The sequence below is a fragment of the Oryza glaberrima genome, chromosome 6 (assembly GCF_000147395.1).
Source record: "Oryza glaberrima chromosome 6, OglaRS2, whole genome shotgun sequence".
NCBI lineage: Eukaryota > Viridiplantae > Streptophyta > Magnoliopsida > Poales > Poaceae > Oryza > Oryza glaberrima.
Genome location: NC_068331.1, coordinates 9,538,790 through 9,682,968, shown reverse-complemented (window position 1 = coordinate 9,682,968; position 144,179 = coordinate 9,538,790). Strand labels below are relative to the sequence as shown.

Here is a 144,179-nt window from a genome sequence, read left to right as displayed (position 1 = left end):
GACTGCAGGTCACTTTTCAGCTCAACCGACCGTTAGTAAAACGACGATATCTCTTGACTCGGGTCTCGGAAATTGGCGTTCTTGGACTTTATGGAAAGCTTATTCAAAGGGCTATCCAACCCATGAACAATATATCCAAGAAACACAACTTTTCTCAGGGAGAAAGGGCTCACACTCCAAAGGATACTCCACCGGACATAACCACAAGATGTCACTCACTCCTATTGGACATGCCCACTTCTCTCTTGGTTTAGGACTTGAGAAAACTCATCACACTTGGCTAGACAAGCCCACCAAATGCACCTACATGCATATGAACTAATATGGCACAAGATCATCCACAAGCTCGCTTCATAGACCCCTCTTGATAGTACGGCGCCTATCTAGCAAATCCGGTCTACACCAAACACCAAGACCAGGAAAAGACTAAGAAAACATTCTTAGCTACATTATACTTTTGCCTTGCGCCATCCATCTTGGGGTCAAGCTTGAGTCGAGATCAACACTTGTGACCATTTGATTCAACCATGTTTATACCAAGGTATTTACCATCATTTGTCAAGACTTTCTTCTCATCACAAGCTTGATTTCATTCTTGTCGACACGGCGATGCCCTTGGCTTGGTGACCATCAACCCATGGTGTCATCCATTAGCCTCATCACAATTAGACCTATTCCTTTGCACATCTCAAAGAAGAACATTAGTACCAACAAATCGGTTGTCATCCTCCACTTGGTGTCCAACTGGTTGCATATGAAAGATATGGATATGTTTGTTGAGTATTCATTAACATCGCAAGTGTCATATACTCATATGCAAGCTCAAATGCAAAGATCCAATATAAATAATAGGTGAACAACGTGGATCTAAAACATGCACAATAAATGTATAGGATTTGCTCCCCTTAAATATATGCATACAAATAAATATACAAGAGAGGCAAGTGTATGCATAAGTTAAGAAGAACCAATGGGGTTTATCCTATACACATGGACAAGGCATGTAGCAATGATAAAGATAAACAAAAAAACACATACCTTCATGATCTCCATGTTCTCAATGTAAAGGAGACTAAATAAGATAAGACTCAAGTAAACATTAGTCTCACACTTATATAACAATAACATGGAAATCATATATATGAACCTACCAAAAAGTAGGAGATAAGAAGTGATACATATCGCTTTATCTCCATGAATTTCATCCTTGTCATGATTAAGGTCCATCATCAAAGAATGCATATCTACCACATCTCATTATCGGGAAATAACCTTGTTGAAAACTTATGTAAAAGAGAGGTTAATTCCATAAACATCGGTTTATCATCTATCACCAAAGCAACAATTACACAAATTGTTTAATCCAAGATCTTTCAATCTTTTCTCTCTTTTGTGATAGATAATAATCCGATATAAACAATACAAAGAGATGAGATGAAAGATAATTTCAAATCAAGGTAGAGATCTTATACTGAACAAAATATAGAATAAGCTCCCCCTCAAGATGTGCATACATATGGATATGAAGGAATGCATATGCACATAATCAATCAAGATCAATGAGGGAGCTCACACTATATTTTGGATCCACAAGAGAGACCAAGTTAGAATATGTGAAGTTTAATACATACCTCCCATCATTTTTACTTTCATATCCAAATAAGACTAGTCAAAGAAAGGCTCATAAAAACGTTAGTCTCATATAATTAGATTTGTCATTAATCACCGAAACCAAATTAAGGCACTTGAACTTACAGCATGTAGGTCAATTTTTAGCGCAATGTGGTGAGGCTAATAGTGATACTTTTAAATTGCGCTTGTTTTCTTTATCTTTGTCCGGTACTGCTTTTACATGGTTTACTTCTTTACCGGCAAATTCTATTAGTACTTAGGTTCAATTAGAACAAAAATTTCATGATTATTTTCACACTAATGAAATTGAGCTTAGGTTGTCTGATTTAACATCGGTTAGGCACAAATACAATGAATATGTTGCTGATTATATTGAAAGGTTTAGAGATGTTAAAAATCGATGTTTTAGTTTGAAAATAACTGACAAAGATTTGGCCGACATTGCATATGATGGATTACTTGATTCTATTAAAGAGAAAGTGAATGGCAAAATATTTCTTGATGTTGATCATGTGTTGCATGAAGCTCTGGCTCAGGAAAGCCGAGTGGATGACAAGAGCTTACATGCTAGTTTAGATGATAGAGCAATATCATGTATAACAGAACCAAGCGATGGTTCGGATTGTGTTAATAATTTGTGCAATGATGCCATAACAATTATAGCCGAATCAAATGTTGGTTCGGATTGTCTTGCTAGCGTAGATAATAATGCAATAACCATTATAGCCGAATCAAGCGATGATTCGGATTGTGTTACTAGTTTAGACAAAGATGGAATAGCTGAACCAAATAATGGTTCGGATTGTGTTGCTAGCTTAGAGAATAGCATCATTGAAAATATAGCAGAACTAAGTGACGGTTCAGGTTATATCATAAGCGAAAGTGAAATAGCATTATCACCTAAGACCGAGTCACAAATCGGTCATGTGGATGTTGGAAAAGATGATGACAATGTCTTACGGGATAGTAGAGAGATAGAATCCAAAGTAGCTATGCATACATATCAAAGGCCGTATCCTAAACATGTAGATTCGGTCCCATACCCGCAAGGATTTAAGGTGCCCAACTTCATAAAATTCACAGGTGAGGATACTAGAACAACAATGGAGCATATCGGCCAATTTATTGATCAATGTGGTAAGGCCAGTAGTAATGATTTGTCAAACTTTGCATCTACATGGTATAGTTTAGTTGCTCCTAATTCAATTTCTACATGGTCACAAATGAAGCATGAGTTTCATGGTTATTTCAAAGATGCAAGCTTGATGGAGCAAAGACCGATTGATACTTCATCGGTCACTTGTGAAACTATTTCGGTTACATCTATGCCTAAGACCGGAATTGTTGGTGATCCTCTCCCTGTTAGTTCTATTGATGTTGGCAAAAAGAAAGGGAAAAGTGTTATTATTGGGGATCCTCGGCCTAAGAATAGGATCAAAAATGCGAAGGCCGAAGATCATAAAGTTGCAAAGGGTGAGTCATCTAGTTCCTAAAAGACCAAAAAGCCAAAGCTCACTTTTGAGATGCTTATGGCTAAGTACAATAAAGGATTAGCCGGTCAACGATTTGATAATCAAACTAGTGATTCAAAAAGACCAAGATCATCTCGTAGGGACAGATTTGGTCAAACACCAAAGCAATCGGAGCCATCAACCATACCAACTCCATACAAACCTCCGGTTGTGATGCCATGGTATCCACATCCAATGTCACCGTTTGGTTATCCTTTTATGTATTACATGCCATGGATGCCTCAACCACCTATGCCGTGTCATCAGGGATGGAAGGAATCACCTAGGCAGTGCCAAATCATTCATCCAACTCAAGACAAGACCTTTCCCACAAAAGAATCGGTCCAGTGGATCAAAGGTGAAAAAGGTAAAGAAGGTGTGGGTGAGGAAAGAAGCCAAAGCTCCGGAGGTCGTTGCTATCAATGAGGAATCTCAAGATGTTCATGTACCTACTGGAGATGCGGCGAAAACTATACAAGCGAAGAAGACTGAAGCCAACGCCGTTGCTGTCGACATCGGCGGTCTGACCGAGACAGCTGGCCGGTCTGACCGCCAGACTATGGCTGGTCTGACCGACCCTATTGGCTGGTCTGACCGACAGCTTGTGGCCGGTCTGACCGGGCCCAGAGGCCGGTCTGACAGGGGGGCATTGGAGAAGAGTGGGAAAATTGAGAGCAACATAGGAGCTTCCACTTCGACCAAAAATATGAAGAATCATTGCTTAGCTCCTGGAAAACAACCACAGCCGAAGTGGATACCTTCTGGCTTATCTCGCTCTCAAAAGAGGAGGCTACAGCGTCTTCAGGCCATAAGTCAAAAAGAAAAGGAGGCCGAAGATGTGGAGAACAAGACATGCAATAATTTAGAGCCTCGAACAGCACCTAGGCAAGTGTGGAGACCCAAAGAGGTAAAAGTTAAGAGACCGGTGATTTCCCATAGTAGAGATAAATCCAATTTGATGAGAGGAGAATCATCGGTCATTAGAGATAAGTCTCCTTCACATGATGCTATGGGTGTTAGAGCGGTATCCATCTTGCCTTCGAAATCATGCAATCAAGAAGGCCGATTTTGCTCGGGGGGCAAGACATTAATATGCTCATGAGAGAACCAAGAGAAGATGAACGGCGATGGATACAATACCACATCTTTGAGCCGCCGTTTGTTGGATGTTAAGGCAAGGTATGAGTTTATTGTGTTCATCATCATATTATATGCCTATGCCATGTTAGAACATTGCTTACTATCTAGCACATGTGTGTTTTTGCTTATCGAATTGATATTATACATACATGTTGCAAATGCAAGTTCTAAGTAGTGGAATTGGTAGGTAGGCATATAATTTGTTAGAAGTATGATTTGGCTCATGAGTCTTTGATATTTATTTAAAGCCAAATTGTATGTGTTTTTATGGATCACCATATAAGATATAGATTTTATAATTATTGCACCATTAAAGTTTTGCTTATTAGTAATTCGGCTAATGTCAATGGTCAATGTGATGATTTATTCTAGAGTTGTTTTCTTTAGAAACATTGGCATTGTTAATATTTTGCATATATGCTCAAGCCGATTACTTACATTTCTAGTTTATTGGAATTCATGTGTTTGAGGCATATGACTTTGGTGATTCATTATTGATCATACTTCAATTGGCTAAGTGTTTTTATGCCATGATGATTATAGTTTCAAAAGCCATTTGAATTAGTATTCATCTAGACATGTTAGTTGGATGTTATAGTTTTTCATATGTCTAGAGAGAAGGAATTTTGGTCCAATAATTTGATACACCAAGCATCTGGCTACTATGTGAAGAGAAATTATATACTAAAGGCCGATCCTTGATTTCAAAAGTTTGGACGAAATTGGCAAAGTCATAGACCAGGGGCGGTCTGACCGGCATTGCACGGCCGGTCTGATCGGTGGTACCGGCAGTCTGACCGGCTCTGCATGGCCGGTCTGACCAGACAGACAGGGTGGTCTGACCGGCATTGCGTGACCGGTCTGACCGATCCCAGACAGGAGGCTGGGGGGCATATTACAATTGATTAAAAGGCCGAATTAATTGTGAATTCGGACATTTGTGCCCATGAGTTAGAAATAGCTTGGAGAATTCCTTTGATTAGATATTTGAAAGATCCTCCACTTAAGGTTGATCGGAAGATTCGGCGGCAAGCGCTCAAATATTATATCGCCGAAAAATAGATAGAGTATTACTTAGATAATGATCAATCTCAAGTTGCTAGGAGAGTAGTACATGAAGGGATTTGTGAAATTCATCAATCGGCCCGTAAGATAAATTGGTTGCTTAAGAGAGTGGAGTTTCATTGGCCGAAAATAATTGATGATTGTTTCAAATGTTATAGAGGGAGTGGAGCTTGTTAACGGATCGGCAATGTTCAATTAGCGCCTACCGCTGTGTTGAATCCTATCATTAAACTATGGCCGTTCCGAGGTTGGGCTTTGGATTTCATTGGTCAAATTTTTTCTTCATCATCAAAAGGGCATTGGTTCGTGCTAGTTGCAATGGATTACTTCACTAAGTGGACCAAAGCCGTGCTGCTCGAGAATATTACTTGTACGGAGGTAATTGACTTTATTTTGAAGCATATTGTTCATAGATTCGGTATTCCTCAAACGTTAAAGGAGCTTCTTTTATGTCCAAAGAAGTGAGAAGTTTTGCCAAATCTTATGATATTAAGTTGTTGAGTTCTTCTCTTTACTACGCTCAGGCTAATGGATAAGCCGAGTCGAGTAATAAAACATTGTTGAAATTGCCGTTTTGCCAGTTGAGGTGAATGTTGGCTCTCTTCGGTATTTCAAGCAAGACGACTTGTCGGTTGAAGATTACAAGTCCTTGATGAGAAGCAATTTTGAAGACGTCATCTACAAGCGTTTGAAGACTTTGAAGGAAATGAAGACACTTCAACACGGTGTTTTTAGAGAGCAATTAATGGGAAATACTTGAAGAAATACTTCCCGAGCATTTGGCAAGATGCTTAGGAAGTCTTATGGCCGGTAATTGGATTATCGCCCTGAGATAACATGTTCTATGCTTTTAGGTTCACGTATGTTCACCAAAAAAGCAGGGGGGCATGTGTTTACACCCAAATGTGGCACCTATGGACGAAATAGGGGAAAATTGCCAAAGTTTGGAAAGTATCGGGTTTCCTTCATAGGGCCGATCAGACCGCAGGTTTATGGGCGGTCTGACTGGCTAGTAGGGCCGGTCTGACCGCAGGTATGTGGGCGGTCAGACCGGCAGGGTCCGAGTCCGAGTCTGTTTTCGTCGGGTCTCGGGTTTCCTTGCTCGGGAAGGCATGTTTCATGTTTCCTTTGGTTTCTATCCCGAGTTGGGCATGGAGAAGGACCTGTAGAGGGCAAGACCAACCCCTATTTAAGGGACAAGGCCGATTCATTGTAAAACCCCCGAGTACAATCTACTTGAATCGTTCTTTTACTATGTTTTCTATTTTACCCTAGTTTTAGTCCATCTTTGTCGGTTTGCACCGTAAACCATCCGCCGCCGCTGCGAGAGTGCGACACCTCTTTGTAGGTTTGTCCTGAAAACCTTCCGTTTTGCCCACGAGACGGGTAGTTATCCTCATATCGATCTAAATCGGCATAGAGGCTCATTTTGATCTCTAAATCGGCTCCACTAGCCGGTTTAGTTTTTGTTTTTGCAAACCCATCTTGATTTGGCCCTTTGGCTAGATCGAGGTGGTTAGCGACTCCATATCACCGCAAGGCGTTTAGGTGTTGCGATCGTGCTTGTCGACTTGTCAAAAACGTTACCAACACGAATGTTTGAGCTTTATACCTGGTATCAAGACAATCTTCTATCAAGAAGTGATCTCAAGATACAAAAGCTCTTTTTTTTTAATTTACATTTAGTGAAACATGTTTGGCTATGAATTAACCAACCACCCACCACCTAATGTTACGAGAGTCTAAGATATTGAGCTAACTCCTAAGCTCGCAAAATCTTTTCTCATCTAAAGGCTTGGTGAAAATGTCGGCTAATTGGCTCTCGGTTCTCACATGGGTAAGGCATATGTCTCCTTTAGTCTCATGATCTCTCAAAAAGTGACGGCGAATATCTATGTGTTTGGCTCTTGAATGTTGAACGGGATTATTGGTTATTTTGATGGCACTCTCATTGTCACATAGGAATGGAATCTAGGTGAAGTTGTAGTCAAAATCTTTTAGGGTTGGTTTCATCCAAAGGAGTTGGGCACAACAAGAACCGGCGGCGACATTGTCACATCCTAAAAATTTCAAATATATAAATTGTTGTTTAATTGGAATTATTAGAATTGATTTTAAAAGCCTAGAAGAGAAGATCTAATTTTAAATAATAAATTCCAATATAAAATGGGGCCAGATAAAATTTTATTAAATACTTTGCTTAATTCTATAATTCCTAGATTTTTCTGGGATTTATTTGAGCTAAGGAAGTATTTTTAATAAATGGAATTGCATTTCATGAATAATTTAAATTGGAAAAAGTTTCAAAAAGTCTCTTTTGGCTTTGGGCCGAAAGTCGGCCCGAAACCTTCTCTCTCTCTCCCCGGCCCAAGTCGGCCCAGTCCGCAGCCGTCGCGCGCGCATCCGCCCGCTGACAGGTGGGGCCCACCTGTCAGACTCGTCGTCTTCCTCGCGCCGCCGCCGCCCGAAACCCTAGCGCCGCGCCGCCGTCGTCTCCTTCCAAATCCAGCCGCCCCTTTCCGTTTCCGGTGAAATCAATAGAGGGGAAATGATCTTCTCGATCTCCTCTACCTTTTCCCTTTTGGAACTTCATCTAAATCGCTTTGGAAATTCGTGGATTCGAGGTCGAATCGGATCGGTCTCTCTCCTCCGAACCCTAGACTTTCCTTCGCGTCGCCGGTCGCCGTGGGCCTTCGCCGCCGCCTCCTTGCCCCTTTAAAAGGATCCCCGGTGTCTCCGCTACCCGTCGCCACCCTCGCCTTCGCCTCTCGTCGCCGGTAGAGCTCTAGCGCCGTGAGCCCTCGCGCCGCCGTCGTCGCCGCCGCTCCAGCCGTGCGCCGCCGTCGCTCCGATCGTCGCCGTCGCTCGGGAAGGCCGCTGTCGTGGTCGCCGTCGCGTCGCCGTCCTCGTCCGCCACTCCGCCGTCGCTGTCGACCGCCGGAACATCGTCGCCGTCGTCAAGCCGGAGGTCGCCGCCGCTTCTTCTTCGCCGCTGTCGCCGACCGTTGTTCTTCCGCCGTCGCTTTGGTCACCGGTGAGTTCGCCGTGCCGTCCGCTACCCGTAGGTGCTCTCCGTTCGCGCCGCCGCGCCGTCGTTCGCCGGCGAGCTCGCGCGGTTCGGTCGCCGCCGGAGGTGACGTCATCGCCGACGTCATCGATGCCGTCCGCCGTGGTCCGGCCGTGGACCGGTCGATCTCGGCCGTTCGTTTTGAATGGATCGATCTCGGCCGTCCGTTCTCGTGAACCGTCGCCGTGCACCCGGTCTACCGCAAACCCTAGCCGCTGACGCAATAAATCCTCTTTTCCTTTTCAAAAATAATTCATTATTGCGTCATAATTCAATTAAAATCCATATAAGTGTTTTAATCCGATTTAATCTTTAAAAATTCATAACTAATTCATCTTAGCTCGGATTTAGTTGGTTCAAGTCTCTAAATTTTTCTAAAATTGAGATCTACATGTTAAAAATATCCACATGTACTGTTCATGCTTGTTTATGTGCTGTTTTGGTGTTTTGCTCTTTTCTGTTTAGATTCCGACGTTTCCGGAGAGTCCGTTTTCGCAGGAGAAGAATTTGAAGAGTTCCAAGGCCAGCAAGGCAAGTCACACAGATCCCAAACAACCCCTTTGAGCATGTTGATCCCATTTAAAGCTATTGTTTCTATTCAACTATTGCATTTATTTTTGAATGTCATTGGGTGGAATTAACCTATTGTTTGTTATAGCCCTTTTGTTCTTGATTACTTTATTCCTTGATACCTTGGTTCTTATAAATTGACTAGTTGAGCTTTATATTGGTTCAGCTAGATATTAGATGTGATTGCTTAGCCATGCTTAGAAACTTTAGCACACTATTGGGATAACTTATGACTCACTATTATTTAATGATGGCTTAATGATGACTCATGATGGTTCATCATGATTGGTGAATTAATTAATTTGCCAACTAAAACCTGATAATGGTGGGTTGTGAGCACATGGTTTTGATGGTCGTGCTCATGACAATTAAGGACCGGTTCACGAGTTTCGGTTGTGAAACATTAACCGTGCCAACCACAAGCCAGCGTGGGCAACGGCTTTACCTTTTGTATAGCATAGTTCATTGCGGGGCACCAGACTGAGAAGTGGCGGAGATAAGCCCACGGGGGTCGCTGGGGAGTCCATGCCTTGTTTATAAGGGGGTGATTATGATCCTGGAACGGTGCGCTGTGGTGGATTGTGTTGTGCGAGGGGTACTGTCACAGCTCCTTTCTGAGGTACCGTGGTGGTATCAAGGCGCATGGTGACATGTCGTGGGGCTGTGTCTTGTGGGTACAGTGGTACACCTCTGGTCAGAGTAAAACTATTCGAATAGCCGTGCCCGCGGTTATGGGCAGGTCTAACAATGTCTTTCGTGATTAGTCTCACACCTCTCATCATAATGAAAGATACTATGACTGGTAATAATTTGATTAGCTCCTGGTTTGGAATGGTATATTCCTGGTCTGGAGAAAGAACTGTGCAGCCGGGATTGGTTGTTCAGAATGGTTGGGCCTATGCAACAGGGTATGTTGTATAGCGTTGGATTAATATTGTTTAATTATTACTCAACTGTTTTACTAAATTCTGAAATGTTTATTAAATGCTGTTTATGCAAATGAAACCCTACTATGCCATCCTTTGTTATCCTGTGCACTTGCATATTTGCTGCGTGGCTTGCTGAGTATGTCATATACTCACCTTGCAATCATTCATCAGAGGAGGAGTTCTACAGTGATGCTGATGGTGTGGAGGATTAGGTGTAGCCCTGGTCAAGCTGCCTGTGGAGTGGAATTGTCTGCGCCATTTATCTTATTTTCCGCTGCTTAGATCTTTATTGATTGAGAGGAACTATCTACCTCTGTAATGACATTTTATTCGCTTATTAATTAGAGTAATAATTGTACTCTATTATCAATTTGTTATTGTGTGCCTCGGCTGATTCCTGGACAAGGGTTCGCGCACATGTAAGCGTTTGGAATTTTGGATAGAAATTCCGGGCGTGACAGACATATTCGGCTTCGGCGGTGGACAATGCAATGGAATTTTGCTTCTTGGAGGACCAAGAAACAAGGGACCGCCCAAGGAATTGACAAGTCCCGGTTGTGCTTTTTGTATCAACCTTACACCCGGCATAATCCGAATCAGAATAGCCCAAAAGCTCAAAGTCACAACCTGTAACACCCTGAAAATTCGACCGATGAAATCAAAACACTAAAAATATGGATTTTCAAAAACTTTTTAAATAAATTGCATCATGCCGATTTTGTTCGACTATTTTGTTGGATTCGGATTTCGGAGTTCATAAATCGCAAATAAAGAAAAATTGATTAGGAATAAAACCCAAAATTAAATAAGTAAAATAAATGACTAGAATATGATTTAAAATAAGGTCGAGGTGAGATTGGAAACAAATAAAATATTATCGCGACCATATTAGCAATAATCAAATTTTGGTACGATGAAATAAGAATTAACCCTAATTAAAAATTCAAATAAATTATATAAATGAAATATGGGTGATATTAAATTAGGGTAAATTTTTAATTAGGATAACACAAATATGGAGTAAACTCCAATTATGCTAAAATCGGAATTTATAGGGCTATATTTAAATAGAAAATGGGCTAAAATTGGGATAAAATAGAAAGGTCACTGTTCATTGCACTCCAGGTGCTCGACACGGTCCCCCTAGCCCCGCCCCCCTCCCCTGTCGCGCGCGCCGCTCGCCGCGCGCTGCCCGCCCGCGCGCCGCTAGCCTGCCGCGCCGCCGTCGCCATCATCGCCGTCGCGTCGCCGTCGGCCTCGCGCCGCGTGCCGCCGCCTCGAGCCCCGTACCGCCGCCTCGCGCCCCGCGCCGCGCGCCCGCCTGCCGCCGCGCTCCATCCCGTCGCCGCGCCGCGCGCTCGTCCCGTCGCCGCGCCATCGTCCTTTCGCCGTCGCCGTCCCGCGCCGCACCACCCGCCCATCGCCATCGCCGCCTTGCGCCCCGCGCCCACGCGTCGCTCGGCCGTCGCGTCGTCGCCTTGCGCCCCGCACCCTGCCGCGCCGCTCGCCCGTCGCATCGCCGCCTCGCGTCCCGCGCCGCCCGCCCGTCGCCATCGCCGCCTGCCGCGCCGCGCGCCGCCCGTCGCGTCGCCATAAGCCGCCGCCCTCCCCCTCTCCTCCTCCCCTCTCTACAAATACCCCCCCTCCCTCTCCATTCTCCCCCACTCCATTCCCTCCTCCTCTCCCTCTTCCCCTCCTCCACACGCCGCCGTCGCCACGCCACGCGCCGCCGCATTAGGCCGCCGCGCCGCCGCTTTGAGCCACCGCGCCGCCCGCGCCGCCGTCGTCCACGTCGCCGCCGCCGTCGTCATCGTCGCCGCCACTGCCGGTGAGCTGCCTTTTCCCCTTCGCGTCCACCGCCGTCGCCGCTCGGGTAGGGAGAGAGGGAGCCGAGAGAGAGAGGCAGGGAGGAGCCGGGAGGAGGAAGAAGAAAGGAAAAGAGAGAAGAAGAGAAAAAGAAAAGAAAACGAAAGGAAAGAAAAAGAAAAAAAAAGGGGAGAAAAAGAAAAGGAAATAAATAGGAAATTAGAGGGAGATTAGGGAAGTTTAGAAAATCTAAAATAATTAGAATTTAGTTATAGATTAGTTATAGTCGTAGGATTGTGAAATTTGATATAAAATATGGATTATTATTGGTAATTTCTATAAGAAATCAATTCGCGGTAGTAATTTAGATGTAATTAATAACTAAGCAAATAGATGAATTTTTATAGACTATTATGGATCATTTTTGGATAATCTCTATAAGTAATCGATTCACGGTAGAAATTCGGATTTAATCGCTAGGAATTTTTAGACGTATATTATATTTAATCGTTAGTCATAGACTAAATTAAAACGTATAATATTATAAGATAATTTTAGGGTTCCGTCCGACATTTAGCTCACGATAGAAATTTCTAACCTATTATATGGATATAATGCTCGGATAAATTAAGTTAAAAACTTACGATAACAAAATATTTATACCCGCAAAATAGTTTAGGATATTAAAAATCGAAATTGGGTTTGCCCTAGTTTGCGAGTAGTAAAGTTAATATAAAAGAATCAACTTTCGCATTCGATTTCCATTTGGATTTATTTGGATTTTTATTTGAATTCTAACCGAATTCAAATCGTTTCTTCGCACGTAATTTTAGAGCCCGAGGGAGTTGCGGATCCAAGCGAGGACCAAGACCCGCAAGACTTTGAGCAAGGTAAGTCATCACTATTCTTTGAACATGTTGATCCCAATTGCGAAATTGTTTTGTTTACAAATAAAATTGCATGCAATGATGAACATCCTACTTGTGATTATGCCATGCTTTGATTATTGTTTACCCCTTATGCCTTCGTAACCATGTTTACGTATGAGTCCCTAGTCAACTATGACAAATGCTTAGAAATGCTACTCTAGATTTATGCATACTCATATTTATCAAATGCTATATGCTTGGGCAATTACCTTTGGGAAGGTAATTGAGATACGACATGTGGAGACATGAGCGCCACATTGCCATGATATTGATGACATGGTTTGTGAAAGGAAAATGAAACTAAACAAATGTTTTCGACTGGGGCAGATGGAGGATTTGGGTGGTATCCGGAAAAAGGCTAGTGCCGTCCCTGGTCAATTAAGGACCGAGCCATGAAGTTAAGCATAAAACGACCCCCCGTACAACCGTACTTCTCGAACGGGTATAGACCTAGCGGAGTAGATAGCTGAGCGGAGGCAGTATCCATGCATAGTGGTTTCTTGATGTGCGAGGCAGGGGCTCTACGGTGGGGCAGCCATTGGTAGGACCACGGGGCGGGTGTCTACAGTGGTGTCGCCATCGGTAGGACTACCATGTGAGAATCTAAACATAATTATAACTTAATGCATGTGTGAGTCTTTCCTTCCCGGGTGCGCCAGAACTCCTCTCACTGCTAGAAACCGTGTACGCCTAGAGTGTATGAGGATGTAAAGTTCATGGAGCGGGTACTGCCAATGCGAGGTTATCGAAAAGCTTTGCCGTGACGCGTTTCATGTGTTGGGACGAGGCTCATGTGTTGGGCAGTCGCGGAGTGCGGGTAAAGTGTACATCCACTGCAGTGTGAGTAAACCAAATCTATTCGAATAGCCGTGCTCGCGGTTATTGAGCACCGGGACATGTATTACACTTGGTTAGACTCTAAATTCTTAACTTGTGTGGGATGGGATATTGCATGATGATTTCTATACTGATGGAGCCACTTCCTGAGAGGCGGGAAGGTGGACGTCCTCAGAAAACCATGACGACTCAATGGCGGGAAGCTATCCTTGGGATCACAATGGATGGTGGACAGAACCGTCATTGTTTAATATGAACACTGGTACTAAAATTTGATCAGTCTATGCTAGGTCTTAGGCTTGTGAAAAGAATTACAAAACTTGCTTTGCGCAAAAGAACCATAGCCATTCCTTGAAATACTCCTTTCATATGCATTGTTGCTGTGGTGGCTTGCTGAGTACGGTTGGTACTCACCCTTGCAAATATAAAATTAATCAGAAGCGGGAGAAGAAGCTTCGGAGAATCCCTATGCCTACTACCAGGAGGAAGACGAAGACGATGGCGCTCAGTAGGTCCTAGTACGGTCGTTGCCTGTGGCAATGGCATGCCGCTGCCTGAATTCCGCTGCCTCATCTATTTCTGCTTTTGGATGTATTCCGGACCGCTCGGTCCGATGATTTAACACAATGCCTGCGGGCTTATGATGTAATAATTAGCACTAGACTCTCGAGTATGAGCTTTCGGTATTTCAGCTATGAACTCGTGTGTACCAGACTACTTGATCCAGGGAAATGGTACTGTTTACACGAATGATTCCTGTTATAAAAAACGGGGGTCCACACAACCCTTAGGATACCACAAGCCAAGATTAGGAGTATGAACTAAATATCTTAGAATTCTCTTGACGGCAATCAAATGGCACTCTTTAGGCTCCGCTTGAAAACGGGCACACATACAAATACTAAGCATGATGTCGGGACGAGATGCACATAAGTAATGCAAAGATCCTATCATGGAGCGATATACCTTTTGGTCCACACATTTACCATTATCGTCGAGGTCTAGGTGGCCATTAGTAGGCATGGGTGTCTTGATAGGTTTGGCATCCTCCATCCCAAACTTCTTGAGTATGTCTTTCACATACTTGGTTTGAGAGATGAAGGTGCCCTCTTGTGCTTGCTTCACTTGTAGCCCGAGGAAGAAGGTCAACTCGCCCATCATAGACATCTCGAACCTTTTAGTCATGATACTACTAAATTCTTCACAAAAAGAGGCATTAGTAGAACCAAATATGATGTCATCGACATAAATTTGGCATATGAATAAATCACTCTTAAATTTTTTAGTGAAGAGAGTAGTATCTGCCTTTCCAAATTCAAAACCATTTTTCAAAAGAAAATCTCGGAGACATTCATACCAAGCTCTAGGGGCTTGTTTGAGCCCGTAGAGCACCTTGTGGAGCTTGTACACATGGTTTGGCAACTTTGGATCCTCGAACCCCGATGGTTGCTCCACATAGACCAACTCCGAGATAGGTCCATTGAGAAAGGCACTCCTGACATCCATTTGGAACAACCTAAAATCATGGTGAGCGGCATAGGCTAGAAGAATTCTAATTGACTCAAGGCGAGCGACAGGTGCGAAGGTTTCACCAAAATCGAGACCCTCGACTTGGGTGAACCCTTGCGCAACTAACCGGGCTTTGTTCCTTACAACCACCACATGTTCATCTTGCTTGTTGCGAAAGATCCACTTGGTGCCGATGACATTTTGCTTGGGTCTCTCCACCAAAGTCCATACTTGATTGTGAGTGAAGTTATTCAACTCCTCTTGCATAGCCATCACCCAATCCGGATCACCAAACGCATCTTCCACCCTGGTTGGTTCCAAAGAAGAGACAAATGAGTAGTGTTGACAAAAACTTGCGACACGAGAGTGAGTAGTTACCCCTTTTCTTATGTCACCAAGTATGTTGTCGACGGGATGATCTCTTTGGACAGTGTGATGTATCCTTGGATGGTGCACTAGGGGGACCTGAGCCTGATCAGTATGCTCTAAAGTGCCCGCAGCATCGATCCCATCCACTTGCGACGTTGGCACGTCTTCACTACCACTGGTCCGGAGGTTTCGGACTGGAGAACCCAGAACTTCCGGGCCTGGAGATGTCTGGAGGTTCCGGTCAATAGGACCCGGAACTTCCAGCTCAGTAGACACAGCACTTGTAGGGCTATTGGATGTCGATGATGGAGGTTGATCCCTATCTTCTTGGTCATCTTGTGTCTCGACTAGTCGTATGTCTCCAATAGCCTTAGTACCTATAGCTTGACTTGGATCCACATCTCCTATAACATGTACAACAACTTGCTCTCCTTGGGAGCCATTAGATTCATCAAATGTCACATCCCTAGTGACTTAAACAATACCGGAGGTTTTGTTGAAGACACGATAAGCATGTGCATTTGATTCATAGCCAAGTAAGAATCCCTCATCCACCTTAGGTAAGAACTTAGATGAACGAGGCCTCTTACTCAAAATAAAGCATTTGCTACCAAAGAAAAAAAATGAAACATTAGGCTTCTTACCACTCAAGAGCTCATATGAAGTTTTCTTTAGGATCTTGTGGAGGTACAAGCGGTTGATGGCATGACATGCGGTACTCACGGCCTCCGCCCAAAAGACATCCGAAGTCTTGTACTCATTAAGCATTGCCCTTACAGCTTCAATGAGGGTTCGGTTCTTCCTTTCAACAATGCCATTTTGGGGAGGATCATAGGGGGTGGAGAACTCGTGCTTGATTCCTTCTTCATCAAGAAATTCCTCCACTTGAGTGTTCTTGAATTCTCCTCCATTGTCGCTTCGCACCCTCTTGATAGTGAGATCATAGATGTTTTGGGCTTGCTTTGCGAAACGCTTGAAGACATCTTGAGCTTCGCTTTTGTCATGGAGAAAGTACACCCAAGTGAAGCGAGAAAAATCATCAACAATGACAAAACCATACTTGTTACCTCCAATGCTTATGTAGGCCACGGACCCAAATAAGTTTGGGTCCTTTAATGTTAGTTACCAAAGCCTTAGGCACCCACACACAAGTGCGATACTCATCATTGTAATTTCCATTAAAGTAAGCAACTACCTTGTGTCGCGACCGAGAAAATTTGCCTTTTCCCGAACGCTAGTGTATTAATCCCCGTCAAAGGAAAAGCCGGGATACACCAAACAAACATGATACAAAAGGCACATCTTTATTATATCGATAATATTTACATTATTACAAAGGCACTTCAGGCCTGACAAACAGAAATAAACAACAGTGGACTAGCGGGCCTACGGCTCCATCTTCACAGGCGCTCAACTGGGGTATAAGCCAGGACTCCACCTAAGACTTCTTCTCCAAAGCTTCTCTTACTGAAGGGGGGGGAAAGATTGAGCAAGAATGAGTACAACCACAGTACTCAGCAAGCCACACCGGTAGATGCATGATTAATGCAAGGGGGTACAAGGGGTAATAACATAGGGGTTAAGTTTTGCAGTAAACAGCATTTAAAAGACACTTTGTTGCTCAAAGCTACTTTGTAAACACGATCCTAGAGCTACACAATATTATTAAACAAGGCCGTGAACCCACACGAACCTGCCTTAACCCAAGGCCTACGATGATTCAGACCAAACTGGTAACCCGACCCTAGGTCCCAGCTCGTCCCAAGCCAACCCAGGCCAACCATTCCACATTTTAGTTGTAAAGCAAGTTTTAAGAATTAAAACTCTAACTTGGGTACATTGCTAGGCTTGCCCATAACCGAGGGCGTGGCTATTCGAATAGATTATACTCTGATCAGAGGTGTACATCTTTACCTACAAGACACATCTTCCTCACGTGTAACCACGTGCCACATACCACCACGGCATACGGACGGAAGACGTGACATAGTTCCCAACCCATCCTAGCCATAAACAAGAGTACCGACCCAGCCCCGCCTACGGCCGGAACCTCCGGGACAGGCAGGCAGGATTGAGCCCCTAGCAGCAGGACACCAGCCCTATGCCATGACATCTCGACTACCGGGCCGCGGCTCGTGTGGCCTTCATTTGTCCTAGAGATGTCCATCGACCCCCGACTTCGTCCGTCTCCATCCGTATACTTTTGTTTATAACCAGACTGAGCCACAAACTAAGCCTTACCCACTAGACATGTGGAAGTACGGTAGTGCTTTGCAACAGAGGCCCGAGCTTAATCCTTATAGTACCCGAGGTACGACTAACAAAACCCAACCACGCACCTCGAGCCAAGCCTAAAACCATTTTGGGGGTTTTGAATAGAGGGGGAGGTGTGTGTCCAATTCCAACATAAGCCAACCATTCCATAGTGTCCAAATGATATGAGAATTCCCAAAGTCTAAAGTTATAAAACCACCTAATGTTGCCTAATTAATCAGCGAAGCATCTACCTAAATTCATACTAGTGGAACCATGAATAGAGTACCCACTAGTTGGGGTTTTGTTTATCCTAGGGTGAACAAGGTAATAATAACAATAACAACAATGATAAGGTCATAACAAAGATAAATAGGCATGGCTAAATAAAACAGTGATAACGCGGGAATTTAAATAAAGCGATAATGCATTAATTTAAATCAAAATAATTTTATAAACTGGGATTCAATATGCTCAAGGATGATGTGACTTGCCTTGCTCAGAGATAACGGCCTTCCGAACCTTCGGCGACGACCGCGAACCACGCTTCAGGAACCTCAGGAACGACAGAAGCTACGCGAAGCACACAAGCAAAGCTACAAGCCTATAAAGAAACAATAACAATACATAAAAAGAAAGCACAGGGTTCTTAGGTTATAACAAACATTAAGAGACTTGAACGGGTCGATTCGGAGCTCGTATGACCAAGACATGGTCATCCGAAGTTTAATGCTGTTATATGGAGATTTGCGGATTATTATAATTAGGTTTTACAACTATAAAACATTTGTAAGTGCTAGCCTGGAAAAGACAGGAAGGCTGCGCCGTTGACATGCGGACCCCACATGTCAACCTAAGGGACCACGGTAGATCGAGTACACAGAGACAGTCCACGGGTCGACGGAAGCGGACCCCGTGTGTCAACCGAGGCAAGTGGCCGACAAACGGACTCCACTAGACACCACGAGGGCTGCACACATGGAAACCACGCGGCTACCGAGCGCGCACACAAACACGGTCACCACACGCACACATGAACGACTACTGACACCGGTACATGGGTACCGGGGTCGACAACCGCACAACAGGCACGAGCGACACCGAAAGGACGAGGACGGGGCAGCGAGGGAGAGGGATCCTTACCACCACGCGACGAGGCGTGGGAACGACAACGACGAACGGGCGCGGCAGAGACGGACGGCGAGGGAACGACTTCGGCGGCGACACTTGGACGAAGGCGAGACGCGGCCGGCACAAGGCTTGACGACGCGGAGGCGAGGACGAAGACGACGACGGGGCTGCAGCGGCACACTTGACGGACGCAGACGACGGACGAGAACGGCTTGACGGAGGGACGAACGCCACGACGATGAGGACGACGACCGAGACCGGCGAGGAGGCAACGAGGGCAGCCGGCGGCAGCTGCACGGAGATGACGACGGCGCGGAACACGCCGTTGCGATGACGACGAGGGTGGCGGCGCAGCGAGACGACGAGCCGGCGAGGACGAACGACCGACTGGAGGAGTCGTCGATGAGGACGAACGGAGACGATGATAACAAACACCGGCGGGGTTCGGATGGAGGGGAGGCGAGGCCGAGGGCAACCTTGACGCTGCGATGCCAGAGGAGGAGATGGCGACGTCGGCCGACGCATGGGCACGGCGGAAGGGGTTGCCGAAGGAACTCCGGCGAGGCGGAGGGCGAGACCGGTGCGGGCGACGGCGTTCCGGCGAAACTGAGGGCAAGCCGGGGTGGAGGGCGACGCGGCGACGTCGAGGGAGGAGATGGCGACGTCGGTCGGCGTACCGGCGATGAACAGCAGCCGGCCGGAGACGGAACAGTGGCAGCAACGCCACTGTTGCCGGCGGGGATGCACTTCCGGAGGTTTCCGCGGGAAGCAGAGGGCAGGCCGGCGAAGAGGAGGCGGCTGCGATGCTGGAGGAGGCGACGGCACGGCCGGACGGCGCTCGGGCGAGGAGGGAGAGGCAGCTGGAGGCGGCCGGCGCGGGGGAAAGAGAAGGGCGACGGCGGGGAGGGGTGATACGACCACGGGGAGGCTCGGGATGAGGCTAAAATGATAGAACGGAGGATGGGGATTCCATTTTATAGGGGAGGAGAGGGAGCCGACCACGGGAGGAGCGGGGAACGTCGGCGGAAAAGGCGCCCGGCGGCCATGGAAGGCAGCCATGAATGGCACAGCCGTTCCGGTCAAAATAGTGCACAATTAAAGGGGAGATTAGGGGGAAAAGGGAGAGGAAGGAAAGGGGATTAATTCCCCCTAATCAATTTTGGAATTAGCCAATTGAATCAAGCGGATTCGAGGGAGGAAATGGCTAGGGTTCACGGAAGAGAGAGGAGGAGGCCGTGCGGCTGGAGGAGGTCGACGACCGGGAGTGGGACCCACCGGTCAGGCGCGATCAGCGCGCGTGCGGCGCGCGTGCACGCGGCTGGCTCGGCTCGGCCTGGTTTGGGCCGGGCGGCTGGGCCGAGAGGGAAGGAGGGAGGGGACGGGCCTGAATTTTTTACATTTTGGTCCTTTTTGAAAACTTATTTTACAAATAGACCCCTGGGAAAACTTAAACCAAAAATGGTCCTTTTTGGGGCGCCAGAGCGGCTGGCGCCGTACCCCAACATGGCGGCGCCAGCCACACTGGCGCCGAGCCCGTGCCACCGTGGCACTAGGGCTGTCCGGAGGTGCTGACTGGGCAGAACGGGGGCGCCAGCCAAACTGGCGCGGCACCTCATACCACGGCGCCAGCATGGCTGGCGCGCCCCTCCTCTGCGGCCCCCCAACTTTCTCCCCCCCAAATTTTTTTTGCCAAGTCTGTTCTGCCTCCGGGCAAAGGCTGGCGCCCAGCCCCAGACCGCGGCGCCAGGGTGGCTGGCGCCGCCCTCCTCCTCGCCCGACACCCTTCTGCCTCCGGGCAAAGGCTGGCGCCCAGCCCCAGACCGCGGCGCCAGGGTGGCTGGCGCCGCCCTCCTCCTCGCCCGACACCCTTCTGCCTCCGGGCCCGGGCTGGCGCCGCCCTCTTGGACTACGGCGCCAGGGTGTCTGGCGCCGCCCTCGTCCCCCACCGAAACCCTTCTGCCTCCGGGCTACGGCTGGCGCCGCCCTCCCCGACCGCGGCGCCAGGATGATTGGCGCCTCTGCCTCCCTGCAAATTGAAGATATATATTGCACAAATGTACCAATTCACAGTTCGCAATTCAAATCACAATTCACAGTATCATACAGACTAAAACAAGTTCCAATTGCACAAATCACAATGCCAAAAGTCCATCACATATTCGACACATCAAACAATGCCAAAAGTCCATCACATATTCGACACATCAAACAATGCCAAAAGTCCATCACATATTCCACACATGAAACAATGTCAAAACTCCATCACATAGTCCTCACATAGTCCATCACATTTTATATCACATAGTGCACCACACATGTCATACTACCAACAAATAGATTAACTTCATACAAATCACTTCTTCCGTTGGCGCCGAATAGCTTGCGAGCCCGGAGTGTACCTACATTTGAAAATCCAGTGTTTAAAACATTTTAAAAACAAAATGAGGGAAATCAAATAACATTTGAGAATGGTAAGCTCATTTTACCTCTTTTTCGCTGCCCGAGTGGATCGCAAGTTGTATTGCGTGGGTTGCGTCCCCTGAGGCGCGTCGGGAAGCTGCGACATGTCTATCTCCTCAGCGTCTGGTGCGACGTAGTCCTCATCCTCCTCGTCGTCGTCGTCATCGTCGTTGCTAGGTGGAGCCGGCGCCTTCCCCTTTCCCCTCCCTTGCGGAATGCGTGACGATGACGAGCCACCAACTTCTTCACGCTCTTCTATCCTGATGGAGTGTCAAGCGGTACTTGGACGCGCGGATTGAGGTAGTGGTGGTGGTAGTCTCCGCGGTTGGTACACGTCGTCCAATCCAACCGACCTGCAACCTAATCTTGCTGCAAGTTTCCGGCACCTTTGACGAACTTTCTGCATTTTAAAAAAAAGAAGTTTGTTAGGCATAACTCAAGTAATGCAAAGTGCTAAATAAATTTTACCTCTAAAACATTGCGGAGTGTGTTCTCTGTGTCCTCACCACCCCTCGGAGCTTGGAGGGCATGCCCCATTTCATTCACACTCCTGAGGAGCTCTCTCGACTGAAAGCGTGAGAATGTATATGTTAGGGTCTAGGGTGTAAATGGAAATAACTTTAACAAATGCAAGAAAACTTACGACTCTGTCTCTAAGTGGGGCGTGCTCCATTTGATATCCAACTCTAGTCCGGACATCATAGGGATTCCGCCCCTCATCGGAATCGCGGTCATCCTCTATGTCGGCTTCCGTCCAAGTAGGGCGGAGGAACAGTCTATATGTCCTATGTAGCCAACGAAGGTACTCTGAGAAAAAATGATTTTGGTGTATATTCTCGATGTACCTGTCGTTCCTTCCGGCTGTCCTCCATTCATCAATGTATCTGTTATGCTCAAGCCCCCAGTCTTTCACTTTCTTTGTTCTCACCCTGTCATACCTAGACAAGTGGAAGGTGATGAAACAAGAGTGAGCATCGACAAAGGTTAAATGGTACAAAATTGAACATTGACAATGAAAGCAAAACAAAGATAAGAAATATTTACTTGTGTAATTCAACTCCAGTTGAGATGTCCTCAACCGGCCAGTCTTGCTTCTTCCCGAATTGTCGCATGACACGGTGCGGAAGGTGGATAAGATGTGAGCAAGGCATATGGTACAGCAATGGCCTTTGGCAAGAACATGAGTTCCCCTCACCTTCAACTTTGAAGGCTCTTGCGCCGAATCTAACACCGCCTCGCGTTATACCACCCCTCTCTGTGACCTCGTATGTCTTTTTCTGCTTATCGAAACACCTTGAAGTGTGTTTGTTCGCCTTACTTTTTTGCACCTTCATCTTACTATCAACCTTGGTGGACCAACGCTCCCCTAACTGGACTCGCTTCACTGCTTCATCATGTCTGTTCACAAAGTAATCATTGCACTTCATAAACGTAAATGATACTATGGCCGTCACTGGAAGCTTACGAACACCAACTAGCACGCTATTGAACTGTTCGGCCATGTTGGTTGTCATGTAACCCCACCGGCGGCCATTTCTATCGTATGCACGAGACCACTTATCTTTATCCAACAACTCATCTTCAAGCCATTTACGAGGACCTTCGGGAATACGCTGCCTTAGTGCCTCAACATCCCTCTCAAATATCCACTTCTCGTCAATCTGACATATCCTTAGGAGCTCTTTTGTTTGATGCTTGTCCGCACCGGCCTTGTGGAAATTAGCACTGAAGTGCCTCATGCACCATCGATGGTGAACCGGTGGCAATCCTGGAACAGGAGTCCTCATGGCATTCATTATACCAGCATGTCGATCTGAGATAATACAAACCTCCCTATGCGGCCCAACCACAACCCGTCGGACAAGATCGATAAACCAGCACCAGTCTCGTGAATTCTCTTTCTCCACCAAGGCAAAAGCTAAAGGTACAAGTTGGTCCTCCGCATCAGCTGATAATGCAGTCATCAAGGCACCACCGTATTTCCCAGTTAGGAAGGTTGCATCTATAGCTAGTACTGGCCTGCAATGCTTAAAAGCCTCTATGGAAGGACCAAAGCACCAGAATGCACGCATAAAAATTTTCTTGGTCACTCCATCAACGTTGACAACCCGATCAGGATGAGTATCGATGTGGTAGACCATACTGGGATTTGTCTGCTTAATGGCTTGCAGCAAAGTGGGCAAACGGACGTACGCTTCACCCCATTCACCGTAAATGAGCTTCATAGCCTCCTCTCGTGCCCTCCAAGCCTTGCCATACTTCACCCTATACTGGAAAACCTCAAATATATACAAAGCTAACGCAGAAGCAGAGAGTGTAGGTTGCAGTTTTATGGCATTGCATAACCTATTTGCTATGAACTTAGATGTCAGCTGCTGGTGGCTCCCTGAACCTTCGGCAGTAGCACAACTATGGTCCTTACCAACCCGTGATATCCTCCACGTGCCACTAGACCTCTTAGTTGCATGGACCTTCCATTTGCACCGTGGGTTTTCACATTTAACAGTGTACCTCCTGTTTGCGGCAGAATTGACAACACGGTATGGACGATGGTGCACGATGGCGTACTCCTGAAGCCATAGCTTCAATGCGACCATGGATGGGAACTCCAAACCCTTTCTGAGACCATCCACCTGGAATGGTTCTGGCAACTGATCTAGGTTGATGCCGCCATCTAGTATTGCACCATGGGCATGTGTTAGGTCCCTAAACTCAGGAATGTCCGGCTTCCTCCCAAACACCTTCTCAAACGCACGACATTCCTCTAATGCTAACTTGTCATTGTTAGTTAGTGGAGGGAATGGACGGTCATCATCAGAGTCTTCAGCAAATTCAACATCATATTGCTCAACACTTGCCTCCTCGTCAACCTCCTCTCTATTGACTTCTACTGAGACAGAATCGTGACCACCACTCAATTCGACATAAAAGTAATCATCTGGATTCACATATTGGCTTGCTACTTCCGTCGTGTATTCACGGTTGCCTCCGTACAACGACCAATGCACACTCTCCGACAAATGTTCACTTAGATCAAGCCCCTCTTGTACTAACTCCCTTTTCATCTCCCTCGCTGCATCCACATCATCACTACCGCAATGTCTCTTTGATGGGCCTACCTCCCCTAAATCATTTCCAAGCAAAGGTCTCTTCTTATTTTCTTCCCCCTCCAAGTCTTCTCGTACCAACTCAGTCTTACTTGCACCCCCTCCACGACGAGAAGAATATGTCACAAAATTCTTCTCAATGTAATGATAAGAAGGAGATTTGTTTAGATCCAAATTTTCTACGGTACGTACCAACTTTGATGCAAACACCTCTAGAGATCTAAACTGAGACTCTTTTACCAAATCAAAATAAACTTCCCATTCCAACTGACCTATTACATTTAATATATACTTATGCCCTTGACCAACATCGTATCTCCCATAAAAACAAATCTCCACATTATCCTCGGTCCATCCAAGAACTTCTTTCACTCGTGACCTTAGTTCATCTAGAGTTGGGTGGGTGGGAAATAAAATGGTCTTCAATGACATATCCTCAAACTCAACATGTGCACCAACATAAGGTTCCACCATTCTACCACCGTAGTAAACACGAACAATTCTATCCATCTACACCAAAAAATCAAATGTAAATTTGCAACATAAATTAAATCTTCATTCCTAAACGTAGTCCAAACCGACGTATTATAACCAATGCATAACTTAATTTATCCCAAAGCTACTACTCCAAAAAAAAATATTTAATCTACCGACAACTATCAACAAGTTTACTAGTGCATTACACATCTAAATATTACAAATACTCCGTCATACAACCCAACCTAGTTCTAATTAACTATAATCAATTTCTATAATGCAACTAAAATTTTCTCCCCTTCATATAATTAATGGTTAAAAGTTTAACCTATAGGCTCTAGCATCAAGTCCATCAAATTAAAATTACTTTCATGCCTCAACCATAATTTTTCATCCATCCATCCAACCAAACAATCCAAATATTAACATTACCACATATATGGTTAAAAAAATCATGACACCAATGAGTACATTGCAAACATGTAGCATTACAACAAGTAAATCCTAAGAACAAATGCTAAAAATCACAAATTTGGGCAAAAAAGGGATTCTAGGGTTACCCTTCGATCTACAAATTCAACCAATAAAAACGAAAAAAAAGAGGGGGGAATGGAGGAGTCTACCTTTCTCTTCGATTTCCACAAAAAATCCCGCGAAAAACAAGTTCAAATGGAGTGGATTTGAGGTGGGGAGGTGAGGGGGAGAGAGTAGGGAAGAACTGCTGCTGCTCAGCTCGGGCTGATGCTTGGGCGAAAATGGGAGTGGGGAGAAGAAAGGTGGTGGGGCCCACGGGGTTTAGGGGGGCGGCCCACAGAGAAGGGGCGCGCCAGCCATGCTGGCGCCGTGGTATGAGGGGTGGCGCCAGTGTGGCTGGCGCCCCACTTCTGCCCAGTCAGCTCCTCCACGCCAGCCCTAGGGCCACGGTGGCACGGGCACGGCGCCAGTATGGCTGGCGCTGCCATGTTGGGGTACGGCGCCAGTAACTCTGGCGCCCCAAAAAGGACCATTTTAGGTTTAAGTTTTTCCAGGGGTCTATTTGTAAAATAAGTTTTCAAAAAGGACCAAAATGTAAAAAATTCAGGGGGAAGGGCGGCCCAGAAGGAGGAGGAGAGGAGGGAGTGGGCCGGGAGGGGAAGGGAAGGCCCAAGAGAAGGAGGGAGAGAAGGAGAGGGAGAGAAAGAGAGGGAGCAAGAGAGGACTTTGGCCGCGGGCCGAGAGAGAGAGGGAGGCGACTTGGCCCAAAGGGAGGAGGGGGATTATTTTTAGCTTTTCTTTTTAATAAACTCTGATAATTGTTTTTGTTGCTTAATAAATATTTTTGGTGCTCTGAAAATTCAAGTAAAATTTGAGGGCTCCTTTTAGACCAAGGAGAATTTAACAAAAATTCTCCGGACCACTTTCGAATTTTTCTTGTACGTATTTTAGTGTTTGTCAATTTCTTTTCGAATTTTAATTAATTCTATTATTCCTTTTAGAGAATGATTTTTATTTCGGGATGAATTTATCAGGACGTGACACCTTGCCCTCTGAATTTTTGGAAATTACATATGAATCATAGTAAAGACTCTCTAGCCGGAACTTCTTGGTATTATACCCAGAACTTCTGATCAGCCCCTTCGGCCTATCAGAAGTCCGGAACTTCCTGTCTTACAGGGGAGGAACTTCTGGTCATTTTGTCCGGAACTTCCGAGTGTCTGACCAGTGAAGGGACGAGTCTCCTCACTTGCTTGTGGAGCTTTACCTTCTCTCACAAACATCAAGCATTCTTTCCCATTTACCATCACACGCTTAGACACAGGACTTCGACCCGAAAACCCGAGCCCGTGTCCATCCTTGTTAGGATGAGCGGTGATGGTCTTGTAAAGGGCATCTTTTGAATGGTATGTTTTCATGCATCCATATTTCACCAATGTGCCCAACCTCTCATTCTCTTTCTTAACAGCTTGCATAGCATCAACATTAGTAGCATAAGAGTTCAAATTAATATTGTAACACCTAGCACAACCATTGCTAGTAGATGGGTTGGAAGGATTAGAAACCACATTTGGTTGAGAGGTGCTATTCCAAAAAGTGACAAATTGAACTTCAAGATCGTTATGACTTATGTCTAAATTAACAAATTTCTCTTGAAGAGTTCCATTGACATCTCTAAGGCTAGCTAAAGAACCATTAGCCAAAATAAGCTCGTTAGTTAGTTGTTCATTTTTAGCACATTCTTTAGCTAAGCTCTCCTCTAAGGCAAGGTTTCTTTTCTCCTCAAGAATAAGCAATTCTTCTTGCCTTTCGAGTGATTGTTCTTTACTATCCAAAGCTCTCATTAACTTAGCCAAATGTTGCATAGCGGGTTTGCGAAAGCTCTTAAGCACATCATCTAATTCATTATCACTTTTCTCATCATTAGAACCAACATCAAGAGAGATGTGAGAGGGTTTTTGAGTCATCACCTTGAGGCCTTGGGCCATGAAACATGAGTAGTGGTAGGAGGCGTCATCGTCATCACTCAAGTTGTTGAAGAGACGCTCCTTGCTTGAAGAGGATGACTTGAAGGCGACGGTAGCAACACCACCTTCTCCTTCAACCTTATCTTTTGGCTTGGGCTTGGGCTTGACCTCGGGATCTTCTTCATCTCCGGAGTACTACACCTCCGCCATGTGTGCCTCCGCCACATGAGCACGCTCCGGCTTCTTCTTGCCTCCCTTAGCCTTAGCTTCATTTGACTTGGGACAATCGGCAATGAAGTAGCCATATTCGCCACAATTGAAGCAAGCTCTCTTTGATTTCCACTTTCCCTTGTCACCATCCTTCCTCCCTTTGCCATAGCCACTCTTGCGAAGAAAGTGCTTGAATCTCTTGACAACAAAAGCCATCTCTTCATCTTCACTTTCTTTACAACTTGACTCTTCTTCTTGTTTTGCCTTCAGAGCCACTTCTTGATTTTTTATCATGGCGGCATTCTTCTCCATTTGCCTCACTTCACGAGCTTCCTCTTCTTGTATCTCATGAGACACAATTTTTCCAAGAATGTCACTTGGGGTGAGCCTCTTGAAGTCTTTCCTTTCCCGTATAATTGATACAAGAGTGGGATTTCTTGGACCAAAAGCACGGAGAAGTCTCTTGACCACAAAGTGATTTGTCATGTCCTCACTCCCAAGTCCTTTGATCTTGTTGACAAGGATCATCATCCTATCATACATCTCTTGAGGTGTCTCCTTGTCATCCATCACAAATGTTTCAAGCCTTCCTTCCAACAATTTAATCTTGGCCTCACGAACGACGGGTGATCCCTCATGAGCCAATTGCAAAGTATCCCATATCTCCTTGGCCTCCTCAAGTCCATCAACCTTGTTGAACTCCTCCGGACTCAAGGCGGAGAGAATTGCATTGGAAGCTTGAGCATTGCGGTGGATGAGTTGCTCTTGCTCCGAGGTGAGTTCCATGTCATCATGGGGTACATCAATACATGTACAAACAATTTTCCAAATGCTTGGATGCAAAGAAATTAGATGCAACTTCACCTTGTGCTTCCAAGCGGCGTAATGTGTCCCATCAAATTGAGGAGCACGCTCGGAAGGCACGGAGACAAAGTTATGAGGAGGAACATTAAGTTTGTTGTAATCAAAGTGAATAGCAGCTCCCTTGGGTCCAGTATCCTTGGTGCTAGAAGTGTCTCCCTTGTCGTCCAACCCTTCGGTTCCCTCTAGATGCGACATCGTGGATCACTCCAAGCGGTGAAACTTGAATAAATAGCACCTTGCTCTGATACCAATTGAACATGCTGATGAAGCCTAGAGGGAGGGGGGTGAATAGGCTGTCCCTAAAAACTTAAAAACAAATCGCAGCGATTAAATTCAAACAGACCCGAAACTTCCTGTAAGGAACACCAGAACTTCCGGTCTGCCAGGCCCGGAACTTCCAGTGTTCTAGGATAGGAACTTCCGGGTTACAAAACAAAGGATGAAATTCAAATTTCGAAACAGGAGACTAAGCCAATCTTCACAAGATGGTGCACAGGTATTCTAAGCATAGAATAGATCACAGAAACATCCACAGAAACATCACAGAAAGAGACAAGAGCGATTTTTTCCCGAAGTTCGGATCTTGCGATCCTACTCTCCGTTGAGGAGCTCCAAAGAGCTGGGTCTCGATTAACACATTTGCCTCACTTGTGCAAAAACCCCAGAGGAAATCCACAGCCTTCAACCCCAAACACCCCTAGGCAAATTTCTAGAATTGAGTGACCACCAAGATCCAACTCAACCTACTTCTAGAAATCCGCCACACAAGTGTGGGTTGCTCTACTTGGAAAGCCTCTAGAATTTGTTACCTCGTTCCCTTTCGGAGGAAAGGAGATCCTTCACAAACTTACCCGGGACATCCACAATATGCAACAGATTCTCGCGGGCGACACCTAACCGTCTAGGAGATCATCTCCAGGAGTAATAAGCACCGAGATGACAGCCCACGAGATATTCCAAGTGCTCACCCAAGATCCTAGTCTTCACACCTCTCCAAATCTTCTTCTCTCCCTCTCAATCTCTCTTTCTCACAAGAATTAGTCTCTAGATTGAGTGGAGAAGGCAAGAAACACTTGGAAGAGGCTAGTAACAGCTCTAGGTTCAAAAAGTGAAAGTGGAATGGCCAAAGAACGAGCTGGAAACGAGTTGGTTATGTACAACGGCTAGGTGACATCATCTAGCCGTTACTTACAATTTTGAACTGGAAACTAGACAGGAAGTTCCGGACCTGGAAGCAGGAAGTCCCGGACTTGCATTTTTGGACAGATGGGGTATTTGCAAAAATAACTCCTAGGGAAAATTGACAATTCGTTCACACTAAGAGCACTTGACATATCTCAGAGCATCACCTGGAACCCCTCTTAATAGTACGTTTTTTTTTCCTAAAAATTCGATTGCAATAAATAAACTATTCTATGCACTTCTCGAGTTCCAGACCGCTTTGATTTTATACTTTTGGGGGGTCTCCAAGCATCCATCTTCCACATCTTAGACTAATGCACCTAAAAGTAACTTAATGAACTCATTAGTCCCTTAACCACATTTGTCATTAATCACCAAAACCCACTAGGGGGATTAATGCACTTTCAAGTCATTCTAGCTTTCCGTAAACACTGTTTCCCACTAGTAAAATCTCTCTATCCTTTGCCTATCTTTACTTTGTGTCCTTGGATGAACCTGACGAGGAGCTGAGCACACACGTTCCCTGTGGTATTCGATACCTTAGAATACTCCCAGGTAAAGTGCTACATCAGTATCTTTCGTGCGCTTGCGGATTTTACCTGTGATGTTAAGAAATACCAACACCCGCTCGACTAGACCTACATCCTCGTAGGTGTTCGTTCACATGGTGATTGGTGGGATTCAGATTGGGTGACATAGGGTAGGCATGTCACGCGGTGACATAGAGTTAATCTCGGCCCTCCAAAATAAATCCAACGGCTGAGATTCGTCCGCGTCATCACGAGTTAAAATTTAACTCGCAGGAGTAAAAATTTTACTGGGAGTAAAATTTCAGGAGTTAAAATTTTACTGGAGTTAAATTTTAACTCGTGATGATGTGGACGAATCTCAGCTATTGGATTTGTTTTGGAGGGCCGAGATCCACCCTATGTCACCGCGTGACATGACTACCCTATGCCACCTAATCTGAATCCTAGTTGACGTGGGTTAAGCATCCGTTCCGTGGACGACCACCTGGCCTCGATCATCGCCTGCCGACCCGACCTATCCAAAATATGACATTTTGTGAAATTCTCTCTTCAAAATAGCATGAAATCATAAAATAATGCGTATGGTATCTATTAACAAATTATCATGTTTTCAATGTCCCCGAGCAAAATCACGTTCTTACAATGTCCATCAGCAAAGATCATTTTTTTTCTTGTCCTATAGCAAATTTGATGTAAATCAAATCATCACCCATATGGAGCTCAATTATGGCATGCACGGGCGTGGTGATTCTTCGTAGAAATGGATTCGACAACATATTTATACACTGATGAACGCCTAGCTGGCCGTTTGCACTTTTTGCATGAAAAAGAAAAGGAACGTCAGGAACTAGAAATTCTGATTAACGCATAACCATTGCTGCTAGCTGAATTTGGGTTCCACGTGAATACGTGATACGATCGAGCCAGTGTGTACTTGTTTTTTCGTCCTTTCTTTTTTTCTTTTTATATATCTCACCATGTTCGCTTCCCGACATTATAATCATGCGTGAATCAGGCAGCTTTGACGGGAGAGATTACACACTAAACAGCAGGCAGAATCATGAAAAGAATAACAAAGTTACGATTAATTAATCTCAGACACGAACAAAGGAGTTAGTCATCATCACCGTCACCACCATCATTCACACGAGTACTCCCTCCCTAAAAAAAATCTAAAATTGGATATAATTTACTATAGAACAATAAATTTGGATAAAAATTTATTCATATTCATAACACTACTAGAAAAAGTATTTTTCCAGACGTAGGGGTCTCATTTTCGCTGGCGGACATAACCCTAAGAGCCAAATGACCGCCTACAAAAATATAAATCGGGGTGAATGTGCCGGTCCGCCTGCGTAAATCTATTTTCGCAGACGTACCTCTTAAGCGGGTCCGCCTGCGAAAATAGACTTGACTATAAATAGACTTTGGATAGACTTAGATTTTTTCTAAGTCTCAAAACGCACCCCTCGCTCTCACCTCTCCTCCCCTCCCCTCTCCTCCCCTCGGCCGGCCTCTCCCACAGCGGCTACGGCGCGGGGCGGCGCGGCGTCCGGCGGCGGGGCGGCACGCGGTGCCCCGCGGCGCGGGGCGGCGGCGGTGGCAGCGGCTCCCCTCCCCCCCTCCCTCCCAGATCTAGGAGGAGGGAGGGCGGCGGTGGCGGCAATGACGGCGCGGGGCCGCGGCGACGACGACGTGCGGGGGCCGCGGCGGCGGCTCCCCTCCCCCCTCCCTCCCAGATCTGGCTGGAGGAGGGAGGGGGGGAGGCCGGCGGCGGCGGCTATGGCGCGGGGCGGCGGCAGCGACGACGGCGCGGGGCCGCGGTGACGACGACGCGCGCGCGGGGGAGGGGGGCCGCGCGGCGGCTCCCCTCCCCCCTCCCTCCCAGATCTGGCCGGAGGAGGGAGGGGAGAGGCCGGTGGTGGCGACTACGGCACGGGGCAACGGCGACAACGACGCCCGGCACGGCTCCCCTCCCCTCCCCTCTTGCCCGGCGCGGCGACGCCAGAGGAGGGCGCCGCCCGTGATTTTTTTTGTTTTTGTTTTTTGAATGTATTTTCGCAAGCGGGCTGTTGCCCCGACTGTGAAAATTGATGATTTTCACATTCGTTGACCTATATGCGGTCTAACCTTCCGCCTACAAAAATCACTTTTTTCCGCCTGAAAGTATACTTTTTCTAGTAGTATAATACTAGTATGTGTCACATCGAAAACTAAGTTGATTTTTTATGAAACGGAGGGAGTAAATCTGTATCTGTAGACTGTAGTGTGGCTTTGCATGGCTTAATTACAGTATCAAACAAGATCGCTAATCACCGGCCTGCTCCCCCTCGTGCTCCCACTAATCAGTGATTACCGCCACTAATCAAGAAAAGAAAAAAAAGAAAGGAATTAGAAGGGGGCAGCGTGGACACGCGTCGAGTTCCTGTTGGATGACTCAAGGTGGGCCCGCGAAATGATTGCTGTCAGCGCCTCCCCACGTGCTGCGGTTGCGGTCGATGTCCCCCGCTGACAGCACGTGAGCCGGCGGGGCCCACTGTCAGGGTGGACAATGGACGGTCCGGATCGACGCGTGGATGCGTGGGCGGGTCGTACGGATGGGCCACGAGGGCGGAGGAGGTTGCAGGTTGAGTCCCTTTCGGGCCGTGCAGATACATCGTACGTGGCCCGAAAGGCGGCCTCCCGCGTGATGGATCCGGCCGTTCTTTTGGCCTGCTTGCTTTTCCTTTGCTGGTTGTGTGGTGGAATAAGTTCACCTAGTGACCCTTAAAAGTGATCGAAATCTAATCCATGACCTTGAACCATAAAACCGAATATCTCGACCCCCAAACTCTTAAAACCGGTGCAATTTGTCTCCCTTAGCGGTTTTGGAGGGTGGTTTTGCTGACGTGGCGCCTACGTGGCGGTATTGACCGGGTCTCCTTTACACGTGGCGTTGAGGTGGCATTTAGAATTAAAAAATATGTGTGGGACCCATTTGTCATTGGCAGAAAAGAAATTGTGGGACCCACGTGTCCCATCTCTCTCCCCTCCCTCCAGTTTCCTCTCCCTCCTCGCCGCTCCCTCTCTCTCCCGCGGCGGGCGGAGACGGCAACGAGCGGCGGATGCGCGGGCGTGGCGCGGCGGCCTGCAAGCGACCGACGGCGACCAGGCGTTCGAGCAGGAGAACGGGCGAGCGGCGGCGGTCTCCGCCGCTCGCAGGCCGCCGCGCCACGTCGGTTAACGTCAGTTATCGCATAGAAGAGATGAGCCAATTTATAGTGGCATATAAAAAACCGGTTAATTTAGAGTGGCATACAAGGGATTCTCTCTATATTATTATTACGAATCTAGTCAGATGCATGTTCAGATTCATAATACTAAAATATATCATATCCTATATCAAATTAACTTATTATGTATCGGAGGAAGTAGCTAGTCTCTGCATGCGACACTGTATTTTATTTACGTAATTTGAACATTTCTCACTTTATCTGCACGTCGCAATCTGTACTATGGGGTATCTCATATTGCCTTTGCCCTGTACTGCCATGTGAAATTATGGTATTCAAATGATGCGACAAGCTCTCCGCTCGTCCATATTGCTTTTGCCCTGTAGTGCCACCACCATTACGTGTATCGTCCAAACGCAGCGGGGTTCTAATTATTTAAATTAACCAGATATAAATTAAAGTAACGAGACATAAACTAGATTATTTCTTGCACGTAGCTTCGTTGCTAGCTTCCGCTAGTATATCCATACTTAATTTGGAGATTCTTGTTAAGCAGTAGTTGACAAACTCGTAGTTTCAGTATCTTGTGTCGCTTTCGGTTACAGTACTGTCCAATAGCTCGATCAGATTACTTTAATTTTATGTTAAATTATGTATGCTAGCTACAGAATCAGAATCTTCTGTATATATCCTACTACTACGACTTCCCTTCTCCATCAATTCAAGTCGTTATATACCGTTCACTGTCTGCAAATCTACTCCCCTGTCTCTAAATATGAGGGATTTTGGTTGGATATGACACATTCTAAGTATAACGAATCTGGATAGAATGCTTGTTCAGATTCATTGTAACAGTATGTGTCATATCCAACCAAAATCTCTTATATTTAGGGGTAGTATAATAGTACTCTTGGCCAAAAAAGTTAAAACCATATTTCCTTTTATCATAATTGATCATAAATGTTTGACATTTTAGATAAGATCAGGTTAAACTTGAAAACTTTAAGTTTTAATGATTTTTAAATTACTTAGTTTGAAAAATATAAAAAAGTGGTATGTGTTAGATTTACCTTTAAAAGTATTTTCATCTCGTAAAATTATTAGATAATTTTGTAAATTTATTTTAATAAAAAATATTATGGTTGAGGTCGCATGTTAACGACCAGAAGAAAGTCAAATATCAAATACGTTTTACATCTGAGGGAGTATATGTTAAGACAATATTTACATTACAAATTACATGACATATTTGAGAGTAATTAAATTCACAAAAGTACTCATATCTTGATAGAAAATAAAATTAAATGTCAATTAATTAAATTCGTAGTAATGAACCATCACAAAAAACTAGATTTAAGGATAATAAACTACGTGTAACCAGTTTGCAATTTGAATCCTATAAAATCATCATATTCTCGTATAGTTTAAACAGCTCAATTGAAAATTGTTCACAAAGCTTCACTTTTATATGCATTCTTTTACTCCCTCCAGTTTCATTTTAATTGACGTTTTGGACAATGATACGGTCTACAAAATATACCTTTGACCTTATTTTTCTATTATAATATACACAATAAATAAATGCATGTTAACTTTTATTATAGTGTTTTGAAAGACAAATCTATATATGTTGTTCTAGTTTCTTTAAACTAAATACTTTTGAAGTTATTAATGGTCAAAGTTATAAAAGTTTGACCTCAACCTTGTACAAAACGTCAATTATTATAGAACCGGAGGGAGTACACTACTTAAAAACATGATCTTTCCAAACAAACACATATGTAAAAAGATTTGAAATACACCCTCTATAAACCCGTATGCGAAAATCCATTTTCACAAGCAGATCTCTTAATAGGGCGCCTGTGAGTTTTCACACCCAGCCAGTTCATCTATCCTTTAAGTTTTCCTCCTCCGTTCGTCTCCTCTCCTCCCTACTCCTCCCCATATCAGTCTTCTCCGTTGCCCTCTCCTCTCCCTACCCTGTTCGACTCTTCTCCTCTTTGTCAGCGATAGGAGTGCGCCAATGGGAGCTGCAGCTGCCGCTGCCTCGAGAATGACGGGGAGAGGCGACGGCGACTAGGGTGACAGCCTCAAGGACGATGGATCTGGTGGTGCCGCCCTCGAGAGGGGCGAATCCACCTCCACCGGTGAAGTGGTAGGAAGGGATAGCGACAACTACTATGCAGCTACAACAAACATGTTGATGATGAAGGCCTCAGGAGGCGCGGATCCACCCGTGCCGTCCTTGGGAGGGGCGGATCTGCATCCACCAGCGAAGTGGTGGGAAGGAACAGAGACAACTACTACACAGCTACAACGACCATGATGACAATGGAGGCCTCAGGGGGCGCAGATCCACCTGTGCCATCCTTGGGAGAGGCAGATCCACCTCCATCGGCAAAGTGGTGGGAAGGGATAACGACAACTACTATGCAGCTACAGTGACAATGATGACGATGGAGGCCTCAGGGGGTGCGAATCCACCCGTGCCCTTGGGAGCGACGCTGGTGATGGGGTGGCGAGGAGTGGTGGCGGTGGTTTCTAGAGCGGTGTGTATAATTTCTTCATAGCAACGGATTTATTTGATATTTTCCTTTTTGAAATATCATAACTCAGAAGCATAATTTTACCAAATTTACTCTAGTATTTTACTTTGTTAATCAACATTCTTTAGTTTTCACATACTAGTGATCAAACACTATAAGAAAAACCATTTTTCCAGATGTGGGTCTTTTATTTCCAAGCGGGTAGGCCCCCCGGAGCCAAACGGCCGCCAACGAAAATGACAACCGGAGATGATTTTCGTCGTTCGCCTGCGAAAATCAATTTTTTCAGGCGGACCCCTTAAGTGATCCGCCTGGAAAAATACCTTTATTTTTATAGGCAGACTCCTTAAGAGATCCGCCTAGAAAAACATAATTTTAGCAGATGGAACCTTAAGTGGTCCGCCTGCAAAATGTGAGAATACTTTAAAATTCGATTTCCACAGCTCGTGCCTCTCCCTCTCCCTCACTTTTTCCTCCACTTCTTTCCCTCTCCCTCTTTTTTTCCTCTCCCTCTATTGGACACCAGTGCGGCCACAACCAAGCGGAGGAGGAGGCGGGCGCGGAGGAGGCGACACACACACTATCAGTGGAGGAGGCCCCTCCCTCTCCCTCCGGTTCCCTCCTCTTCCTTCCCTCCCATCCCAGATCCGGTGGATGGGAGGGGCGGAGGCGGAGGAAGCACACCGCGCGCGGCCCCTCCCTCTTCCTTCGGCTCCCTCCCCTTCCCTCACACTTATGAGAACATAAGAAGGAAACATGGAAAAAATAAACTCAAATGAACGAAATATGTGACTTGTAGAATTTTCTAAATCTCTATCGAAAATAGGCGTCATTCGGATGTCATTTCTTAAAATAGGCGTAACTTTCTCATACGAACTTGGAATCAGGCAAATAATATATCCACGAACATCTACAGAAAAAAGTTACATCCGATTCTCCCCTACTCTACCGGGTTCGGCGAAATTAAAACCTCCAAATTCCGCTTGCAAGATTGTGTTTTCGAGGTGAGAAGCTTTTCGGTAGAGTTTTAGAAAATTCCACAGGCCACATATTTCTTTCATTTGAATTTATTTTTTCTATGATTGATTCTTGTGTGCTCCTAAGCGTGAAAAAAATATCAAAAAATAAAATAAAAATAAAAAATTGTGTGTTGGGGGGGGCGCCAGCTACACTGGCGCGCTCCCCTGCCACCTCAGCACCGCCCCGCCACGTTAGTAGGAGGACGGCGCCATTGACTCTGGCGCCCCAAAAAGAATCATTTTTAGGATAAAATTTTTTAGGGGTTTATTTGCGAAATAAGCTTTTTAAAAGGACCAAATTATGAAAAATCCAGTCTTTTTGAGGGGGGCAATTTTGCACGGGAAGGTATAGGAGGGACCAAACTGGTCGATTGAACTGACACGAACGATGGAGCCGAACAAGATGCGAAACATCTCTCTCAGTCTCAGGGAGAGAGACGCTGCAGGCAGACAGGACATATGCCGCCGCGTTTCATATCCTGCACTTTTCACTGCTCATCTCATCTCGTCCCCAGTGTGCAACTGTGAGTCTGTGACACGCCCGCCAGCCAAAACAACGACCGGCTCCAGTTGCCTCCCCTTTTTCTCCTCCTGCACTTTTTTCCTCTCTCGCTGCGCTTTTCCACGCTGACGTGGAGCGGATAACCCCGCCACCCGCTTAACCCACCTGTGTCTAGTATAGTGGCGGCGCCGGCTCACCCTCCGCGACAGCACAGTCGCAACCATTTGCGGCTGGCTAGCCTAGCTAATAAATACTGCTCCTGGATTTTTCATATTTTGATCTTTTTTAAAAAAAAACTTATTCACAAATAAAACTTCAAAATTAACTTATTCGAGAAATAATCTTTTTCGTGACGCCAACGTTCATGGTCCAATATGACGGTGTCAATGACATTGATGCCGTCCCCATAACCCTCCGATAGAAGCTAAGGGGCTGTTTGATTGGTTGTCTAACACTACCTAAGCCAGCCAAACATTCGTGGCTAAGTTGCTAAAGTTGTGGCCAAGAAAAATGAAGCCACATCTTAGCCTATTTACCACACATTATTGTATCTATGAAATGTGTGGTCAAGTTAAAGGAAAGTTTGACATGACTAACTTGTGGCTAGATCCAAACAATATACTAACTTGGTCAAACCTACTTGCCATACTTATGGTGAATTGAGGCAAATTTTGGCTAGCGACCAAACAGCCCTTAAGTCACTAATATAATTGGCACTGAGGATCAATTTGTATTTTTTTTCTAAAAAAATCTACTTGTAATAAAAATTATTTATAAATAGGTCCTCATTGACAGCATCAAGGACCTATTTGAAAATATTTTTATTATAGATAGGTCTTTTTTTATAAATTGGTTCTCGTTGTCAACTATATTGATATCGACCATGGCGCTAATGATGTTGACGCCGTGAAAAGAATCATTTCTAAAATAAGCTTTCAGGGGGTGTATTTGTAGAATAAGTTTTTTAAAAGGATTAAATTAAAAAGAACAGAAAATCCAGAATCCTACTGAGTTTGCATTGCTCCGGTGCCAGCCTGCCAAGTGACGGCGATGTTTCCTAAATCAGGCGTGTCCTTGTCGGCGAAGCCCCCAGGATTTCCACCCCCAACACCCACAGAAATGAAGTTGAATATCATCAGCTTGGCTTGGATTGCCACGACGTACGGGATCAACGACTTCACCTACCTCGTCATCACCGTTGCAAAACGGATATACTCCATATATCAAACAAACAAACAACAGGTTAATTTATGGGAGTGTGTTTCTGTGGGCACGAGTGATGAACTCAGAATGGAAATAAAGATTGGAGATTGAAATATCTGTAACGCTGATATTTGGCCGGAGATTGACGACAAACATATCTGTAACGCTCATATAATTCTTTAAGTTAGTGCTCCATTTGGTCCGAAATTCATGCACCGATACTTTACCAACATATTTTTGTTGCCTGCTCCATTTGAAAAAGAAAACTATTTTAATGCAAAAGTGGTTGTTTATGAAATACTAGGAATATATTTCTATGAGTAAATTTCACAAAACTAAAGATATATTATTGGCGTGAACTATCACAGAACCTAGATAATATTTCACTAAACAGATGCAACACTAAATTTATCATAAAATTACATATAACATAACATTCGTGCTAGGGATTTTACTCTAAAATATGTACCTTTGTAATATCTTTACTATTTAATCTGCAATTTTATGATACTTAGCTTGGAACCTATAATTTTATGATATATTTGGTGTTAAATTTATAGTTTTGTGATACAAAATTTTAAATATGTTGTTTTGTAATAGTTTGATCAACAGTCCATATTCAGTTTTTTCACGAATATTTTTCATATTACAGCCTAATTGAATTCACATGGAGGTAGTAGTATGTTTTTGTGGTCGGAAGGAGTAGTAGTAATCAGATCTGATTCCATTCTAAGAGTCTAGACTAAGGCTAAGTTTGTGTTCGCTAGAGGAGGATGGAAAGCTGCACAGTGCGGACGGAAACTCAGAGTAGTTCATTAGCACGCGATTAATTAAGTATTAGCTATTTTTAAAAAAAAATGGATCAATATGATTTTATTAAGCAACTTTTGTATAGAAAATTTTTAAAAAAACACATCGTTTAGTAGTTTGAAAAGCGTGCACGTGGAAAACAAGAAGTTGTGTGTTTGCAAGAGTAAGTTCCCAACACACCTCTCTCGTTTTCCACGCGCACGCTTTTCAAACTACTAAACACAAAGTTTTTTGCAAAAAGTTTCTATACGAAAGTTGCTTAATAAGATCATATTGAACCATTTTTGAAAAAAAAAATAGTAAATACTTAATTAATCATATGCTAATGAACCGCTCCGTTTTCCGTGCGTACTATTTGAGTCTAGAACGGCTCTTACGAACACATGAATGGATAACAAAGGTGTCTTGTTTATATCCACGAACTCGGTAAAAGGAAAATTGAGTAAATTGTATCGACGACACTTGAATTTGTTAGATATACTTATTTTGATGTATGAAGTTGTTTGATACATACAAACTAAGGCCGAAAGGATACCAGATGGTTAATAATCTTGTAGATTTAGGTACTGATTAGAATACCACATAAACATATAATATGAGAAGGTTGATATTTAGACGTATATTTGTTCAACAAAAAGATAGAATGTAACGTAGTGATTGTAGAGAAAAATATGAAGAACTGGGCAATCATATAAGAGCTAGAATATATGAAATTCATTATTTCGATGATGAACGATAAAATAGAGATCAAATTTATAAATTTGTTTTATGCAAACTCACTGCACGTATGCACGTTACATTCTAATCAACATCAGCTTGACAAAAATTAACCTTGCCAAATTATTTTGATCTGGTTCATACGAATTAATTAGATAAGACTTAGCACCAAAATAAATATTTTCTAAGTTTATGTACAAAATTACACCCACCTAACAAGTTTACGTATCACCAATATAATTTACTTAAGAAAGATAATTCCTCGTACCTATGGGCCATCCTCCTGATCGATCCAAATGACATGTTAGACAACCGCAAGGATGACGATCGAATGCATGGTAAACCACAGCGATCGACGGTGTCATTCGACATAATTGCCATACTCATCATCACGACAGCGAAGTGTAATTAAATTCCATCCGAATCGATCAATCTATCGTTCTCAATCCGACCTGGAAAATTCTGTGCTCCTTCCTTCCAAATTACCACGGGTACTCAGCACGAGCAGCGAACGTCGAACTACTCCGTCACCGCAGCTAGCTAGGAGTACTGCACATACGAGTACTGCACATTTAGGCCATGTTTAGATTTCAACTTTTTTCTTCAAACTTTTAACTTTTCCGTCACATCGAATTTTTCTACACACACAAACTTTCAACTTTTCCATCGCATCATTCCAATTTCTTTAAAAACTTTCAATTTTAACGTGAAACTAAACACAACCATAGTAGTATTACTCATTGATTAGACCCTACCAATTCTCAGGCTCAAGCTCACATACAATAAACAGTAATACATGTACCATACTATACTTCAGAGGATGTGAATTGTAGGTCTCATTCTAAACTCCAACAAAATACATATTTTTTCTAGGTTTCGCTTTTCAAACTGCTAAACGATATCGATATGTTTATCTGAAAACTTTCTATATAGAATTTGCTTAAAAAATCAAATAAAATCTAGTTTTTAAGATTTTAATAATTAAAATTTAATTAATCATGTGCTAATGATTTATCTCGTTCTGTGTATGTAGAATCGAACAGGATGATAGTGCCACAGGGGTTTTGTAGTAGTGCTACTCACTCCGGCGGCCGGCCCGGCCGGCGCGTGCCACACCACGTTGCTTTCTCCGCGCGTGCGGCTTTGCGTGCTTCCTGCCCAGTCGCCCAGTCGATCCATCGACCGTTCGTCGAGTTGTGCACATATTCCAGGCTCGATTGCGACGCCGATCAGGTCCCGGATTCGCGTGACGCGTGCTGCCCAAAAACCGGGTGCATCCGCCGCCGGACGGGCGGGAGACTGCTCCAAGTTGTTGCAGGCATCTCAGCCGGGCTGGCAGCTGCACTGGAAGTGGTGTGCTTTTTGTTATAGGTAGGTAGAAAAAGGGACATAAAGAAATGCAACAAAATACTATATACTTTGCATTCGAACAAAATGCAGCGATCTACCTGCATGCGTGCAGGATTCTCTCTACTGCATTTGATCGGTACGTAGGCCACTGCCACACGTGTTTATCGACTTCGTTGAGATACCTTAGGCCATGTAAAATATGGTGACTCAGACCTGCGGTCGCAAGTTTCAACTAGGTTCAGATGCCATGCTGGAGGTTTGGAGTGGTCTTGCAGGGGTTGCAGAGGAGCCTGCAGAGGAAACGGTGATTGAACTGTGGTCCTAGGAGAGAAGACGATTTGTGTGGTCTGATAAGTTGCAGGAGAAAAAGAGGGAACTGGAGGCCGCTGATGAGACGGCGAGCTGGAGGTCTTCGCCGCGAGCCTATGCTTCGTCGTGGCCCGTGCCGCTAGGGGAGGGAGGAGAGGGAGCTCGACGGTGGCGGCTATGGGGAAAGCCGGCTCGATCTACGCTGACGGCGGCTGCTTTGAACATATCGACGCCACCTCCGAGAAGACGCTGACGACAGCGGCGGCTCAGCCAGATCCTGCGAGCATGACGCTAGATCCGCGCCAGAGTGCCCTCTCTTATCGCCGGAGAGCTTGAGCTCAAGCGCCGCCGATCTTGTCGCCCTTTGCCACAGGGAGCTCGACGCCGGAGATCTTTTCACTACCACGAGCTAGGCGGGCCATGCCTCGTCAACAATAGCGATGGAAGAAGGGGAGGCGACGGCGAGCTCGAGCGGGCAGTGAGGAGGGAGAGTCGGAGAAGGGGAAGAGGGGCACGCCGGCGGAAAAGGAGAAGGGGAGCGCCTCCGCCGGCGAAGGAGAAGGGGAAGAGGCAAGAAGAGCGATGGTGGTGGGAAGGGGGTGGGGATGGAAAATGAATGTGAGAGGTTGACTGTGGGACTGTTAGGAGGTTAGAGTATATATGTGTTCTTTTTGTTGTTATACGGTCCAAAATATAAAAGTTTTACAGATGTGATAATAGAAAATTTTAATGAAAGCTGATAACTAAAAATCTAGGGGCTGAACTGTAAAAATATATTTAGCAGTAGTCTCCATTGAAGGGTGGCGTGATCTATTAGCGACTATAGCCTATGTGATAACTTGAGACCACTGATAGTAGTGACCTCCATTGTACATGCCATTAGGCTCAGTTTTTTTTTCTCAACTCTAAACTTCAACTTTCTCGTTTTCTGTTAGCTCGCTTTTCAAACTGTTAGATGATGTGTTTTTGGCAAAAAAAGTCTTTCCGTATAAATTGTTTAAAAAGATCAAATAAATTATTTTCAATTTTATTATAGTTAATACTTAATTAATCACGTGCTAATGAGTTTTCCCGTTTCGCTTGGGCTGAAAATATCCATCTAACTAGAGAGAACGAACAGGGTCTTAAGAGGTATTTAGTTAGTTGCCTCATTTTACCATGTTATACTTTAGTCATGTCATAATTTTTTAGGCATATTTTGTTTCACTGTCACAACTGTGTTATACCACACTTTTTTACTTCTGGGATCTACATATCATACTCTTAAATTTGTAATTAACCATATTACACTTGTGACCAACTATTTTTTACCTACACTCGTGTCACCATACTACAATTTATCTAAGCTTAGTTATGACAAGGTTAATCCCTACCTCCGTCTTATAAGAATTTCACTTTTAGACACGAATATCTAGCTAATATTAATGGTTCTTTGATGAGAATGCATCACAGGCACACAAGTTTCAACTACTTAATGTACATATGAATTAACAAATGTCTAACAAATGTCCTCGAAAATTCTAACCACATATGCTTTTATGATCATATACTAATGTTTAAATTCTCATCTTTAAATTCATCGTAGAAAAAAAAGGGAAAAATCTAATTAACAAACGGAACGGCTAGAATCGAAAGTTTTTCTTCCCAACACTTTCAAATTTATAATCATTTGATAGCTTTAAGATTTGTCCAAATAAAAAAATAAAAATCAGATAACCTATGTAGAAGACCTGCACGTTATTAGCTTGAGGTGCTAGCCATCTAACCAAATACAGGTTTTGTATAAAAAATATATAAGTTACACATTAGTTATAATATAATTACATCTCAATTATACTATAGCTATGTTTGATATTTTTTAAATAAAATTATCGAATGTTTTATAGCTACTCTCTAAAAAAGTCATACTATTAAAACAGTTAAAAATATTTTTCAGCTAAATGTAAATAATTTGAAGTTTAGAGTTACACGTATGTAAATTATGATACTTAGGACTTGCTTGGGAGCGTCAGTCAAATAATTTTAGCTTCATAAAAAACCAGTAAAGCTGAATTTAGAATGTTCTATAACTTCACTACAAACACTGGTCATAAAATTAAATTTAGGAGTCAACACTCTGCGGAACGTAGGTAGAAAAGGTGGGAAGATAATTGTGACCTGCGTGAAGGATTCTTTCATCTCTGCATTTGATCGGTATACGTTGATCGACTTGATTGTGAAAAAATTTGAATAAAACGAATCGTCAAACGTTGATCGAAAAGTTAACGGCGTTATATATTAAAATACGGAGGGAGTATTAAGATAGTGGTTTGTTTGATGGGTCCTTTTGCAGAAACGGAAAAGAGCAAAAGAAAAGGTGAAAAGTGCGATGGCTGGGCAGGGCAGGGCAGGGCAGGGCAGGAATGCAGGGGGGCAGCAGGGTCCATTCCAAGTGGGATCCACGCTTCTGTGTTGGGATTCCCATCCCGATGCTCTCAAATCGTGGGTCTACCGACCCTTACCATCACTGACACCACGCAGGCGCGATAATCTTTTCTATTTTGGACCAGGTGTTTAGATCTTGGCCAGAAAATCAAATAAAATAAGTAAATGCAACATAGAGAATTGAAAGCTAGAAAATGAAAAAAAAATCAATGGTATGGTGGTTTAGGACTCCACCATCTAGGGTTAATCCTTATGTCCACAAATATTATGTATATGTAGGTAGACTTTTAACAGAAATTTAGTAAGATCAGAGACAGATAGTATGCATATATATAGGGAGATCAGGAATAAATATTGCGCACATAGTAAGATTAGGAATGAATATTACGCACATACAAATGAACTTCAATAGGAATTTAGTGAGATCAGTGATGTGCCGCTTGGTTTCCGTTTCTTAGAACATGTGTTAGGGATATATTCATGGAGGTGTGGGTGTGATGTTAAATATATAGTGGTATGTGTCTGCTATGTAATCGAAAAAAATCCAACCAAATATACATATGTATACAGAATATTCTTTTAAAGTGTTATAAACAACGCACGTCCATTAATATCCGAACACAAAAGATCATGAAAAAATATATAGCGGAAATCAAATAGAACCATAGTAGGCGGCAGTGGCATTCAAAATTAGAGTATGACAACTACATAGGAGAAAGATTTATAATGGAAGTTAGGTATTTATCGTCATTTAACTCATTACAAACTCAATCCAACAAATGTTTTGCATTGTAGGTTAACTCATAACACTCAACCTAAAAATTACACTTTTGACACGAACTAATTCATCTTAAAGCCAAATCAATTATTGTAGTGCATATGAGCAAGTAGAAAAAACCAGACATATCTATCATATCTTCACTGCAATCATGTACCCATATAGTACCTAGTACTAAGCATGTACATACTCCATATAACTAGTAAGCATGTACATACTCCATATACATGATAAAGCAATCAGCTTCATCGTTAGCTCGTTTGCTTGTTGACTTATGAGCCGCAACAAAAAGAAAATAAATTTTATATTTAATTTTAGAGTTGATTTTGATCTTTAACTAACTAGTTCATATTTTAAAATTAACATTTAAGTCACTAATAATACATATATAAACGTTATATTTATAAAATTTTTACGTAGTCTATTTTTTCACAACTTGTTAGCCGTAGATAGATTAATAAGAATTAATATACCTAGAAGCACAAGAGAAACTACACACGTTTTCTCCATAAATATCGGAGACGTGCCACGCAAACATATGGTCTCAAGCACCACACATATTTTCATTCTCTCTTTGAGCAAGTATACTCTCTCATTCCCTAAATGTTTGACGCGGTTGACTTTTTTAAATATGTTTGACCGTTCATCTTATTCAAAAACTTTTGTGAAATATGTAAAACTATATGTATACATAAAAGTATATTTAACAATAAATCAAATGATAGGAAAACAATTAATAATTACTTAAATTTTTTGAATAAGACGAACGGTCAAACATGTTTAAAAAAAGTTAACGGCGTCAAACATTTAGGGATGGAGGGAGTATATCTAAACATAGCTAGGCTAGAGCTCTCCATGCCAAACAAGGAAACAAAAGTAAAATGAAACAGAAAGTTATCATTAGTAACAAAACATCAATCTAAGCCAATGCCAAGAACATTGCATGCACATCTATACTCTATAGAGTAAACCTCTATACTATAGGCTATAGCTAGCAGTCACAAAAGAGAGGAAAAAACGTTAACCCCTGTCATGAGCCTTATCTCTTGGGAATGAGCCAAGGCATGGGTTGGATGGACTGCGCCATGTTCCCATCTACATGCATCGAGACGCCACCGTTGGCACGTTCCTGTGTGCCCGGAGCCCGGTTTGGGCAAACGGCAACAGCAGCAGCAGCTAGCACTGAACAACAACAAGCTAACCAAAGCCAGGGGCCCAAAGTGCCAAAGCATAGAGGGACCTCGTCGCCTGCATCTCTGCATGCCGTTGGCTGTCACCGCTATGACCACACACACATGGCACGCATCGATGGATGGATCCACCTATGGATTCTTGCACGCAATAAGCCAACGATTGGGAGAGCGGCGTTTAGCCGAAACTTCCTTTCTGCTAGCTAGCTCCTGGCCTTGGTGTCATATGGCTGGTTATTCATCTTCAAGTTCGTAGCCTTGAATTTACATGAAGTGTGAGGTTTAAAAAGTTAGAGAGGGTCACTAAAAAGGATTATGATGATGATAAAATGGAGACAACCTAAGATTGGTTTCATGTCACTAGCTTGTGCAATATGCAATGCACGATCGATTGTGTTTTTTTCGTGTGTGCGGGTTGATGATGAAGCTAAAAAAGGAAAAAGGGATACATTCACTAGACTTTGTTAAAGAGATTGAGAAAGTAAGATTGTATGATTTTCTAGTTTAATTATCCTAGGAAATTAGTGTTTAAACAATCTTTACTAAAGGTAGAGTCTATATTTGTAAAAGTAAAATTCCTCTTACTACTTTCTAAGGTAAACTAACATCTTTCGCAACGACGTATTGTGTATAGTTGGACATGTTTTTAAACTATAGAAAATTCAAAAGGTGACAACTATATTTATTAAAATGAGGAAAGATGAATAATGCCTATACGAAGTCGCCCCCTCTATACATTGATAAGTTTTATATAGATTTTATCTTAGATTCATCATAACATAGTCTTGGCTGACCCTAGCATGTGCTGAGACCATAGGAAGCAGTGTGGAGGTAAAGAAAACGATAGTAAGCATACTAATGTATGAAACGGGGGAGCATTAGAACACTCGTTGGATGAGTAATACGTACATTAATAGAAAATAAAGAAAACCATATGAGAAATATGACATGCTTGCAGCTCTTGCTGATAGTAAGTGTTGTTATTCATTCAATGGTTACTCTTTATCGGATACTAGAAATACATATAAGAATTTACTTTAATTAGTCCACACATAAAATTAGTCTAACTAAGTTACATCTTTATGGCCGCAATTTTTGAAAACGAGACATCTTAAAACATGGATAATCTATCTTCTATAACTTAAAAGGGCACAATTTTTGTTACCGATTTTTCTGGAACTAAAATGTACCCTCCTTATCTTAGAAATACCTGAAAAAACTCAACAACAGAGAACAGAGAAGATAATTACAATAAACAAGAGGGAGCACACTCCAATTCTATTGTATGAGTTGTCTGCACGTCATCGAAATATGATATAAAAATATTATACATATGATAAATATCTATAACACTTTGAGCTAAAACATACTCAACAATAAAAGAAGATAATTACAACATACTAAAGGAGGCACACCCCGCTTATATAAGAGTTTTGTACATGTCATCTAAATATGACGTGGAAAGATTATGCATATGACAATCATATACACCAATAAGTAAAATATATTTCGGCCATCGTAACCTTTAGCTACGTATTTGGACGAGTATTTGTCTCGATGCATAACTAAAGATAGTACCTTTTAGAAAAAAAAAGTACAACAAACAAGATAATTATAACAAACTAGGAGAAGCACACCCCATTCCTATTTTAAGAGTTATCTACACACCATCTAAATATGACGTGGAAAGATTATGCACCTTAAAACCATATACACCAAAAAGTAAAACGTACTCCCGCACCATCCTAACCTTTAGCTATGTATCTGGACAACTATTTGTCTATATACATACTCCTACCTAAAGTTAGTATATTTTGGAATAAATTACAATAAACAAGATAATTACAAGTTTATAAAACAAACTACTACAGGGACCAGAGCACACGCCCCACGCACCACCCCCCCTAGTTAACTTAACCATGGTTAAACTCTCCACCTTAGGTTAACCCAACCTTCTCTTCTTCTTCTTCTACTTGAGTAGACAGCCACCACCCACAGCGCACGCTCGCTCTCGCTCACGCACGCACGCACGCACCCACCCGGAGCGCGAGAGGACGGCGGCGAGCGGCGAGGAGGAGGCGGAGAGGTGGGAGCGAGCTCGCTAGATTAGGCGGAGGGCGGCGGCGGCGGCGGCGGCCTGCCGTCGGCGAAGCGTGCCGGGGGCGTTCGCTGCCTGCTGCCGGAGCGGGGGAAGGGAAGTGTGGTGCGGCGGCGGCGCGCTCGCCAGATCTGCGGACCCGCCGGCGGCGGGCCGCCATTCCCGTCGCTCAGCATTGGATCAGGTGGGAACACGAGCTCCCTCCCTTCCGGATTTCTCGGGGGGTGGGTCTCTCCTCTCGCTTTGGTTTCCGCTTCAGCAGCATCTCCGTTGATGAAGCTTGGGTTTATGCCTTCTCCGATTTTTCTTTTTATCCCCCAAATCCAAGTTATCTTTAGTTGTTTGAGCAAAACGCTGTGCATTTTTGGTCAGAAAAACTCGTTCTTTCTTGCTAAGAAATGCATCTAGTAGTAGTTTCTGAAGCACTAATTTCCATCTGCTAAAGATTCTCTGGGATTAGCTGGACGCACGATTTTCATCAGCCGGGTGAAATTAATGTCGGTGGGTAGGATTAAACTTTGCTTTTTCTTTTTCTTCCGCAGCTGATCTGTTTCTTGCTGTGAGGCAAAATCTGTAGTACTTGCAAATCCACTGTAGTGTAGTTTCATTTCAAGGTGTACTAGATTTCTGTAGTAAAAGATACACGCTTTTCTTTTTCTTTGAGAAGAGTAACCGTGGTGAGGAGATGAGAGTGAGATGGCCGTGAGTTAGGCATGATATGGTGGTTGAATCGGGAGGCAATCAAGCTGCTGCAGTGGAGCTATACCGGACTGGATCGGTGTTTGCTACATGGAATGTTTGGAGACATGTCTAGATCTCATCTCATCAGTTGCCCGAGATTCAGGGTAAGCCCAAGGACAGCTGATGCTGATGGTAGAGTGGATGGGGGACAGCATATGAATCCGAATGATGAAGCCTGCGAAAGAATGCATCCGTGTGTTCAAGTTCAACGAACATATAATGGCTTCGGTGTGCACCCTTAAAAAGCTTGCACTAGTAGTAGTATACTACTGCTGCTACCTACTAGTAATAGTCAACAATCATATGGAAAGTGGTATTCCACTCCCCTTACGTGTGGTAAACTTTCTCTTAAGAAATATAAATGCTCACTTAGTCGTGTGAAGTGTTGGGATTTATTTAATTTTGTAAGTGGATGGTATCTTGAGGAAACTTCCTCATCTTGCATTTCATATTTTATACTGAGGATGGAAGCAAGAGTTGTTTGAGGTCATGTGGAGAAGCACTTCTATGTTTTGATGCTTATATGTAGGCATGTAGCTGGTTTCTGACTTGATAAAAACATCATGGTAACCTCCGTTTGTTCTGTCTGTTTTTGCAGGATCCGGTTATCTACTGAAATTGAGCTTGTTGGGTTTTGTAGCAGCTCCCCTTTGTAGGGGAGGTTACTGCAGTCTTCAACTCTCTGATTTGTTGTTGCTTTCTGGTGCCCTCGAGCTAGTGTTCAAGATGTCCTTTGTCGCCTGATGATTGCTGCTGTGACATCTCTCTCGCACCCTAGCACCGCGTCATCTGCCAAGTTTGACGGGCGCAGGAGCGAAGAGAGGCGTAAGAAGGGCCTCATTGTTGCAGCTGCCTCTAGTGCATTGACCTCCATTCCTTTGTCATTGTTAGCCATGTCTCGCAACTTGGAGAGCCCAGTTCAGACCCAGATGGCAGTTTCAGCCTTGAACCGTGCTCTGAGCAGCGAGTACCCTTCGAAAAGTAGAAGTGAGGGCAGAGCTAGTGGGTGGAAGCGTATTTTTGTCCAAACTGACACCGGCTGTGTACTGGCTGTTCAATTAGATCGAGGTGACAATGCACACACAGTCAAAAGAAAGCTGCAGCTTGCCCTGAATGTTCCAACAGAAGAGAGTTCTCTGACATTTGGTGATCGTGTGCTTAAGAATGATCTCAGCACTATCCGGAATGATTCTCCATTGCTTCTGACCAAGACTTTCATGCATCGAAGTTCCTCCACCCCATGCTTGTCTCCTACTGGCAAGGATATCCAGCAGCAAAGGGATAGGGGTGGTCCAATTGAGTTGTTAGTATGCCCAAGCCGTTGTTCTCGGACTAAGCAGCTTGTGAAGGATGTTGCTAGGGCTATAAGAAATTGTGTGGATCCAATACCTGTCAATAGTGGGCTTGGTGGTGCCTACTATTTCAGAAACAGCAAAGGTGAGAATGCTGCCATTGTGAAGCCAAATGACGAGGAGCCATTTGCACCCAACAATCCAAAAGGTTTTACAGGGAAAGCCCTTGGGCAGCCTGGCCTTAAAAGATCGGTTCGAGTTGGTGAGACTGGTTTTAGAGAGGTTGCTGCCTACCTTCTGGATTATGATAACTCTGCTAATGTTCCCCCAACGGTTCTTGTTAAGATCTCTCATCCTGTATTTAATGTGAATGAATGCGTCAGTTCAGCCAACATGAAGGCTTCTAAGGACTATCCAGGGGCTGTAAGCAAGATTGCATCATTTCAGCAGTTCATTCCTCATGATTTTGATGCCAGTGACCATGGGACTTCAAGCTTTCCTGTCTCTGCTGTTCATAGGATTGGTATTCTTGACATTAGAATTTTCAACACCGATAGGCATGCTGGAAATCTTCTGGTCAGGAAGCTTACTGGACCAGGAAAATTTGGGAATCAGACTGAACTGATCCCTATTGATCATGGTCTCTGCCTCCCAGAGTGCTTGGAGGATCCTTATTTTGAATGGATCCATTGGCCACAGGCGTCCATTCCATTCTCTGATGATGAACTTGAGTACATAGCTAATCTTGATCCGATGAAAGATGCTGACATGCTTCGTATGGAGCTTCCTATGATCCGTGAAGCATGCCTTAGAGTGCTAATACTCTCCACCATATTTCTGAAAGAAGCCACATCATTTGGTCTTTGCCTTGCAGAGATTGGTGAGATGATGAGCAGGGAATTTACCGGGATGGAAGATCAGCCAAGTGAGTTAGAGGTTGTCTGTATGGAAGCAAGGAGGCTGGCAATTGAACGTGAAGAGAGCTCCACTGAAATTGATTCTGGTGATGAGGATGCAACTCAATTTGAACTTGATTGTGAAGATGATCATGAAATGCTGAAAGCACAACCAGCCTATCATTTTGAACTTAAGGGGGGAAGCTCAAGAAACCCACTGTCTAAACTGGATGAAGCCATTGAAGAAGAGGAAGATGACATTGAGGAGGAAGAAAGCAATGCAGAAAAGTTAGGTTACCCTAAAGCTATCAACAAGTGGCTTCCTAACATTTCCAAGCTATCAACCTCACTGAATGGAGTGCGTCTCGGCGACAAAATCCAGTGTCAGCTCCCCGCTGCTCCAAAGATAATGGATCCTGTGAAAATTTTCGAGGGCAACAGCAACCACAGTGGCTCCCAGGTTGGCAACTGGAGGAGTGCAAACGAGCAACTTCCGACGAGTGCGAGCTTCGTCAAGCTGGCCGACATGGGATCGGAGACATGGGCGCTATTCCTCGAGAAGTTCCAGGAGCTCCTTCCCGAGGCATTCCGCTCGCGCAAGTGCGGCGCCGCGGGGCAAAGGGCAAGGCAGAGGCTTGGCACTTCTTGCCAGTTTTGAGTTAGCGCAGGAGTAGGGGAGGTGAAGAATACTTGTGGTTTGGCTGCTGCTGTTTGGTTGTGGCTTTCTTGCAGGTGTTCGAGCTATGCAGCTGTAGAATAAAAGCCATCCTTTTACAGGCTTGCAATAGGGTTTGAGCAACAACTGCTATCGCCTGTGCCAGAGGTCCATGTTGTGATGATGGCCTTTTTTCTGTACATAATCTTTTTATTTTCTTCTTTTTTTTCTTTTCTAGTTAGACATGAGTTGCTTGAAGGAAGTTGGGATGATCAGCCTGCCCAGTCATTGGCCGCCCAGTTCTTCCACTCATGATATGCATTCAAAGATGTCATTCAAATAAAACATTAAAAAAAAAAAGGTTTCCTGATGTGATCATTGAACATTTGTTCAGTCTTCAGAGTACTCTACTGTTAAAGCTCGACTTGCAGGGTTTTTTGTTGTGTTCTCCATGTCATGTTGTGTATACTGAATAAACCCCCTTGTGGTCACACAGATGTATCAGTGGTTTACTGATGCAGTTTTACTCTCAGTCTGCTGTTCATGCTGCTGGGATTCTTGGAATCAACTTCCTTTTCATATGGTACTATACAAGTTTGATGCTCTCATGAATTGTATCTGAAAATATGGCTAATTAACTGCAGCCTAATGTCTTCCTGTCAGCCTGCGTACTGTGCAGCCTTTAGATCCTACTAGAGTTCAATTCTGTCAGAACTACTGGTCACCAGCATAAATGCATCTGAAATGCAGAACAGTATTGAGGAAAATACAGCAATCTGGATAGATCATCTATGACTTGCTTTCCATTTGCTGCTACAGAGTCCACATTACCAATTGATGCTATTTACAACTATTTAAGCCCAAGTTAGAAATCATCCAAATTAGCAAGACCTATAATATTGGCATCTAATAGACCTTCAGAAGGGCAAAATTAATTGATGTTTTACACGACAAGGGCTCCTCAAACCTAGGTGGAAGTTCATTTCTGTTTACATTTCACCTGGTCATGTTATTAGAGCCTAGAGGGAATAAGAGTTCGTTCAAGCTGTTATAGGTGTCAGTTCTTTCATGCTGGTAAGATCAGTCAGCTCAACATGCTGGTGCTCAATTCTCCTCAGAACAGTCCTGGTCTCGCTCCTCGGCAGATTCAGTGTGTCGAGTTTCATCAGCTGGAGCTGCCTTATTCTTGATATGGCCTGAGTTACCTCTGATATCCAGGGCCTCTTTTTCGGGTTCTTGTTAACGCATCGGTAGGCGACATCAGCAAGGATCCTTACCTCTTCAGCAATGTTCCCCACTATGAGGTTCTTGTCCAGTATCTCATCCCAATCAGCCTTTCCTTCCCCTCCAATGGCTGCCTGGAAAGAGGTATATCCGTATATGTATAATAAGTACACTTACCAATGACATTGGTGCTTGTGCACAAGTTGTTATCACTGCAAAGGTAAAGTCATCTTACAGGAATAATAGTTTCTGAATAACCATGTTGTTTATTACATAATAATCTGATGTCATGGTGCACATGGCAATAGTGGGGAAATGTGGGGCTTCCTTGGTAGTAGTTGAACAGGTGAAAATTAAAAATTTGGTGTTTCAGCTAGTGCATTCTTAAGATCATTGGGTTTCTCCTTTGTACACTGTATGCTGTGCATGACTGGAATTATACCACACACAAAAAGGGATACATCATACATAAGAAGTGAGCAATTTGTTTAATTTGAAGTACTTTACATTGAAAAAGTTTCCATTTGGAAGGACTTCTACAATTTTGTCTGGAGTTACTGTAAAACATGTTAAAATTCACTTACTAGATCAATGTACTCCATGAGACCTTGTTGTGGATTTATGGCGGTAATGAGTTCGAAAAGTATTATGCCGAAACTATAAACATCGCTCTTCTTTGTGAACTTGCTGGTGGACATGTAGTCAGGATCCATGTATCCATAGGTGCCCTTGAGGCCTGACTTCCTTCCATCATATACTTCCTCCTTTGATAGACCAAAGTCAGCAACCTGCACCCACCAAATCCACACTTAAATATTCACTTCAGGCATTTTCAGGAATGAACTTTTTTGTTTCAGTTGCATGGATGCATCTTTACAGAAAACATTTTGAGTTGGTGCAGTTGATCTCTGAACTATAGACTCATCATAGAAAACATTTTGAGTTGGTGCAGTTGATCTCTGAACTATAGACTCATTTTGAGTTTGGTTAAACAACTGGCAGAAATCATACTGAAAAGTGCCTATGAAGTACAAAGGCTTTTGCAATGATTAACATGAAGTGCATCTTAAATTTTCTAACCTTGGCCCTCATTGAATGATCCAAGAGTATATTAGCAGACTTTAGATCTCTGTGAATAACAGGTGGAACAGCCTGCACAAATAGTCATAGCTTATTATTAATTGGCATGAATAGGTCATTAACAAGAAAGGTACATTTTTAATAGCCATCAACCGTACCCCTTCATGTAAATACTCAATGCCATGAGCTACATCGTGAGCAATTTGTAGCCTTTCTTGCCAGCTCAAACTCCGCTTATTATCATCTGAAAGGACATGGTCATTATTAGGAGGAAAAATTGGAATTCAAGGACCAACCTATATTTGGAATTCAAGGACCAATGTTATTCCTAGTAATGTACCACATACTATATCCGTTTTGTGTAGAAGTACTATATAGTCATTTTCTTTGCATTATCTAAAAAAAAAGTCATTTTCTTTGGCTTCTCTCGTTTATATTTCATTTTCCAAAAGTAGACTTACCATACAAAAGGCTTGCTAAATTCCCGTTGCTCATGAACTCATAAATCAAAATGCGCTGGCCTTTATCCACGCAATATCCAACCAAATTAACAAGATTTCTGTGATGCAGCCTACTAAGCAATGCTACCTGCAAAGAAGATATAGTCAATTAGTCATGGTTGTGCTGCAGTTTATCAAAGTCAAATTCTTCATAACCAACTAAGTTCCAAAGTTTAAAGATATTGTAAGTTGCACTTGGTCTACCCATATCATGTATCATCACCACTCAAGCAACACAATCCTAACAGAACACAAGCATTTTTTCTGTTAGGGAAGGTAATATCCATAATAGCCAATACTAGGGATTAGCTAAAAGTGAACAATTACATTTATATATTCGTACACTAAATTTTCTCCGCCTAAGGTTTGTCCCTTAGTTTACTTCTCTATTACCCCCAAAACAATGGTCCATACACTACAAAGAGAGGGTCTCACCACAACATCTAATTTGGAACAAACACAGTAGCTGTCATTCTGTGACAACAAACAAACACAGCCAATGCTTAATTGTATCCTTCTTAGTAAACTAATCTTCAGAGCTAATTTCCACATAAAAGAGTTGCTTCTAACAAATGAAAGAAAACGTCAGAACTTTGGAGCCAGAAAAATCACCAAACTTCCTTTCCAAAGAAAAGAAGAAAAAACCACCAAACATTCATACCTCTGTCTGAAACTCTCTTTCACCTTGCCTTGAATCACTCGCGAGCACCTTTACAGCAACCACTTCTCCGGTGGCCATTACAGCCTTGTACACAGGACCAAACGATCCTTGCCCCAGAATCGTGGTGAAGTTGTTGGTCGCCTTCTGCAGATCTCTGAAACAAACCAAACCAACAATACATTCATGACATCGAAACATTCAGACAAAATGGAGTATGAATTATGATCACATCGAACCAAGAATTTCAGATGAGGATAATATTTATCACCATGTGAGTGGCCACTTTGATTATGACAAGAGTTGTTGATTAATGTGGGAGTAAGTAGATGGCATTACTTGTAATGGTATTTTGGGATCCCGGAGACGGAGACCGGCGGCGGCGAGTGGCTGCCGTTGTTGGCGCCGCCCCTCCACGCCCAGAACGCGGCGGCGCGCTTCGCCGGCGGCGGGTGGTGGTCCCAGTCGGAGGCGACGGAGAGGGACACGCTGGAGTTGAGGCTGCCGTTGGCGCGCAGCGTCGCGGTGGACGACTCCGGCGACCGCGCCGGGGCGGCGACGCTGGCGCTGGCGCGCCGCCTCCGGTAGAGGCAGATGGCGAGGAGCACGAGCGCCGCCGCGGCCACCGCCGCGGCGACGCCGGCGGTGACCCCGATGACCACGTCCGCCGCCCTATCGACCATCCCCGCCGCGACGACGCCTTCTTCCTCCCGGCGAGGCAAAGACCATGCCGGTGCGAGATCACCCGCGTGAGGAGCAACGTCCCAGCTTCTCCTCTTCTTCCTCCTGCCATGGATGAGCAGCAGCAACACGCGTCAAGAACCGATCTCCCCCGTGGCGGGCAAACTCCGCCGCGAAACGCACCAAGAATTCCGCCAAAACAAAACACAATCTTACAACTAGAATTCCGCCGCGGCGCCACGCGCCAAGAACAAAATCTTTCGTCAGAATTCGACAAAAAAAAAAAATCTCATCCCAAAACACAGGCATCAGCAAGAACATATACATACCTATGCACTGAAAAAAAAATCAAGATTCTTCAGTCTTGACAACGATTTTTGATCCCCGATTACTTCAAATCGCAGCAAGAACGAGACATAGAACAACACAAGTTCTCAATTCTTGCTTGGTTGCGTCGATCCTTCCCTGTGGGGGTAGGAGGAGGAGGAGGGAGACGTCGACGAGTTTGGAGGAGACTGGCGCGTGGAAAAAGAAGAGCTCTGTGGAGTAGACGCGGTCCAACCCCCAACTTGATAATAATAAAAAATATATATATTTTTTATGAGGATTTCACAAGCCCAGGAGTAGTTAATATCTGCCACTGAGTTTCAGGGTCCACAAAACCGTCTCCACTCCAGGCCATGAAAATCGTTCGCAAACGGTTGAAAACCATGAAATTCAGACAAATTTATCCAATAAAAAGAAATTTATAGTTTGAGTTTGGAACTTGATTGAATTTAACCGGTATACCAAGCAGTTTGTCAACTCCAGTTTATGAACCCAGTTTATCTCTCGCTTTCTCTATATCTCTGTCTCTGTCTGTCCTTTTCTAAATCTCAGTTTTTGCTCATGTTTGCCTAGCATGGAAGCAGGTGATGATGACTAGTTTTTCTGGGCTAGTTTTTAATACCTAAGTTGCATAATGAACCATATCTATACCAAACTTTTCACTTAACACCATATAAGATTACACTTGTTTGTAGTTTGGACCAGGGTATAGCAATTTAGACTTCTCCCTGCCAGCGCGGCTCCAACATCGTTCTCGTAGCGGAGAGATGAAGCGACTCTCGTCGGCGCGTTCAAGGCCGGCATCGACAACGCCGGAGGAGATGGTGCCGTACGCCAGCGTGAGACCTATCCCATGTCAGCCAATCCCATTATCCAGCCACACCCTCGCCGACACGCTGCCGGACGCAACCATCCACTCCGCAGCACGGCGGCAGGCATACTGGCAATTGCGTCGAACTTCCGGTAATGCTAGTGTGAGTTGCATCATGAACCGGAGGCTACGCTGGGAATTAATTAACATCCTGCGTAACACATCCTGTTCCTAGCACCCGCTGCTTCTACCCAAATGAAAATCTCGTAAGCTATCCCGGTTCGGCTGGCAACGGTGCCAAATGGCCAGTCGGCCACTGGAGTCTGGAGGTGGAGGCTGTAACCAAGCAAGCATGCATCAATCACTTAACTTCTCCCAAATGTATGTGGCTCTAACCGAGCAAACAAGCTGTGCTGTCCTGGCCATGCACCGCCTCCTCTACTAACTTCACCAGCGCCGCTAATCTCTTTTTTCGTTTGCGTGATGATCGAGGCTCGCTCCAGCTTGCTGCGGATGTTAATTAACGTGGTTGGACCAATCCCACCGTGGCAGTATCCAACCTCTCTCGTCCTGGTCCATGTTGCAAACAATTGCAAAGATATACCTGGTCCATTGTGAGACAATGGTAAACATAGCTAGCCCATAATGCAATTCACTCTTTTTCTTTTTTTCACATTGACAATGAGGCCATGTCAACCCTATGTCCCTATCATGTAAAGATTTCACAGGGTCCACCTGTCAGTGACTCATTAGACTACATTCACAGCAACTGTGCTGTTCTTTTTTTCTTTGAAACCAAGAAAGAAAAGAGAACAAATTTGTTTCTCCACAGAAATTCAGTGGTTTGGTGGTCAGGGAGGCAAAGAACTCAGGAGCAATTGCAGAAGAGGCACAGTAACGTCATGCACGCGTGTCCTGCTTTTCTCTTTGCTGGATGCTACCGCCAAGAAGTTAATATGGACAGACCTAACATTAGGAAGCTCTTAAATAAATAAATGTCTTCCAAATCCAGTTGCTTTCTCTGCTTAAGTCTTTCTCTTGAACTTAACGCCTGCATTTTGTCTGCATTTTGTTGTTTATTCGGCTCTCTGTTGTTCTTCCCTTGTTGATCTTTGTTTAACAACCTGACGCCGGTCGTAATTTACTTGGTAGTAGCAATTAGGGTTGCTAGTGGATGCAGAAATGTTTTTTGATTGAATCAATGAGCTGATGATGTTAACGAGCTAAGAGTAGTGAACACTTCTTTCTCTGGTATTTTCTGTGTTATAAGGGCATTCATGACTTGACAGTACAAACACCCTGTTTTTTTTTTTTTAAAAAAAAGAATGTTCTGTACTGACGAGCTGAGCCTACAGAGCTAACAATATCCTATTTAAGTTCAACCTCTTGTTTCAAATTACAAAATTTTAAAGTAAACTTCAGTAGTTAACAAGCTTTGACTTGTTATTAGCAAGTAAATGAGAATTCATGGTTGAATTCCGTGGGTTAGCTGCATTTATTTGCTTTTAAAAATTTTAATCGATCAATTGCATGGTGCTACAACAGGCAAGCACGTTGTTGAACAGTGATCAACAAATGATTGTCTGAAGAAGCATGGCTGATTTACAAATTCGGCTAGATTGGACACTCCAATCAATTGACAAAATCTGTACAGCTCGTTGAAACCATTTCATTTTTGTCAAGATCTTGGTCGAGCTGGTTAATGCTGACGGCGAGTCGGCAAACACATTTTTTTTTAATTACAAAACAAGCCAAACTGGAGCAGCTTAGCTCACATTCTAATGACTTCCTGAACATATCAACTTCGCATGTTGCATTAAAACTAGTATACAAAATTAGGATAAAGTATAGGTGTGACGTACACACGCAATGTCGCAAGGACACAGCTTTCTTGCATTCAAGACATTTGTTCAACCAAGCAATAAAAGCTATTCATGCTCAAATGCAGCCATTCGACATCAGAAATCATGTCAAAGAGATGAATTTTCTTTCTTTGGGGGACTTTTGTCCTGAACTTCACAAATCCAGCCATGTGAGATTGATTCCGTTCTCCAGGTGCACCAACCATACCTCATATGAAGCAGCAGGTGTTTGGTGCTAGACTGCCAGCACCAAAATTATGGCAAATTAAAGAGAGTGTCAGTATGACAGTATGGATTAGGCCTAGCAACTGCACTTGCACAGCTGCACTGTAATTCACAACGAAGAGAGAAAGAGAGAGAAAAAAACTGCTCTGTAATGATAACCTTAACACGGTATAGAATGTACATGTCTACACTAACCTTAACATGGTACAGAATGTACAACATGTCTACACTGTCTACACTATCTGTTGCAGGATGTTTCACCTTAAGTAACTACAGGAAAGAAAACCACAACTGTGTCTAGGTTTCTAAACTATTCTAACATGATGAAGCAGTTCACTCCATCTTCCTGCCAGACAACAATGAGCTGATGACTTCTTTTACAAAATTACACAAGCATTCTCTGCAAAAATCGGTCAGTATATCTGGAGATGGGAGAGGTTCAGTTTTGCAGGTGTGCTTGCAAACCGGTCTTGGAAGTGCAAGAGCTACCGATGGTGAATGTTCCAATCCACAGGAGGCCAAAACAGTATGCGTTGCTGCTCGAGCAACTTCCTTGAAGGTGTCAGAACCTGAATCACCAGAAAGTTTTTATTAACAAATAGGCAACAATTTAAAAGTCCTGTTAGTGAACAAAGAATCAAAAGGAGAGTACATACCATAAGTTTTGTCTATATTGAGCAGCTTCAACTCACGTATGGCCAAAAATGAAATATCACTTTTTCTTATTTTACAACTTGACATAGATCTCTTGGATCCCTTGTCATCATGTGTTTCAGAACCAAGTTTTCTCTTGCGCTCAAGACGATCTGGTCTAGAACCTTTAACTTTGTCGTTTGCTCCAGCTGTACCGATGTCAATAGATGCCGCAGTGGCTGATGGTTCCTGAGAGCTTACCATTTCGGTAGATTGGCTCCATCCAGGTCTTAATTGTTGTGATGAGGTCACCATGGACTGGCCAGATAGTAAACTGAACGTAAGCGGACAGGATACAACTGGTTTGGATTTCTCTGGTCTGCTTACGTCACGTGAAGATTCAAATATTTGACCTGCATCCTCATTATTGCTTGATGAGGCAACTTTACCATTCAAATTTTCCTGCATCATAACTGTAGAAGGTATTCTTCCATGAACTGATGCACTCTCTTGCAGTTTACGGTGTTCTCCAAAATTCACTGTTGGAGGCCTATTTTCCATGTTTATACTATGATTATGCTTCTCATTATTGCTTGATGAGGAAACTTTACCAGTCAAACTTTCCTGCCTCATAATTGTAGAAGGTGTTCTTCCATGAGCTGACCCATGGAATTTCTCCTGCAGTTTACGGCATTCTCCAAAATTCATTGTTGGAGGTTTATTTTCCATGTTTGTACTACGGTGTTGTTCCGCGTTGTTTTTCTGAGTTATTCCATCATACAGCTTGTTATTCTTATGTCCTAAAATTGCATCAATTGGGCTGTATGAAGTCGATCTATTCCCCATGGAGAATGGAACACTGCAATTGAGGGAGGAAGGGTTGTCAGGTTTCTTCTTCCCACCAGATGATTTTGCCATTTCTAGCATTTTCCATGCCTTGTGCACATCAGAACTATTCTTAGGTGAAATTTTTTTAGCATGACCAGATGAGGAAGCAGCCACCTCCATGAAGGTTGTTGTGGACCGATGGCGTTCTTCAATATCACAAGTACCAGCACCATTTCCCCTTCTCCTATTGTGTAATTGTGTTGCAAACCCAATCGAACCTGAACGGAGAGCAGACCAGTTCTCACGCAGTTCCCTTATACGGCTACCAAGATTGCGAGAGTTACGCAGTGTTCTGGCTCTCTCAGACTCAATGCGAGAACGGGCATGCGAACACACCCGACTATTTTCTCGCTCCTGAGGAGATTCAGGGCATTGTGGTCCAACGGAAATACCCTGTGATGGCAAACGCTCAGCCCTACTGTCCAGCCTAGTGCTCCTTGCATTGACCCTGCCTATTGGAATTGTGGTGTAATCGTCATCCACAATATCATAAATGGAAGGAACTGGATCAGAAATGGAAGGCCTGTTGCTCTGCACACTTGACCTTTGTACTAAATTTGGAGAGTGACCCTCATCCACAATATCCGAAATGGAAGGAGCAGCTACTGGATCAGCTATTGGAACTTCAATGGTGATTTTAAATTCACCATGATCACTAGAATTGTCATCGTCAATCTCACACCTCGAATGCTCCTCCTTGGCTGTCATGCAGTCCGTACAGAACCAGTCACCCTCAGGAATTTCAGTGCCTAGACCGGCACAGTAAGTGTGCACAGCAGAATCGCAGAGCTCGCACAACATCAGCAGTTCATCATCATTGGAGAGGTTACATACGCTACAGCTGGTGTTTGCATAGAGATCAGCGTCTACAGTGCTGCTGCCATTGCCCAAAGGGTTGCAAGCCTGTGAGCGGAAACAACATGTCAGTCTTGCAAGAATTCGCAAACAATAGAGGAAAAGTATAATAACATAATAGCAGAGGTAATGACAACTTGTTGGCATTGTAGTACAAGAATTAAGGCCTTCAATGACTAGATTGCAGTTAATGTGATGCAACGAGAAATCTAGAGGATTACATGAATATAGAATATTTATCAATTATAGTGAGTTTTTGTTGCAACGGCATAGCAAAAGTGTTCCAATTAATTACTCTGTACAACAAGAGTAAAGTTTTTAAGATATTCGATACACCACAGTGCCAAACAGAGCTTAGCAAAGAACCAAAATTGCCGAATTACAGCATAATAGGCAAGTGATCGTAATAAATGTTTGGGTTTCGACGGTATATTGCAAAATTTAATTGCAGTAACGTTTTGTATCTATGTGACTATGTCTTATCATGATCCACACCGCTACTTATCAGCCCAAAACTTCTTTATGTTTGAACAAGTTTATAAAAAAATATAACAGTATTTCCAACACAAAACAAACATATTATCAAAATATATTCAATGCTACATTTAATTAAACTAATTTGGTGTTATAGATATTGCTAAATTTTTCTACAAACTTAATCAAATCTAAAGAAGTTTTGAGTAGGAAAAAAAAATCAAAGCACTTATAATATGACTACACTAACAACAATCAGAGTACAGACTAGAAATAAATCTAACAGTTGTATATCTGGATTCTAACAGTAGCTTGCAAAATTCAGAGACAAGAACTCGGGGGGGGTGTTCTGTTTAGAGATTAGGGCACTCGACCTGGTTGCGCTCGGGGACGGCGACGACGCGCTGGGAAGGGAAGCGGCCGGGGACGGGCGGGCGGGTGATGGTGCGGAAGCGGGCCTTGCAGAAGGGGCAGCGCGACTCGACGCGCGCCCACGCCATGATGCAGACGAAGCAGAAGTGGTGGGCGCAGCAGTCGAGCTCCCCGCGCACCGCCCGCCGCGCGTCCGTCAGGCAGATGCCGCAGCTCACGCCCTCCTCCTCCTCCTCCCGTGCCGCCGCCGCCGGCGGCGGGGCGTCGCCGGCGGGCGGCGAGGCCATGGGGGGCGCGTCGCGGCCGCTGCTCCGCGAGGTCGGGGATGAGGCGGCCCGAAACGGATGGGGATCGGTCTGGCTCGTCCGTGCGTCGGGCTGGGTCGGGGTTGGGTCGAGTCGCGCAATATGTCGTAGCGGAATTATGGGCCCCCGAGTCCGTGTCGGAGGTGTGGTGGGTGCTCTGGCCCGTTGGGCTTGGTTTCCTTAAGCCTGATTTGTTGGGTACAACCAAGTTCCACGACTAATTTCTGTTCAGGGATAAGTCCACTTTTCATCCCTCATATTTGTATTGAGTTCAATTACGAAAATGCTCGCTCTCGGGCGACCAGCGGGGGTGGAGCAGATCGGAGGCTCCCCCCACGGCCCCGGCCCCACGCGCACGCATGCAGGCGCCTGGGCCCCACCACGTTCTCTGGCCCACCTGCCACGTGTCTCCACCACATACTCCATTGCAACAAATCATCCACATATTTTGGAAATCATGTATTAAGAGAATTCGTTTTATTTTTTTTCATCTAGTGTACTCACAATGTTTCACTATACGTAGATCTAATGTTGCATTGAACGAAACATTCTTTTGCAACAAATCACCTATATATTTTAGAAACCCTCTATTAAGGGAATTCGTTTTATTTTTTTTCCACCAAAAATGTTTCACCTAGTGTACTCATAATTTTTCACTATGTATAAATCTAATGTTGTAGTGAACTGAAACATTCTTTCGCTATTTGCTGAAACATTGTTTTTATATAGGTGAAACAACGTCCGATTTAAACGATTGAAATATTTTCGATCTACTTAGTGAAACAATTCCGATATACTTGGTGGAACATCGTGAAACATTTTTTAAAAAAATTCAATAATAAGCTAAATTTTTTTCGTCAGAATATATCCATGCGTGGTCTTGTTTTAAAGATTTAATTGCAACGAATTTAGTGGTGCAATCGGATTATGATTTGGATAAATAATTTAAGAGAAAAATCAGTTTAAAGTGGTTTTGCACGCGCGTGGCGCGATTTTTGCATGTATGGATCGGACGCCTGATCGGTAGTTCCCTCAGCCTCCGTTCAATTAACATCTCTAAACCGTAATACCATAAATCTTCACCCCTAATCTTGAGAGAACCATCTAAATCAGGTCCCATGGCAGTAAGGACTATGGAGGGCTGGTTTTGTGAGATAAGAAAAAAAACATGTGGGGACCACGACGCATTGTTCCACCAATCGGTGGTCGGTGCTACTGGCATGATCACGCTCGCTGCGGCCTTGTCCTTGCTGCTACAACTTGTTGCGCCTAAGCTACTAGATGGGGCTGGCCTAGCCGAGCAGGATGCCGGTGATGATGAGGGGGGTTGCTAGTTGGCTGCTCCCGACCCAAGGCCCATCAGCCTTTTTTTTGCGATTTGTTTTTTCTTTTTCTTTTGCGATTTTTTTCGGGTTTTTTTTTCGTTTTTTTCTGATTACTTTTTTTAATCTTTAGCACACTTATTTTTTTAAAAATGTTTTGAGTTGAAAGTTTTTAAATCTTAACTTGAAAATTTTTAAATCTGATTTGAAAGTATTCAAATCTCAAGTTGAAAGTTTTCAAATCTCGAGTCGAAAGTTTTTGAATCTCGAGTTGAAAATTCTTAAATCTGAGTCGAAAGTTTTTATATTTTTTCAAATCTTAACTTAAAATTTTTCAAATCTGTACTCGAAAGTTTTCAAATCTCGAATTGAAAGTTTTCAAATCTCGAGTTGAAAGTTTTCGAATCTGAGTTGAATGTTTTTGAATCTCGAGTAGAAAATTTTTAAATCTGAGTTGAAAGATTTCAAATATGAGTTGAAAGTTTTCAAGTCGAAGTTGAAAGTTTTCAAATCGGAGTTGAAAGTTTTTAAATATGAGTTAAAAGTTTACACATATATAGAAAAAAATTCGGAAAAAAAACTAACCGTGTCTTGCCGTCTATTGGGCCGTGTGGGCCGGCACGTACGCGTCAATTAGGATTCGTGGATGGTGAGGATTGTTGCTGCGGTGGCAGTGGACGACGATTTGGTGGGTGGAGCCCCGGACAAGCATATTTGAAACGAGCTTGTAGCCAATGACCTAGCTAGATGCATGTCGGCCGGCGGCGCGGCGCGGACGAGGTAGGCGAAGGCGGCGCTCTTGCCGAGCACGTAGCCGTGCCTCGCCCTCTGGAGACCCAACACCGGGCCGTGTGGCTTGCCGATGCCGATGTGGAGCTCCTTCACCGTCTTACCGGCCGGGGAGCTGCTTCTAGACGCACAAAAAGTATTGGTGAAGTAGCTAGTAGAGGGAGTTTCACAATCTATTGTAGTGAATGAGGATGTAAAAGAAATTCAGAGATTATCTGAAACAAGTTCGGTGCATAAATCAGATGGTGATTTCTGCATGCAAAGCAAATTAAGGGAACTTATGGCAGAGTAAGATGTTGTCATATGAAGTAACTGACAAACTCCACCAGCGAGAACGCCCATGAGCGGCTCGTTATTGTAGGTGGCCACCTTCGTCGTCTGCTGGTATATGTTTACTTCTTTTGCACTGTGGATATACTCCCTCCATCTCTAAATATTTGACGCCGTTGATTTTTTAAAACATATTTGACCATTTGTCTTATTCAAAAATTTAAGTAATTATCAATTTTTTTCCTATCCATTTGATTCATTGTTAAATATACTTTTATGTATACATATAGTTTTACATATTTCACAAAATTTTTAAATAAGACGAACGGTCAAATATATTTAAAAAATGTTAACGTTGTCAAATATTTAGGGACGGAAGGAGTATAACGCTTTCTTCGTCTCTCTCTTTTCCACCTCCAGCTCCCACCACCATCACCACCTTCATCTGAATCCAATGGACTGCTCCTTGCTTCATTCTGACCTGGCGGCGAAGCTCGTCACCACCTTGATGGCCCTGCTTTATTATGATCTGGCGGCATTTGTGGCTGAGGCACTAGGGCAGGCGGGGAAGAAATGGGACTGGGGAGAAGTTCTCCCCTCCGGTATGGGAGAAGAGGAGCTTGCCAGTGCCTTATCAATCAAGCTCCAGGTAGTGGCAAAAATAATGGTGGTGGTGGTGGTGGGAGCCGGAGGTGGAGAAGAAAGAGATAGAGAAGGTGGTCCAAAGTGCAAATGAGGTAGACTTAATGAAAACTTTAAGTTACGGATAGTACAAAGTAAAACTTTGGTTGATAAGAAACTAGCCCAAACTATAATTTACTCTTAATTTATCAAAGAGCATAATTAATGTGAGTAACTTATTCATGTTATAAATGTTGTTGGTTTTACTTACAATTGGAGCTATGCCGCAAACTACGTACAAGATTCACACGTTTTTTTGCATTTTATCATTCCTAAGGATTAACCAGATATGCCATCGCGATTTCTATGTTTTTTCTATTTCTATGTTTTTGAATTCCTACGTTTTAAAAGGAGCCTTAATATTTTACATGTATAAGGGGTCATCATCGATTGAGGCATCCAATTCAATGACAGAATCAATCTATAACTTACACCTTGCAAACTTAACTGTTATCCTACTTCCGTCTCATTACCACATGATCAATTATATATTAACAACTACAACTTGAAAATTAGATTTGTTTACATTGTTTTAAACAACTTTTTATAGATTAGAAAACACAATATTTAACAATTTAAAATATATGTAATGGAAAACGAGAAATGTGAAGTTTGAATAAAAAAACAGGACCTTAGTATTATTATAAGCTATAGCTGCCGTTGGTCCTCAGTCCTAGTGTGAAGCATACTTAAACAAAAACTGAACCGACCCCGGTTGAACCGGAAAAAAGGAACAAACGACCTTGGTAGCTTGGTTCAGTAAAAAGACCATCCTTACAATCGAACCGGTAAAAAACTATGAACCGGACGGTTTTTATAGGAACTAGTGAACCGGTGGCGGTTTTTTAAGAAACGAACCGGTTTTTAATTTGTTTAGGGCAGTATGGCATTATGAATGTATTATGTTACCACACTACAAATTTTTTATGCTGTGGCTATATAATAACAGATATAATGGTTTATTTATGCATATTTTTATCAATTTGGGATGGTACTATATTTAAAATAATACAAATTAAATATAATATTAATAAATAAAAAACCGACGATTCGACTGGTGACCCGACGAACGACTGGTGAACTAACGGCTAGAGCGGGTGGATCCCTGGTCTGGTTTTTTTTGTACTATGGTGTGAAGAGAGGCAACCTATTGAACCAACCAGGAATCTGATCGATCATAGGATAAAGAAAATACTACCTCCGTTTCGGGTTACAAGACTTTCTAGCATTGTCCATTTATTAACATATATATAAATGTGAACAATGATAGAAAGTCTTATAATATGAAACGGAGGAAGTTGTAAATTAAGATAACCCACAAGTCTAACCCCTACTCCCTCCGTCCTAAAAATAGGCAAACCCTAAGTTTCCGTGTCTAACATTTGACTATCCGTCTTATATAAATTTTTTTATAATTAGTATTTTCATTGTTGTTATATGATAAAACATGATTAATACTTTATATATGACTTGTCTTTTTAATTATTTTCATATTTTTTTAAATAAGATAATGGTTAAATGTTGGACACGGAAACTAAGAATTTGTTTTTTTTTTTAACGGAGGGAGTACTCCACCATGCATGTTATAGTCCAACTACCACGTCATCATTGTGCAGGCTGCTTCGGAGCAGTTACATGATTTTTTGTTGCCACGCTACTATAGGTTAGTAGTACTACTACTCCGTAGTAAACATTGCTTAGCTAGTACTATCATTCGTATTATATTTTTGTACAAACTAATAAATATTAAGTCATGCTTAAGGAAGAAATCGAGTCGTATTAAAATAAAAATGATAAGTACATTATGAATATAAGACCAATGGTCAAAAGTAGGGAGAAAAAATTAACGACATCATATATTAAAAAATACTAATACCATCTTAATTTTAGTATTAGATGTGATAAATTTCATTACTACTTCATCTTTCATAATGTTTCATAATGTAAGATTTTTTAGTATTGCCGACATTCGTATAGATGTTAATGAATCTAGACATATGGACAATGATAGAAAATCTTACATTATAAAACGGAGGGACTACCAATTTAGCATTTAATACTAGGTGGTAAAACTTTTATATTAGAGCTCTCGTTGGTGCTTCCAGTAATCCAGTGTAGTCTTTATCTCCCATCAAGCTTCTGTTTAATCACTAATCACCTATTTAATCCCATCTCTCCTAGCTAAGTAAGAGCAAGCTAGCTGACCATCGCCCGATTGGCCGAGAGCCCGAGAACTTCGCTTCGATTGCGCGCCATGGCTGCTGGAATTAATGAATGGGCCTTAGCCCACTCGAAAATTAATTCTTTAGAAAATCACAAAAGCCCACCTCATGGGATGGCATGTATGTGGAGTTTAGTACCACCTTGCTTATTCTAGGAGAAGGGGACCTCCTTAAAAGGGAGGATGCCTTCCTAGCCATTTGAAGCATGTGTGGTGGAGAGAAGAGGGGAAACACACGCGCGCGCTCGCTCGCCTCGCCGGGCCGGGCCGGCGGCGCGCGTGCATGACGTACGCGTCGAATGGTTCAGCGTGCAAATGGCATGGAGTCCGGATAAGTTACGCGCGACTTATCTGGTTCGGTTGCGCGCAGTAGAGATCGTGCGCGACTTATCTGGTTCGGTTGCGCGCAGTAGAGATCGTGCGGGCGCCCTGATCAAGCGACCCTTCTCTATATAAATCGACCCGCTGTCTTCACGCCACTCTAGGGTTTGCCTCCTACTCTGTACTGCGCCGTCGCTCGTAGACTACTCCATCTCGCTCGCCGGCGTGCACCGGCGATCGGGAGAGCAGGTCTCCGGAACCTCTGTCTTCGACGTCCTGCACCGGGAGAAGGCGGCAATAAGGTTTTTGGGAAGCGCTTCGCGCGACTGCTCCCTGTTCGTTCGCGACGGCTCGTCTTCCTCTTCGCTCGCGTGTTTCGTGCCTTCGTAGACGCCTGCGAAAAGTTTCGACCAAGCAGCCGGTCTTTCCGTCACCTCGGTACGTGTTCAATATGTTACGCATATTTGATCTGTTCATGTTATACTGTGTAGTTTACATGTGTAGATCTAATGATGTGTTCATGCTAGTTTTCATCTGTAATGTCATGATTTATTTATGGAATAGATTAAATCATTATATGCCTATAATCTCAACAATCCAAAAACCTTATTATAGGCACTGTGATTTTACTATGGCTGGTTTTGCCGATGCACTGAGGCCGGATAAATTCACCGGTGTGCATTTTAAGAGATGGCAGATCAGGGTCACTCTGTGGCTGACAGCTATGAAATGCTTCTGGGTGAGTACTGGCAAACCTGAAGGAATTCTTACTGCTGAACAGCAGAAACAATTCGAGGAAGCCACTACTCTCTTTGTGGGATGCATTCTTAGCGTTCTTGGCGATCGTCTGGTCGAGGTGTATATGCATATGACCGACGCTAAGGAGTTGTGGGATGCACTGAATACTAAATTCGGTGCTACTGATGCTAGCAATGATCTATATATCATGGAGCAGTTTCATGACTACAAGATGGCTGACAACCGTTCTGTAGTCGAACAGGCTCATGAGATACAAACCATGGCTAAGGAACTCGAACTCCTTAAGTGTGTCTTACCCGACAAATTTGTGGCCGGGTGCATTATTGCGAAATTACCTCCATCTTGGAGAAGTTTCGGTACTGCACTCAAACACAAGAGACAGGAATACTCCGTTGAGGGGTTGATAGCATCTCTTGATGTTGAGGAGAAAGCTCGGGAAAAGGATGCCGCGTCTAAGGGCGATGGTGGGCAGTCTAGTGCCAATGTTGTGCACAAGGCCCAGAACAAGAGCAAGGGGAAATACAAAGCTCAGCAGACCACCAACTTCAAGAAGCAGAAGAAGAACAACAACAATCCTAATCAGGATGAGAGGACTTGCTTTGTGTGTGGTCAAGTTGGTCATCTGGCTAGGAAGTGTCCACAGCGCAAGGGGATGAAGGCACCTGCAGGGCAGACTTCTAAGTCTGCTAATGTGACTATTGGCAACACTGGAGATGGAAGCGGGTATGGTAATTTACCTACTGTTTTTTTAGTTAATCAGTCTACTAATTGGTGGGTTGACACTGGGGCCAATGTACATGTTTGTGCTGACATCTCATTGTTTTCTTCTTATCAGGTCGCACGGGGTTCCACCGTCCTAATGGGGAATGGGTCACATGCTTCTGTTCATGGTGTTGGCACGGTAGATCTGAAGTTTACTTCGGGAAAGATCGTGCAGCTGAAGAACGTGCAGCATGTCCCTTCTATCGACAGGAATCTTGTTAGTGGCTCCCGTCTGACTAGAGATGGATTTAAGTTGGTTTTTGAGTCTAATAAAGTAGTCGTGTCTAAACATGGATATTTTATTGGTAAAGGTTATGAGTGCGGAGGCCTGTTCCGCTTTTCCCTTTCTGATTTCTGCACTAAGTCTGTGAACCATATTTGTGGCAGTGTGGATGATGAGGCTAATGTTTGGCACTCACGTTTATGTCATATTAATTTTGGCTTGATGTCTCGGCTTTCCAGCATGTGTTTAATTCCTAAGTTTTCCGTTGTCAAAGGTTCTAAGTGCCATAGTTGTGTGCAATCAAAGCAACCTCGCAAGCCTCACAAGGCTGCCGAGGAGAGAAACTTGGCACCACTAGAACTCCTACATTCAGATCTTTGTGAAATGAATGGGGTGTTGATGAAGGGTGGAAAACGATATTTCATGACGTTGATTGATGATGCTACTAGATTTTGCTATGTGTACTTGTTGAAAACGAAAGACGAGGCTCTAGACTATTTTAAAACTTATAAGGCAGAAGTTGAAAATCAACTTGACAGAAAGATAAAAAGGCTTAGGTCTGATCGTGGTGGAGAGTTTTTCTCGAACGAGTTTGACTTATTCTGTGAGGAACATGGCATCATACATGAGAGGACGCCTCCCTATTCTCCCGAGTCTAATGGGATTGCTGAAAGGAAGAACCGCACACTGACTGACTTGGTGAATGCCATGTTGGACACCGCGGGACTGCCTAAGGCATGGTGGGGGGAGGCATTGTTGACCTCAAATCATGTGTTAAACAGAGTTCCTAACAGAAATAAGGACAAAACACCATATGAGATATGGATTGGAAGAAAACCATCACTTTCTTATTTGCGCACATGAGGGTGCTTGGCGAAAGTCAATGTACCAATAATGAAGAAGCGCAAACTTGGACCTAAGACTGTGGACTGTGTCTTTCTGGGATATGCTCATCATAGCATTGCCTATAGATTTTTAATAGTTAAATCCGAGGTACCGGACATGCATGTTGGTACAATTATGGAGTCTCGTGATGCTACATTCTTTGAGAGCTTTTTCCCAATGAAGGATACATATAGTGGTTCGAACCAACCCTCTGAAATAATTCCCAGTTCAATCACACCACCAGAACAAACTGAACATACACATGAACATGTCTCTGAGGAGGATGTCAGTGAAGCTCCTCGAAGGAGTAAGAGACAAAGGACGGCTAAGTCTTTTGGTGATGATTTCACTGTGTACCTCGTGGATGACACTCCTAAGTCAATTTCAAAAGCATATGCATCTCCTGATGCAGACTACTGGAAGGAGGCTGTCCGTAGTGAAATGGATTCCATTATCGCTAACGGGACTTGGGAGGTGACAGAGCGACCCTATGGGTGTAAACCTGTGGGGTGCAAGTGGGTGTTCAAGAAGAAGCTTAGGCCTGACGGTACTATTGAAAAGTACAAGGCTCGGCTTGTTGCTAAGGGCTATACTCAGAAAGAAGGCAGAGATTTCTTTGACACTTACTCACCTGTTGCTAGATTGACCACAATTCGTGTGCTACTTTCCCTAGCAGCCTCACATGGTCTTCTCGTTCATCAAATAGATGTTAAGACAGCTTTTCTTAATGGAGAGCTGGATGAGGAGATCTATATGGATCAACCTGATGGGTTTGTAGTTGAAGGTCAAGAAGGCAAAGTGTGCAAATTGTTGAAGTCTTTGTATGGTCTGAAACAAGCTCCTAAACAATGGCACGAGAAATTTGACAAAACATTGACATCTGCAGGCTTTGCAGTCAATGAGGCAGATAAATGTGTGTACTATCGCCATGGTGGGGGTGAGGGAGTTATTTTGTGCTTGTATGTTGACGACATACTGATATTTGGGACAAACCTTGATGTGATAAATGAGGTTAAATCATTCTTGTCTCAAAATTTTGATATGAAGGATTTGGGAGTAGCTGATGTTATCTTAAACATTAAGCTAATTAGAGGTGAGAATGGGATTACACTCTTGCAGTCCCATTATGTGGAGAAGATTTTGAATCGCTTTGGCTACATTGATAGTAAGCCTTCTCCAACACCTTATGATCCTAGTTTGTTGCTTCGCAAGAACAAGAGAATTGCTAGGAATCAACTGGAATTCTCCCAAATTATTGGCTCGTTGATGTACCTGGCTAGTGCAACTAGGCCTGATATCTCCCTTGCTGTGAGCAAGTTGAGCCGATTTACCTCTAATCCGGGAGATGATCACTGGCGTGCGCTTGAGCGAGTAATGCGCTATCTGAAAGGTACTGTGGAATTGGGGCTTCACTATACTGGGTATCCTGCGGTACTGGAGGGTTATAGTGATTCTAACTGGATCTCTGATGTGGATGAGATCAAAGCCACTAGTGGATATATCTTCACACTGGGTGGTGGTGCTGTTTCATGGAGGTCTTGCAAACAGACCATTTTGACGAAGTCAACCATGGAAGCAGAGCTGACGGCACTGGATACTGCTACTGTTGAGGCAGAATGGCTGCGTGATCTACTAATGGATCTGTCTATTGTTGAAAAACCGGTGCCGGCTATCCTTATGAACTGTGACAATCAAACGGTAATTGTCAAAGTGAATAGTTCTAAGGATAATATGAAATCGTCTAGACATGTGAAAAGACGATTGAAATCTGTCAGGAAATTAAGAAACTCCGGAGTTATAACGTTGGATTACATCCAAACAGCAAGAAACCTGGCAGATCCCTTCACGAAGGGACTATCACGAAATGTGATAGACAATGCATCGAAGGAGATGGGTTTGAGACCTATGTGAGTTATACTATGGTGGTAACCCAGTCTATGTGATCGGAGATCCCGTGAATTAGATCCTGGGAAGAACAAATCATTAGTAAACTAGAGGAGAGTACCAATATATACCCTCTCCAAGTGAAGATGCATGTACTCTCGTGAGCTACAAGGCAGGTTGGCTATGCCTTAATGAGTTCTGTTGGCTTTAATTAGCGAAGATGTTGTCCTGCAGAACATTCTTGAAAGAACTCACCTTTGTGAGCTTGACTGTTGGTCGCAGTCTATGAAGATTTTGGGTGAATCTTCTAGGAAGCTTATTAAAGACCTAGGAGTATGACTTATACGCTCCAACCGAGGGGTAGTCTACAGACGGTCTAGTACCAGATAAGACTTTGAGTGAAACTTGCTTGCACAAGACTTGCAATTCAAGGCGTAGTCCATTGTTCAAGTTGTGAGTAAGTGTAGCTTGGAGTTCTAGGTGGATGTTCAACCTTAATCGGTCTCCATCGAATCGTTGGTATATAAACAGTACATTGGAAAAGGCAAATCTCAGTGGGATTTTGAGATTTGGTGGGGGATTGTTGGAATTAATGAATGGGCCTTAGCCCACTCGAAGATTAATTCTTTGGAAAATCACAAAAGCCCACCTCATGGGATGGCATGCATATGGAGTTTAGTACCACCTTGCTTATTCTAGGAGAAGGGGACATCCTTAAAAGGGAGGATGCCTTCCTAGCCATTTGAAGCATGTGTGGTGGAGAGAAGAGGGGAAACACACGCGCGTGCTCGCTCGCCTCGCCTCGCCGGGCCGGGCAGGGCAGGCGGCGCGCGTGCACGACGTACGCGTCGAATGGTTCGAAAAATTGGCTCCTCACCCTTGCGCAGATGCAGCCTCCTTTTGCAGTTTTGTTTTGCTGCAAATTCGGATTCGTTTTTGTTTTGGAAACGTTCCGAAAAATCCGGTGCGTGCAAACGGCATGGAGTCCGGATAAGTTACGCGCGACTTATCCGGTTCGGTTACGCGCAGTAGAGATCGTGCGGGCGCCCTGATCAAGCGACCCTTCTCTATATAAATCGACCCGCCGTCTTCACGCCACACACGCGAAATCAATCTAGGGTTTGCCTCCTACTCTTTACTGCGCCGTCGCTCGTAGACTACTCCATCTCGCTCGCCGGCGTGCACCGGCGATCGGGAGAGCAGGTCTCCGGAACCTCTGTCTTCGACGTCCTGCACCGGGAGAAGGCGGCAATAAGGTTTTTGGGAAGCGCTTCGCGCGACTGCTCCCTGTTCGTTCGCGACGGCTCGTCTTCCTCTTCGCTCGCGTGTTTCGTGCCTTCGTAGACGCCTGCGAAAAGTTTCGACCAAGCAGCCGGTCTTTCCGTCACCTCGGTACGTGTTCAATATGTTGCGCATATTTGATCTGTTCATGTTATACTGTGTAGTTTACATGTGTAGATCTAATGATGTGTTCATGCTAGTTTTCATCTGTAATGTCATGATTTATTTATGGAATAGATTAAATCATTATATGCCTATAATCTCAACAATGGCCACCACCACCACCACCTCCGACCCAGCCGCCGCGCCGGCGCCGGCGCCGCACGTCCTGCTCGTCCCGTACCCAGCGCGAGGCCACATGCAGCCGCTGCTCCACCTCGCCTCCCGCCTCGCCGCCGCCGGCCTCCGCCTCACCGTCGTCACCACGACCTCCACCCTCCACCTCCTCTCGCCGCTCCTCGCCGAGCACCCGTCGTCGGTGAGCCCCCTCACCTTCCCGTCCTTCGAGCACGATACCTCTGGCCCGACCTCCGTCGGCGTCGACCTCCACGCGCTCGCCGCGCTCCGCGAGCCGCTCGGCGAGTGGGTGCGGGCGCGGGCGCGCTCCGGCGGCGAAGGCGGCAGGGTGGTGGCAGTGCTGTCGGATTTCTTCTGCGGGTGGACGCAGCCGCTCGCCGCCGAGGCGGGCGTCCCGCGGCTGGTGTTCGTGCCGTCAGGTGTTCTCGCCACCGCCGCCACGCACTCCCTCTTCCGCCGCATGCCGAGGCCGCCGCCCGCCGCGGCGGGGCGCGAGTACGCCGTCGAGTTCCCGGGGCTGCCTGGCGCGCCGGCGTTCCCATGGCGGCAGCTCTCGCGGATGTACAGGAGCTACGTCGAGGGGCACGGCGGCGAGCACGCCGAGGCGATCAAGAACAACTTCCTCTGGAACCTCGAGAGCTCGGCGTTCGTGTGCAACACCACGCGCTCGAGGGGCGCTACCTCGACGCGCAGCCGCTCGAGGACCTGGCGGGGAAACGCGTCTGGGCGGTAGGGCCGGTGGCGCCGGAGTTCACCACCGACGAGTCCGCCGGCGAGGTCATCAGGTGGCTGGACGCGTTCCCGGACGCGTCGGTGGCGTACGTGAGCTTCAGGAGCATGATGGCGCTCCCGCCGCCACACGCGGCGTCCCTCGCCGCCGCGCTGGAGAGGAGCAAGACGCCGTTCGTCTGGGCCGCGTCCACGGCGACGCTCCCAGAGGGGTTCGAGGAGCGCGCGGCGGCGGCGTCGGCGTCGGCGTCGGCAGCGGGGCTGGTGATCCGCGGGTGGGCGCCGCAGACGGCCGTGCTGCGCCACCGCGCGGTGGGGTGCTTCGTGACGCACTGCGGGTGGAACTCGGTGGTGGAGGCCGCGGCGGCCGGGGTGCCCATGCTGGCGTGGCCGATGGCCGCCGACCAGTTCTTCAACGCGCGTCTCGTCGTGGACGAGGCCCGCGTGGGCGCGCCGGTGAGCCTCGGCGGCTTCGGCCATGTCCCCGACGCGGGCGAGCTCGCCGGCGTCCTGCGTGAGGTCGTCGGCGAGGCGGGAGGCGAGCTGAGGGCGCGCGCCAAGGAGCTCGCCGCGAGGATGGCGGAGGCGGCGCGAGGGGACGGCAGCTCGCGGCGTGACCTCGACGGGATGGTGCGCGAGCTGTGGGATCTTGGAAGTCGAAGCTGACGTGTTCGATACCAGTCTCCCGCTCTGGTCGAAAAATACGGTCCTCTCGGTTGGAAAATAAAAAATGTTGCGAGTAAATCTGTGTTGAAAAGTACTTTCGTAATCAGTTAAAATTATTATCGCCTACATTTTTTAAATGTACGACGCTGTTATATAATTTATAGTATGACATTTGATTATTCACCTTATTAAAAATTTATATAAATATCATTTATTTTGTTATGACTTATCTTATTATCAAAGAAACTATAATTTTGATGACATACTATTATATACCAGAAAAATCAGTAAACTTCTTGAAAACACTCTCAAGCTACTATGTAGAGATAATCATAGAAAATCTGAGAAAAAGTAAAATTTCATTTAAATCGGTTGGTCCAATATTATAAACCGTTAATTAAATTTATTTAAAGGATGTTAGTACGACGATATCGTCGCTGGTTAGTCATATCCAGCGACTTTACTTTGGTCGCTATTAGTACACCCAAGAGTACATGTATTCTTTTTCTTCTTATAGAATTTTCTCTTAAATTCTTATTCGATCTATAATTCGATTATACCATTGCATTCGATGTAATTAAAATTTTAGAACAAGATCTTACATAATTATATTTTAATAAAAAATATCTATGTTATAAATTACTTTTATAATATATGTAAGTTACTTTATCATATATATAAATTACTTTAGATTTGATTAAATTATTTCCTATACATCTGAGTTATTTATTTTTATTATTGGTTTTAGTCAATTCCATAATTTGTGCTGACTAAATTTAATTTCTAGATAGACTCATGTTTTTACCCCCACAATGGATTTACTTCTAATGTCGTGACAAGTTACTTTCTTTTTGTTCTAAGTTACTTCTATAATATATGCAAATTACTTTTAGGCTTTATTGAATTTACTTTTATATGTCTAATGTTGTCGATTCGACAACTGCGTCATGTCGAAAAACATGCTTCTTTCAACAATGGTTGGAAGTAAAAGACAATTGTTTTGCTTACTAAAAGTTTTCCAGATCCCCATGTTACATGGCCCTATTACAAATTCCTCCTTTAGGGTTTAGGCTTTACAGGAGGAATTTACATGGTTGCCCTTTATGATAGCGCAATTGTCAAATCATATTGCAATTTAGTCTTAAAATATTCGTCTAGCAATTTACATGCAATCTGTGTAATTGATTTTTTTTCTTACATTTAGTACTCCATGCATGTGTCTAAACATTCTATTTGACAGCGTGAAAATTTTTGTTTTGGGAACTAAACATGGCCTTATTATAAGAATATAAAACAAGGAAAAATCCTTCTTAAGCATATAAAGCCTATATTGTCTATATATTTCATACTTGTGGATCAAAATGTAACAACAATCTTAAGGCTTCTCCTCCTCATTGAATATAGGAAAGAAAGACACCAGGACCTGTTTTATGGAGCTTCTAATAGTTGTAATTTCTCTTATAATAAAAGCTACCTCAAGTAGTCCAGCATTTTATCCAGATTCTGAGAAGTTGAAATTACATAATTCAAAAAATAAATTAGAAGATAGAAGGTAGGTTTTTTTTAATGACCATGAGGTTCATCGTAAGCATTGGGAGCATTGGGAGCAGAATTTTCACCTGCCTATTCCTCTGCTTGTTCTCGGAAATTAAAATAACAACCCTGAGTGGTAAATTAGTGCAAAATTGGAAACTACCGTAATATGTAAAAATAGACGTATGAGATTTGTCTACATCACCCTAAGTAAATATTTTACTAATTACTACAGGGTCTAACGACGAGTAAAAGTTTTACTGGGAGTAAAGATTTTAATCGGGGTGAAGTGGACTAATCTTGGACCTTCATTTTCATCATATAGTATTTCTCATGTTTGCACTATAAATACGGTTTGCACTGCATAACTCGATAGAACATCACTGAAAACCCAAATCTATGTAACGATTTTGGAGGGTCTCCATCTATATTTTTCCACCATTAAGTTGCAATTGTCTGCGTTTATTGTTCTATATAATACTTAGCGCGTCTTGCCTATGATACTGTCAGTTGATTTTCTTTTTATATTATATTGTGTTATGGCGCCTTTGTATTATACTAAGATTGAAATTCAACAGTTTATTAACCCCATTTCATCACATATCTATATCATTATTCATTCTTGCAAAACCATATCTCACCAAGCAACATGTATCATATATTCCATCCTTCTCAACCCAGCAGTTTTGCTGGCTTCCTAGTTCCTATTCGTCCATGTGGCAGGCTAATGTTTGAGATAAATATGGAATTATCAAACGTTAAAAAAAAAAGGACCTTGACCAAGCTGTGGGTCTGGGCCATGCAACCAAGCATCCACGATTGGCTCCCCTACTCATCCAATTAGTTGGCTCCCGCACGTGGCAAAATATTAATGGTTACAAGATTAAAAAAAAAGGGCCATAGTTAAGAATGTATTGAAGAAGAAAAAAAATCAGAAACCGAAAAATATACTACCTAGAATCAGTGCATATCCATATGGACCGATACCGGTAGATTGCAAACATACAAAAAAAAGAGATAAAAATTCACCATCAAGCCTTTCCGGAAAGTCAGTGAATTGCAATGAGGAAGGCAGGAAGCTATAGCATGGTAGAGCTAGACATGCGTTGATTTAAAGGGCATGTGCAATACTTTTAAAATACTCATTTTTTTTATACAAAATAATTTTGAATTTAAATCCTAAATTCAATTATCTTGTCAAGAGGCATTTTAAGTTTATGATAAATCTAAGTAGTATATAAAATTTAAATAAAATCATTTAAACTTTACGTTTCAAATATTACCTAAATAATATGTACGAGCAACTTGGTCAGTGCGCCAACTGGCGCGCCTAAACTCTAGTAGCTAATTAGAATTTCCGCAGCAACGTGCACGATACCATCTAATCTCTCTGTTTCAAAATGTATAACGCTATTGACTTTTTACACAATATTTGACCGCTCGTTTTTATTTAAAAAAGTTTGTATAAATATCATTTATTTTGTTGTGATGTGTTTTATTATCAAATAAAATATAACATTAACTTATACTTTTACATATTTATAATAAATTTTTGGATAAAACGAATGGTCAAATATTATGGGAAAAGTCAATGGTATCATATATTCGGAAATGGAGAGAGTAGTTAATTAACTAGTTTTGGTGTTAGTTAGGGTGGTGTTGTGCTACTCTCCACGTTTATTAGTCAAAGTTGTTTAGATTTGACTAAGTTTATAGAAAAAACTAGCAAAGTTTACAAAACCAAATTAGTTTTAGTAAATTTAACATTGAATATGTTTGTTTAGCATTGAAAATGTTAGTATATCTTTTTTTTCCAAATTTAATTAAATTTGTAGAAGTTTGATTATAAAAAATACCCAAACAATTTGTAATATGAAACAGAGGGAGTGTTTTTTCACGTGGGTGGGGGCGGAGCGTCGAACTAACGCTTCATTTGACAGCGATATCGATGCTCTCGCGGAAAGCGTGTGGCATTAAAAACGGGCTATTGGATCTATCCTTAAAACAAGTGTCATTTGAGCTAATCGCACCTGCACCACCGCGGCCATCTACCGCAATGGCGCCGGCGACCAGTGGCAGCGCCGCCGCGCACGTCCTCGTCATCCCGTTCCCGGCGCAGGGCCACCTCATCCCGATGCTCGACCTTGTCCGCCTCCTCGCGTCCCGTGGCGGCCTCCGCCTCACCGTCGTCACGACGCCGGCCATGGCCCCGCTCATCCTCGCCACCGCCGCCGCCGTACACCCGGGCGGCGGCGGCGGCGGCGCCATCTCCGCGCTCATCCTGCCGTTCCCTTCCCACCCCGCCATCCCCGCCGGCGTCGAGAGCGCCAAGGGGTTCCCTCCCTCGCTCTGCGGCAAGCTCGTCGTCGCGTTCGCGGGGCTGCGCGCCCCGCTCGCGTCGTGGGCGCGCGCCCGGGCGGACACGCCCGACCGCGTCGTCGCCGTGCTCTCCGACTTCTTCTGCGGGTGGACGCAGCTCCTCGCGGCGGAGCTCGGCGTCCCGCGCGTCGTGTTCTCGCCGTCCGGCGTGTACGGCGCCGCCGTGATGCACTCCCTGTTCCGCGTGATGCCCAGGCGCGAGGACGAGAACGACGACGAGAGCCCGGTCGGCTTCCCCGACATCCCGGGATCCCCGGCATTCCCGTGGCGGCAGATGTCTCGGATGTACCGCGCGTACAAGGAAGGCGACTAGGTGTCGGACGCCGTCATGAGCAACTTCCTCTTGAACGTCCAGAGCTCGTCGTTCGTGTCGAACACGTTCGGGCAGCTCGAGCGGCGGTACCTCGAGCGGCCTCTCGCCGACATGGGCTTCCGCCGCGTGCGAGCGATTGGGCCGCTGGCGCCGCAGCACGACGAGTCGGGCAACCGCGGCGGCGAGACCGCCGTGGCCGCGACGGAGCTCTGCGCGTGGCTGGACCAGTTCGCCGACCGCTCCGTCGTGTACGTGAGCTTCGGGAGCATGGCGCAGCTGCAGCCGCCTCACGCGGCGGCGCTGGCCGCTGCGCTGGAGCGGACGCGCGTGGCGTTCGTCTGGGCCGCCGGGTCGCACACGCCGCTCCCGGAGGGGTTCGAGGAGCGCGCGGCGGGTGGCAGGGGCACGGTGATCCGCGGGTGGGCGCCGCAGGTGGCGGCGCTGCGGCACCGGGCGGTGGGGTGGTTCGTCACGCACTGCGGGTGGAACTCCATGCTGGAGGCGGTGGCCGCCGGGGTGACCATGCTGGCGTGGCCGATGGTGGGCGAGCAGTTCGTGAACGCGCGCCTGCTCGTCGACGAGCTCCGCGCCGCCGTGCCGCTCTGCTGGGGCGGCGTCCCGACGCCGCCGAGCGCCGACGAGGTGGCGCGCGTGCTCGAGGCGACCGTGGCGGCTGATGGCGGAGAGGCCGGCGGCGAGTGGAGCCATGTGGCCGCGCGGGTCAAGGAGCTGGCCGAGGAGGCGGCGGCGGCGACGCGGGAAGGTGGCAGCTCGTGGGTGGAGGTGGACGAGCTCGCGCGGGAGCTTCGCGAGCTCGGAAGCGAGCCGGCGAGGTAGGTAACTGAGTAGGCGCAGGTTGTTCTTTTTTTTTAATAAACTAGTTGGGGTGCCAGTGCGCTTGCAACGGAAAAAAATATGCGTCATTTTAAACCTACGATCTATGCCAACGAATCTGATTATTAATTTGTCAAAATGAATCAGATTCGTTACAATTTCAAACCATGCCAAAATATTATCATGCATTTCTTCAATCACCAAATCTGCATAAAGAGCTAGAATGAGCATCTCTGAACAAATATAATTTTCATCAAGGAAATTCGAGTGCAACAATCAGATAATTCTAATTACAAGCTATACAAAATAATAATTGCTATATCAGTCTATCTTTTCTGGTCAATGGTAGCCCGACACATTATTGTCTCAATCACGATAAAATGACCAAACACTGATAAAATAATGCAAACAAATCCATTTAGTTGTTCTCATGCCCAAGGTGCACGCAAAGTTTTATATAGGCATGGTATCTTAAATAAATCTTTTAAGAGGGTTATTGACCAAATGGAAGGACTACTGGACAACAGGACAATATTAGGTACCTCAAATAATATGTACCATCAGAACTTTAAAAACAAACTTGCGTGGATTCAAAAGCTTAGGCTGCTTTTCATCTGGCAAAATAATTGGAATATTCATAAATGAACAGAAACAAACTGAATTTCATGATCCTATAGGACATAAATAATGAAGGTGTAAATTATTCAGTAAAAATATATTGTGCCGAAAGGTTGAAGAATTCTTTTTCCAGAGCAATACATGCTTATAAGACATGACAATTCAGAGTAAATGGCTTCCTATTTGCTTTATATGGTTCAAACTGTGATAGTGGCCTTAATTAAAGTATGCAGAAATCATCGTCTCTTAACAATATTACTGATTTTGACCGTAACTTAATCCTAGTTCCTGTACCAATAGTCATCCCATGGAGAATGCGTTTGGTTCTAATTTTAAGCAGCTACTGATTCAGTTTAATGAGCTGAACTATCTACTACAGACTCGGGTGCATAAATCATGTAAAATTGTGGATCAGAAACAATTCATCCAAGCAAGAATGATGTTAGCTATTGCCAAACAAATGATGTGTATGTATAGTCCTACAGACAGATCTAACAGTTGAAGATTAGCCACAATGACGAGTTGACAATGTTCTGGATCATGCAGAAAACACCATATCTGATCTAAAAAGAAAGAGTTATGCTCAGTGCCACCAACTGCAGGCAAAAACAGCACCAACTGATTACTACATGATGTTTACTGATCACAAACAATGGAAAGTCTCTCATAAAAATAGCAGTACCGAACTCACCAAAACTGAAACGAAAACTACATCACAGCAGTACTCATTGAGCAGGGCATCCATTCCTCGTTCAGGGTCGAGCACCACCCTTCAGTCTGCAAAAACGAGTAAAAAAGTATCAAATATATAGCATAAAACTGAATATGATTGGTACTTTATTGAATATGACTCAAATCAATCAATAGTAGATAGCAGTATCTTCTCTATCTAGCCCTCCATGTAGAAAGAAAATGTTGAATGATTTAAAATTACAATATGAGTTCTATAAGCAGATTAACAAACAAAAATCTAATATTCAATAAAGTACATAGTAAATAATTTTAATAAATGAATAGACATCGTATTCACGTGGGTATGCCCTCGTATTCACGTGGGAATGTATTGTAGGTTTTGCTTAAAAAATTACATTTGGATGGAATATCAACCATACAATACCTCAAACACTTCAAACGTGCTACTCCCTTCCTCCCATAATATTAGGGATTTTGGAGGAATGCGACATATGATAGGACTACTAATGTGGACAATTTGGATTTGATAAAGTGGTGTTTGTTTGTCTTTCTTTGTTGAAGGTGTTGTTTTAGGTTTTGGATAAAAATTTAGACATGGCACACATGTTGTTTTGGATTAGTTGTGGACTTTTTTCTTATCCTGTTGTACTACAATGAGCTTCTGCAAAGCAGCTCGATTTGTTCTTACTGTACATTTTAACTTTTTTTTTTCTCTTTTTAGGTTGTGTGTATCATTTTATTTATTGTGTGTAATTTTATTTACTGGTGAAATATTCCCATTATTTATAAAATAAATAAAACATGCATATGCCGATCATCTACTAAAAGCAATTTTAACTAATTAATAAATAGAATTGTACGCCTAAGAGAAGTACAGATTTCGAACCTGTCTTGCAGCTCTGCGAATTTCTCAACAAAGAACAATATTAGCCTAACCTAACCAAACTCCAAATACCAATCACATCATTGCATAAAAAAGAATCACCCAAATAAACTATTTTTAGTCGACAGAACTAAAAATAGTTGGAGCAAAACAGTTCTACGTACTAGCATCATCGATGTTGCACTAATTGCTTTCATTGTGTTGTGCACATCGATTTGACTACTTTATTAGTTTATTGCACAACACCATCTTCTTTATCCGGCCACTTTGTCCACTGTCCGGGCCCCTGCTCTCTCCATCGCATTCTCAGTTCTCACGTTGCGTTATAGGCGTTGATGCTTACTGTGTAGCTGGAGTTAGCGCAAGTACTCCCTCCATATTTTAATGTATGACGCTATTGATTTTTTAACCAACGTTTGACTATTCGTCTTATTCAATTTTTTTATACAAATATAAAAATACTTATGTCATGCTTAAAGAATATTTGATGATAAATGAAGTCACAATAAAATAAATGATAATCACATAATTTTTTGCATAAGACGAAAGGTCAAACGTTTATTAAAAAGTCAATAGCGTCATACATTAAAATACGGAGGTAGTATAACAGTGAGTCATAAGTCTACTATAATCTTATGCGGAGCAGAGAGGTAATCAAAAGTCAAAGGTGTTGGCTCTCATGCAAGAGCTAATTTAACACAAGCTCCAAGACATATACATTAAATGTCCAAGTGAGAGAGAGAGAGAGGAGAAGAAAATTATAGCCAACCTTATAGCTAATCTATTATATATGTTGGCTTTAAAATAGGCTAATAGTAGAAAGTGGGCTCTTCTATTATCCTTGCTTAGGGTGTTCGCTATCCATGGTTCCTAGCCGGAACTGTCCACATGAAAAACGGAGCGGTCCATTAGCGCGTGATTAATTAAGTATTAGCTATCTTTTTTTTGAAAATGGATTAATTTGATTTTTTTAAACAACTTTCATATAGAAACATTTTACAAAAACACACTGTTTAGCAGTTTGAAAAGCGTGCGCGTCAAAAATGAAAGAAAATGGTTGGGAAAAGGGGACGATGAACACAGCCAAAGCTGTCCGTCGATTGGAGGTGGGGTACTTGGGAGGAATCCCCGACAAGTCCCAACGGGATTCACGCCTATATGCCATTGTGATTTTGACCATTTAGCTACCTTACTGGATTATTTACTGTTTTTATAAGAATTCGTTCGCGAATTACTATTGTCTTGTGTAAAAGATGACAGGGGAGTGTGGCTAAACAGAGAATTTATGACTAAACTGGGGACACCACTTTCTTTTTTTTTAAAAAAAAATGTAGCCAATCCAACTCAAACGTAACAAGATACGGTACGGTTGAGTTGTATTAGCTTTCGACTCAGTTTGAAATAGCAAATTATTATTGCTACGAGATATGTACTTGATTTTAAGGGTGAATTAAACATTAGAAGGATTCTTTTTTTAAAAAAAGTATTCTTTTTACAACAAATAATCTGTTTCAAATCTCTGGTAAATAATAAGAAAAGAGAATAAGGCTACGTTTGGTTTAGTGCCAGTTAGTAAAGCCAAACCGTTAGTAAGGTCCCAAAGGTTTACTAAGTTGATGACCACCAATGCAATTTACTCGCTAATTATTGGTGAGCTTCAAGCACCCCAAATAATACACCCTCTGTTATTGAATGATAGACATTGTGATCATAGTATGTAGAATAAGGCAATAATATGGTAAAAACTTGTGACTAATTTGTCTTTGGCAATTGTTAGAAAATGGAATTAGGAAAATAAGTGGGTGGGGGAAGGGATGGAACCAAAATCGAAAGTATCTAGAGTTGGGGCAATGTTCAAATTTTTACCAAGTGATGGCTACATTTTTCTATAATACAATAATATTTCGGCCCGTACTTAACAAACTACAACCAAATATTACAAAGTTCACATATAAACAAACTCAGCACACATTGACATGATTAAAAAAACACAAACAAAAAGACACCAATATAAGACAAAAGAACCTTGAATTACAGAGTATTTGAAACAAATATTTGATCAAAATCGACAGCTACTGTTTCAACTACCAAAACTTTGATGATACAATTATTTTTGTTAGCATCGAACGCCCCCCCACCAGAAGAAAGACTTCTCCCCACTTGTCCCAATGCTGCTGCTCGGTTGTGCGAATCCCATTTCCCACGCCGCTGCGGCCGGCTAGGCTATCAACGGACCACGCGTACGACGTCGTGGAGGTGGCCGACCATATCTGTTGTCTCGCTGCGGCTGCCATGACAGAAAGCCCCGTGCTCTTGTCTTCTTGGTTCTAAACTACTACTCCCTCTGTCCCAATATACAAGGACTAGAACTGGATAAAATATTTCCTACTATTATGAATCTGGATAGCAGTCTATCCAGATTCGTTCCTAGTACTACGAATCTGGAGTACTAGGAAATATCCTATCCGGTCCTAGGTTCTTATATATTGGGACGGATGGAGTAGATGCTTTGCGCGCCGGCTGCATGTAAAAATCAATCGGCTCATAAATAAATTAGTGACATCATAATTTAGATTTAACTTATTCGTGCATATTAATGGTATCGTAATCGGTAATCCATCTTGCATGATAAAAACAACAAATATCATACGAAAGCTACAAAACAATGGGCAGATTACTATCAATGTTGAGCATCCATATTCAAACTTCAGTATGTTTACAGTGTTCTCGTTACATAATAACACAAATAAACATATACAGTGAGAATGCTTTGGTGTCACAAAATGTTAATGACATTGAAAGGTCAATTTGTGACAAGTCGTGAAGGCCAACATCTCGGTATAAGATTCAGCATCCCAGCGAAAGAAGACTGAAATACTAGTAGTGGTTTGCAGTCCTGTTTGGTAGTGCGCATTTCTGAGTCTGAATCTAACTAATTTCTTGGAGAAACCCCGCTCTCTGTCGTCCTCGCGCGGGCGACCTAGGGCGAACCCTAGCCCCTGGCCACTGCCACACTTCCGTTCCCTTCCCCGCCTCACCACCACCGGAGCGCATTGCCGGAAACCGCACGGCCCGCCGGGATGGCGGCGGCGAGACTCCTATCCCCGGCGGCGTGGCCGTCTCTGCGCGAAGGGGTGGCGCGGACAATCAGGAAGGCCGCGCGGCGGCGAGGCGTCGTGGCGGCGGATCCGGCGCCGCCACCACCGGATCTGGCACCCTCGCGGCTAGATCCGGCGTCGCCGCCGTCGGATCTGGGCTGCGGTGGTGCGGGCGCGGCGTCGACGGCGAGGCGCGGGAGGCTGCGTGCGGGCGCGGCGTCGGCAGCGAGGCGCGGGCGACAGAAACAGCGGCGGAGTAGCGGGCGACCGTGGTTGGTGCGGAGGCACGACAGTTGTGGCTGGGGGGTGAGCAGCTGTGGCTGGCCGGCTGGTGCGGTGGCTGTGGCTGCCCCGCCGGCCGGCACAGTGAAGGAGACGTGGCCGGTGGCTGGGCAGTGCAAGGAGACGCTGTCGGATGCCGTGCAGTGCGAGGAGGAGCGTCGGAAGCTGGCACGACGCGAGGAGGCGTGGCCGAAGGCCTCGGTGCGAGGAGACGCGGCCGAGGCTGGCCTGGCGGTGCTGGCCGGAGCGGTGGCCGCAAAGCGGGAGGTGAGGCTGGTGGAGGCGGAGTCTTATGAGGCCTCGGTGAGACGGTAGCACGCGTAGACTGGCCGGCGGGGGGCGCCGGTGTAGTGGTGCCCACTCGTCGGCGAAGGTTCAGATGGCGGTGAAGCAATGGTGCACAGTACTAGATCGGCAGGCGGTGGACGGCGTGTGAAAACGTAGGGCAACTATGACGTTCGAGCGTCATTTCTCTCCTAAGGGTGTTGTCGTGCCGTCACAAGCCTCAAAAGTGGCTGCCGGGCGAAAGCCCAGTCTCGGTTCTCTTTGCGACCTTGACAAATGGCGGCGGCGGTGTTCCGTCGCTTCTCTCCTTGGAGACATTGTCTAGGCATCCCCTTGCCGAAACCCCCAAGCAATTGGTGCAAGCTTGCTCTAGATTCATATCCTCTTGTGTCAGCGTCCTAGCTTATGCAAGTTGGCCACGTCAGAGGGCTTAGGGTGGAGAGGATTTCCATTCTTCTCTCTCACCCTCCCTCCCTAAATCCCAAAGACTTGGATATAGTGGGGTTTTGTGTTGGTTGTAAGGTTGGGTTTTGGGCGATCTCGGCTGTGTTCCGTTGTTGGCCTAGCGGCGGCTGGTCCGGTGCTAGCTTTCTCCTGGGTTTGTGTTTGGCGCTGTCGGTGTGTGTGGATGGTGGTATACTTTTTTCATTTTTCTAGTTACGACTTTCCAAGGTTGTAATTGTAATTTTTTCTGCTCTATTAAGAACTTCGCACTGTCTAGTGCAAGTCGTTCAAAAAAAAAAAAGATTCAGCATCCCATCACATCCTAAATAATCCAATCAAGTTGACATATAAATGAGTAGATGAAAATAAACATTATTTAATGAAACCACATACATAAGTACTTCCAGATACATACTAAAGTCTAATAACCTTACTGTAATACACATGCACACATACAAAAATAAAACATAACTTTGTTTCTCGGTTAATCAGTGCTAATGGATCATAAAAATAGCATGGATGAATATTTTGAGAAACCAAATAATTAGTGAGTAAAATTTACTCATAACAAATATTGGAATGTATGAAAATGTCAACTTCCAAGTTCCAACCTTGACAATTCACCGGTACAATGAGGCATCTAGTGAAATTTGAGGCTTGAAAAAATGTCAGCACTAATTGGAGAGATATCTAACGCCTGTTTCCAGGGTTATGTCTAAAAAATCAACTAATGAATATTGACTCAACCTTAGGTTGTTACTGGCTCCTCTATTGTGATTCAAATAGCAGAGAAATGCAACCTTGGCACTACTAAATACCTCTTCTCATTCCAAAAAAAAAATCAGTAATATAGTAAATTCAAACAAATTCACATCATGGCTATGACTATGAGCACTAATGTTTGTTTTGACTGCAGTGAGCTCCAATAGTTTAAGAAACAATCTGTGATAAGATTCAACAATTAAATTTTTCTATCAGTTTGCTTAGGTATGCTACATTCAACATAAGCATCATTATGCTGGTAAGGTTTACTTCTGGAAATTTGGAACACAAGCAATTAGAAGAAAATGGATATAAAGGGTAGGTTAGACTACCACATGGATATAAAAGGAAAATGGAATTTCTAAACCAAAGATATAAATGATCTCAGATCAGCAAGGAAGGCAGTGCCCAGTGGCATATCAAGAATAAGAACATTTGACAGAAGGCCTTCAAAGATGAAGTAAATGTCATATTTAAAACAAACATAGTAATACATTTTGCCGAGTACACACAGTTAATGAATGAAGGCTTATGTTTTAAATAAACCAACTAAATTGCTTAACAAACTTCTTGTGTAATTCCAGCAGAAAACAATAATATGCAAAATCCCTTAAAGAAAGTTATGTTAACTAGAGTAAAGTGAATCAAATAAAGGTTAAAAAACCTTTGCACTTCCTTGTTAATGGAGATGCCACGTAATACTATCTTTATTACAATAATAGTTTAGATTTCCACTACATATATAGTTTGCACTACATATTTTTCCCAACAGATTTGCTAGAAAACTTTCGTAAGTTTTTTTTACCCCAAACTTTAAGATTTATCACATTTAAAAAACTATTTTCCATGCACCTCTCGCTTTTTTTACATGCTAACTAAAAATACTCTGGGGATGCCTGGTCACTACAGCTATATTGAAAATTTTTATTTTTTGATAGTGTATTAGAAATATGGCATGTGAAAATTGTAACGCCGTAAAATTACCCAAATCTTTAAATCGTGCCTTAATACATTTTCTAGAAATTGTAAAAGCTAAAAAGAGCATATAACAATTAAAAATCACTAAGATTGAATCCTAAATGGCTTGTGGGAATTTTTCTTAAATTTCTCATGCCTAGAAACGCTTAAAAAAATTACATGAACTTTCAGAGCACTCTAATTAATTTTTATGCAACAATAGCCTTTCTCAGAGTGTTTATAAAAGAAAAATTAAAATAAAATCCTCTCCTCCTCTTGGGCTGGTTCCGGCCCATCTCTACCTCTCTCCCTCTCCTGGCCCATCCGGCCCAGCTGCCGGGTCGTCTTCCTCCTCTAGCCGACCGGCCGCTCCTCCATGTCTTCCGAACAGACGCGAATATTAGGGAAGAACCTAATATTAAATAATAAGAAGGGGTGAGGCTTCGAACCCAGGTCGTCTAACCCACCACCTTGTGGAGCTAGCCGGAAAACCCCTGGGTGTTTCTCATGTCTCCCGAACAGAAGCGCCGCCGCCACCTCTTGATCTCCTTCCCCGGCCGATCCCCCTCCCTATTGAGTGCAAAAATCGGTTCCTCTCCTCCTCTTCAATTCCCCCATAATTTCCCACTCCATCCCATATTATTCGCAGTGGATTTTGATGGCGTTCATCAATGGTGATCTCCACTGTAGCCGGCGCCCTTCTCCCTCCCCTCCGGCCTATAAAAGGGAGCCCCGACCCCCTCCTCTCTCCCACACACTGCCTGTTCTCCTCTCCCTCTCCACGGCCATCGCGCTGTTCTCTTCCTACGGCGCCGCCGTCGCGCAACTTCAGCCGCCCCTCGCCGGTGGACGGAACCTCCGCGGAGCCCGGCGTCGCCTCCATCTACTTCGCCGCTTCCTCCTCCCCCCTGTCGAGCACAAGGACCACCGGAAACGACGACAACACCGACGACCCGAAGCTCCTCGTCGTTTCTCCCTCTTCGCCGGCGTCTCCGTCAAGCTCTCGCCGCCGCGTTCGCTCGGTGAGGATCGTCATCTCCTCCTCTTTCCGTTTTTCCCATTCTGCACTCCGTCGCACCGCCGGCGTGCTCTTGGCCGTCGATGGCGAGCCGCCGGTCTCCGGTGCCGCTCCTGCCCCGGTGCGCCGGTGAGCCATGAGCCGTCCTCATGCGCTCGGCTCAAGGTGGACCATGCAGCTGACAAGTTGAGAAATTTAACAATATGCCACTCTATAGAGGTGGCTTTAACAGAATGCCATAGAATGTTCTTAAAAAATATCATTCCATAGAGTATGCTTCCTAATGAAATACCACTTTGGGTGATTAAAGGCTTTTAATCACACTTTGGGGTGATTAGAGCCTCTAATCTCCCTCCCCTCTTACAAACCGCATCGAACTTCCTCCTCTCCCCCTCCTTCCCGCCGCTGCCGCCGCCATCTCTGGCCTCCGCTTCGCCTCCTCATCGTCCTCTTCGTCGTCGACGGTTGCCAACACCCGCGGGCGCGCGGATAGGCGACGACTCCGGCGGGCGCACGGACAGGAGCCGACGCCGATAGGACTCAAACTCCCTCCTCTTCCCCCTCCTCCCCGCCGCCGTAGCAACAGCATGCTGCAGCCGCCGCCGCCGCCGCCATCTCCGGCCTCCGCGCGTACAGAGAGTGCATCACGGCGGCCGCGTACACGCCGGCTGGCGAGAACACGACGTGCTTCAAACCAAGCTCGGCCGCGAGCGGCTACATCCACCTGCAGAGGAAGTCGGACAGCACCGCGACGACGCGGTCGGGCGTGTCCGCCCTGTCGCGCGCCCACGACCCGAGCGGGCCGCGCAGCCCCGCGAACGCGACGACAAGCTTGGCGAAGAGCTCAGGCGGGGACCCCTTGGCGTTCTCGACGCCGGCGGGGACAGCAGGGTGGGAAGGGAACGGCAGGGTGAGCGCGAAGGCGCCGCTACCGCCGCGGCCCGTGTGCTCGGCGAGGTGGGGCTCGAGGAGCGGCGCCGTGGCCGGCGTCACGACGACGGTGCAGCGGAGGCCCCCGTGGGACGCGAGGCGGCGGACGATGTCGATGAACGGGATGGGGTGGCCCTGCGCCGGGTACGGGACGACGAGGACGTGCACCGCAGCGTCGCCGCCGGCGTCGGTGACCGTCGCCATGACGTATGCACAATTAGTTACCGCTTTAAGTATGCACAATTAGTTCCGGGTGGACGTTGATTTGTTCACGAGATCGCTTTGTTCACAGTGCTAATTTTTAACAGATTACAGGTAAGAAGATGCTGTCGCATTTGGTTTCTGGCGGAGGGTTTTTTCTCTCATGAAATTTAAATTTAGTTAATTTGGACGGACGGTATATTTGGTGAAGTCCATCTATATATATATGGCGCCACAAAATTTAGTCCAAAACAGTCGATTGGACTTCACACTTATTACCGCAATTTCGAACACAAAGTTGACCATTAATGAGCCATGGCAATATAACAAATAAGTAACTTGATTATAATACACAATATTAATTTAGATTTAAGATAGAAAACTAGCGATCACAAAATTTACACTTAAATAAATTAAAAATTACACTTTACATATGTAATTTTAATGTATTTTCACTATAAGTTCCAAAATCCAAAATTACATATGTAAGTCCCAAAATTATATATGTAATTAGTATGTAATTACAATGTAGGTGGAATGTAATTGCATAAATTACCACTATAGTGTAATTTCTATTAATTATAATTTATTTTGAGGAAAAGAACGAGTAGCATCTTTGTGCTCAGTTAGTCAAAAGCCTGTTGCTGTAACTCAGTGTCCTATTCCTACACTAAATAGCAATAATTTAATTTAGATTTAGAACCGAGGTACGCTAGTACCGATCAAAGTGGCGCCATATTTTGGACAAGTCTACAGCTCGGGCGCCCGATTGGTTTGGAGAAAAATCGGGCGCACCCGATTTACGTGCAAAACTATTTTAAACTGATTTTTCTCTTAAATTACTTATACAAATCATGATTCGATTGCATCATTAAATTCGTTGCAATTAAATCTTCAAAACAAGACCACACATGGATATATTTCGACGAAATTTTTTTTAAGCTTATTATTGAATTATTTTTAAATATTGCACGATGTTCCACCAGGTATATCGGAATTGTTTCACTAAGTAGATCGAAAATGTTTCACTCGTTTAAATCGGGTATTGTTTCACCTTATATAAAAACAATGTTTCAGCAAATAGTGAAAGAATGTTTCAGTTCACTGCAACATTTGATCCATACATAATGAAACATTATAAGTACACTAGGTGAAATATTTTTCGGTGGAACAAAAAAATAAACTGAATTCTCTTAATAGGGGGTTTCCAAAATATGTCGGTTTTTTGTTGCAATGGAGTATTTCCGTTCACTTCAACATTAGATCTATACACAGTGAAACATTGCGAGTACACTAGGTGAAACATTTTTAGTGGAATAAAACCAAATTCTCTTAATAGAGGGTTTCCAAAATATGTGAATGATTTGGTTCAATAGAGTTGTGTGTGTGCATAAGTGGCAGGTGGGGACAGAGGATATGTGGTTGGGCCCAGGTGTGCACATGATTGGGGGAGGGGGGAGCGACCGATTTTTCCCCTCCCCCTATGCGTCCAACGTTGAGCATTCTCGCCATATTTTTCTAGCAAATCCGAAAAAAATGTCCTATTCCTACACTAAATAGCTATAATTTAATTTAGTACCGATCGAAGTGGCGCCGTATTTATAGCAAATGCGAAAAAAAATATTCTACTCCTACACTAAATAGCAATAATTTAATTTAGTATCTTGCTATTTTAATTTAGTATCGAGGTAGTACCGATCAGAAGCGATCGACAGCACCTTGTTACCTGCTGTCAGAGAATTCGCAGTGTGAACAAAAAGAACATGCACTTTGTGCACTTATTAAATCAGTATTCGAGAGGCCTCACATCATCACCGCCGCGCCAAATCTGCAAGCGACCATGGCGACGCCCACCGACGCCTCCGCCGCCGCCGCGGCGCACGTCCTCGTCGTCCCGTACCCGGTGCAGGGCCACCTCATCCCCATCCTCGACCTCGTCCGCCTCCTCGCCTCCCGTGGCCTCCGCCTCACCGTCGTCGTGACGCCCGCGACGGCCCCGCTCCTCGCGCCACTCCTCGCCGCCGGGCACCCGGGCGGCGGCGGCGGCGTCTCCGAGCTCACCCTGTCGTTCCCTTCGCATCATGCTGTCCCCACTGGCCTCGAGGTCGCGAAGGGGCCACCGGGCGCTGCGCCCAGGCTCTTTCCCATGCACGTCGTCGCGTTCGCGGGGCTGCGTGGCCCGCTCGAGTCATGGGCGCGCGCCAGGGCGGGCACGCCCCACCGCGTCGTCGCCGTGCTGTCCGACTTCCTCTGCGGATGGACGCAGCCGCTCGCCAACGAGCTCGGCGTCCCGCACGTCGTGTTCTCGCCGTCCGGGGTTTACGGCACCGCCATGCTCCACTCCCTGTTCCGCGCGATGCCCCGGCCCGCGGACGAGAACGACGACGAGAGTCCGGTCAGATTCGTCGATATCCCGGTATCTCCGGCGTATCCATGGTGGCAGCTCACTAGGGCGTACCGCACGCACAAGAAAGGCGACGAGATCGACGAGGGTTTCAAGAGCAACTTCCTCTGGAACCTCGAGAGCTCGTCGTTCGTGTCGAACACGTTCCAGCGGCTCGAGGGGCGGTACCTCGAGAGGCCTCTCGCCGACCTGGGCTTCAGGCGCGTGCGCGCCATAGGGCCACTGGCGCCGGAGGCTGACGCGTCGGGCAACCGCGGCGGCGAGACCGCCGTGGCCGCGTCGGATCTCTGCGCGTGGCTGGACCAGTTCGCCGACCGCTCCGTCGTGTACGTCAGCTTCGGCAGCATGTCGCAGCTACAGCCGCCTCACGCGGCGGCGCTGGCGGCCGCGTTGGAGCGTACCGGCGCGGCGTTCGTCTGGGCCGTCGGGTCATCGCACGCGACGCTCCTGCTCCCGGAGGGGTTCGAGGAGCGCTCGACGGCGAGCGGCAGGGGCACGGTGATCATCGGGTGGGCGCCGCAGCTGGCGGCGCTGCGGCACCGGGCGGTGGGATGGTTCGTCACCCACTGCGGGTGGAACTCCGTGGTGGAGGCGGTGGCGGCCGGGGTGTCCATGCTGACGTGGCCGATGATGGCCGACCAGTTCGTGAACGCCCGGCTGGTGGTGGACGAGCTCCGCGCCGCCGTGCCGGTGTCCTGGGGAGGCGTCGCGGCGCCGCCGACCGCCGACGACGTGGCTCGCGTGCTCGAGGCGACCGTGCTGGCGGCGGACGGTGGAGGGGTGGGCGCGCGGGTGGAGGAGCTCGCCGTGGAGGCGGCGGCGGCGACGCGGGAAGGTGGCAGCTCGTGGGTTGAGGTGGACGAACTGGTGCGGGAGCTTCGTGGGCACATGCAAAGCTAAGCTTATCCGTTTACGTCTCTACGATGGCCGTTGACGGAGGAGAAGAAGAGTAGCTTTGATCGCCGGAGAGGATGACGGCGGTCAATAAGTACAACTATAATAAATTGTTATCTTAATAAATTACTCCCTCCGTCTCATTTTAATTACAGCCATGTTCATCTGTGCTTAACTTTAATCATCCGTCTTATTTAAAGAAAAATTAAAAAATTAAAAAAATATAAGTCACATATAAAATAACTATTAATGTTTTATTATCTCATAACAATAAAATTACTAATTACAGGGAAATTTTAAATAAGATGGACGATCAAACTTTAGCATGGAAACTAATGATAAACTTAAAATGTAACGTAGGGAGTAACAAGTTAATTACCCCATGTCAGCGTTGAGGTCGTCATCCACCAAACAATCAACTTTATTTGCACCGGAAATATCAATTTATGCATGCATGTACAGTACGTACGTTCAGAGAGCTGAAAACATTAATTGTCGGGTACATATAGCTAGAGCTTTCTGCACTGGGCCAACACGTCGCCACCTTATCGTTCTTGGCTGCTTCCACCATGACCTCTTCCCAATCCTATATATCTCGATTTTATATATTTTAGACCTTTCTAAAAATTATTGTACAAATATAGCTTCCGCGAAGAGGCTATGGACCTGAGGGGGACGGTGCCCCATATCATTAGCATTGAGGACCTATCTTGCAATCTTTACCTATAATGTTTCAAACAAGTTTTTTAGGAATCTATTTATAAAACAAGTTTTCAAAAATGACTAAGAAGTGAACATTCCAGTCCCATACATGATGATGACTTTGAGTCATCATTGTAAAAAATCGACCCAACACTACTACACAAATGACTTTTCTGGATAGGGACTCTTTTACATTGCGTGCAGACGGTAGCTCGGTCCGCATAGGAAAATCGGCTCATTTTCCTGTGCGATCCATTTAAGAGGACCGAACGAAAAAAATCGATTTAAGTGAACCACACACAAAAATGAGTTTATTTTCGCAAAGCGAACGTCCTAACTGAACGGCACACAATAATGCCATTCCTTCCCACACACTTCAAAATTTTCATCTACTCTCTCTACCTTTCTCCTTTTAATATTCACTCCTCTCTCTGAGCGAAACTTCTCTCTCTGCCTTTCAACTCTCCTCTCCTCTCCATTCTCTGAGAGCGCGGGCGTCGGCAGCGGTGGCCGAGGCGCGGGAGGCTGGTGCGGATGCTGCCAGAGGCATCGCGGCGGCAGCCGCCGCCGCCGACAACAACGAGGAGGAAGCGGTGGCCGGGAGCGGCGCCGCCATCGCGCGCCGACGAGGAGGCGCACATCGCGGCTGCTGGCAGAGGCGGCGCGGCGGCTGCTGCCGACGTCGAGAAGGAGGAGGCTGCCGGGAGCGGCGCCACCCTCCCCACGTCATGCGGCTGCCGACAACGACGAGGAGGAGGCGGCCGGGATCTGGCAGCCGGGAGCGTCGCCGCCCTCCCCACACCAGGATCCGGCGGTGGCGGCTACCCTCCGTTTGGATCTAGCGGCGGCGGCAGTCCCCAGCCTGGATCCGGCGGCCGTGGCGGCGGGGAGCGGTGGATCTAGGGTTAGGGTTTCGGTAATTTGTGAATATTATTTTTTTTCGGATTTTTATTTTTCCGTGCGGGCGATATAAGCAACCGCACGGAAAAAAATCTGATTTTCGCGTGTGGGGGCACCACTCACACGCAAAAATCACGATTCATCCGTACGTAAATTTTTTTTGACCTCACGGAAAAATCCATCCCGTGGTAGTGCAAACAGCGGTCAAAATAGAAAAAACTAGAACAGTGCTGCCACGGTTCGGGCTGCAGAATAGACCAAACCGAAAAAAAAGCCATCAAACCGGCGGTTTTCTGTTGAACATCTAAGAGTTGGAGCGGTTAGCAGAAAAAGACCATCAATATATGTGAACTAGAAAAAAGTCATAAAACATAGTATGCAGGGCGAACACAGCAGTGGTCAGGAGGGGCCGAGCCCCCCATAGGCCTAAGGCAGCCCAGCTCATTAGTTCCGTGTGCATGCGCAGATAGCAGGTAGGAGTAGTGTCTGAAGGCTTATTTGGCACAGCTCCAACTCTAACTTCATCTCTTCTGAAGCTGGAGCTCAGCCAAACAGTTTCAGCTCCAACTGAAATAGGGGTAGAGCTGGGTGGAGCGTTTTCACAAAATGAACTAGAGAGGTGAAGCTGGGTTTAGCCAGCTCCACAACTCCACTGAAAACCCAACTCCTGAAGCTAAATTTAGGAGTTGAAACTCTACCAAACAGGCCATGAGTGCGTGCAATGTGCACTTAAGCTAGTGTTGGATGAAAACAAAACAACAAACACATAGAAATATAGAAAACATTGTATTTTATCATAATTTATTAACATGAATGTTTACAAATACATGAGGGTTTCCACAGGAGTTTGCCTTTTGCCTTAGCGAGGATGCTTAATAGAAAAGTATGCTGACTGAAGATTTCATGCAGTCCGCTGATTAGTTATATCCAGCGACCTCACTATGGTTGCTACTAGTATACTCAACAGTGAATGCATTTTTTTCTTCTTGTAGAATTTTCTCTTAAATTACTTATCCGATCTATAATCCGATTATACCATTGTGTTCATTGTAATTAAATCTATACAACAAGATTTTACATGATTATATTCTAATAAAAAATATCTATGTTGTAAATTACTTTTATTATATATGTAAGTTACTTTATCATATATAAAAATTACTTTTAGATTTGATTAAATTAATTCCTATACATTCATAATGTTATGAGTTTTTATTTTTATTATTGTTTTTAGTCAATTCCATAATTTGTGTTGACCAAATTTAATTTCTAGATAGACTCATGTTTTTACCCTCACAACGGATTTACTTCTAATGTGGTGACAAGTTACTTTCTTTTTATTTTAAGTTACTTCTATAATATATACATATTACTTTTAGGCTATTGAATTTACTTTTATATGTCTAAGAAGTAATTTAATGACATATAAAATTAATTTAGATATATTAATTTGTAATTTTTTATGAAAAATATAATCATGTAAGATCTTGTTATAAATATTTAATTATTACGAACACAACAGTTTGAATCGCTCAGATGAGTAATTTAAGAGAAAAAATTATTTGAGGCTTAGGTGGTAGAAATATATTTATCTACTTGCTTGATGGACTAGTACTATAGTTGTTAAGTATGTTCTTCCAGTTAATGCCCTGTTGCTGGTTATGACTAAACAGATGCTCTCGATTTAGATTTGACCTTATTTAAAACAAATCGACCGGGGACTTACTTTCCTTCCGAACGTACATACCTACGTGACCTTGCCCCTCTTTTCCTTTTTCTTTGTATCTACACTCTATAGTTCAACAAATGGTTTCACTTATCACTCATCACTCATTCTTTCATTTCTCACTCAACGGTACAGATTACCTCGCTCCGATCCAACGCTCCGGATTCACCCCACCTCCCTCCCCACCCTGACCCGCGCCCTCCCCACCCCGACGGTCCGACCTGGCGACCTGTGCCCCCTCCCCCAACCCTAATCCCTCCTCTTCCCCTCCGCGCATCGCCCTTCGCCTCGCCATCACCGCCGCCGTCGATTGCTTCCACCCTCTTTGATGCCCTATCCCCACCACGCGCAGCTGCCTCGCCGGTGATGACCTTGCGTCAGTGACAGTTGTCCAGTGCTCAATCTGCTGCTCGGTCTGCGTTGACACTACTGAGGTCTACGGCGAGGCTACTCCCCTCAAGTCTTATCTCAATCCCCTGCCTACGGTGGTGTATGGTTCGCATGCTTTGTAGTGTATTGTTGAACTTCTAGTCATTTTTCTCACTAAGAAAATGGTAGGTGATAAGATATCAGGTAATTCGGTTTTATTGTCTCTCAAACATCTGGTAGTTTGGTTGTGTGTTTAACCAAATGAAGCATAATATAATGTATAATCTTATGACAATGTATCGAACAATGGTTTTTTTAGGAGTATTAATTTGGCACTGTTATTAGATCGAACAATGGTTTTTTTAGGAGTATTCAATTTCAATGTAATCAGGTTCTTGATCTACAAAGGGTTCATGTGTACTGTGTTGGCTTGGGGTCCAGTCTCCTCCTGCACGTGATGTGTGCTGAACACGGTGGAGAAATAATGGACTGCCAACATGATCGGACAATTCATTGCTTCCTTTAGTTTAACTTTCAGTTTGAATGATTTTTCTATTAAGAACGCATGAATTCAGAATTAACTGAAAGAAAGATATTGCGTGTTTAATTAAACTATCCACATAATCTGAGTAATTCAGTTCATTTTCTTCACATCCTTTTCAAGAATAGTCTCTGATATTTCGTATTAGAATTGCATGCATTTATACAATCCGGTCTAATTATATCTGTTCAAAATAATTTCAGCCAGCTTGACAAGCAATAATTTCTCAGGAACCTCAATTGGCAATATCAGCACCCTTCTAGGAGGAGCAGAGGCCATTCACACTGCAAGTTATCACAAGTTCCACCACGGTGAGTGCCTTTCTGCGTTCATATCTCCCTGTACTGATTTGATCTTGACTAGCATAATTATATGCCTGTTTGCATAAAAATGGAGTTTTTTTATCGTGTTCTTGGCTCAACGTGCAGCTCTCCAATTATGTTCCCTTTTTCTGTGACAGCAACTTTTAGTTAAATAAATATCCATATTCCATATATGACTATGCATGATTTGATCTGGACTAGCATAATTCAGTTTTTGCAAATATTGGCCAGTAGGTGGTTGTCATCTGGTTGTTAGCGATTGTAGAGAGTTTTATTGAGTAGTTTAGCTACTAGCTTGGTGGTGTCAGTGATTAGTAGCTTTTTTAGAGAGTTTTATTAAGTTCGTTTCTGAACCATGTTGATGAAATAACAGAATTGGAACTTGTTTGGTCAAGTATATCAGTTATTAATTCTATGACACCAGAAAATTACATTGTTTCATCGCATTTAAAGGCGACAGATATTTTTCTTTTTTTACTGAATGATCAAACCGAATCAGGGGATACATTGCAAATTATATCTTCTCGCCCTGGAGGACTTCCATATGGAGTGAACTATATCAAATGTTTTGCTTTTCTTGCTACCTAGGGAAATGAAGGAAATTTTGGATTCTAGCTGTAGATTTGTGCTACATGTATGATGTTTTCTCTCACATTGATTGCTTCATAGTCCCTTGCCTTTTTGTGTATTATAGGAACGGGCTAACTGAGGCCATGGAATGATCGTTTCATTTTGAAGGTACTTCTAAATTTATAATTCTACCCTTACAAGTTTTGTTTCAGATTTTTAAAATTTTTGTAACAGCACTGCATGCTATACATATTGCATATGAAAAAGAATAATCCATACCTCTTTGTTTCTTGGATGATCTGCCCCTCGTCTGTTTGTTTATCTGTCGCTAAACTTGGGGAGGTTTTGGTTTCTCGATGATTTCGGGGCTGTAATCATGGAGAATCTGGTTGCAGATGATATGTTAAAGTTATTTTTTCCATGATTTCGGTTTCTATGTTTTAATCAGGTGATAGGTGATAGGGATTTCATGACTCTGCAGGATCGGCAATGGTTGTAAGCATCAGCAGATTCGATTCACCGATATGTTCTCCCTCAGTGACACTGTTGTCCACAAGGTTGGTAGGTTCCTCTTCTTGCTTTCCTCATTGATATGTGATTCCATTTAGTATGCTATACAATTAAACACTGAACCATGTTGTCTGAATAGCCATTTGCAGTTTGTATTGCAAAGAGTAGGCTGTAAATTCACTTAATCATGTTTATATTTACTGATAGGATGATTCTATTTTTAGTTAGTGGTTTTCTCAACAAACAAAAGTTTTACATCAAGTATTGTTACTTTCACATATAATAGTTTACTGATGGGAGGATTTTATTCTTAGTTTCTGGTTTTAAGAAGACAGCAAGTTCTCAGCTTTTTTCTGAAGTTCTGATGGATGGCACAGTTAGTACTATGGCATTGCAATGTGATTATTGAAGCACTGCAATGAGCTGGTAATAGTTTTTTTTTCCATCTTTACAAGAGGAGGAGGCAACCTATGGGGATGGTGGGACATTTGTACTTATCTTTTAGCCTTAATATGGACCTGAGTTCTCACTGCAGGGAGTGCGACAATTCCCTGTAACCAAAAGTATGAAGTGGACACAGTACAGTTCAAGAACAGGTTCTTCTCCACGAAAATTATTTTTGGCAAGGTAAGAATACATAGGATGCAACAACACAATTTGTTCAATTTGTCAGCTTGTTGTAGCACCACAAATGATATTTTAGTTGTTTAGAGAGGATAATTGCAATCTTTTTTATGTTTAGGCTAACCTTAGAGTTGAAAAAAGAATCTGGGATTGTAAGAGCATTGCAAGGGAGAACTTCTGAAAAGGAATTGTGAGTACAAAGAAGAGCTCACAACGAGTACAGAGTTCTTACATTGAATTAGCATATAATTTTTTTTTAAAAAAAAATCCTGCAAAAGGCTCCAGTTTCCCTTATATTTGTTCTATTTTATAGTTCAGACTTTTTGTGTCCACGTTTTGAGGATGGATTAATTTCCCAAGCACCTCAATTTGATATTGCACAATCCTTGACACAACATAAGCACCAGCTGTCTATTTTTTTGGACAACACTGTGTCAAGCGAGTGGAGATACGGTAATCATGGTGTGTGCATGAATGCCCCTGTAGGTGAATTCTCTCAATATTGTTAGAGCTGTACTAATTTTTTATTTGTCAGAGTTGTTTCTCAGCTACTATACCGCTTGATTGGAATATTTACCATGTGCACGCAGGTTATCGATATCTTTAGTGCCCATACTATTTGGCTTGGGCAACTATAAGAAATTAATCAGGAAGGGCAAGCAGCTTATTCTGCACGAGGTTATCCCGAGGTGGGCTTGCAACAGGAGAGAGGAGGCTGGTGCTATTTCTTCTCACTCATAGGATCTGTCATCTTTATTTGTCTAGCGAAGGCTTTTTGTTTATGTACAGAAACTACTACAGAACAACCATTTTTGTTGGTCCTGCCTTTATTTGTTTCATCTGTATGAAATTTGACTTATGAAGCATAGCATATTGTGGTATTGCCTATGATTTTACTTGCAAGGAATAAAATGTTCTCCGACAGTAGTGTATTTGTAAGAAAAAACAGAACTATAATATAATATCATTATTGTTTTTCCTAGCAACCAAAGTCTGCGATTCAGAGAACAATAATACTACTATGTACATACTTCTATTGTCTTTTGGTTGATTGAAGAATGAATAATATCAAATATCATCTTTTGGTTGAAGGATGAATTATATCAAATATTGCCGTAACGTTAGTACGGGTATATTACTTAGTATAGTTGGGATAAAAATATTTTTTAATATTATTAATATTATTATTACTGATAATAAATTTTAAATAAATACGTAGTCTCACATTTCCTTCCGTCCAGTAAAACGTATGTAAGTACATGAAATTCCCTCTTTTTTTTCAAAAATACTACTAATAATTATTGTTAGCGACAATAAAATTTAAACAATAGTTACTTTACAAACATTGAATATATCAGCATATAGCTCCTTGTAAAACAGACGTAAATATAATACCTCTACAATATTTGAAAATAAAGTTTACATCCATTATATTATATTATGTATCTGTTATTTTGTTATACTACTTTCAATAAAAAATATTTATCCATCGATTTTCACTTAAATCGGTAAACATATTATTATTTAGATAACCATATCTATCTTTTGTAAACATAGCCTCGGAAGACATCTCTCTGCCCCTCTGCATAGCGCAAGTGCGCGTCTTTGCCTTTCGCACGCATGACAAAACATCATACCTAAGGCAACTTAGGTGATCATGACGCTGCAGCGCTACTGCTTTGCCGAGGCGAAGATGTATCAAATCATCAATGTTTAATGATTGGTTTTTTAGTAACATGAAAATGTCAGGGTTACGGATAAGGCAGACCATCCTACGACTTAAGGAATATACCGATAAGGTATACCTTCACGTATAGGGTTGGTTCCCGTATACGCCGTTAGGAATTCGTCTCAAATTATGGAAAATATCTCCACGAAGTTAAGGAATCGCAGAAGTCCTACTCGGAAAAGGTAAAATCTTTAGTATATCGTGTCGGTTTACATATCTCCAAGTCTTACTTGAGTGTCAAGGTATTCCACGGTATAAAAGGGATCCCTGGGGAGAGGCAAAGGGCATCACATCTCATCGCCAACACACCCACCAAACTTTACGAAGCCGGAGTCCACGGAGCCAACTCGCTGGGAGATCTCGTCGAATCCCTCGACTACGATCTCATCAGTATCGCTTGTTCGGTTACTCTCTTTGTAATCTGTTCTCATCATCATCAATCCCATATAAACTGGACTAGGGCTATTACTTGATAAGAGGCCTGAACCAGTATAATCCTTGTGTTTTGTTTGCTTTGATGTCGTATTACATAGATCCCTGTTCCAACGTACTCCAATACCCTATTCTTCCGGTCCGCGAGTATCACTCATCGACAAAAACAGATAAAAAATATGATGTAAAGAGAAGAACAACCAAGCATCACGAGTTGAATATAATTAATTTCTCTCTACATGTCTATAAATAGGGTGAGGCTCGAATATTTACTAAAAAATCTCTTGGTTATTTTTTTTTTCAAATGAGTTAATTTGAGAATGAATGATAATGCGATAGGTCCATGTGTAGGGTTATTCGTTCAACCGATATACTAGTGAATATGTTGCATTATGAATTGATTGAAACGATGAATCTTTATTGCTGATCAATCTTTATTGCTGATTTGAGTTTACTCGTAATTTGTTTGATTCATGTTTATACTATAATGCATGCTTATTAGATAGTTGATGAATTTATCTTTTTTTTTCTTTCAACACATGACCTTGAATTGCTTTAGGTACACTTCAAAGCTCTTGTAAATAATAAAAAAATAGAAGTAATTATTATAAGTGGCAATTATGACATCATGGCATTCGTGCTTTATTGATATTATTTGTCTTTTTTATTTTTGATGAAATCGTTGTCAGAGTGAGAGAAATATACAAAATGCATGCTTCTTGAAAGGTGGAGATTGATTTTTTTTAAAAAATAGTTGATTTCGTGCTTTTATTACATATATGGGGGATAAATTCTTTCTTTTGAAAAGGGGGGAGAATTTTCTCTTTTTCATTGTGTTCGAAAATACGCTTTTTGTTCTGTTTTGTTTTAACTTTCAAAAACACCAATTTGCATTTTGGAGATGTTGCCAATGTGTTCATCAAGGAAGATTGTAAAATCAAGATGTTGATTTAATCTTGGTGATGATCAATTGTCAAAGGTAAGTGTTTTCGAACTGTGAATGGTTTCGTCGTTACTGGGAGGCCGGTTAGACCGTGCGGTGGGCGCCGGTCAGACCAGAGGTATCTACGTGGTTTGACTGGGTGGCCCGACGGTCTAACGAGGCAGACTCTAGGCTGGATTCGATTTCGGGTTGATTGCCTCATGTATATGACTTGTAGATGGTTTTTATTCGTATGTGATACTATTGTGTGCTGATGTGAGTTAAATTGGTGCGAAATTGTACTCAGATATTGAGTTTATTTATTGTTCATGTGCATATGTTGCTTGAGGCCATGGAGTATAGACAGATCAGGACTAGGCTTGGGAGAAGTTGAGGTCGAGACGGACGGGATGCTCATGCTAGAAAACAATACATGTGGTGGTGAAGGTTTTCATATTGCAAACATATAGTGTTGTGCGCGTATGGGAAAAGGAGTCAAATTTGGATTGAAATCCAAATTAGGAAGATTGGAGTGTGGAGTTGTATGGGATGTTGTTTTCTTGGTTCGATAGGTTTCCTATGTGGTTAATAGTCCTAGTTCTAATTGGATTCATGGCTAGGAGCAACCACTTTAATTCGTGGGCATAACCAGCAGCATTCAAGATGTCAGACCGGCGACGATGAGCAAGCGACAGATAGGGAGCTGCGGTGAGACCGGAAGGACAACATTGGTATATTTACTCATATGCCTCCGTGATATATTTTGCTATTCCGTAACAATTACGCGGGCGTTTCACAGTGTATTGTGTAGTGTACTATAGATGTCGTTGCTCTCTAGCACTGTTGTGTGGCTGTTGACCTGTTGTTCCTACAAATGCAGTTGATGAACTTGAAGCATTTGAGAGCTCCCATGCAGTTTCAAAAAAAAAGAGAGAGAGAGAGAGAGAGCTCCCATGCATGTTGGTGTAAACAAATTGGCATATAAGAGAAAACGATATCAGTATCACGAGTAGTATACTTTTTCAGACATTGGACTTGAATAAATATTTCTTTTAGTTCTGGTACTACATAATAAAGACATATTTGAGTTAGTAGTCGAATATATTAGAACTGTTTCAAAAAAAAAGGGGGAATTACAAAAACCACCCCAGAAGTCATTTGAAATCTGACATTTCACCTAATAATAAATTATTTTGTTGCAAAAACCACCCCAGTACGTACATGCTTCACCAAATCAGTTTGTTATGGTTGATGCAGAGCTCCACAGGATAAGCTATCTGAGTCAATGGTGTCCAAGTACTTGCATTGAACTTTTTTAATTATCATGTTTCGGTGATTTTCTTTCTGCATACCGCGCTTTCTGCATACAGCGAAACACAGTGCAACAACTTTGAAGCTCTCATCAGCCATTCTTTTTGAGAATCTCCAAAAAAATGTCAAGACTATACTCACTCCAGAGTATTTTTAACTGTGGTACGGACCACTTTGATACCTCACAGTTTATAAAAAATAGTGATTCGATCGGTTAAGCATGTGCACACTAGGGTTGTTTTTACAATAAAACCAAGTAGGTTGTGGGTATTTGCAACAAATGATTTATGGGATGGAAGGTCAGACTTCAAGTGACTTTTGGGGTAGTTTTTGCAATTTTTTAAAAGAAAACACTCCTTAGACACCTTTTATACTACTTATGTTTTTGTAAGAAACGCAGTACAAATATAGGTGCTTACAACGGTGCACACTCTCCCCATGAACAATGCACACACCCTACCCCTATATGAGCACCTCGGAAAGACGAAGTCACCACGACTGAGCCAACATATGTTAAAATTGACGAAGTCATCATGGACATCTCGCTGTTGATGGGTACATCGCCGCTACCACTGAAAGAATAATTAGTCATAAATGCGAGCATCTGTGTTAAATCTAGGATTTAAACCCAGGTGGACTGGTTCCACCACAAGAAACTAATCAGCTGAGTTACGTTCACTTCACTATGCTACTTATATAGTTGATATGAAAATCGTGGTTCTGCATGATTATCGATATTTGTAATCACCATTGGGCCATCTTCACTCTTCGTCAGGGTTGAGTCCTTATTTGCAACGCATATTTAGGAGTTGAAACAAAATAGTCATCATGACCCTAGCCCATCATGTTAAATTAAGGTGATGTTTGGGTGGAAGGTCACAAAAATATAATAAGTCCCTAAGGTAGAGACTTACGTTTTTGTGAGAGGGACTAAACTTTAGTCCCTTTCACCCAAACACCACCTATGTCAACAACAATCATTGGGTGTGAAAAAACACATTTAAGTCATAAAGAAAAGAATAGAAATCCTATTTACCTATACGATTGATCCCGTCTAACAGCAATTCTCTTAACACTGGTACAGTCACATCATCAAAATTAATTTAGGCTATTCGATCAACATTGGTTGTCCAAATTTGCTTCCAACCCCTGAATTGAGAGTAGAACAATTAAAGAGCAGCAATCCATAGTTCAAACCATATTATCATTCCTTCAGCTTCCGTAGTTAAACTGCAGCACAATCACTTTATTAATTATTCTTTAACCCTTCGTGCATGTAAGTAACTGGTGGGGAGGTGATCAGCTGGAAATTTTAATTCGACTATTCACTTTCAACTATTCTCTACTATTATAAAAATAAAAAGTGCTTCCATCGTCCGTCAAAATAAAAAAAAACAGCGAAAAAAATTTCCGATTCCCAAAGTAGCGAAAAAGCAAAAGAAAAAAAAAACACGCTGTAGATCTGATTCCTCCTAAAACGGCGAAAAACAAAAAAAAATGATTCCTATAAAAGGGGAAAAGAAGTGGCGAAAAAAAAGAAATCGCTGATCTGATTTTTGCGAAAAAATATCGGGCGGACAAAAAACCGGGCGAAAAAAAAGGAAAATTTTTTTAAAAAACCTGTCCGATCCCCAAAAAAGGGCGAAAAAACCGGGCGAAAAGAAAAAAGAATCGGACTCTGTAGATGCGGTAAAAAAAGCGAAAAAAAAATCTGTCCGATTGACGCAGAAAAAAAATTCAAATCCTATTATATGTGACACGTATATCTCTATCTCTATCTCTTATCTTATCTTACTTCTTACTATTTATAATTAATCTCTATCTCTACTACTTGAAAACATATGCTTCCTTCGTCCGTCAAAAAAATAGCGAAAAAAATAAAATAAAAAAGTCCGACTCCTATATCCGATTCCTTCTCATAAACAAGAAAAAGTCGGACTCTAGATTAGTGAAAAAAATTGATGTGCTGGATTGAAGATCTGTTTTCAAAAAACGGAACCTACAGGTTAAGAGCATTCCATTTTTATATGATTTTAATTTTTGGGTTTGTATTTTTGCATTTGAGTCCCTGTAAGTTTTATATTTACATTTGAGTCTCTATAATCTTACAATACGGTACTTGAGGTCGTTTTTGTTTAAAAAAAATAAAAGAGAGAGAACAAAGGCAGAAAGGTGCATAGAAGGAAAAAGAAAAGCCACACAAAAAAGAAAATAATGAAAAACAACAACAACAAAAGTCTTATTTTCCATAAGTGGCAAAAAAAACTGTACATCCGAACTGAACAAAAAATCTGATTCATATAAAAGACAAAAAAAAGTGGTGAAAAAAAACGATAGATCCGATTCTTTAAAAATGGAAAAACATACTAAAAAGGTTTTCCATCTTCAATAAAAAAACACGCGAGAAAAATTATTTCCATCATCGGCAAAATATTTTTTTAACAAAAACATGCGAGGAAAAAACTGTCAGAAAAAACGCGCCATTTCTAAAATAATGGTTTTAAAAATCCGCGCAAGAAAAAAAACACCGTCTATTAAAAAACAAACCGCTCTGAAGAAATTGTCAGAAAAAAGCTAAATTGATGGACACTTGAGTCGGATAGGATCTATCGATTTTTTTTGCCATCTACTACATGGCTTTATTTCATCATATATTCTCCTGTATTAGAAAAAAGCAAAAAAAAAAACATTCGAAAAAAAGCAAATGCGTCATTTCTGGAAAAAAGAGAAAAATATGGTTTTCTTTGTCAGTAAAAAATGCAAAAAAAAAACATGCTAGGAAAAAACTTTTAGAAAGAAATACGTCATTTCTGAAAAATAGTTTAAAAAAATCACGCATGGAAAAAAACACTGTTTATAAAAAAACAAGCCGCTCATTAAAATAGAAACATTGTCATAGGCATGATTATGCATGAAAAAGGTATATTATCATTAGAATTTTTTTTACCCGTTGCAACGCACGGGCATTTTTGCTAGTAATATATATTTTTCTCTCTTTCCACATTTAATATCTCCGTGCGGCCTCTTTCATCCACAACTATTCTTATCTCCATGCTCATTTGGTCATTTGTGGAGCTTATGGGTGCACTAATTGTTCTGGCCTATTTCTTCTATTATGCCATTCTTAGTTCAGTACCAAAGGAGGTGAAAAAGGTTCATCTTTCATTTCATTTAGTCCATACTGCAAATGTATATATTTTAGTTGTAAATTGCAGGAATATTGGTTATGATTTTTATCATTGTTTTTCTCCCTTTTCTCTGCAGAATTGCGGGTAGAATCATTTTTCAGTTTGGCAACAATTGACTATTGCAATGCAGAATCTATTCTGATATGGCTGAGCATCTGATTATCATGATTCATGTTAGACTATACTGAATTGTTCATCTTTGCTCTGTCTATCCTCTATGCGTAGGTCGTGAAGTTCAAAAAATGATTAGTATTTAGTCAAGTCGTACTCTGCACTCAATAAAATTATTGGTATCAATGTTAGTTTCTTCTCTGTTGGTTCTTTTAAAGTACGTTCATTTGAAAACTTTGATGAGATAAATTGCGGGTATTTTAACTATTATTATATTTATGATTTTCCAATTATACATGTATGCTTCCTCTTTTAGCGATTTCGTAAAAATAGGCCGTGTGTCTCTTATGCTTAAGCATACCCATATTCAGCCCAAAAGGAAAGCGATTTACTCCGGTTGAACAAAAAGTATCTTGAGATACTGGTATCTCACGGTACTAAATCGTTTTCGATTGTTGGATCTAACAATGCCCATCCTACCCAATTAATTCTCACTATCGAAAACGATTTGGTACCATGAGGTACCGGTACCTCAAGATATTTTTTTGTTGGATCGGAGCAAATTTCAAAAGGCAAAGCCCATTAGTACATAGCTTATTTAGTTTGATAGGAAGTAAAGGAGAACGCAATGGTACAACTTAGCCAGCGGATATTTTAGAACTTATTGTTCTCAAACTTACCATGCTATCGGACAAAAGTACTGGAATAGGCTTTACTAATATACTTCCAGTAGCATCAACAATGATGGTTTCGAAAGATACAAAAGTTGCAATATTATTTTGCGCACATGGCTATGCAATATTGTAAATTAACAATACAAATAACTTCCTGCATTGTTGTTTTTTGCGTGAATTTTGGAAATTTCTTATTTTACGCTTGATTGCGAAAATATACTTGGTTTTTGTTGTTTGATTTGTGTACTGAATATCACTCTAGTGTCAGCATGGATATGTTACTATTTGGCCAGAACTTAGGGTTGTGTTTAGTTCGCCAAAAGAAAATTTTTAGGTGTCACATCAGATATTTGACCGGATATCGGAAGATGTTTTTGGACATGAATAAAAAACTAATTTCATAACTCGGCTGGAAACTGCGAGATGAATCTTTTGAGCCTAATTAAGCCGTTATTAGCACACGTAGGTTACTGTAGCACCTATGGCTAATCATGGACTAATTGGACTCAAAAGATTCGTCTCGTGATTTCCATGCAAACTATGCAATTAGTTTTTATTTTTATCTATATTTAATGCTCTATGCAAGTGTCCAAAGATTCAATGTAACGTTTTTTAGGAAAAAAATTTGGGGACTAAACCAGGCCTTAGCTTGTGGTCTGCACTAAAATTTATACACGCGAGCTCGTCTTCTTCTCCGGCAAGCAATGGTGGATACGGTTCGCCGACAGAACATCATCCTCTAACTTACTGTTATTTTAACGCTCGTTGGCCTAGATGTAAGCGACCGACGTAAGAAGCTTCTTCGTACTTCCGCCGACACACCATCCACCGGTCACGTTGCCCTAGCGTTGTACGTGCCCAACAGCCCAAAGTTAGCTAGTCGTAGAGCTCATCAAAATCAAAGCCCGCGAAGCTCCCGAGCCAGCTCGTCGACCTCCACCCACGAGCTCCCACCTTCCCTCGTCGCCGCCGCCGCCTCCACGGCGAGCTCCTCCACCCGCGCGCCCACATGACTCCACTCGCTGTCACTGGCCTCCCCACCATCCGCCGCCATGAGGACGGTCGCCTCGAGCACGCGCGCCACCTCGTCGGCGGTTGGCGGCGCCGCGACGCCTCCCCAGGACACCGGCACGGCGGTGCGGAGCTCGTCGACGAGCAGCCGCGCGTTCACGAACTGGTCGGCCACCATCGGCCACGTCAGCATGGCCACCCCGGCCGCCACCGCCTCCAGGATAGAGTTCCACCCGCAGTGGGTGACGAACCACCCCACCGCCCGGTGCCGCAGCGCTGACAGCTGCGGCGCCCACCCGCGGATCACCGTGCCCCTGCCGCCCGCCGCCGCGCGCTCCTCGAACCCCTCCGGGAGCGCCGTGTGCGACCCCGCCGCCCAGACGAACGCCGCGCCGGTCCGCTCCAGCGCCGCCGACAGCACCGCCACGTGAGGCGGCTGCAGCAGCGCCATGCTCCCGAAGCTGACGTACACGACGGTGCGGTCGGCGAACTGGTCCAGCCACGCGCAGAGCTCCGACGCGGCCACGGCCATCTCGCCGCCGCGGTTGCCGGACACGTCGGACTCCGGCGCCAGCGGGCCTATGGCGCGCACGCGCCTGAATCCCAAGTCGGCGAGAGGCCTCTCGAGGTACTGCCCCTCCAGCCGCCGGAATGTGTTTGACACGAACGACGAGCTCTCGAGGTTCCAGAGGAAGTTGCTCTTGAAACCCTCGGCGATCTCGTCGCTTTTCTTGTACGTCCGGTACGTTCGCGTGATCTGCCGCCATGGATACGCCGGACAGCCCGGGATATCAGGGAAGGTGACGGGGCACTCGTCGTCATTCTCATCGTCCGGCCGGGGCATCACGCGGTACAGAGAGTGCATCACGGCGGCGGCGTACACGCCGGCCGGCGAGAACACGACGTGCGTGACGCCGAGCTCGGCGGCGAGCGGCTGCGTCCACCCGCAGAGGAAGTCGGACAGCACGGCGACGACGCGGTGGTGCGTGTCCGCCCTATCGCGCGCCCACGACCCGAGCGGGCCGCGCAGCCCCGCAAACGCGACGACGAGCTTGGCGAAGAGCTCGGGCGGGGACCCGTTGGCGTTCTCGACGCCGGCGGGGATGGCAGGGTGGGAAGGGAACGGCAGGGTGAGCGCGAAGACGCCGCCGCCGTCGCCCGTGTGCTCGGCGAGGTGGGGCGCGAGGAGCGGCGCCGTGGCGGGCGTCACGACGACGGTGAGGCGGAGGCCGCCGCGGGACGCGAGGAGGCGGACGATGTCGATGAACGGGATGAGGTGGCCCTGCGCCGGGTACGGGACGACCAGGACATGCGCCGCGGCGTCGGTGACCGTCGCCATGACGTACGGTGTTATTGCGGTGATCAGGGCCTCGATTAATTACCGCTTCTTTTAAGTATGCACAATAGTTAGGGTGGACGTTCTCTTGTTCACGTACGAGATCGCTTTGTTCTTACTTCATAGTGCTAATTTTTAACAGAACAGGTAAGAGTCGCATTTGGTTTGCTAATTAGTTAAGAGGATGCTGTCGCAATTGGTTTCTGGCGGACGGTTTTTTCTCTCGTGAAATTTAAATTTAGTTAATTTGGACGGACGGTCTTAGCCAATTACAGTTCAAAATGCACGTCTTTTTTTATTTTGCGAGGGTCCTCTTTGTTCACACCGCGAATTTTCTAACAGAGCAGGTAAGAAAATGCTGTACCGATCGCTTCTGGTCGGTAATACCTCGATCCTAAATTAAAACATGGGGCTGTCTATATAACACAAAATCTCACATCCTATTATTCGAATTTTGGATCATTAGATATGCTTTAAGATTTATGTAGACCACTTAACCTAACTTCTCTTCTCCACCCCCGTTCAGATCACGCCGCCACCATCTTCCTCCCGTCCCATGCACGATCCCCGTCGTCGCCGGCCTCGCCGGCTGGACGGAGAGAGTCAATGGCGCCGGCGAGACCCCTCGGCGAGTCCCCTCCCCCCCTCTCTTTCTTCTCAAGGCGGCAACGGCGAGGTGCCCCCACCCTGCCATGGCGGTGTGTTTTTGCGGTGATATAGGCCTCGATTAATTACAGCTTTTTAAGTATGCACAATTAATTCAGGGTGGATGTTCTTTTGTTCACAACATGGCTTTTGTTGATTGCTAATTTTTAACAGAACAGGTAAGAAGATGCTGTCGCAGCTAATTTTTGGCGGAGGATTTTTTTTTCTCTCATGAAATTTAAATCCTATATTTACTACAAAGTTATAACCTTCTAACTCTTAAATCTTAACATACAAAGATGACACATCATCATCCACTAACAAATTGCCACATCATCATCCACTAACAATAATTACATTTAATTTAAACATTATACAAACATGCTGTATTATCTAATTTTATAATTTATTAAATTTTAGAGCTTTTAATATACAAGCATGTTAAATCATTATCCCACATAATTCACATAGAATTTCAATATATATATCTTCATTATTTTTTATAATATTCTATTTATACCTATATAGTTCAAATGAATATTATTTCTCTCTTCTCTCATTAAGCTATATCGCATCAATTTTATTAGTGCTTAAATGATTAATCTAGGGTCCAAATTACCTCTCCCATTTTCTTCTCTCATTAAGCCATTTTTTTAGCCTTTAGATGAAATCTACGGTCGAACTATCTCCGTACTTTTCTTCTCTTATAAAGTCATATAAACTTACTTTTACACTTAATCATCATTCTATATACTTTTCAAATTAAAATTATCATAAACCTTGCTAACTTATGTAATCTTATATTATCTAGCTATTATACACATTATTTTTACTAGAAAAATACCCGTGCGTTGCAACGCGTGAATGCTATTTTAATAATAATTATACGGTTTAGTTAGGATGAAATTCACCGTGATAATTCGCTTGGATATTTTTTAAAAAAGTCATAAGCTGCAATTAGGAGTCCGACTTTCATCTGAAGTTATCATGCAAGTTTTTTTTAAAGATATTTCTTATATGACTTCTATTGTATTTTCAAAAACAAACGAACTTAAAATCCGATTCAAACACGGATATGTATTTCCAAAAGTGAACAAATTTAAAAACCTACTCAAATACGGATGACATACCAAAACACCGGTAAAAACATCTTTAAATTTTATAATAGTATTGACTTATTGTTATTGTACTAAACTCCCGCTGCAACACGTGCACTTAGTTTACTTAATTTGGATGGTCGGTATATTTGGAGAATGCCTCTCCTCGGGCGCAGAACACCAACAGAGAAATCGGGCGGGCAGCTACACTGCCTCTCTTTAAATATTTTTGTTCCTAAACTACTTATCCGATCTATGATCCGATAACACTGTTGAATTCGTTGTTGAATTCGTCGTAATTAATAAATCTTTATATCAAGATATCATATGATTATATTATATTTAAAGAAAAACAAGTGTTTCAAACTATTAAAACTCATTGTTTCATAGGTCATAATGATATGTTTCAATGTGTGTCTTGAGCATGTTTCATAAAATTCTTAAAACTACACACCACTACTCTCTCTCGATCTCATCCTTGCATGCATGCAATTTAGTGAACTTTAAAACGATTTTCTTTTAAACTAATTATCCAATCTACGATGCAATAACGCTGTTATATTCGTTATAATTAAATCTTTACAGCAAGATATCACACGATTATATTTGATGAAAGAAAAATATATGTTTCAAACCGTTAATACTAGTTGTTTTATATGTAATAGCGTCATGTTTTAACTTGTATTTTCACCATATTTCATAAAAATTTTAAATGTTTCAGTTGTTGGATTTTTTTCACTGTATATAACTTGATATTTCACTCATTGTCCAGTGGATTTGACTGACCGCCTTTTTTTTTTTTACATGGGGCACCCGATGAAAAGATTCCTTCCAGTATATTTGGAGAACGCATCCGCACGTGCGGGATTGCTTTTCCATGCACGTGACGTCGTGACCATATATTTTCCACTGGGGAGTATCTGCCTATCTGGCGAGCAAAACTTTTCTACAGTACAGTCAGATTTACCATCGTTGGATTAGCGTGGGCTAGTGTCTTGAACTCTTGATAGTCACGTGGTTATATCGTATTTAATTGTTCTATCGAACTTATTGCCACACAAATTCAAGGCATAGCAAAATTACAATGACTACTTTACAACCACATCAAGCACAACATAAATCATTATTGATCCATATCAAACTTAAAACACTACTAAAAATAATTTTTCCAGACGGTCAAAATTGATTTTTGCGTGCGGTTAGACCCACTGTATGCCCGAAAAGGTATGAAAAAATACTGACTTTTTTTTTATGTGGGTGGCGCACCCGCGTGTGAAAATCGAGCGCTTAAGCCGTGTCACACCTAGAAATTCACGAGCCAGAATTTTCAAGCTAGATGTGCATTAAATCCCCTGTCCAGGACCGGCAAGGGTAAAAAAAAAAAAGTTGATATACAGATTGTCACGCCCATAAATTTAACCCAAATTTCCAGACTATTTTATTTATTAAATCCCTGTCTAGAAATTAGTCAGGGTACACAAATCGACAAATTAATATACATATTCAAACGCAAATAAAGCGTAAACACTTACAGAAGAGGTACTTAGTCCTCATACCGAAACGAAAGCAGCAACAGCGGAAAAAGGCGATCCTGACGGAGCTTCAGCTCCACTCCACTGGCAAAACTCAACTGTGGTGTGAGCCTTGGTCCTCAAACTTCGTCTTCAGCTCAGAAGCACTACACTTCTAAAGGGGCAATTTTGTCCCAGATGGTATTTGAGTAAAGACACCTTGGTTGAGGATGGTATTCTAGCGAAGCCCGATGGTATTTGAGCGAATTCCATCTAATGCGATGGTAGATATGCAATTTTCTCGGTGGAGGCAGCCAAGAACGATAAGGTGGTGACGTGTTGGCCCAGTGCCGAAAGCTCTAGCTATATGTACCCGACAATTAATGTTTGCATAAATTGACATTTCCAGTGCAAATTAAGTTGATTGTTTGATGGATGGCGACCTCAACGCTGACATGGGGTAATTAACTTTCCTTTCCATTTTATTTTAAGTGTAATCATTAGTTTCCGTGCTTAATTTGATCGTCCATCTTATTTAAAATTTTTTATAACTAGAAAAAATGCCCTTCGTTACAATGGCTGAATGTTATTTTAATCTTATTATTATTATACGGCTTTAGCTAGGATGATATTTACTATGGGAATTCGCTTGGATATTTTTTTTTAGAAAATTATAAGTTGCAATTAGGACTCCGACTTCCATCTCAAGTTAGCATGCAAGTTTTTTTAAAAAGAAATTTCTTATACAACTTCTTTTGTATTTCCAAAAGCAAACGAACTTATAATCCGACTCATAAACAATTCTGTATTTTCAAAAGAGAAAAAACTTAAAAACTGACTCATATACAGATGACATACCAAGATACCAGCAAAAATATATTCAATTTTTGCACTTAAAATGAGACGGAATTTAGTTGTACTTATTGACCGCGGTCATCCTCTCCGGTGATCAAGCTCCTCTTCTTCTCCGTCGACGGCCATTGTAGACGGATAAGCTTAGCGTTGCATGTGCCCGCCAAGCTCCCGCACCAGTTCGTCCACCTCAACCCACGAGCTGCCGCCTTCCCACGTCGCCGCCGCCGCCTCCACAGCGAGCTCATCCACCCGCGCGCCCACCTCTCCACCGTCCGCCGCTAGCACAGTCGCCTCGAGCACGCGAGCCACCTCATCGGCGCTCGGCGGCGTCGCGACGCCTCCCCAGGACACCGGCACAGCGGCGCGGAGCTCGTCGACGAGCAGCCGCGCTTTCACGAACTGGTCGGCGACCATCGGCCACGTCAGCATGGCCACCCCGGCCGCCACCGCCTCCACCACGGAGTTCCACCCACTGTGGGTGACGAACCACCCCACCGCCCGGTGTCGCAGCGCCGCCAGCTGCGGCGCCCACCCGCGGATCACCATCCCCCGGCCACTCGCCGCAGCGCGCTGTTAGAGTTTATCCATTGTAACAATATGCGCATGAGGCAAAGGAGCCGGTAGTTAGATAAGGTTATTATCATTGCATGTAAATAGGACCCGGCAAAACTTAATCTCATGCGTGTATATATATCTCTGTACTCCTGTCACCGGTTTGTGCGAATCCAATCAACACGAAAGCTCCCACCGCAGGAGTTATCTCCATATGGTATTAGAGCATCCGCTAGATTAGATTAGTTCGTCTTCCACGCAATGGCGAGCTCTTCTTCAGCGGCGACGGTCTCCAACCCTCTGTTTGGCCTCCAAATCTCGGAGAAGCTCACCAAGCACAACCACTCCCTCTGGTCTGCGCAGATCCTCACCACTCTTCGTGGTGCGCAGTTAGATGGGCATCTCTCCGGCACGACCGCAGCTCCGGCGGCCGAGATTAAGAAAGAAGAAGGAGACAAGAAGATCAAGATCATGGTCTCAAATCCGACGTACAAGGCGTGGTTCGCCCAAGATCTGCAAGTGCTCGGGTTCCTCTTCTCCTCCCTCACGCGGGAGATACTTCAACAAGTCGCTGGTGCAACAACGGCGGCTCAGGCGTGGAGCATGATCGGCGACATGTTCTCCACCAAGTCCAAGGCGGGTTTGATCAACGTCCTTCTCGCCCTCACAACGACCCAGAAGAGTCCCATGACCATCAGCGAATACATCGCAAAGATGAGATCTCTCGCTGATGAGATGGCGGCCGCAGGCAAACCGCTGGATGATGAAGAACTGGTGGCATACATCATCAACGGGCTCGACTCCGACTTCGATGCTGCTGTCGAAGGAATAATGGCAACGGCAAGAATTGCTCCTCCTTCTGTATCTCATGTTTATTCACAGGTTTTGAGTTACGAAAATAGGATGAAAATTCGTCAAGCTTATGGCACCACATCCGTGAACGCTGCAAACCGTGGCGGGCGCGGTGGACGTAACAGCGGAGGAAACCGTGGTCGCGGTGGCTTTGGTTGCGGTGGTCGCGGTGGAGGACGCGGCAATCCTACCGGCAACAACCAGGGACGCGGGCGCGGCAATGACAGCCCCCCCGTGTGCCAAGTCTGCCACAAGCGCGGGCATGTTGCTAGCGATTGTTGGCATCGCTACGACGATTCATATGTCCCTGATGAAAAACTTGGAGGTGCCGCAACCTACACCTATGGCGTGGACACAAATTGGTATGTTGACACCGGAGCAACAGATCATATCACTGGCCAACTAGATAAGCTGACAACCAAGGAGTAGATCAGATCCACACTGCAAGTGGTGAAGGTATGGATATTAAACATATTGGTCATGCAATTGTTTCTACTCCTAGCCGTCCCTTGCATCTTAAAAATATACTTCATGTTCCTCAAGCTTCAAAATATCTAGTTTCTGTTCATAGACTTGTTGCAGATAATTATGGTTTCCTTGAAATTCATGGCAAATATTTTTTGATTAAGGACAAGGCCATGAGGAGGACAATTCTTGAAGGTCCATGCCGGCGGGGTCTCTATCCTCTACCTGCCGGAACATCCTTGAAACAAGCCTTTGCTGTGGCGCCATCGTTTGAACGGTGGCATGGTCGCCTTGGTCATCCCTCCAAGCCAGTTGTTCTTAGAGTCCTTGGTCAGAATAAATTACCATGTCTTAGTAGTTCTGTTAATGAGTCTATGTGTGATGCCTGTCAGCAGGCAAAAAGTCATCAATTACCTTTTCCTAGATCATCTAGTGTTTCAAATAATCCCTTGGAACTTATTCATTCAGATGTATGGGGGCCTGCCTCCACTTCAGTAGGAGCAAAGAAGTATTATGTTAGTTTTATTGATGATTACAGGAAATTTGTTTGGATATATTTCCTTAAACACAAATCTGAAGTGTTTCAAAAATTCCATGAGTTTCAAAAGCTTGTTGAGAGACAGTTTGATTGCAAAATTCTTGCCATGCAAACCGATTGGGGAGGTGAATATCTTAAATTACACACCTTCTTTAATGAGATAGGAATTTCCCATCATGTATCCTGTCCACACACACATCAGCAAAATGGGGCTGTAGAGCGTAAGCATCGACACATAGTAGAAGTTGGCCTAGCTCTCCTAGCTCATGCCTCCATGCCATTAAAATTTTGGGACGAAGCTTTCTTAGCGGCCACGTACCTCATTAATCGTCTTCCTAATAAGGTCATCAATTTTGATACACCCCATGATCATATGTTTAATATTTCAATACCAAGTACTACTGATATTTCATGTGCAGGACCTCCTGAAATAGCTGCTACAGATACCCTGGGTGCACTTGATGGGGTGCCTGAGCGCACGAAGAGCTGAGTGAATCCACCCAGGATTCAGCACCAGCTGCTATCTCGGGATTGCTGACTGACACCCCGGGATCGCTGAGTCAGGGGGAGCAGGAGCGCTCGCCTGCACGTACGGCGGTACGCTCTCAGCCATCGCACCAGTCCGGCGGCGACATGTCGGCAGGCAGTGGTGTCTTCTCTCCTGCACATGGGGACAACATCGTCACCTCTGATGTGACGGCACCAGGATCCTCTACATCAGCAGCGCCAGCGCAGCAGCAAATTCCAGCTGAGGTAATGCGTCCAAAAACCAGGTTACAGAGTGGCATTAGGAAGTTGTTTCACATCCTCTGGAGAACCACAGTCTCTGTGTGAGGCTCTAGGTGATAAAAATTGGAAACATGCAATGGATAGTGAGTATCAGGCTCTCATGAAAAATAATACTTGGCATCTAGTTCCTCCCAAGAAAGGACTGAATATAATAGATTGTAAGTGGGTCTATAAAATTAAAAGAAAGGCTGATGGAAGTCTAGATAGATACAAGGCTAGGCTTGTGGCAAAGGGATTTAAACAAAGGTATGGTATAAACTATGAAGATACTTTTAGTCTAGTAGTGAAGGCTGCTACTATCAGAACTATTTTGTCTATAGCTGTCTCTAGAGGATGGTCCTTGCGTCAATTAGATGTTTAGAATGCCTTCCTCCATGGAGTCTTAGAGGAAGATGTTTATATGAAACAGTCACCAGGGTATGAACAGAAGGATGGCTATGTGTGCAAACTAGACAAGGCTCTGTATGGGTTAAAACAAGCTCCTAGAGCATGGTACTCTAGGTTAAGTACAAAGTTGCATGAGTTGGGGTTTAAGTCCTCAAAATCAGATACGTCTCTGTTCTTTTACAGTAAGGGAGATATCACAATGTTTATGCTGGTTTATGTGGATGACATTATAGTAGCTAGCTCTTCTCATGATGCTACTAATGTTTTGCTTAAGAATCTGAATAGAGAATTTGCACTAAAGGACCTAGGTGAACTGCATTATTTCCTAGGGATAGAAGTCAAGAAGGTAAATGATGGCATAGTCTTAACACAGGAGAAATATGCTAAGGATGTGTTAAGGAGGGTAAATATGAGTGAATGCAAAGCAGTTAATACTCCATTGTCTATCTCAAAAATATTAAGTGCTCAAGGAGGCACTCCTCTAGGGCCAGAAGACAGTACTAAATACAGAAGTTTGGTTGGAGCTCTACAGTATTTGACTTTAACTAGACCAGATTTGTCCTTCTCAGTGAACAAAGTGTGTCAGTATTTGCATGCTCCAACTACAGAACACTGGGTAGCAGCCAAGAGGATTCTGAGATATTTAAAGCACACAGTTAAACTTGGGTTAAAGATCAGTAAGTCTAATTCTCTTCTTGTTAGTGCTTTCTCTGATGCAGATTGGGCAGGATGTTTGGATGATCGGCGATCCTCCAGAGGTTTTGCTGTTTTTATAGGGCCTAATCTTGTGTCAAGGAGTGCACGTAAACAGGCAACTGTGTCACGATCAAGTACAGAAGCAGAATATAAAGCCTTGGCTAATGCTACTGCTAAAATTATGTGGATACAAACATTACTTCTTGAACTTGGAGTTCAGGTGCCTAGAGCAGCCAAGGTTTGGTGTGATAATATTGGTACAAAATATTTATCATCTAATCCTGTGTTTCATGCTCGTACAAAACATATTGAAGTGGATTATCATTTTGTTCAAGAACGAGTTGCACGTAAGTTGTTGCAAGTGGAGTACATATCTACTACAGATCAAGTTGCTGATGGTTTTACCAAGACGTTAGCTGTCAGACAGTTAGAGATGTTTAGAAACAATCTAAACCTTACAGGTATAGATTGAGGGGGAGTGTTAGAGTTTATCCATTGTAACAATATGCGCATGAGGTAAAGGAGCCGGTAGTTAGATAAGGTTGTTATCATTGCATGTAAATAGGACCCGGCAAAACTTAATCTCATGCGTGTATATATATCTCTGTACTCCTGTCGCCGGTTTGTGCGAATCCAATCAACACGAAAGCTCCCACCGCAGGAGTTATCTCCACACGCGCTCCTCGAACCCCTCCGGTAGCAGGAGCGCCGCCGCTGCGTGCGACGACCCGGCGGCCCAGACGAACGCCGCGCCGGTACGCTCCAGCGCGGCCGCCAGCGCCGCCGCGTGAAGCGGCTGCAGCTGCGACATGCTCCCGAAGCTGACGTACACGACGGAGCGGTCGGCGAACTGGTCCAGCCACGCGCAGAGGTCCGACGCGGCCGTCGGCCACGGCGGTCTCGCCGCCGCGGTTGCCCGACGCGTCGTCGTCGGCCTCCGGCGCCAGCGGCCCTATGGCGCGCACGCGCCTGAAGCCCAGGTCGGCGAGAGGGCTCTCGAGGTACCGCCCCTCGAGCTGCCGGAACGTGTTCGACACGAACGACGAGCTCTCGAGGTTCCAGAGGAAGTTGCTCTTGAAGCCCTCGTCGATCTCGTCGCCTTTCTTGTACGTGCGGTACGCCCTAGTGAGCTGCCGCCATGGATACGCCGGAGAGCCCGGGAAATCGACGAATCTGACCGGACTCTCGTCGTCGTTCTCGTCTGCAGGCCGAGGCATCACGCGGAACAGGGAGTGGAGCATGGCGGTGCCGTACACGCCGGACGGCGAGAACACCACATGCGGGACGCCGAGCTCGGCGGCGAGCAGCTGTGTCCACCCGCAGAGGAAGTCGGACAGCACGGCGATGACGCGGTCGGGCGTGCCCGCCCTGGCGCGCGCCCACGACCCGAGCGGGCCACGCAGCCCCGCGAACGCGACGACGCGCGTGGGCAAGAGCCTGGGCGCGGCGCCCGGGGGCCCCTTCGGGACCTCGAGGCCGGCGGGGACAGCATGGTGGGAAGGGCACGGCAGGGTGAGCGCGGAGACGACGCCGCCCGGGTGCCCGGCGGCGAGGAGCGGGGCCGTGGCGGGCGTCACGATGACGGTGAGGCGGAGGCCACGGGAGGCGAGGAGGCGGACGAGGTCGAGGATGGGGGGAGGTGGCCCAGCGCCGGGTACGGGACGACGAGGACGTGCGCGGCGGCGTCGGTGGGCGTCGCCATGGTCGCGTGCAGATTTGGCGCGGCGGTGATGGGTGTGGCCTCTCGAATACCGATTTAAGTGCACAATTAGCCAATTACGGTTCAAAGTGGACGTCCTTTTTGTTCCCACTGCGAATTTTCTGACAGAGCAGGTAAGAAGATGCTGTCGATCCTTCTGGTCGGTGCTATACCTCGCTCCTAAATTAAATTGTTGCTATTTAGTGTAGGAATAGGACGTTTTTTATACTACGAATATAGATGTCGTAATCCCAAAAGTAATAACATTTTGGGATAGAGATATATTACTTTGATTTTGAAAATAAAGGCTCGATGGTTCTAACTGCAATCATTTTGTGAAATTCAGACATATTTCAAAATGAGCCCAGTTGAGACTTGAGAGCAACGAGTGCATACTGAATTTGCCTGAAAGAGTGTCACTACTACTTTTAGGTAATAGCAAGCCAAATCGATTTTCACACATGCACACCGCGCCATCTACGACTAAAGTCAGTCAAAATAGAGCATTTTTATAAGCAGAGTTCAGCCACCTATGGGTGGCTTAGTTACATTGTCCACCCATAGAAATCTATTTTTGAAGACGGCTAAGCTATATTGTCCGCCTAAAAAATATTTTTTGTCGTTAAAAAGAAATCTTGACCGGCCGCTAAAATCCTCAGCCAACCCTTAAGATCCGGCCATGAAATCTTGCTTGCAAAACTGAATCCAAACCAAAATCGATTTTCCAAGTCAATTTCATATGGATAGGAAGAAACAAACTATCCATTGACCAGCACAATTTTACTTGAAAAAAGAAATCAAACGAGCTTGCCACCGTCGTTGTCGCTATTGCCGAGTAGAAGCTGTCTCATTGTGGTCATCGTTGCTGTCGAGGTTGCCATCGCTTGTGATCACAATTATTGTTGCCTCTAAGCCAACCAGCTTCCGAAGCGTTATCACGAGGCCGTCCTGCTGCAGACATAGTCAGAGGTGGCGACATCGGGCGGGCGGGAGTGAAGTATGAGAGAGCGAGGAGAGTGACGAGGACATAACTAGCTCCGATAAAACTATGGCTATCTTATATATCTGTAAACCAAAGGTGCAACCTTATTATGTAAGTTTTACATGTTATATGTTTGAAAAAACGTTGCTACATAATGAGTTTCATGTGTTTTCGTTTGCAGAGGTATTTGCTTGGATGAAGTAAAAGAGACCGAGCGTAAGGAATGCACAGATGAGCAAATGAGTTGATTAATTAATAACCAAATCAAGACGTTCTCTAAGTCTACTTCTACCTCATTATGTTACTTTTGGTCCATAGAAAGCAAGAGATAAAATTCGGCACGTTTTAGATTTGGATCCGGGTCTTCTGACAGTATTAACTTTAAATTGACCTAGTGGCTGATCTAAAAGGAATCTGGGGATCCATGAATACTTACTGGAAAGCTTATGGAGTCTACTTTTCAGATGGTTTTGGTCCCACATCAAAATTACTTCTCAATTGTCGGGAATGTTCGAAACAAGCCACGTACTTCCTCCAGTCTGAATCTGATTTGGGTCTTGGGCTTTGTTATTGTGTCGTGGGCTAAGCCCAAGGGGTGAATGCCCTAGGGCTAATCCTAGGATGTCCCTAATCATATTTGTTCAATACTTGCTATAGTTTAGAATCGGGTTTTGCTTAGATTATTTCTGTCATTGCAGTTTCGCCGCTAGATCGGTTTGTGGAACCCCAAATTCGAGTGCTTAATCATTTATATGCAATTAAGTTGCAATCTAACTTGTTCTTACTTGTGTTATTCGATTTGCATGCAGGGATTACCATTCTCAGCGAGGTAAACCAGGCAATGCACGATTGATAACCAGAGGAGACGTGGTGTTACAATTGTAGGGTTCTGATCTTGTTGATCGAAAGCCGGATTGTGTCTCAAGTTTCCGCTAAATCGAAGTCAAAATAGAGCACTTTCATAAGCAGGTTTAGTTGCCTATGGTTGGCTTAGTTACATATTGTCTGCCCGTAGAAATCTCCAGCCAATCCTTAAAAAGACGTGAATATTAGGGAATAACCTAATATCAAATATTTAAAAGGGTAAGGCTTCGAACTCAGGTCATCTAGCCCACCACCTTGTGAAGCTAGCCAGAAGACCCGTGGATATTTCTCCTCAGCCAACCCTTAAGACCCGGCCCTGAAATCTTGCTTGCAAAACTGTATCCAAACCAAAATCGATTTTCCAACTAAATTCCACATAGATATATAGTAAGAAACAAACTATCCAACGACCAGCTCAATTTTACATGAAGAAAAGAAATCAACCGAGCTTGCCACCGTCGTTGTCGCTGTTGCCAACTAGAAGCTGCCTCACCGCGGGTATCGTCGTCGTCGAGGTTGCCATCGCACGTGATCACAGTTATCGTTGCCTCTGAGCCCGCCGGATTCCAATGCATTCTCATAAGGCCGGCCTACTGCAGACGTGGTCAGAGGTAACGATGGCGGGGTGGCGGGAATGGAGTAGGAGAGGATTAAGGGTGTGTTCGCCAGTCCATATTTCCAACCGAAACAGTACACATAGAAAACGGAGTGTTAAACATACCCTAATTAATGGGGAAGAGTGCCGATGATAAGAGAGGGGAGGGAGCGAGGAGACGGGAGTAGGGAAGGAAGCGTGGCAGCGTGGGTGAATGGGGTTGAGATCTTTTATATATATATATAGACACACACGTGTCAGCATTTTGATAAGTGGTCCTCCTAGTGAACAGCACACGAAAATCAGTTTTTTACGATCGGCGCTTGAGATGGTTGTTTAGAAGATAATTTCATTTTCACATGCATGCCAACTTTCTAATACACTATAAAAAAATAAAAGATATGATTTCCAATAAAGCTGTAGTGACCCAGCATCCCCAGTGTAACGGATTTGCTAGAAAACTTTCGCAAGTTTTTTTTCACCCCAAACTTTTAAGATTTATCACACTTAAAAAACTATTTTTCATGCACCTCTCGCTTTTTTGATAATGTTGCTGGTCCAGCATCTGTCTGCCTCGCTCGCTTGCTTGTGCATTGCATTGATCTCCCGATCGGTTTTTCCATCGTTCATCCCACCAGGGACGACCCGATCCTGACCCCACGCATGCTGGTTGCTGCAGATTCGATTAGGTTTCCACGTACAACTATATTTCCATGCATGATTCTTGATTTGGCCATCAAGTATGCATACATCCAAGCATGAGAAATATAAAACATGGCCAAAGAATACATCGAGTGAACGGAGGATCTATAAGATATTAAAGTCCAATGAGTTTTGGAATCCAATTCGGCCTCCAGAGACAGCACTGACATCAAACAGGCCTAGCGCCTTCATGGCAACTCCGATTTGGGTGATCTTGGATTTCGTGGAAAGCTTATCTCGCTACCTTTCAAACGCATTCAGTCTTATGTCCAAATTCATCTCAAGTCAATAGGAATCGCTAAAACAAGACAGTGCTATTGCTGAAACCGAACTTAGACCTTGGGCCTTGTAATAGACTAGACCCATCTCGGAAGTGTCTCCCTCCACCTCCACGAATTACCACATAACCCTAGCTTTATTTTCCTCTATAAATAGCTTTGTACATCCTCGAAAACAATTGAGTTTTGTTTAGTTGAATTTTGCCAAGTGCTATTCATCTTATCTCTAATCCTCGCTCGATTAGTCGGCGACTATTGATTCAGAGCCCCCAATTTGGTGTGTTGATTTGCTGGGTCGATTAGATCTACCACTTTAATCGCAACTATTCCTTTGTGCTTAATCACCTATTTGCGATATTTAGATTGCATCTTATCTTGTTCTTGCAGTGTTCTCTCGTTTGCATTGCAGGGATCATCAACCGCGCGTCACGGTTGGTATGACATCGTTTGTGGTGTAGCGATTACACGACGTTCTGGACTTCTTCTGGTTGGTAGCCACGTCGCAAACATCGCACTCGATCAAAGCGAGAGTTATCCCCTCACCAGAAGATCGGGCCACAAGAGAGAGCGTCATCAGTTGGTATCAGAGCTTTGGTTGTCTGGTGAGGATTTTAGTTTTATATATTTATTATTTTTCCTACCCATCTGCCACAAAATTGCTGCACCCTTTTTCCATCTCCAGACCTTTGTTTTGAGCCTTGCAATTTTTATTCAGTTTTGCTTTATTGAGTTTTGGTCCACTGTTGTGTCAATTGCTGGTTTTAGTGTTAGTTTCGTCTTTGTTTGAGTTTGCATCTCGGTTGTGCACTGTTTTGGTCTGTGCGTTCTAGGTTGAAGGAGAAGAAAACAACAGATTGATTCTTAAGTTCATCTTGATCTGGTAGCATTGAGTTCGTTCTCTCATTTTCATTCATGCTGCCGAATCTGATAGGTTACCAAGTAAATAGCGCGTGAAATTAGGGAGCTGTTTCAATATATTCCATGTGCATGCGCCAAAAGGGGGGAATTTTCAGTTGTCGATCTTTTTTTTCCCTGTGACCGAGACATGCGTGCAACAGGATCGTGTATATCTTGCTAATTTCCTTGCGCAGCCAGCAGCCTGTGTTGCTTCCGTGGTCTCCGCGTGGGTTTTTTTTTAGTCAGTTCATCCGGCAAGTTTTTCTTTACCCAGCTATTCCGTCTATTTGCTGCCGTTTGAAAAAAGCAAAAAATAAAAATAAACAGGAAGGTGCAAAAAAAAAAGAACCGCACCAAAAAAAATCAGAAAAAGAAAGTGCAGAAAAAAATTTGAGGTTATTGGTTTTCTTGGAGAGAACGGTGTGATAAAATCAAGTTGTTTCTATTCCGAGTGTTGATCATTTGTTTGCTTGAGCTAGGATTGACTCTAGACTAGGCCAGCAATTTTGACTAGTACTTTGGACTATTATTCAATTTCGCAAATCTGTTTGATTTTTGCTATTCCTTGTGATATAGTTAAACCTACCAAGATCCACATACTACTAACCTTTACACGTCCGGCTTCGCAATCGCTCTACTCATCAAGCGTGTCATTGTGCCATGAACCAGCTACGATGATTGACCTGCTTTGTATTATGTGAGAACATTATAAGAATTTGGTATATGCTTGAGTGTTGAGTGAGTTGCAACCCCACAAGCAAAATTTGTTGTTAATAAGAAGTTACATGCGTCTCTTTGTTCTTCTTGTTTGCTACTGACAATGACAGGTGTGTATAAAGAGAACGAGATTGAACATATAAAACATTGGCTTTCACATCAAGAAGATGTGCATGATGAGGTTTGTCAAAATAAGATATCGTTGCCTTCATTTGTTGGTAAGTTTAATCCTAGGGACTATATTGATTGGGAGTTAGAAGTGGAAGATGAATTTGAATATTATGAATTGTCTAAGGAACAAAAGATTAAGGCAGCCACAAGTTCTTTTACTTATTTTGCATCTCTTTGGTGGAGTGATATTTGTCTTGTCGGTAATAAACCTGGTTCTTGGAATGACTTACAAACAATGATGAGAGCTAGATTTGTACCTGATTATTATATTCGTGATTTACAAAAGAAAATGCAAAAATTGAAAAAGGGAATAGAACCGTGAGAGAGTACCACCGGGAATTTAAACTTTGTATGTTGTACGGTGGTATAGAGGAGTCTAGAGGAGATACAATTAAAAGATTTTTACATGGTCTTGATTTAAAAATTCAGCATAGGCTTGAAAATAAAACATATAGCCATGTTTTTCAGTTACTTTTGTATGCTTGCGATATTGAAAGTCAGATTGAGAAAGAAACAAAAATGCCTATGATACATGAGAATATTCTTGTGCCTTCTATTGTATCTAAATTATGAAGAATAGAAGAATGAAGCACCTAAATTAGGTCAAGAGAGCGTTTCAGGTAATTTAACTGATGGTCAACTGGACCAAGGTAAGAAAGATTGCGATATGCTACAATTGTCCACTAATTATGTTATGTTAGAGCAACCTCTAGTGGAACACATTTCTAATTTGCCTTTATCACAAGCTAAAAATTCAGATTGTGTTGATATTGATAATGCTTGTAATGAGGAAGAGTTGTGCAATGCTTCACTTATATACATGCCACAACTAGTGAAAGAACACGATATTTCTATTTCTGAATATTTGGTTTCCACTCAAAATAAACGTGTCTTTGTTATTGCTGATGACCAAGAAGGGCTGAAATTATTGTCTTCTTTGTGTACTTTGGGTTATATCAAATTTGATGTTCTTTGTGATCTAAATAACTTAGAGAAGAAAATTTATGATTTTCCATGTTATTCTTGGAACAATTATCGTGTCATTGGTAAATATAATAATAGAGGATGTTATATGGTACATCGTGTTTATATATGTTTAGATATGAATCCTCATTTAAATATGGAAAAATATGAGAAACCAAATGGATCATACAATGTTGATGCTATTGGAATAAATTCACCTAACGTTGTTTTAAATATTGATGACAATATTCAAGAAGGGGAGTGTTGTGCACTATTAAATTCAAAGGTCAAGTCTCGCTATCATTTTAAGACATATTCATTCAGTAAGGTGAGTGGGTTTCCTCGTGATGTAAATTGGATTTATAAGGAACAAATGATGCTACACAATGATTGCTTGTTTGCTATTTTTTCAGTTGATCTCTCCTATACGACAATTGCAATAAGAAATCGAGGACGGTTTTCAAACAAGGAGGGGTGGATGATGTGACCATCAAGTATATCCATACATCCAAGCATGAGAAATATAAAACATGGCCAAAGAATACATCGAGTGAACGGAGGATCTACAAGATATTAAAGTCCAATGAGTTTTGGAACCCAATTCGGCCTCCGGAGACAGCACTGACTTTAAACGGACCTAGCGCCTTCATGCCAACTCCGATTTGGGTGATCTTGGACTTTGTGGAAAGCTTATCTCGCTACTTTTCAAACGCATCCGGTCTCATGTCCAAATTTGATGAGGACATAACTAGCTCGGATATAACCATGACTATCTTATGTATTAATCAAATAAAGGTGCATATGTTCTACATTAGATTTACTTGTTATATATTTGAACAACCGTTGCTACACAATGAGTTTTGTGTGTTTTCGTTTGCAGAGGAACTTGCTTGGGCGAAGGAAAAGAGACCGAGCGCAACTAATGCATGGATGATTGAAGAAGTTGATTAAGGACCAAACCAAGACCTTTTCCAAGTCTACTTCTACCTTACCACGTCACTTTTGGCCCATAGAAGACAAGAGATCAAGTTGTACACGTTTTGGATTCGGATTCGGGCCTCCTAACAGCATCAACTTTAAACGGACCTAGCCGCCGATCTAGAAGGAATTTTGGGGCCCATGAGTACTTGTTGGAAAGCTTATGGAGTCTACTTTCAGATGGTTTTGGTTCCACGTCAAAACTCCTACCGAGCTGCCGGGAATCTGCAAAACAAGCCACGTATCTCATCCAGTCCGAATCTGATTTAGGTTTTGGGCCTTGTAATTGTGTCGTGCGCTTAGCCCAAGGGAGTGTGCGCCCTAGGGCAACCCTAGGACGTCCCTAATTATTTTTATTCAGTAGCCGTTATCGTTTAGAGTCGGGTTTTGCTTAGATTATTCTGTCAAGAACAGTTTCGCCGCTAGATCGGTTTGTGGAACCCCAAATTCATGTACTTAATCATTCATATGTAATTTTGTTGCAATCTATCTTGTTCTTGCTTGTGTTCTTCGATTTGCATGCAGGGATTAGCCTTCTCGGCGAGGTCAACCGGGTTTCGGCACGGTTGATAACCAGAGGAGACGTGGTGCTGCGATTGCGGGGCTCAGTAGCGTGTTTGTTCAGAAGCCGGATTAAGTTGTGTCGTGACTCCGCCAAATCGATTGTCTATCAATACCTATCGGAAGATCGGGACCTAACTCCCTCATCAAAATTCATCTTGAGTCAACGGGAATCGCCAAAACAAGACAGTGCTGTTGCTAAAACCGAACTTGGGCCTTGGGCCTTGTAATAGACTAGGCCCATCTCAGAAGTGTCTCCCTCCACCTCCACGAATTAGCACTTAACCCTAGCTTTATTTTCCTCTATAAATTGTTTTGTACATCCTCAAAAACAATTGGGTTTTGTTTAGTTGAATTTTGCCAAGTGCCATTCACATTGTCTCTAGTCCTCGCTCGATTAGTCGGCGACTATTGATTCAGAGCCCCCAATAGTTGGTGTGTTGATTTGTCGGGTCGATTAGATCTACCACTTCAATCGCAACTATTCCTTTGTGCTTAATCACCTATTCGCGATATTTAGATTGCATCTTATCTTGTTCTTGCAGTGTTCTCTCGTTTGCATGCAGGGATCATCAACCGCGCATCACGGTTGGTATGACATCGTTTGTGCTGTAGCGATTCCACGACGTCCTGGACTTGTTCTGATTAGTAGCCACATCGCAAACGTCGCACACAATCAAAGCGAGAGTTATCCCCTCACCAGAAGATCGGGCCACGAGAGAGAGAGTCATCAATTCTAATGTGATCTAGAGAGATGGCGAGGTCTTAGCGTGGTGACGAGAGAGAATGCCAAGTACAGATATAAGCTCCGTCCATCGTCGCTCCGTATCCCATACGAATACGTGTAATATATTGAAAATTAGCTATTTTCTAATCTTGCATCATGCTGAGTTTTATGTTCTTAATAACCTCTTTAAACTTAGGAAAATATAATTAGCGAGACCTCCTAAAGCTAACCTGCATAAAATCCCTCTTTGATATTCAAAAGCCTTTGTGTTTTTCATTTAAAATTTATCTCGAAATATTCCTTAATTTGGTTTTAATCTAAAACTTTCTTTCGACTAAAATTTCTTCTATTTAAAACCCTTTCGAATTATGGTCCAAGAAAATCTTCCAAACCAAATCCTTTCCAATTCCAATTTTATTGGAATTAATTGTTAACTCATCCTTTGATGTCAAACCTATCATTTGATCCTCGATCCAAATATCTAAATTCCTCCTTTTGATCTAGCCGCCAATTTAATTTCTGTGGCTTGATTTTCTTCTCGGCACATGAATAATATTATTACAAATATTGTGAATAATTGCTCTTGTTCTAAGAGAATAGACTTTGTCCCTCCGTCCCAAATCCAAAACCTTATTTAGCCCATATCTAATTCTCTAAATTTCATACCACATATTTTGGGCTAAAATTTTATTTACTCTACTCCCTCCATATTCCCTCCCCATACTCAAAAATATTTTAATCTACAGCCATATTATTTATGGTGTTGAATATTTTGAATTTCTATTTGAGTGCATTAAATAAACTCCCTCTCCAAAATATTACACTCAAACCAACTAGAGAAATATTTCTTTTGGAAATTATATTCAAATATAATTTCCTTCTAAACTCTCTCTCAGTCAATTTTCCTTCAAATTCAAATTATTCAAATCCTTTTTCAAAATCTAGCCATCCAAATTCCTCTAAATCTATTATTTGATCTATAAAAAAATTAGACTTCCTCCTTTTTAACTTTGGGCCGAATTCTTCTTCTCTCTCGCGCGGCCCAAGTCGGCCCATAGCTGAGCCGCCCCTCCTCCTCCCGCAAGCGCGCATGCCGTGCACGCGCACGCCGCCGCTAACGCCCTCCGTCGTCACGAAGTAATCGGCGCCGTCTTTTCTTCCTTCACGCCAGCATCGCCGTGGTCAAGCCGTCGACCGTCTCCAGAACCGCCTCTCTCCACCGCCTCTCCTCGCCTATAAATAGCCAGAGAAACCCTCCTCCTTTTCCATCCATCCGAGCTATCTCTCTCTTTGTTCTCTCTCCTCCATGACCGGCCACCACCATTGCCACCGGCCGATCTCCTCTTCCACAGCCCTACATCCCAAACCCTCGCGCCATTGGCTTTGTCTCGGCGAGGTGAATCCGTTTTTCCCCTTTCCCCCTTCTCTCCCACCCCATAGCAACCACAACCGCCACCTCCTCTAACCAACCGAAGCAAGCTTTTACGCTCGCCGTTCCGGCCTCTTCCCTAACTCCCTGTGCCGGCCACCACCCTCCTCGGATGCGTGCTGCTCGGGAACACGCGTGGCCGCCGACGTCGCCGCCCTCCAGTCACCGGAGCGCCGCCGCGCCGCTCGCCTTCTCCTTTCTCTTCTCTCGGCTCTCTCTGGAAGAGAAGAAGAGACGGAAGGAAGAAGAAGAGAAAAAGAAAAGAAAAGAATCTCCCTGACAGGTGGGCCCATCAACAGTAGCCTTTCATATTTTTCTTATTTAATTCAAATCCCAATTTTAGAAGCCCATATCTCCTAAACCGTAGATCCGATTCCGATGAAACTTGGACCTAAATTCATGTAAATTCAAAAGCTATATTTTGATACGAAATTTGCTATTTTAATATTTTATTTGAATTTCCTTAATTTATTCAAATACCATTTGAATAAACATTTGATTTAATCTTACATTTGAATTTCCAATTGAAACTTATATTCACCTTTCAAATATTTCCTTTTATTTTCAAATTACCCTTTGCCATTAAAATAACCACCGTTTGGAACTTTACGCCTTCCATAGGGACGTTCGCACGGTCTTCTGACCCCGACGTCGAACCGTTGCTTGTAAAGTCCGACAAAACCCAAACCCAAGGTCGAAGTGCTGCTCCTGACACCTTACGCCTCAATGCAGAGCTTCACTATTCCCTCGACCTCCACAGCACGCCGCACAGTTATCTTTTAAGCTCTGTGTGATCCTAGCCGCTCCGCCGCCATTCACGGTTGTCGGAGTAATACCTCCACCCCATTAAACCTATACCCACCTCCTATTCTTCTAGCCGATATGTTGTCTATCGACACCAGCTAAAAACGACACCAAACCTAGTCGTCATACTACCCAATTCTAATGACAACTAGCAAACACCCAAATCCCAGCCGATATTCATCCTACCGCGATATCGGCTTAATCAAATGAAACCCTAGCCAGCCAGTCTGCTATCCAAACTCCATACCAGCCATTTACCATCCAACCACCTATAGCTTAAACATGAAATACGAGCCGATATGCTATCCTATTTCAGCATCGACTCGAGAACAACTAAACCCTAGCCACTATTCCACCAAAGCCTAATCTTGATCCCCTCTCCAACCTAGCCTCCAACCCCTTAGAGCCTACACATAAAATACTAGCTCAATAACCCATCAAGGAGATAATTATACCCCAAACCTAGCCTTTCTCGCTCTTCATCGTTTTCTTGCTATTTTATGGCTTTTATTGAATTTGGTTCTTCCTTTTCTTTAATAGAGTCTATTTTATTCTGGATGGCAACCTATGGTATTTCGAGCATCGGATAATCAGGTTGCCTATCTCGGATTTATTTGCGTTGGAGCAAGGCAAGTTATTATTTCCTCTCCTTTGAGCATAATTATCCTATACTCTATAGCTTTATTCTATGCATTAGCCATTCATGATTTTGAATGCATAACTTGAACATATAGCAAACCAGATATATGCTAGATTTTGCTTAGCCCTGCGTAGTTAGAATATGCATAAAATTTAATGAACTTAGATTGGGACAGTACGTAAGATTTGGTTGATTTCCGGGTGGCTAGTACTGTCTCGATCGATATAATTGCCACCAAATACTTATGTCAAACGAACAAGTACGACCGCAGCTTCTAGAATGGGGACAGACCTAGTTATTATGTTAATTAATAATGTGGTACCTCTGTATAGTGGTTCTTATATAAGTCCTCGCGAAGGAGGCAAACTTATGCCGCGAAGGGCAAATGTGATATTTACCGAGGCGCAGGTAAATATCTTGATTATATTGCGATCGCTGTGTGTGTATATTGTGAAAACCTGGTTGAGATGACGTGGGGTCTCTCATCCAGTTCTCTCTTAAAACCTCGAGAACGCCAGAACTCCTCTCGCTGCTGATAACGTTACGTTCAGAGCGCATAGGGACTAGTGTTCATGGAACAGGTGCCACTATTGTTAGTAACCTAATACTGGGCATGACTAAGCTAATGAATATTGGCAAGTCGTGGACTGCGGGTAAAGTGTACATCTACTGCAGTAGAGTATTCATGAAACTATTCGAATAGTCGTGCTCACAGAATTGAGTATCGGGACTCATATGGTATTTGGTTAGAAACTTAACTCAAGATTTTACTAAATACTGTTGCATAAAGACATCCCAGGCTTTCTTCCTCTTTATTCTCAGCTTTCTGCCAGTAAACCTAGATCTACTTAAATACTACTTCATGCATTCATTATTTGATATAATAGCTTGCTAAGTACGTTGTACTCACCCTTGCTTCAACCCCCCCCCCCCTTTCAGAGTCTATTTGGATCAGTTCTTGCTGATGCTGGGAGTTCAATCACATAAGTTAGTTCCCTTTTAACTTAATCTTCAAGTCTAGGTAATTTAAATGGTTTAAGTCTATAGTAAAACAACAGAGTTAGGTTATTCTAAAGCTTCTGTTGTAATAGTTAGCCACAACCTCGTAAATACCCTATTACTTTATGTAATAATATCTCCTTCAAAGCTATGTCTAAATATATGCATAGACGATCCAGATTATTGAAGCTGTATCAACCTACTGATCCAGGGCTTGATACAGTTAAACATGTCGGTTTCCGAATCATTAGTTTTGGGACCCGACAATACGAGTCTGCATGACGAAATTGCATGTCGACCCGTAGCTTAATATATAAAACGAGCTAGCCCGGTGCTGCGCGCTCCCGTCGCGATCTCCTCGTGGGACCACTCCCATGCTGTGTCTGCGACGGCTCTCTCCTCCAACACGTACGGCAGCACCCCGCTATTACCTATTCTCATTGTTCTTGTTGTCTCTGGCCACCATGGTGGAGGCACTCTTTAGTGGCGTAGCCAAGGTTTCAAGGTAGGGTGGTCCAACACAACATAATATTTTTTTAATACCCTAGATAAAATTTACCAAACGCATTTAGGTTAAACAATAAAGACCTTATAAACATTTTGAGATAAACAAGTCTAGAATTTACTTAAATGTAACTTACACATCCACGATAATTGAAGAAGAAAATAGAACTAGTTCTAGTTCTTTTTGTCGGTTTTGAGCCTTTGGCCATAAAGTGTTGGTTGTATCAATTTACATACCAATACTATTCGGAATACTAAAAATCAAAATAAAATTGAACCTAAATCAAAATACCTAGGGTTAGGCCTAATGGCTGTTGGCTGCTGACCTAAATCAAAAAAAAGGAGAAAGGAGAGAAGAGAAACACTACAAGAATCTATTTAATCTATGACGATAAAAATTCGTCATGGATCGCTGAAAATTTGTCACAGAAATTTTTCTATGATGATTGTACTTATCTTCATCTATTGAGCATCACAGATTAAATCTGTCAACGTTTTCTCTGAAATTGTCACGGATCAGCACAATCTATGACGTTTTTAACCGTCATAAACGCTTTTGGGCTAGTGTAGTCCAGCCCAGGTCCAACCTTTGTGACGAAATTAAATGTCACATATGGTTGCCACATGCCGGCCAGCATGGCAGGTGACGTGGTCGTTGACACGTGTGTGATAACATGTCACTGATGACGTGGCAGCTAAACGCCAGCAAATATTTTTAAACGGCCCATTATTTTTTTATGGCCCATTAATTATTTAACAGCGGCCCATTATTTTTTTAGAACTGGCCCACAAAATGTACATATCTCTTGTATAGTTTATAAACTATAAGAGAGAGATGTAAATTTTGTGAACAATATTACAAATCACTTTGTCAGATGAAGAAATGACCCAAATAAAAGCTATAGATATTGATGAGTTATACAACTTTGTTGTTGATGATTATTTCAGTTGAAATCATCTCGTACTTGTAAATGTTGTTTAAAGCTATCATAATTTGAAATTCAAATTTAAACTGTTTAAACAAAGTCATATAGAAAAATGGCCAAAACATAAGTTGTAGATATTGATGAGTAATACAACTTTGTTGTTGATGATCTTTTTAGTTAAAATCATTTAGTATTTAAAAATGTTTTTTGAAGTTGTCATAATTTGAAATTCAAATATTATATAGGTCAATCAAACTCAGATGGAGAAATGACCAAAATAAAATAGGTAGATCTCAATAAGTTATACAACTTTGTTTTTGACAACTTTTTTCACATAAGTTCATTTAGTATGATAAAATTCGATTTGAAGTTTTAATATTTTGAAATTAATTGAAAGGATGGAGGAAAATAGACTTCTCGGCGAGAGAGGACCAAAAGGCCTGTTACAGGCCAACCCTTTTGCTCATCCCTCGCCGAGAAGTCCATTTTGCCTCCCTGTTGACCGGTTGAGGTGGGAATCGGAAAGCCACACGCGCGCGCGCGCCGATCCGAGCCGGCCGGGCCGGGGCGAGGGCGTGGGCGAGGCGTGCATGCGTGCGTTGCGTCTGGTCTGCCTCTATCCTTTTTGCAACCATGATCCCACGATTGCCTCCGTAACGGCGCGTGCGGCAACTGGCGGATATCACTCCTGCTATATAAGGAGGCCGCTATTCCGATCAGAACTCTCTCGCTTGTTTTCCATCCCTGGTGTTCTTCCTCCTCTGCGCGCTTATGTTGCCTCTGTTTTGCCTCCCCGCTTCTAATCGCTTGCGCGCACGAGAGATCGGAACAAGCAAGGCCTCCGGAACCACACCTCGCCTGAGATCTGCACCGGGTAGGCGGGTGATCAGGTTTTTGGGGAGTGCTTCCGCACAACTGCTCTCGACTTCTGCTCGGTTCGTCGTCGTCTTGTCGTCCACCATGTCTGCACCTGGAGCCGCCACCGCCGCTGGAGCCGCTGTCGCCGTCCCTGAAGATGCCGCGCCGGGAGCCGGAGCCGCTACGAACGTCAACGTCAACGGAGGCAGTTCTGCCTCACAGTCCAGCGGAGGGACATTCTCGGGGTATGTCTTTCTCCTACTGTTAACTCATTCTTTGATACCTCTGTTTGTCCTGTTAGTCGCAATTCTATTGCGTTCTTTGTATGTTCATGATGCTTATTATACTTTAAGCATGCTCCTGGTTATGTTACATTTTATCACTAGATCACCCCACATTGTTCATGCCATGATTATTGTCTTAATATTTTGGATTAAAATATGCCGATATATGACTATATTTCCAACAATCCAAAAACCTGATAGGTCATTTTCGGTAGTTGGCTTTGCTGCTGCACTGAAACCACATGCATTTGATGGTTCTAACTATAAGAGGTGTAAAGCACGTGCACTATTGTGGTTGACAGCGATGCAATGCTTCTATGTTTCACGCGGTAAACAAAGTGAACCACCTCTCTCTCCTGAGGAAGAGGTTAAATTCGAGGCTTCGGATTGCCTGTTCCGTGGGGCATTGATCAGTGTACTCGCTGACAACATAGTGGACGTGTACATGCACATGCCTTCCGGGAAGGACATGTGGGATGCACTTGAGGCCAAGTTTGGAGTTTCCGATGCCGGCAGTGAGCTGTATGTCATGGAGCAGTTCTATGACTACGAGATGGTCGATGACCGTTCTGTAGTAGAACAAACTCATGAGATTCAGATGCTGGCTAAGGAACTTGAGAACAACAACTGTGAGTTGCCGGACAAGGTTGTGGCGGGTGGCATTATTGCCAAGTTGCCACCTTCTTCGTCGGACTTTGCCACTTCTCTAAAGCACAAGAGACAAGAGTTCAGTGTTTCTGATCTCATTGGCTCTTTGGGTGTTGAGGAGAAGGCGAGGGCAAAGGACAACCGGGGTAAAAAGGTTGAGCGAGGTTCTAGTGCCAATATGGTACAGAAGAAGAACCCACATGCATCCCACAACAACAAGAAAGTCAAGCCTGATGTCAAATCTAAGGCTACAATCAATTTTAAGAAGAAAGGCAAGGGAAAGGCAAAGGGAGACTGCTTTGTGTGTGGCAAGTCTGGGCATTGGGCCAAGGACTGTCCTAAGTGCAAAGACAGGAAGTCTGCCAACATGGTTATTAGCGAGGGCGGAGGAACATCGGGGTACGGTAAAATATTACCTACAGTTCTCCCCGTTTTTCATTCACCTGATTGGTGGGTTGATACTGGTGCTAATATTCATGTATGTGCTGACATTTCTCTATTTTCTTCTTATCAGGTCGGGAGAGGTTCCTCCTTGTTGATGGGAAACGGGTCGTTTGCGGCTATTCATGGTGTTGGTATGGTCGATCTGAAGTTTACTTCGGGAAAGACCATGCAGCTGAAGAACATGCAGCATGTCCCTTCAATAAAGAAGAATCTTGTTAGCGGCTCTCTATTGTGTAGAGAAGGTTTTAGGCTTGCGTTTGAATCCAATAAATGTGTCGTATCTAAATATGGAACTTTTGTTGGAAAAGGTTATGACAGCGGAGGCTTGTTCCGCTCTTCTTTGGATGACATGTGTAATAATCATAATGTTGTGAACCATATTAGCAAGAATGATGAGTCTAATGTGTGGCATTCGCAACTCTGTCATGTAAATTTTGGTTGTATGACGCGCTTAGCTAACATGAGTTTAATTCCAAAATTCACTTTGGTCAAAAGTTCTAAGTGCCATACTTGTGTTCAATCGAAACAACCTCGCAAGCCTCACAATGCATCTGAGGCGAGGAATTGGGCACCTCTAGAACTTGTTCATTCCGATTTGTGTGAAATGAACGGCGTGTTGTCTAAAGGGGGAAAGAAATATTTCATGACACTGATAGATGATTGCACTAGATTTTATTATGTGTATCTATGAAAACAAAGGATGAAGCATTGCATTACTTTAAGACCTATAAAGCTGAGGTAGAAAACTAACTTGAAAGGAAAATCAAACGGTTGAGGTCTGATAGAGGTAGGGAGTATTTTTCCAATGAGTTTGCATCCTTTTGCGAATAGTTTGGAATTATTCATGACAGGACGCCTCCCTATTCACCCCAATCAAATGGGGTGGCCGAAGAAAGAGCCGTACTCTAACTGAGATAGTGAATGCCATGTTAGACACTGCAGGGCTTTCCAAGGAATGGTGGGGTGAGGCAATTTTGACTACGTGTCATATCCTGAATAAAATTCCAATGAAGCATAAGGAAGTGACACCATTCGAGGAATGGGAAAGGAAGAAATTAAACCTCCCATACCTACGAACATGGGGTTGTTTGGCCAAGGTAAGTGTACCTATAGCCAAAAAGCGAAAACTTGGACCAAATACTGTTGATTGTGTGTTCCTTGGTTATGTTATTCATAGTGTGGGTTATAGATTCTTAATAGTAAACTCTGGAGTACCCAACATGCGTGTTGGTACAATTATTGAGTCCAGAGATGCTACATTCTTTGAGAATGAATTTCCCATGAAACATACACCTAGCACTTCTAGTCAAGAAACTGTCATACCCCATGAGCACTTTGCACCGATAGAACACAATGATCAAACGCCTGAGGAAAATCCTGAGGAGGACAACATTGTAGATACTCGTAAGAGTAAGAGACAAAGGGTTGCAAAATCCTTTGGAGATGACTACGTTGTATACCTCGTGGATGACACCCCAAGAACCATAGAAGAGGCATATTCATCTCCTAACGCTGACTACTGGAAGGAAGCAGTACGCAGTGAGATGGACTCGATTATGTCTAATGGTACTTGGGAAGTCGTTGAGCGTCCATATGGGTGCAAGCCTGTAGGATGCAAATGGGTTTTCAAGAAAAAGCTAAGGCCTGATGGTACAATTGAAAAGTACAAGACAAGGCTTGTGGCCAAGGGTTATACCCAAAAGGAAGGCAAGGATTTTTTCGACACATACTTACCAGTTGCTCACTTGACCACGATTCGAGTACTACTTGCTCTAGCAGCCTCTCATGGTCTTTTCATCCATCAGATGGACGTTAAGACAGCTTTCCTAAACGGAGAGCTGGAGGAGGAGATCTATATGGATCAACCAGACGGGTATGTACTAGAAGGTCAGAAGGGAATGGTGTGTAAACTATTGAAATCCTTGTATGGCCTTAAGCAAGCACCTAAGCAATGTCATGAGAAGTTTGACACCACACTTACATCTGCTGGCTTTGTTATGAATGAAGCTGACAAATGTGTGTACTATCGCTATGGTGGGGAAGAAGGAGTGATCTTGGGCTTATATGTCGATGACATATTGATCTTTGGGACCAGCCTCAATGTGATTGAGGAGGTCAAGGACTTTCTGTCCAAGAGTTTTGAAATGAAGGATTTGGGAGAGGCTGATGTTATTCTTAACATTAAGCTACTAAAAGGAGATGAGGGTGGGATTACACTTGTGCAATCCCACTATGTGGACAAGGTTTTGAGTCGCTTTGGATATAGTGACTGCAAGCCAGCTCCTACTCCTTATGATCCCAGCGTGCTATTAAGGAAAAACCGAAGAATAGCAAGGGATCAACTGAGATACTCTCAAATCATTGGTTCATTGATGTACTTGGCTAGTACAACGAGGCCTGACATCTCATTTGCTGTAAGCAAGCTGAGCCGGTTTGTCTCAAATCCAAGAGATGATCATTGGCAGGCTCTAGAAAGAGTAATGCGCTATCCAAAGGGCACTATGAGCTATGGACTTCACTATACCGGGTACCCAAAAGTACTAGAAGGGTATAGTGACTCAAACTGGATATCTGATGCTGATGAGATAAAAGCCATAGGTGGATATGTGTTCACACTTGGAGGTGGACTTGTTTCCTGGAAGTCTTGTAAGCAGACCATCTTAACGAGGTCAACAATGAAAGCAGAACTTATAGCACTAGATACTGCGACAGTTGAGGCCGAGTGGCTTCGTGAACTTCTGATAGATTTGCCGGTGGTTGAAAAACCAGTGCCAGCTATCCTAATGAACCGTGATAATCAAACAGTGTTTATTAAAGTGAACAGTTCAAAGGACAACATGAAGTCATCTAAGCATATCAAGAGAAGACTGAAATCTGTCAGAAAGAAGAAAACTCCGGAGTGATAGCATTGGACTATGTCCAAATGGCTAGAAATCTGGCAGATCAGTTTACCAAGGGGCTACCACGTAATGTGAGAGACAGTGCATCGAGGGAAATGGGCTTGATACCCACCTAAGGTTGCACAATAGTGGAAACCTGTCCATTGTGATCGGGGATCCCGTGAATTTGGATGGCGAAACAAACTATTGTGTGACTGGGAGAAGAGACCCTTGAAAAGGGCTCATTTTCATGATCTACTTCTCTTCTTTTCTGCATGGTAGGATGGCTTATGCCTTAATGTGATCCAAGTGGCTTTTCTAAGGAGAGATGTTGACCTGCAGAACATCTCAGAAGGAACACACCTATATGAGTTTGACTGCTAGTCACAGTCTATGAGATTTGGGCGATCTCTAGATACTCATGAAAAGGCATGGAGTTTGACTTATATGCTCCAAACAGAGGGGATGCGAACGGCAACCCAGTACCAGTCAAGGGTTTGAGTGAAACCTGATCATACAAGACTGACAATTCAAGGCATAGTCCATTGTTCAGTTGTGGTCTGATGTAGCTCATTTCCTAGGTGGAAGTTCAACTTAACAGTCTCCACCAAAACACTGGTATATCAAACAGGCACAACCTTGAGAACATTTCTTATGAGCCTTGAAATTTGGTGGGGATTGTTAGAATAATTGGGCTAGGCCCAATTTATTCTATTAAATCTCAAAGGCCCATAATAAATGTTAAGGATAATAATACCACCTCAGGAAATAAACGAGGAGTATCTCAACTTAAATAGGGAGTTATTGGAGGCTCCCTGCTGATCGGTTGAGGTGGGAATCGGAAAGCCACATGCGCGCGCGCGCGCCGAGCCGAGCCGATCCGGCCGGGCCGGGGCATGGGCGAGGCGTGGCTTGCGTGCGTCGCGTCTGGTCTGCCTCTATCCTTTTTGCAACCACGATCCCACGATTGCCTCCATAACGGCGTGTGCACGATCCCACGATTGCCTCCGTAACGGCGGATATCACTCCTGCTATATAAGGAGGCCGCTATTCCGATCAGAACTCTCTCGCTTGTTTTCCATCCCTGGTGTTCTTCCTCCTCCGTGCGCTTGTGCTACCTCTGTTCTGCCTCCCCGCTTCTGATCGCTTGCGCGCACGAGAGATCGGAACGAGAAGAGCCTTCGGAACCACACCTCGCCTGAGATCTGCACCGGGTAGGCGGGTGATCAAGTTTTTGGGGAGTGCTTCCACACGACTGCTCTCGACTTCTGCTCTATTCGTTGTCGTCTCGTCGTCCACCATGTCTGCACCTGGAGCCATTGCCGCCGCCGGAGCCGCTGCCGCCGTCCCTGAAGATGGCGCGCCGGGAGCCGGAGCCGCTGCGAACGTCAACGTCAACGGAGGCAATTCTGCCTCACAATCCAGCAGAGGGACATTCTCGGGGTATGTCTTTCTCCTACTGTTAACTCATTCTTTGATACCTCTGTTTGTCCTGTTAGTCGCAATTCTATTGCGTTCTTGGTATGTTCATGATGCTTATTATACTTTAAGCATGCTCCTGGTTATGTTATATTTTATCACTAGATCACCCCACATTGTTTATACCATGATTATTGTCTTAATATTTTGGATTAAAATATGCCGATATATGACTATATTTCCAACAATGAGAACCTACTGGCTGCTGGCATACTGCTTGCCATGCCGATGGATGGCCTGACGCTAATGACGTTGCTGCTTGCCTGCCTTGCTAGTTGTCGCCCGCCGCTGTCGCCCCTCAATGTCGCTCGCGATCATACGGAAGGTCGGAGGCGAAGAGGCGCGTCGATGTGGCGTCCTGCGGGTTGCGGTTGCGGCAAAAAAAATGAAGCGACGCGATGTGTTCGGCGAAAAAACGATGCCCCATCAATATTTTTTCTGAAGAAATACATAGGGGTAATGGGCCTTCGGCCAGATTTCTATGGTGGTCCATGGACCACATTGTAGCTCCGCCACTAGCACCCTTGGATACCACTACGAAATGATGGAGAGTTGTCGCAGCTTCATCACCATTGTTGCATCTTGCTTGTGGGAGAAACCGTTGTGTAGAGTCATGGTTGTGGAGTTGAAGGAATAGATGTGTCGGGATCGAGCTCTCTCCCTCACTGAAATGGCAGTGAATGAATTTGCAAGATTGAACGGACAAAACCAAGGAATGTAGAGGAACCCAAGGTGGACACCGCAAGACTAGATCTAGGGTTCTACTCTACTCTACTCCTAAAGAACAAAGTAAATTACTGGTTTTTCGTATGTTTTACTTTCCACATGGCTTGAATATATAATAGATCGGGAGCAAAAGCAGTCGCAGTTGCTCTGAATCTCACACAAAAAGCGAAGAACGCAAAAAAGAAAAAAGAAAAAAAGAGAGACAACAGTTGTCCCACCGACAAAGTTACACGGCTGGATCTACTCCATACCCCTTCGCGTTTAATCCGGGCCGTCCAATCTTCAGAACTCGATCTCCTCTGTTTTTCTTCAGTTTCATCAGACTTCGGAGTTCAGACTTCTTCAGTCCTGATTCAATTCCATTTCCATTCTCCCAGCCTGACAAGATGGCCGATTGGCCAATAATGCGGCAGAGCGCGGCGGGACGTATGATTGGCACTGTTGTGGACACGGGCAGGACCTCACCGTGTACCCGGCCAAACACACCGCAAACACGCAGAACCATTCCAAACGATCGCCAAGTTGATCATATGTTCTTTGCCAATTGTTTAATTTGATCCATTCCTGCAGTATCGCCCCTTGGAGTATAATGCTAGATAGTGTATATTTATTGAGCTCTGAAGATCACTCAAATTGCATCCTTCTATTAAATGTAGTACTGATGATGGTTGGATGATGGGAGCTGGCTCTAGGGGCTCTACTGCCTGGATTGAGATGTGGTAGGTACTACGAACCTGAAGGTAATGGTGTCTACTGTACACAGCATGTTTGCGTTTGTTAACCACCATGGACAACACAGCTAGGCTGTCCATGCAGCAACTGGTACACCATGCCAGGGTAAATTTTTCAAAAATAGAAGACACGATGCGGTTTACATGCATATTAACATAGAAGAGTAATTACGTCTAATTACTTTCCTTCTTTGTCAGTAGTATTTGTGGAAGGGGAAAAAATATTTTCCTTAAAAAATAAATAACCAACAGTAACAAAGCTCATAATATGATAGATGATCTTTGTTTCAACCCATCAGAGTTGTTGGATATACTTCCTTCGTTCTAAAATATAACTATTTCTAGTAAATTAATACTCACTCTGTTTCATTATAAGTCGTTTTTTATTTTTTTTCTAATTAATTTCTTTGGATTTGACAAAAAATATAGAAAATATATAGTAAAGTCTATCCGCACGCTTTCTAATATGCTAAACGGTGTTTTTTTTTATAAAACCTTTATATATTGAAGTTTCTTTGAGAAAAGCAAATAAACTTACTTTTTAAGTTTGTAATAGTAATACTTAATTAATCAAACCTTATCGAACTAAACCTTGATCTAACTGGATCTTGCCGTCACTTAAGCTTTCTCTTTCTCCTCTACCTAACTGGATCTGCTCGTCGCGCCCTTAAAGCTTAAAAATCTGACTTGCTGGGCAGGATGAATGGATGATGTAACATAGGAAGGGAAGAGTGAGCTATAGGAAGGTATTAGTTGCCTTTCCTATCCTTATCAATGTGCATCGCCTCACCATCATACTCTCTTCGTCCAAAAAAATAACCTAAAACTGAATGTGACATAAAAAAGACAACCTAAAATTAGATGTGACATATTCTAGTAATCTAAACATATGTATGTCCAAATTCGTAGTACTAAGATGTATCATATCCAGTACTAGCTTAGTTTTTATAGGAAAAAGAAAGTATGCATTAGTGGAGAAACAAATTAAATGCGGTAGGAAGTCTAGCTGGACGTGTTGGTGGTTAGGGCTAGCGAGTGAAGTGGAAAGGTT

The 144,179-nt window shown here is 43.7% G+C and overlaps 6 protein-coding genes and 3 pseudogenes across 6 annotated transcripts in view; 5 read left to right on the top strand and 4 right to left on the bottom strand.

Moving 5' to 3' along the window:
- The first annotated feature begins 48,070 nt into the window (after window positions 1–48,070).
- On the top strand, window positions 48,071–52,157 carry LOC127776165 (phosphatidylinositol 4-kinase gamma 5-like). Its single transcript, XM_052302509.1, has 2 exons — window positions 48,071–48,364; window positions 49,520–52,157. The coding sequence occupies exon 2, from the start codon at window positions 49,665–49,667 to the stop codon at window positions 51,765–51,767; it is 2,103 nt and encodes a 700-aa protein (XP_052158469.1). The 5' UTR covers window positions 48,071–48,364; window positions 49,520–49,664; the 3' UTR covers window positions 51,768–52,157.
- A 364-nt stretch (window positions 52,158–52,521) lies between these two features.
- On the bottom strand, window positions 52,522–56,458 carry LOC127776166 (calcium/calmodulin-regulated receptor-like kinase 2). The gene is made up of 8 exons (XM_052302510.1): window positions 56,237–56,458; window positions 55,566–56,012; window positions 55,230–55,383; window positions 54,530–54,656; window positions 54,227–54,312; window positions 54,069–54,140; window positions 53,573–53,776; window positions 52,522–53,122 (listed from the first exon to the last, which is right to left on the bottom strand). Exons 2-8 carry the CDS (start codon window positions 55,907–55,909, stop codon window positions 52,805–52,807), a joined length of 1,305 nt encoding a protein of 434 aa, XP_052158470.1. The 5' UTR covers window positions 55,910–56,012; window positions 56,237–56,458; the 3' UTR covers window positions 52,522–52,804.
- Window positions 56,459–59,263: 2,805 nt separating this feature from the next.
- LOC127775361 (uncharacterized) lies at window positions 59,264–62,688 on the bottom strand. Its single transcript, XM_052301587.1, has 3 exons — window positions 62,357–62,688; window positions 59,789–61,556; window positions 59,264–59,701 (listed from the first exon to the last, which is right to left on the bottom strand). The coding sequence occupies exons 1-3, from the start codon at window positions 62,639–62,641 to the stop codon at window positions 59,466–59,468; spliced, it is 2,289 nt and encodes a 762-aa protein (XP_052157547.1). The 5' UTR covers window positions 62,642–62,688; the 3' UTR covers window positions 59,264–59,465.
- An 11,637-nt stretch (window positions 62,689–74,325) lies between these two features.
- Window positions 74,326–75,749, top strand: LOC127778064 (UDP-glycosyltransferase 89B2-like; annotated as a pseudogene).
- Window positions 75,750–79,282: 3,533 nt separating this feature from the next.
- LOC127777464 (UDP-glycosyltransferase 89B2-like) lies at window positions 79,283–82,778 on the top strand (annotated as a pseudogene).
- A 9,909-nt stretch (window positions 82,779–92,687) lies between these two features.
- Window positions 92,688–94,283, top strand: LOC127776881 (UDP-glycosyltransferase 89B2-like). Its single transcript, XM_052303453.1, has one exon. It carries the CDS (start codon window positions 92,820–92,822, stop codon window positions 94,281–94,283), a length of 1,464 nt encoding a protein of 487 aa, XP_052159413.1. The 5' UTR covers window positions 92,688–92,819.
- A 15,151-nt stretch (window positions 94,284–109,434) lies between these two features.
- Window positions 109,435–111,314, bottom strand: LOC127777847 (UDP-glycosyltransferase 89B2-like). The gene has a single exon (XM_052304468.1). It carries the CDS (start codon window positions 111,257–111,259, stop codon window positions 109,808–109,810), a length of 1,452 nt encoding a protein of 483 aa, XP_052160428.1. The 5' UTR covers window positions 111,260–111,314; the 3' UTR covers window positions 109,435–109,807.
- A 4,169-nt stretch (window positions 111,315–115,483) lies between these two features.
- Window positions 115,484–121,562, bottom strand: LOC127777740 (UDP-glycosyltransferase 89B2-like; annotated as a pseudogene).
- A 19,526-nt stretch (window positions 121,563–141,088) lies between these two features.
- The window catches only part of LOC127776880 (uncharacterized), a 3,347-nt gene continuing 256 nt past the window's right edge, over window positions 141,089–144,179 (top strand). Inside the window, exons 1-3 of the mRNA XM_052303450.1 lie at window positions 141,089–141,122; window positions 141,233–141,635; window positions 143,054–143,116. Of these exons, the coding sequence (XP_052159410.1) occupies window positions 141,089–141,122; window positions 141,233–141,635; window positions 143,054–143,116 (500 nt within the window). The remainder of the gene's footprint in view (window positions 141,123–141,232; window positions 141,636–143,053; window positions 143,117–144,179) is intronic.

Coding starts and splice junctions, on each gene's coding strand:
- LOC127776165 (XM_052302509.1), top strand. CDS start 49,665: ATGATTGCTGCTGTGACATCTCTCTCGCACCCTAGCACCGCGTCATCT.
- LOC127776166 (XM_052302510.1), bottom strand. CDS start 55,909: ATGGTCGATAGGGCGGCGGACGTGGTCATCGGGGTCACCGCCGGCGTC. Junction 54,657..55,229: donor AAAGAGAGTTTCAGACAGAG/GTATGAATGTTT, acceptor TCTTCTTTGCAG/GTAGCATTGCTTAGTAGGCT. Junction 53,777..54,068: donor ATCATTCAATGAGGGCCAAG/GTTAGAAAATTT, acceptor TGGTGGGTGCAG/GTTGCTGACTTTGGTCTATC.
- LOC127775361 (XM_052301587.1), bottom strand. CDS start 62,641: ATGGCCTCGCCGCCCGCCGGCGACGCCCCGCCGCCGGCGGCGGCGGCA. Junction 61,557..62,356: donor CCGTCCCCGAGCGCAACCAG/GTCGAGTGCCCT, acceptor TTCCGCTCACAG/GCTTGCAACCCTTTGGGCAA. Junction 59,702..59,788: donor CAATATAGACAAAACTTATG/GTATGTACTCTC, acceptor CTGGTGATTCAG/GTTCTGACACCTTCAAGGAA.
- LOC127776881 (XM_052303453.1), top strand. CDS start 92,820: ATGGCGACGCCCACCGACGCCTCCGCCGCCGCCGCGGCGCACGTCCTC.
- LOC127777847 (XM_052304468.1), bottom strand. CDS start 111,259: ATGGCGACGGTCACCGACGCCGCGGCGCATGTCCTGGTCGTCCCGTAC.